Source organism: Haemaphysalis longicornis, unplaced genomic scaffold (genome assembly GCF_048455015.1).
Source record: "Haemaphysalis longicornis isolate Haplotype H1 unplaced genomic scaffold, Haemaphysalis longicornis Haplotype H1 scaffold_12, whole genome shotgun sequence".
NCBI classification, from domain to species: Eukaryota; Metazoa; Arthropoda; class Arachnida; order Ixodida; family Ixodidae; genus Haemaphysalis; species Haemaphysalis longicornis.
Genome location: NW_027526225.1, coordinates 24,180,321 through 24,324,499, shown reverse-complemented (window position 1 = coordinate 24,324,499; position 144,179 = coordinate 24,180,321). Strand labels below are relative to the sequence as shown.

The following is a 144,179-nucleotide window of genomic DNA, read 5'->3' as shown; positions in this document are numbered from 1 at the left end:
CGAGGGCAGACTCACCTCCGGTAGCACCACTTTGCGTATTTGATAGCACAGTTTTCAGTCTCACCGGAGTCGCGTTTATCGGCAGCGGCCTTGTTCTTGACGGTCGAGCGAACCGTCTGCTTAGACAGGCCTGTACTTCTGGCGACGTCGACCTGCTTTTGCCCATGTTCGGCGGCGTTAATTACGCTTACTTTATCTGACAGTGAAATCCGCTACCCTGCTGCTCATGTCGCTGGTCACATACAAAAAAAAAAAAAAGCCACTCGCACTGGCTTGGCTTGGCTGTGCCAAAGACCCGGCTGCTAGCAATGTTGCCAGACATAAGATTTCTTGCCAAACTGAACAAAGAAAAAGCATGTCGAGTGCCAGCCCCGCAGAAGTCCGCTATAAACATTCAGTGGAAACAATTTTCGCCTAAAATTTAGTCTACTGTAGCCGATAGTCTGCTCTAGCCGGGTCCGTTATGAGCGGAGTGGACTCCATTTGAAATGCATGGGGACCAGACAAACCAACAGAAATGGTCTGTTGTGACCGAAAGTCCGTTGTTGCCGGATCCGCTGTAACGAGTGTAGACTGTATTAACTTTCTTCCCAGCTTCTCGACGTAAAGCACTTCATTTTCCACGCTGCTCACAATACGCTTAAAGTGCTTTGAGATGTTCATTAGCCTCACTAGATAGTGAAGAATTTACTCTGGGCACCTAAAGAAGTGGCCCTTAGTAACAGCTGAGCTCAAGGACATGGGTTCGATACTCGGCTGCTATGGCTGCTTTTCTTCATCACCAGCCTATCTACGCCCACTGCAGGGCAGAGGCCTCTCCCATAGATCTCCAATTACCCCGGTCCTGCGCTAACTGCGACCAATTTATCCCCGCAAACTTCTTGATCTCATCTTCCCATCTAACTTTCTGCCGCCACCTGCCACGCTTGCCTTCTCTAGGGATCCACTCTGTTACCCTCAATGACCAACGGTATTCTTGCCTTGGCATTACATGCCCTGCCCACATTCATTTCTTCTTAATTTCTACTAGTATGTCCTTAACACGCGTTTGTTCCCTGACCCACTCTGCTCTCTTCTTGTCCCTTAACGTTTCACCTATCATCTTCCGTTCCACTGTGCGCTGAGTCGTCCTCAATTTAAGTTGAACCCTCTTAGTGAGCCTCCAAGTTCCTGCCCCGTAGGTGACCCGTAGTTTCTGCTCCGTTTAGACTTTTGTTATGGAGGCAAAAAGCGAAAACGCCGATGTATTTGAGATTTCAGCGCACATTAAAGATCCCCAGGTTGTCAAAATTAATCCGGAGCCCTCCACTACGGCGCGCCTCATCGCCTGTGTAGCGTCAGCGCGTTAAAACCCCAGAATCGATCAAATCAAATTAGCCCTGAGTATCAGAGTACCTCTTGTAACCATGCCTCTTGTATGCGATGTTGCTAACACGAGAAATGTGAGAAAACCAACCGAACCGTTTTCAAATGTCTCTTTAACCAAGTGTCTCTTGTAACAGTGTCTCTCGTAACGAGGTTCTGCTGCATGCAGGCAACTGTTTTTTATGCGGGGACACTGGTTTTTAAGGGGACACGCGGGTCGAAAAATCGCCATTTTTTCGAAATATGTTGTTTTTTTGTTTTCACTTGCATTATCATCTTTGACTATCCTTCTTTCATTAAAAAAAAGATGAAAGCGAAATACGAACGAGAACTTGGTGAAAATCGCGTCTGAATGACTCGCGGTGAGCCTAGAAATCACGCAATCAAGCCGAATTTCGGCCATCCTTGAGAGTTTTTGCTGCACGGAAACGTGGCTGGCGGCCATTTCAGTCACTTGAGAGAGGTAGTCAAAGCCGTCTTCTCTTAAACAAACCGGCCGCCAGCTTCATATCTCCGCGTAAAAAATAAAAAAAATATATTTCTTCGCGCTATCTTTTCTATTTCCTTATCGTGTGTTGCTAATCATGAATGGTCAGGAGAAGCATGACTTTAATCGCCGCAAGTCCCGGACTTCAGGCCCGTGAAAGTGCAAGCGGCGCAGCATTACGACGATTACGGCCAACGCTGGCACGGCGAGGCCTAACGGCGACGTGTGCCTTCAAGCATTGCGAGCGTGGCTCAACCAGGTGAGGCTGGTTTTATCAGCGACGCTATCAGCTCTGTACGCGCATCGGAGAAGTTGCAGCCTTCCAAGGTGGGGAGACAGCCGGCAACAGGAGCGGTTCAAGCGCAGTTATCTGCGAAGTCGACGGTCTGAGTGACCTTGTGAGCGGCGCCGTGTGCGCGATGTGCGAGAAGTGCGAACTCGTCGTAGTTGAGGTTGCAGACAAGCGGAAGGGCCTCGCATCGGTACTGGAACTCAATTGCAAAAACGTGGAGTGCCCTGCAGGAGTGGCCACTGGTTTATTCTGTCTACTCGTCGCATCGCGCTGCCGCCATCGGCCGCAGAGGCCGCAACCTTCAACTCTGCACTGGAAGTCCCCGTGATAGTTCCGCCTTCATTGTGAAAGCAGTACTGGCTGCACGCGCGGTTGGCATCGGACACGATCGTCTGTCCAGGTTTTGTGCCATTCTTGGTCTACCAAAACCACTGCACCAAAAGACGTTTCACAACATTACCAAGAAAGTTCATGTTGCGGCCACAAAAGTCGTCTCTGACAACCTTGCTGAAGCAAGGCAAGTAACTGCGTTGCAAACTGGTCAGACTGACGTCAGCGTGATGTTTGATGATACTTGGCAGAAGCAAAGACACAAGAGCAGTGGTTGGTACTGCCATTTCTCTAGACTCTGGTCTTTGCATAGATTTTGAGGTGCTGTCTAACTACTGTCAAGGAGGTTGCAGCCGCCACCAAAAGCTTGATGAGCAAGAGGAGGAAGTGTGGCAAGCCTTTCATGCCTCTGTGTGTAAAAAAAGTGTCGACTGCTCATCCCATGCCATGGAAACGGAAGCAGCACTGCGCATCTGGCACAGGACGGTATCGTACAACCTGCAGTTCACTGTAGTGGAACGGCCACCGCTCTCGCAGTGTTGTGGTTCAACAAGGGCCACACTATCTTTGAGCAAGTTCACCAAGAAGTGGGAATCTTTCCTTCAGAAGAACTGGTCAGACTAAGCAGTGCAAGTGACCAGCGGAGGATCAGGCAGATGTCTGCCAATCTGACTGCTGAGTCTAGGTCCCATCGCTGCAGCCTGGTGAAACGGTCCCGTACTGAGGACTACAGCCGCAAGAACCGTGAGGGTGCAACTTATGCAGCAGGAGCGTTCTAGTTTTAGTACCTCAATGTGGGCATTTCAGACTATATCCCCACCAAGTTTCATGTTGTTTGAGCAAGAATTTCTGAATCTGCCTAAGAAATAAACTTTCAATTGCGGTTTTCTCAGTTTGTTGTTCTTGTCCCTTTTCTGAGTTTGTGCACACTTATTTTCCCACTTAAAGTTGTCGTATCACGATGAAATTTTGCACATATGTTCATTATAACACGTAGAGGGCCGAAATCTTTTTAATTATGCCATTTGTCTCCTTCAGTATTTCTGCCAGCCATAAAACAAAAATATGCAGAACAAGAAAAGGCACACTACCAGTCATCTTTTTTTCGTGGTGAGGAAAATCAATATACGGCTTTTTCAGGTAGATTTCAGCACTCTGCAGTTCATAAGGAACCACCTAGGCTATTTTAAAACTGTCAGTAAAAATTTTTACTATAGACAGTAGTGTGCACAAAAAAGCCATTTTTCTGCACATCATGCTGCGTAAAATTTCAACCAGAGCAGATATTTGAAATCTGATTGCATATATGACAAGAGCAGCTCAATCTTTACAAGCTGCGAAAATGTCAGCCTCCTAACTTCATTAATAAAAAAAAAGTTGTTTCGAGGAGCATGTCCCCTTAAAGGGGTCCTGAAATACCTTTCGCCGATGCGTGGACGTACATGTAACCAAATAAAGCAATGTATTAGCAATCTCCTCCCGCAAGAATTTTGTTTAAGCGATGCGTATTAGCTGAGAAATCGCAAATCAAAAACCGCGCATTATCGTCGCGCCGCGTTTCCTCCTCTTTTCAACTTACTCTCCGCTGTTGACGGCGAGCGAGCCTTCCCTCCCATGATGCTGCGCTCCTCGGCGGTGACGTACTTCCGCTATTGCTCTGCTCACACAGCCGTCTGCTACGGGCAAGCTTTGTTGACACCATGAATCCCGCACACCGCTCAAGGCTGGAAAAGCGAACGAAAAATCTGGCCCCATGTGTGCGGCGGCGTGGCCTTGCCCCTTCGCGGTGTACGTTGCTGAAGTTCATATCGGCGGCGCGTGACTTTGTATCGGCGGCGAACTCGCAGCCGCACGGGGAGGATCCTGCGCTCGCTCCCTTGGATGCACACCGCACTGTTTATCCAAAAAGCGCCGTATCAGATGTGGCCCCGCTGGTACCGGGTCTTATTTTGTGGCGGTGGTAATTCCTGCCGGCGGCGATACAGAACCCGTGCACAAAACGCCAGTTCAGCTTGGGGCGGCGCGTGGTGGAGAGCGGCAACGTTGGCAAAACATGCTCCGCCACGGCTCTGAGCTTCCTCGCGCTGGAGCGAGCACCATTTCTTTAACAATATCAAACATCGGTTGTCCTGGCAACAAGGCACAAACCGCTCTAGAAGTCAGTTACGGTTGCGTGATCCCGGTTCAGCTTGGGGCCCCACCTCGCGGCATATGGGCACTGCAGGCATACTACTCACTCCCATTTGGAAGTGCGAGATGCGTTTGGCATTACAGGAGGCAATGGTGTGTGTGTTGTGGACGCCTTTGTTTCGCGATGAAATGCGACGTTGTGCTTCTGCGGGTGGATAGTGCTTCCCATGGTCTGGATTATCTTTCTCAAGCGGCGTACGACTCAACCTCGCATGGGGTATGTGCAGTGTGCGTGGCTAAAAGCCATCTCGGCTTGTGCGCCAGAGTTAAGTGACTTGCTGTTCGTCCCCGCAAACCGCGCGCGAGGTGAGTGCCGAATTTACGAGGGGCAGGAGGAGGCAACCCATCGTCTGTCAATCGCGGTTCGGACTTGCAACGCATGTTGTGACGTTGTGTTCGTTCGAAACGCATCTCTGGATTGTTTGGAAGGTGAATAAAATGTATGCGTCAAACCCGGGCATTCGGCTCAGGGAGTTCTCTGCGATTGCAAGAAAGAAGTGCCACGGAGCTTCAACGCTTTCTTTATGGAACGTACTCAAGTAAGAGAATATTCATGTCGTGTTATGGCCCTGTTGCATTCAATACAAACGGTTAAGCGTTTGTTTACACTTGTTTCGTTTGTCGTAAAATGTCCAAGCACTCCGGCACTCCGCTGGCAGATCAGCCGGTGAGCCGACGCTGAGCAGACGACTCATCTCTTTGCCGGAAGTGCGTGAAAAAGCCGCCCAATAGCAGGATGTCTAGCTCATGACGAACATCTGGGAATCGATGATGTAGACATGTGAAGATGGCGGCGTCCAAAAACACGAAGGAAAGGGTGAGAAAAAAGCGACAAACTTTGCAACAAAAGTGTGAGCTTTCCGCTGCGCGTAAAAGAGTAATACTTGGCACAGATGATGTTGACGACCCAATCTAACGATTGCGCTAGTCAGTTTAGTGTGCTCAAAACGCCTTTCAGGGCCCCTTTAAGGGGGCAGTTGGGTCTTTGGGGCCGAAAAACTGTCAAAAAAAGCGTTTTCTCAAAAATGGCATTTTTGGCCTTCACGGGCATTTTTCTATCAGTCTGTAAATTTTCTCATCAAAAGGCATCATATTTTGTTATTATAATATAATAGCATTTTAAAGTGCACTTTACAGCTCAGTTAGCGCAGAATTCGATGGTGAAACGGCACTTTTCTTGAAAGGCAAAGCTAGCATTTCATCCTCAGATATATTGGCACCCAGAGCAGGTACAACTTTAATTCTTTTTGCTTTTGATACCGAAATGTGTGGAGAATACAATGTTGGAAACAAATTTTTCAAATTGAGGCGCTGGAAAATTATTATTGTGTTCAATTGGCACCACCTGCGAGCCATTTCTGGCACAGTGCGGGAGAAGCGAAGTTCCCTGTGTTGTAAAACGACCAAAAATAAGTGAATCAAAAAAGTTCTTCCTATGTTGTATTCTTTAGTCATTTGTCTGCCTAGCCACGTGGTAATTGCCATTCTGTATGGAGTGGTTATTTTGTAACTGTGACCCAAAATAATGGCAATTAATCACTAATTAACTCAAAATATAATCAACTTACAAAAAATCTTATGGCAGATTTGAAATCAGCACAAAAAACTCTATAACTCCGTGCAGTTTCATTAAAATTGGTTGGTAACTAAAAAAAATAGCTCTAAGACCAGTCTGCCCCCTTAAACAACTTCTTTTAATTTCCTAGTAAACTTCCTGAAACTTGCTGCTTTTTTCGCGCTGATTTAGAATGTGCCATTATTTTTTCAGTTGTTCAATTAGTTCCCGAGGTAATTAGAGATAATTATCCACTTTTGGTGCAGCTATAGACAAAACAGTGTTGCACATGAAAATGTAATCTTTAGATTTACTGTGCACCCTGGTGAATGCAATGAACGAAGCGTTTTTTTTTTTTAATGCATCACTTGGAACTGATTTTACAACTCATTAAACTTCAGTGTTTGAAATGGGCACTCAAAATGGTTCCATGCCACTGGTGCCACCAAAGTTTAATGAGCTGCAAAATTAGTTCCCAGGCGACGCATCAAAAAACCGCTTCATTTGTTGCATTCACCAGGGTTCGCAGTATCGGAAAATATAAAGATTACAGTTTTATGAGCAACACTGTTTTGTCTATTGTTGCGCCAAAATTGGCTAATTATCTCTAATTATCTCAGGAACTAATTGACCGACTGAAAAAATAATGGCATATATGAAATCAGTGCGAAAAAAGCAGCAAGGCTGACAAGTTTCAGAGAGTTTACTTGCAAATTAACCCTTTGAGGGTCGAATTTTTTCGCCGAATGTGACCCCCCAGGGTCGATTTTCGTTATTGCTGATTTCAATTCTTCGGATGATTCTATTTCGAGAAAAAATTATGGTAATTTTTTCTAGGGTGACCATAAAGTGACAAAAACATCGTTTGTGTTGTTACATACATGTGGTGTATTCATGAGTAACACAAGAAAAATCCTAAATAAAAACGAGAGAGTAACAAGCCGGCACCTTTTGAGTGAATCAAGATGAGATAGACATCAGTTTCGTGGGCACAAAAAGCGGGAAGCACCCGGAGGACCATGCCGAAACCAGCCGCTGCGCGCGGGCACGCGGCCAGATGCGCGAGCGATAGACGGCGCATCACCCATAAATTACAAAAAAAGGAGAAAAAAGCGTCATCAGTTTCGCAGGTGCCCTCGGTCTGCGGCAGGCGCAAGGAGCGAGAGGCGCCTGGTGGGCGATACCCCGCGCGCCCCCTCATTACCGGATGCGCAAGCGATAACCGGCGCGCCGCTGAAGTAAATCATAAAAAAAAAATAAAAACAAGAGCCATCGGTGCAAGAAAATAATTTGGCGTATTTGCGCTGTGTGGCAGCACATGCCAAGCAAGAGAAGTTGGTGAAAAAGGCGCGCTTTTTTAAACATACGAATGATTACGTACATATACGTTATTGACCATTTGAAGGTGTTTGCAGAGGATGTATATGTACGTCCGTGACGCTGAAAGGGTTAAAAGAAGTTGTTTAAAGATAACCGGTCGTTGTGCGTGCAGGTCAACTTCTTCGGGGACCACACGAAACTGGTGCTGAGTGCGGAGCGACCGGAGCGCCCCCTGGTGCTGTACGTTGACGAGCGGCGGCACACGGCCGCCTACACCCTGGCGGCCATCGCCCGATTCGGCTGCGACGAGCCGCTCCAAGACAGGCTGCGCTTTGCTCTGGGCGCACTTCAGGAGTTCGCCGAGCTCGAACAGCGAGATTTGCGGAGAACCGCTTGATTTGTCTCCATAGCAGCTTTCCACCGACTTCTTCCTGTTGCGTGAAGTTCTCTGGACTCACATTTGGAAATGCAACTCGCTTGACTGCGACATCCTAGATTTGTGACTTTGCAGGTCACTGATGGCTTTATTCCCCCCCCGCTCCCCCCCCCCCCCCCCTTTTTTTTTTTAGAGGTACGCCTATATGAAAAAAAAGGCGATGTTTGTTGTTCGTACGCTTCCAACGCGAACTATTCGGAAGCCAGCTCAGAGGTACCTATGCATTGCCAGGTTTATTCGTAGTGAGTGCGGTTGGATGTTTGGCATAGGTGAGATGGTCTTCCAGCATAACACGCACAAGGTGATAGAGTGGACGGGGGTTTTAATTCGGGGGTGAAAGGCGTCGATCCAGAAGTCTGACTAAACTCCACTTTGGCGCCCGCGTTATACTGGTTGAAACAAGGTTTGTATGCAACTGAACGCAACACTGCATACCGGTGTATTTGTGCAACACACGTAGGCTGGCATTTTTGGCCCTGTGTGTTGGCGGCTCTGATTACGAGCCTAGGTTGCAGCCAGTGTAGTTTAAGCTATGTTCTGGTTTACAAGTGTGTCAAAGACTTGGGGAAAGATGTGGATCGGGCCAGCTTTCTTGTGGCTGCCGCAAAGAGTCCCGACTCCTCCACTTTTCCAGTCGGGAGGAAACCAGTTTTTTTCTCGTAGTAGCCATCACATAAATCATGGTGCTAGGTGAGCGTGCACGTTTTTTCGCACAGTGACTTTTGTATTCACCCTGTTGTGTAAACACGTAGCGAACGGATCTCTCTGTGTGTAGCTAGGGTCGCCAAATGCATGTGCCCAAGGCACGGTGGTTGCGCGCAGCCATAGTGTGCGTCTTTCTCTCTGTTAGCCAGCGGTGTGTGCTGGCCGTGCAATGTGCCTTGTCAGGGCAAACTGGTAGGTGAGCCCGTAGTACTAGTGCCCAAGCTGTTGGCAAGATGGCGGCTTTTGCTGCCCCGCTAAGCCTGATGCTAGAACGGTCCCACAAGAAGGAAAACGTAATGGAATATTGTCACGCACGCGGCTTTCAAAAAATGCACTGTCTGTCTCGTCCCTTGAGATTCCTGTGGTGCTATTTTTCGTGGTGTGGCCAATGGACAAGTTTTTCAGCCGCACTGGTGCCACTTTTCTCGCTGCAAGTTTGCCTTGAAATGTGCAGCCAAATTTTGATCTGACTGGAAGCGTGGAAATGGTCTGTAAGGTTCTGTTGGAGCGTTTTTAAGTCTCTGCTTTCAGATGGTGGAGAAAAGGTTACAAGAACAGAACTAAAATGCATGGCGGTTAAGAAATTTGCTACTTTTTTTTTTTTTTTTTTTTTTTTTTTTTTTTTTTTTGTAAATGGCCGAAAGAATGCAATGCAAAGTCTGTAGCTTGTCCCGGTTTGCAATCTGCTGATCTTCCACATTTTGGAGGTGTTGCTGCGGTAATCAGACAAACTGCATGTCTGCTGTAGCAGGCACAACAGTTACCTCGGTTGTGATCGGTGCGAAGAACGCATGAAACCGGTAAAAGTGTGACGATTTATCTCTGAAAGTTTGGCACCGATAATCTCCATTCTTGTAGTCTTGACAAGAGGCAATGGCGCCGCAACGCGAGAATGTCATCAGCAAAATGAGAACATTTGCAGAGATGTCCTACTTTGTTTTTTTTTTTTCAAACTAAATCGAGGGCAGCTTTGGTTTTTAATCTCTTTGCAAGCTGCCATCTTTATGGACCATGTCAGTGCACCGGTGTTTTGTTTTATAAAACGTGCGCTATTACGTTGCTCTAATTCTAGATCTCCTTTGGGAAGTCCTGGTCCAATTCTATCTAATTACCCACCGTAGTATCCAAAGGATCACATTTTCTCTGGGCAGCTTAAAAACTGTTGAATTAGCTTTTTCCAGTTCCACTTTCTTGCTAACTCAGCCTCAAAAGGTTCACATGCAGTTGGAACTCGCAGCTGTTGATTATCCTCAGACTCAATTGTGAGTGGTGTTCAGGTCAGGCAGTTTTTTAGGCATGTTAAGCCTGATTCAATTCTGGGTTGTGCTACTGCTGGGAAAAATTTAAAGCCTCGACAGCTGCAAAAAGACTTCTCAGTGACTGTAACTGAATACTCGTAGAATGTTTTTCTCCTTGTACACACTTTTGCTCAAGGTATTGCAATTTTAATTATTTGTTTATTGCAATGTCAGTAAGGACGATGTAAAAAAATTTTTGTTTTATACTTTACGTTTTTCTCAAATTGATCAGGGAGAGACTTAATCACATCACCAGCGAGATTTGTCTGAGCCTCAAAAAAGTTGCACTCACTTTTTGTAAGTTATTTTTGTTCATCATTTGCGAGAGAAAAAAAAAATGCCAATTTTGGTTGGACCACTTGGGAAAGGTTTCTACCTAATCGCAATGCTTGGGTGTGTCCTTGCATCGTTCTTTTCACTTCCTGCTGGTGATATGTGCCACATCTAAAGATTCATGCGGTTCTACTGAAGGTTATTGCCTATTTAAAAGCACAAGCAAATACCAGTGCCCTGTTCCCTTCCAAATTGTTCGCAAAAGGCGCAGTCACTTTGGCCTAGTCGTGTCGGGGTGTGCAGCAGCAGCAGCTGTTGATGATGATGTTTGCCAAAGATGCCAATCCAATCCCTCTGCCCAAGCGGTCTTTGTCTTGGCTGGCCAAACGACGCTCTGGGCATTGCGTTCCTATTTGTCCTTCTCGCCAAAGACAAAAAGGAAGAGCATGTGGTCCGAGGGGGAGACATTTTGCTGCGCATTTATAAGCCCCGCGATACAACCATCGTTTGTCTGTGCGTCTTCCACTTTTCTCGAGAGCACACGTGTAGGGTGACCAGATTTCAGAAATTTGGTATCGAGGGCGAGATGCTGGCATTCTAATGTACGGACTCGGAGTGACGTGCGGTTTACTTTACAAGATGTTCAGGGATCCTTTACAGAAATGTAGTACCTTTTTGTAGCGTGAGCTGCTCTGGCCGAGGTTGAGCAGTTTCGCATGGCTCCTGGAGAGCCATGCTGCGCGTGCGTGTGGAGCATTGGATTGGATTGGATTGGATTGGATAGCCATGGAGACGGAGAGCGAAATTGCTGCTCAGCGACGCAGAAGAGCAGAGGAGCTTAACTCATCGGATCCCGAAGTAGTTGCCTGGCAATTATTGGTTGACCGTAGGAAGAACGAACAGAAGAAGGCTAAACGTGCTGCAGAGACACGGAAGCAAAGGGACGAACGTCTAGCAAAGCGGCGTCGCCAGGAGGCTGAGCGACGTGCCCGACCATCTCAGCAGCAGCAGCAACAAGACGCCGTCGATGGCGTCACGGCTCGCCGATTGACTGACCATACGGTGAAACTTCGCTGAACCTTAGCTCGCGCTACGTATATCCTGGCATAGCCGAGCTAAGCCTTACGCTAATTTTTTTGAATAACCAAATTTTTTAAAAGGTATTTTGTTTGCAGCGACGCAATAGCCGGTGATGGACGTCTTGAAAGGCAGCACAAAAGACAAATACATGAGGAAAGTGGTAGACGCTGTCTGCGTACTTTTTGTCCTCTTCGAGATTCAAGACTAAACCAGTGCCAATGTGGCCTAGTGTTGGTTCTTCAGCTACTGATGTCTTGGCCACCAAGGACGTAAGTGTGAACCGCAGTTTGGTAGACGCTCCTTGGTATTGAGGCTAGTACTCTGGTAAGGTTGCATCATCAAACTGTGAAATTCTTTCAGTCTTGTCCCCCCTCCTCTTAATGCTAGTTTCAAAGACAAAGCATTCATCTTAATTTCTGGTCACCCTTTAAATGAGGAATGTTACAGGGCATTGCCAAATAAAGGCCAGAGCAAGAAGATGGCGGCGTTTTTGTGTGCTGTTGTCACGGCGAGAGGACTGGTCTTCCTATCAAAGCATTGCACATGTCTCTGTGTAGGCGTGCACAGCAGCGCCAAGCTAATACTGTTCTGTTCACTCTTACAACACCATTTTTTTTAGTGTCTTCTTTCCTGTTACGTTTTCCTTTTTTTGTGTGTATGCGGCATTTGTGCAGTGGCTGTGGTAAAGGAAGGGCATTATAACCCAGCACTGCATCTCAATCACGAGCAGATTTACACTTGTTGCGCACAGCTTAGTACGTCCACCTGCAAAACTAGTTGTTGCAATGTACTACTCAAAGATATTTGCATCTTACACCCCTGTTATGTCCTGTGTTTGCGTTCTTTTTATGCCAGGTAGCCAATGTATTGCAGGCACTGCCATTTTATGTACCGCGTTTTGTTTGCCTAGTGCTGCGGAGACGCGTTTGTTTGGCATTTTTTGCTGTAGTACTTTGTTTTTCTTCCTTATTTGGTATCAGCGTGGGCTGTCGTTTCGTGTGAATACTCCTTCTCAACCTTTACAGTATCCAGTGCTTTTTTGCTGGAGCTCCTTTTAGTTACACTGCTACATGCTGGTTTTTCCGACATTCTGTGAAAAGGAAAAAAAAAATTTTTTTTACCATCTCGCTGGAGATTTGCACTGCAGAGAAAACGTCTGTACTTGTAGTCTGTTGCTCTTGTGTTCTTCACAGGCGTTGGTTTTTGTTTTTTCTGTACAACCTGTCACTATGTGAAATAAAGCATGTCTATTTTCACATAAGCTTGACATTGTGAATGGGACTCAAAACCGGCCGAGAAAATCGGTCTAAAAACTATTTCTCATGACACTTACAATCGCAAAAAAAAAATGCATTTGCAACCCTACAAATACATCTTTGCGTGCATCCAAAACTTCTAAAATAAGACTTCTAGATTTCTCTTTTTTGGTAACCATCACTGGGACTATCGTGCTTAACACCTTAATGTCTTTGTGTATTGGCATGCACAACCCGTCGAAATATTCAGTTCTTGCGGCAAAGCTGTGTACCCCCAAAGGTTTCATCTCTGTGTGCAAGCACAAAACAGGCATCAAAACTGCATTATGGATAAGGTGCCCCGCACTATTTGTTCCCGCTAAAGATTGTTTGCAGAGTATGTCTGGAGGCTAGACAGGACTAGTGTCTCTACATAGAGAAGTTGTTGCCCAAAACACCGGGCACATAGAGAAGTTGTTGCCCAAAACACCGAGCGCATGAGTCTGGCTAGGCAGCACCCAGCATTTGCTGCCAGAAAAGCCGAGTGTAGTGTCTGTAGATAAGGTATAGAGTACCGCCACTGTGGCACGCAAGTCGGCAACGGCGGCCATTTTGGCGTTTATCAGTGTTTCGAGATTGCCGCCGTTAACTACGACCGGGTCGTCTGTTAACAGCACTACAGAAGATGCAGCAAAACGGCATCTTTGGACACACTTCTGCTGCTGAAATGCTGTTAAACGCGTTATCTTTGATTCGCATTCGGAATGACGTCAGTTGCGTGCAGTCGCAGAGCAGGGAGGACAAGCTAAGCCTACCAGAGCAGACCGACTAATATGCATGCATAAACAACAAAATGACGCTGCCGATGAACCATCACAGTGTAAACAAATGACATTATGCAAACTGACCAGTGATCATGGCGGCGGTACGGAACATTAGGATAAAAGAGTGCCGATACTCTGTACCCTTATCTAGTGACACTAGCTGAGTGCAAGAGACAAGCCTACCGAGACGACGAGAGAGATTTCATACCCTCCTCCATCACCATTTGTAGTGGTTTACAACAGCATTGCTGGACATTCACTTTTGCAGGGCGGGATGGCAACCAATTTTTTCAATGCCATTAAAGGGACCCTGCAACAACACTCTTTGAGCAGTGCAAGTAAACCTGCGCGACATTTAGATTACACTGCCAGGAATACCTGAGCCAGATATTACACGTGCACGTGAAGCGGTGAGCACGCAAATCGATGTGAAAGACGCGGAATTACCAACCGCGCTCTCCTCCTCCTCCTCCTCCCTTCAGTTTTCCTCATTATGCACCCCTGGCATGGCCTATATATACGACGTCATTCGGGCCATGGCTGTCCGATCGGCTGTCGCTGGTGGGCCTTGCGGCTTATTTATCGCATTTCCTGTGGCGATCCACTGTTGTCGGCACTGTGTACCAACCTCTTCTTTGCCTGAGCCTGTACGCACAGATCTGACGTTTCTTTTGTGTTTTGAGTGCGTGAGGAGTTTGAGTGACGAACTTAATACTCCCCTTTCAGCCAAATCACATGACAACAAAGGTTTATTGCTTCAAAAACGCCCTACCAGCCCGAGCGTGCGCTTGCGAGCAGGCAGCTGTGCCCGCTTTTTTGTGGCACCTAACCAGAAGTAGACCCCTCCACATTGCGAAGAAAAGGGAAAACTCCCCGGCCTGTGATATATCGAAGGCCGCCAGAGAAGACGCCGCGAGCATAGAGTTTCGTACTAATATATATTAGTATGAAACTCTATGGCTGCGAGCAGCCCCCCTCTCCGGGAGAGAGCGCGCAGCTTTCATCGCGTTGTCCGCGGTCGAGTTGAGAACATTATGCGCGATTTCTCATCGCGTGTAGTTTCGGTGATAGTGAACGGATTTTCATAATTCTTGTGGGAGGAGATTACTGGGACAGTAGACTTTACCTTAAAATACATTCCGAGTAGTCGATGGTAAGTGTTGCAGGGTCCCTTTAAACAATAACGACATCGTTTAGGTTTCGCATTCAGAACCTTCAAGGCCTCTGGACACATTTATAGCAATGTGTTGCGGCCGAAAACAGAGTGGTTTGCATGTTTTGGGTTGGAGACATTTGACCTGCGATGTCACACTGATACGGCCCTGCGGAACAGTCTGCCAAATCAGCCAGAGCCCGGACGATTGGTTTCGCGACTGCAGATGAACCCTGGAAAAATAACTTTGCAACGTTACTGTGATGATGACAATAAAAGGACACGTCCATTATTTGGACACATCTGTTATATATATGTGATGGTATTAGCAGCTAGTCCTTCGGACTCGCGTTGCACAAATGGGAGAGGCACTTGAGAAGTGTGTAGTAGATGGAGACAAACATTTGTCTGGACGTGACATGAGATGGATGTTAGTTACAAGCAAAACGTGGTACTGAACTATCCTAAAGACACAAAGCTCTGCGAGAGCGAAAAAATAAAATAACAATTCACAGTGCAGTCTAGTAAGCTGCCCGGGATAGATCTTGCCGCACATACCTGCAGAGGGCAATTGCCCACAACTTCCTCGTTGTCGAACCGTGTCTGGCAGACACACCACTGATGCCTTCTACATCACCGCAATGTATATCGCATTCACACCATAAGGAGCGCTTAGGTGTCCTGTTTTGTGTGCAAGAGGCTACTTCGGCGCAGGTTGAAGCCTCATTCGTGTGGCCTCTTGTATTTTCCAGTTTGTAGCTTGCTTTCGCAAAGTGCGATGTGCAGCTTTGGGAATAAGGAAGCAAATAAACTTTGTTTTCGAGGCACCCTTAGCGCGGGGTGCCTTGGGCAATACAGACATTCGATCGCCCAATGTTAGGCTTAACATCACACTTTGAGGTCTAACACTGTTAACCCGTACTCATAAGGCGTGTAGCCGGGATTTTTTTTTTGGGGGGGGGGGGGGCGTTTCCCAAAACAAAAAAAAAAGCACGGTAGTTTGCAAGCACCTGGGACACTGCTCTTAAAAAAACTTTTTTTTAATTTTTAAGTAAGCTCTGTGAAACTTGTCAGTCTTGCTGCTATTCCCCACTGATTTCGGATATGGCATTATATTTTTAGTTGGTCAATTAGTTTCAGAGATAATTAGAGGTAATTAGCCATTTCTGGAGAAACAACAGACAAAACTGTGTTGGTCATAAAACTGTAATCTTTATATTTTCCAATACCATGAACCCTGGTGAGTGCAATAAGAGAATTGGTTTTTTGAGGCATCGCTTGGAACTAATTTTACAGCTCATTAAACCTTGGTGGCAACAGTGGCAAGGAACCATTTTGAGTGCCTATTTCAAACACTGAAGTTTAATGAGCTGTAAAATCAGTTCCAAGTGAAGCATCAAAAAAACTGATTGTCTTATTGCACTCACCAGGGTTTATAGTGTTGGAAAATGTAAAGATTACAGTTTTATGACCAACACAGTTTTGTCTATTGTTCCCCCAAAAGTGGCTAATTATCTCTAATTACCTTGGGAACTAATTGACGAACTAAAAATATAATGCGATATTGGAAATCAGTGGGGGAAAAGCAGCAAGACGGACAAGTTTCACAGAGGTTACTTAAAAATTAAAAGAAATAGTTGTAAGAGCAGTGTCACCCCTTAAGGGCTATGAAGACAAAATGTTTGGTTCATTACAAAGACAGCATTGTACCAATAACAGTGATACCAGTTTCATAGCCAGCTTCAAAGGAATAGTCGAGATGGTCCCAACCTACAGTTAACACACTACTAACTGCGTTTAAGTGCTGGCCTAAACTGCATCACTTCTGGTCATACGCATTACGTCACTGCAGTCCGAAATATAAAATTTTTTTATATTTGTTGCATTGCTTCGGTTGAAAAATGTCTTCCGTGACTCGATGGGAGCTGAGTTACCAAAGGGTAGTTATTTCAAATTGAACAAGCTTGTATTTTGTCTTCGTATGGCCCCTTCAAGGTCTCTCTCGTGATTTCCGTGTTTATTATAACGGTACCGTATTTACCCGATTCTAACGCGCACTTTTTTTCCGAAAAAATAGGCCGAAAAATCGCATGCGCATTAGAATCGGATACAAAACCGAAGCTGCCGAAACAGCGGAAATTTCGTCCCACCCATCGCCATCACCATCTCAAAATGGCGCTAAAACTTTTAGCAACGATTTTTCGGACGCAGCAAGCCTAGGCGCCTAGGCTTTTCTATCGGCGTTCACATAAATCGTCAAATCGTTTCTTTTGCGCGCTTGATAGCAGCAATGGCAGCAGCAGCTCCCACGCGTTCAAAACGAGTTGTCGGCTGAAGCGTGCACCTCTGGAGAAGCTCTCGGGATGGGCGTGCGAGGCGTGGGCCACGATCCCATCGACCATGGTTGAACGTTCGTGCAGAAGTGTGGCATCGCGAACGCGCTTGAAGGCACCGAAGCCGAGATGTTGTGGTCAGCGGAGAGCGACGAGAAGCGAGTTGAGTGAGATTACCTCGGGAAATAAATCGCCCGTTTCTCTCGCATTCGTTTGTATCGGTCACAAAGTCCCGTGCGCGTTACAATCGGAGGTGCAAGTTTCTTCGGTTTTTTTTTTTTTGCCAGAAAAATCGGGTGCGCGTTAGAATCGGGGGCGCGTCAGAATCGGGTAAATACGGTATTTAGTGCAGGCTAAAGTTGTAAACTGGGCAGAAATCCGCAAACCGCATGGTGCAAGCCTGGGCCAGTGATACGGGATGTATACTGCTTGCACGGGCACCGTGTGCAGGCATTGCATTAAATGGCCATGGTTCCGCTTGATTACTCGCTTTATTTCAACGTGTGCAGTATGATTAGTGTGACATCCCCACTAAAATGACGCAGGCCGTAAGAATTGAATTTTTTATTTAGTTGTTCTTGTCCAAAATGCAGAAGAAAAAATTTTGCTTGTAAGCATTTTACCCATGTAATAAAAGTTTCCAGTGTAGGGCCAATGGATCTCATTCTGTGCTCTCTACATCGAATCTATGCACTACGATATGTGTAGTGCACATCTTATCCCCAAAAAACGACAGGCTATGAATACGCATACAAGAAGCATTACATCACTAGCAATAATTTCAGCAAACACCAACCCCTCAACACACAGACATCACGCAAACAACAGCGCTGTTAACGGCAAAAATTGCACACACATGGTAGGATTAGGCCTCGCGCAAAGCAGAATAATTCAGCCATCGGTATTTGTCTAGCCATGCCAGTAGAAATTGTCGCTTCTGTTTTCAGTCTCTAACGCAGTCCATCTCGTAGCTTCTATCAAAACGCAGGGTGGACATGAGAAGACGGTGCTTTGCAACATCGTAAATCTAGTTGAAATTTCTGTACAGCCTAAATGTAGAGCCTGCTGTAATAAGCTCCCCCTTGGCATTCTGAAATAGTTGCATTATTCTCTGTCAAGTTTTCACTGCTTCGTGCATGAATGCCCTATAGTTTGCCTGAAGGCGTGTACTATGCAGTAACTTTTCTGGGGCGGCCATCCCCTTTAGGTGTAGGTACCACTCCTGGATAATTGGTAGAGCAAGTCACTGCAAAGTTCACTATCCAGTGCTGCAGCGAACTCTACATTTAGCAAGAAAAAATAATAACAAAAAGACGGTGGTGCCTGGCCATACTCGTGCTGTAAGACATGTTCTGTGCAAGTTGAGAAAAATCTTTCTGTAATTTTGTCGGGAGGTCCAACCATTTTGGGTTCAGATGTGACGAACAGGCATACTTTTTAGCGGACGCGTACACTGCCATTGTTCAGCTGAGTACACACTGCCGGTTTTTAAGCTAAATGATAAAACAGCAAAGGTGGCTCTGGATTGTATAGGGCGCAAGGATTTTTGTATTTTTTGTTAGTGATGCTGGAAATGGAAATTATGTCGAAGCTCCTTGGTCCACCAGAAACCAGAGCACTGGTCAATTGCACAGAGCCAGCATGACCTTCGGGCGTGGTGTGATGCTCGAAACAAGTCTGCATTTTGTTTCGCAGAGTGCACCAAGAAAACATGCATAATGGCATGGCCCCGAATACATAAATGCTCGAGACTACCGTGTTTCAGAATGAAACGGACAGTAATGGCACAGTTACAGCATTCGGTTTGTTGACAGCGACTGTAATGTTCAAACTGAAGCATGGTTTCAGGCTACGACATGATAGATTGGCTAAAAATTGAGAAATTGCTTACGTTGATAATTCCTCAGTCATTTTGGTTACTTGAGTAATGCTGACAATTGCTCAAAATTCCTTTCATGCGACATTTTAGAATGTATAAGTAACAGTTCGGGATCTAGGCAGCATCACATCAGTGCACACCCGATAAGGGGGGGAGGTCTGCTGGTGCTCTTGAGAGGGCTTGTGGTCTCCAGCCTGATTTTTCTATCTGACGATAGTCTATCTTGGGCTACTTGAACAGGGAAATTTTGGTCTATCTGTCTGTGTGTCACTCGATTCAGCCAGCCGGCCAAAGTGAAACATTACCTGCGCAATATTTTTATGTACTCACCGCCAAACCTAAACGCTTAAGCCCGGTGTTAATGTTCATACTTATCGACATTGTTGAACAAGAACAAGACATTATGGCATTATGCAAATATAAGACCGAAAATCAATATGAGTAATATTTGCAGTGTTCTTTTATTAAAAAATTTACGGATGCTTGCTTTTTGCGATAGCAAATAAAATACTGCATCAACTGCAGAAAACCGTCGCCTGCTGTTGCCTGGGCTACCTGGCGGAATCCTAAAAAATCAAACGGCAACAGCAACGAAAGGTTCCACTAGATAGGTTCCGCGTTCCACTTGGAACGCTTGTGGAGAGCGCTGGCATCGAGGCACCCGACTGAGAGCAGTGGAATGCGGTAAATTTAAATTGACTGAGCAAACCTCTAGCGTGTTATCTTGGAAGGAACGAGACGGGAGAGGAACAGCATGAGAGGTGAGCGGGAAAGAGAAGGGATGCATTTACTTGCCAGGAGCGCCAGTCGACTATCGTCTTGCGCTGACATTTGCAATGAAAGGAGCAGATACGCGGCCAATTTCGTTTAATTACGACATTCGTTTATCATGTAAAACCGGCTGAGCATTGAAAGAATGGTACCCTTGCGCCCACAAAACTTCGAAGGCCAGAAAGAGCTAAAGGGAAATTCTACCAGAATGGCACGTTCGTTTCTTTGCCACCAGTACGAAGGTCCTTCATTTGCGCACGCTGCTAAATTGAGTGCAGCAGTGGATGAACGCATCGGTATGAAACGCGGTAACAAAAGTCCCGATAACGGCGCACCATGCGACAGCGGCTACCTCACATGGAGTTGCGTGTATGTAAATAAAGCACACTACTAGAACTGCAGCAAAACAAATATATCTTTAACTCTTCATGTACTTAATGCTGCTCCAATACACTTTGAGTGACCCTCTCCAACTTTGCGCATCATAAAATATTTAGGCGTTTATATGAGTTGAATTTACGTTTTCCCTCATTCAGAATTACCTATCTGCTTCATCATGGGCGCTTCTTTCAACAACCGCTTCAAACAGAAATACCACATTCCAAGTAAAATGAGATGCATACTGTGATATGGTGTAAATATTAAGAAGTGACTATCAGGGGCGCTTCTGTCTTTCCAGCATATTGCCATTGTTATAACCCAGGCCCCTTAATATACACTGCTCTGGGCAGTCACTGCCCAGCAAAAAAGTGGCCGTGGACGCAATGGAGGGGCTTTAGTTGTGACCGAGGTCAAAGATGGCCAGAGGATCTTTGTTACTGTCGCGACCACCATCTACCTGTGGCAGGGCTGGTGACAGTCATGCCTTCACGTTTAGGATAAAATCTGGAACTGGCTCTGAAAGCTGCAACACACCCTCCACTGAACAAATCTGCCTATTCACAAAGGAGAAAATGACTGTCTGCAACACCGCTTTCAGAATTAAGGGGACACGTGGTGTGCGCAAGCTGAGACCATACCACACCAAGAACACCCTCTCGGGATCGACAGAAACGTGGAAAAGGAAGAATGAAGGGGCGATGTGCGGAAGAGAGGCATACTTTGCTGTGTGCCTCACTCACAAAGGCCATTCATCCAGCTAACCACACATTTCGGCCAATTCGTGGACCCATCGCTTTCTTCAGTTACCTTACAGGAGTCTTGACTGTCTGCTACCACCGCTTGCCCGTGGTTCTGCTTACACAGACAGAGATCGTCTGTTCCCTTCCTGGCCTTCATCGTATCAGCCTTCACCCATCAATCATCAATGGCTGGCGGTCCCTTTTTTTTTTTTTTTTTTCTGCAACGAACTGTTGCAGCCCACCCCGCTGCAAACATATACCGAAATGCTCGCCCACTACAGGAACGAGCGTCGCAAATACCCATTCCGCCACCCGAATCTCTCTCATGATGAAGCTACTACATTCCAGCGACTACAGACTAACTCCTACCCACATAACACCCTGCTACATGCCATGTATCCCACCCTATACCCTGCCACATGCAAATCCTGCCCCCAACCAGGCACCCTGTACCACATTGTATGGGAATGCCAGCAATCCCCTTCCCTCACCCCTAGCCCCAACCCTACCTATGAGCAGTGGGTGGAGCTGCTGACCAGCTCCGACCTTCCACACCAGCGACGATTCGTGGAGAGGGCACGGATGGCCAGCATAGCCGAAGGCATCCCGGACTAAGGAAGCCTCCCACCGGGCGGGTGCCCAACATCAGCACCTGCGCTCCAATAAAGTTTATTCATCATCATCATCATTCCCCGGCACTAGTGCGGACCGCTCCTCACTCCATCAGCCATACCATGACCAGTCAATCTCCTCTTCTGAGAACAACTTGGCTAGCCAATTATTCTCCGCATGGCAACATGTGACACAGAAAGGGACACAACGCGTGCCTTGCGCTGAGCTTACCCGAAAGCACCATCATTTTTGGAGCTGCACCCTTCCACAGTTATGCTTACTGAGGTGTTTCGTTTTGTGTAGCCCCACTTTTTAAGCGAATTTCAGGTGAACTTTGCAGTTTTAAATATTTGGGATTTAAGTAGAGGAGGGGTGGTGCAAATTATGCCAGTGGCTACGAATGCTTACGCAAAATTTAAGCTACAGTCGCGTGATCAAAGTTCTACTGTAGTAGTTTCTGAATCATGTCGCTGATAAACCACACCACCCACCTTCGGTGACGCAATATCATAAGAATCGCCAAACAACAAAAATGCAGAAAATTTTCTTTTTTTCATCAATCTAGGCACGCCTGTTGTCAAATTAACAGGGTAAGTGGTTAACATTTTGGTTGAAGTAAGCACACAAGTTGGCAATAGCGTACCCTTAAAGGGGCATGCAGACAAAATATTAGTCTGTTTTATCTGAACGATTTCATGTTCTATAGTGCCCCCAGCGCTTGTCTGGAAGCAAACAATGCTTTATTCACTGCGAAATTAATCAACTTAAGTTAAAATTATGATTCTCCTGCCAAATTGTGTGTTTTAACAATGTCTGCAATGACATCATAAAAACATGTCTTCAAGCTAAATTTGGTGTGAAGCGGAGACTTGTTTACTGTTACTCAACCTAGATGGCGCCACTGCACCATGGCAAGCCGTTTTCTGCCTTTCCTTTGTTTTTGACCGTATTTGTACCTGGCCTGTTTTTTCTCAGGGAGAAAATAATCGCTTCGTGAAACATCGTGTTCACTCGACAAAAATGGTCACGCAAGACACCGTTGCTTGCGCCAATCGGCCAGTGTCGTCTGAGACAACCCCAAAGCAGCGCCGTGCTGTGCAGCTAAAACAAGCATAGTGCACACCAACAGCAGTAAGCATTGGTACTCTATGTTTTTGTGTGCTTTCATAACTTCCACTGTTTACCCCACCATTCTTACTGCTATAAAAAGAATGTGCCCTAAATTTAAGCACGAATCGCTCGTTCAGCAAGCTTATAAGTTCTGCCTAATTTGTGTTTGCTTTTGCCGGCCTCCGCCAATCGCTGAGCTGGATGGTATGACATCACAGGTTCCGTTGCGGGAAATGCGCTAGTGGGTCACATGGCCATTCCCCTTTTTAGATGCGACTGCATCTCATTCACTCGCCTTGTCCCTCCATACGGCATTGTTGTTGTCCGTCCACACCCCTCCCCCATTCTCCTCGCCACACGAGCTGCGCTCTCCAGCGCTCACCTCCTCTCCTCTCCGATAGCGAACACTCTCTTGTGAGGGTCATTGAATTGGATTGGATTAAAGTGGATTGTCCTGGATTGTGTTGCGTCATAGCCGCGGCAGGGGGTTCACGGCACGTTTCACGCGATGGGAGAATCAACCTAACGGAAACAACAACGGAACCCCCTATGCGTCGCATCTACACAGGGGTTCCCGCGAGCTTATGGGAGTGAAGCCTACGTTAAAAGTGGTGTCAGCATTATTCTAACGAGGCAATATTTCAAATGAACCAAACTTGTGTTTCGTCTGCATGGCCTCTTTAACGAGCATCTCTTCCCATCATACTAATGCCCTTTTGTGAAAAAACTAGGTACATTAAAAAAATCCCACAGGACACACAAGCTGCTCAAAATGCTTCAATCTTTAATTGGCACACACGTATCAAACACGTTATGGCCTCTCAATATAGCGAGAGCAGTGTAAAGTATGCAACACTTGTATAAGGCCTACAATGTGTGCACGCATCATTAAAAAAAAAAGGCGTAAAGGATCAACAAATGCAATTGAGTTATATAAAAATACTGCTCCACAATCACACTCTTCATGGCAGACAAGGGACATAAGGCACTGTTTAATGATTCTCAGGTACTAATCTCTTGGGGAAAGGAACACCACCACTCGGGGAGGAAAAAAAAGTAAAAAAAAAAGGAGGTTACCGTTTCCACAAGTTGCTAACAGCATGGTGGCCACCCACACGACAAATAAATGCGCTTTTCTGAGCTTGAGCTTAGCTACCGCCGCTATCCTAGACAAAGAACCGACCCACATGCGAAAAACGTGTATCACATGCAGAGAACATGCACTAGACGGCAAGGGTGACAGAACGGGGCACGTCATCAACAAATTTATCCAAATTGGAATTCGTGGCGACATTTCTTCCGAACAGAATTACTGCTTTAAAAAATTTCACTGCTTTAAAAGAATTACTGCTTTAAAAAAATTCAGGAAAGCCTAGTTTAAAGGTGCTGAACTGCTCTGATAATCTCTGACATTTTAAATTGACTGAAATGTTAAGATAAAGGTAATTTTTCACAGCTGTGTTGAACGGCAACAAGCCTATGATAAAAGCGCCTTAAAAAGACGGTTACAAGTTTAGTGTAATGGGGCGAAACATTTTTTTTGCGAATATAATAATATCTAACCATAGCAACATCACCATTGCGATAGCAGCAACAGTTTTCCTATTAATACACCAGACCTAGCAAATATAAAAGCCAACTGCGCACGACGTAACTACGTTGGCAAAAGTCTTAAATATTTCTATCATCACTTCAAATTAACATGATGTCGCCATTTAACCAGTGAACTGCGGTTACACTTTTGGATAATTTTGACCTTTCGCTCAAAATATCTTTATTAAACTCATGGAATGAATCTGTGCTCCCCTGTTCACACCCTCGCCGCAGTTGAAACAATTCCAACCCCGTCCAAAAAAATACAAAAGGCAACGCACTCCGCGCCGCCAGATGATGTGCGCGTGGTTCCATTGCGCCATTGCTGACGCGTTTAAAAAGGTTGCACAGGAACATCTCATCACAGGGTGATCAATCAACTCTGCCAGCACAGTACCACTGCGTGAAAAACCAGGTTGCGTGATGGATTCAGAAAAAGAAAAAAAAAAAAAAGTTGATGTGACGTGCCTAAATGATGTTAACTATAAAAAGAACCACGTGCCATGAACACAACTAGAAGATTTCGACAAATCTGAAATCTAACTACGAAACAAACAAAAAAAGAAAGAAACGGAGAAGGAAAACAGAACGAAAGTAACAAAAAGAAGGGGGAAAAAAAAATACCCGATCACACAAATAGTCAGTCGCTTTAAATAATTGACTGAACAAAAAGCACTGCATGCGTTTAGCAGAGCCAGAGACATTACAAAACACTTATAAGCCACACAAGTGCTGCATCAAACGGTTGTTTTGTTTTTTGAAACTTTTTTTTTTTTCCTGGTCCCAAATATGCTGGTCCCTCAGATTATTCGCCTGCGCCAACGTGCAAGGGCTCACCGGATTGAAATTTTGACCGCAACATAAGGCCAAACGAAAAAGGAAAGGTCAGGATGCCAAATTGTCATGTTTTTTACGGCGATTTTCGTGTTTGCATTATGGAATACGGTTCAGTGTCCCACACACACGTATCAATCTTTTGTGCCAACCCGAGTTAGTAAAAAAGCAAGAACGGAGAAAATATGCCAAATGCCTCATCGATACCAACCCCCTGCACGCAGCGAACGTTTTTTCTCCTCACTAACAATCAAAATAAATAAATACAACAGACATCACACTAGGGGTGTGCGAATATCAATTTTTTAATTTCGAAGCGAATTCGAATAATAAAAACAAAGTTCGAATCGAATCGAATATTTTTCGAATATTTTTCGAATACGAATACTTATTGTTTTTTGTAAAATTAATGTTTTCACCATCTAGAGACACAAAAACTGCAACTTTATTTCACAACAAATCACACAAAGTAAAATTAGGAATTACACAATACCATTGCACTCAACAGGTTAAGGTCTGCACTCACTTAAATGTTAACATGGAGAAAGGTTAACTGCTCTACATGTTCGGGGAGCAGTGACAACCTCCTGCTCGTCACGACTCCACCAGATACCGAAAACAGCCGCTCACTTGAGACACTAGTGGCTGGCATGCCCGAGCCCGTGCACATTGCCGCACGCTGATACAGTAAAACCTCGATGATGCTAATCTTGCGGGACCGCGAAAAATATTCGTATCATCCGAAATTCGTATTAGCCAACACAGACCAAAAAATTGGGCGCTGAAAAAAGTTTTCGTTTATTTCTTTTCTTACTTTCGCGTGAAGAAATTCGTGATTTTTTCTGCTTTTTTTAACCCCCATGTCGCAAAGCAGCCCTTTCTGGAGCACGTAAAGCTTCGCGCTCGTCTCCTCACTCGCTGTACCCAAGCTCGCTACACGCCGCAACAGTCAAGCGTGAACCGCATGGTGCGTTTTTGCGCGCGATTCGCTCGCCTCGGCTCTGCGAGCGCTGTATTTTCACGCCCACATCGACGATTTCGCGCACGCGGTAGCGCCTACCTCGGTCAGAAAATTACGCACGATGCGCGCGGCAGAATGGAGGAGCCTGATTACTTGCGATGAGATCGAGACAGCCAGCTTGGCTCCGCCGGAGATGGTTAGGCTTAGCACCCCGGCAAATATTTTATGGGCGCTTTTATTAGCGGCGCGGATGATGTTTTATAGTACCGTTTTCGCATGCATTATCAGCTCCTTTACCGCACAAGCAACTTCGTGTCTCCCTTGAGCCGCATTTTAAAGAGCGGTTAGAAGCGGTCGCCCGAGCGCCCGCGCCACTTCGCGGCTGGAGCCGACGCCATGTTGACGCCGCCGGCCGCGCCGCGCGCAGCGTGGGGGTGGTTTCGCGGCGGTGTCAGCGCGTTGGGCGTGCGCAGAGCGTTTTCGCGAGCAGAAAACAACAGTCCGGCCGTTTCTGGAGAAAGAGTGACAAACAGGGGAGTGAGAGCCGTCACTTGCTCGTTCGGCAGTCGGGTGCCTCGCCGGCTTGTTCGTATCTTCCGCCGGGCCGCGCAGGTCCGTTCGTAACAGCCGAAATTTTTCCCATTGCAAACGATGCAATTTCGCCGGGACTTTTCGGAAATTCGTATCATCCCGAAATTCGCACCCCCAGATTCGTACCATCGAAAGTCCACTGTACATAAACACCGATACAGACATGCTCTGAATTTTTTTTTTTTTTTTAGTTTTGGGTGGTTCGAATATTTCGAACAATAAAAGTGTCGTTCGAATCGAATCGAATACCAAAAAATTCGAATCGAATATTCGAAGTTTCGAATATTCGCACACCCCTACATCACACAAATTGGTTGGTCGCGCAAGACAAACTTTGCTGGCCTCCCGATGACATTAAAAAATGAGAAATTATGAAACGCGAGTTCAAATGACGTGAAATTAGATTTTTTTTAAAAATTCGATGGATGAACAAATAAAAAATGAGCATGACATTTTTTTTTTCCAAAGTTCGCGAACGACCAGCAACACAACAGCACCCTTGTGCAAATAATAACGGCTATGGCTTCCAAAACGAGCAAATAGCCAACCGGTGTTTTTTCTCAGTCATAAATAGACATAATGTGTGTGAACAAAAAAAAAAAACTTTTTGGTGAGTGGAAAACTTGACCAACATGATTTGATGAATTTTTCTTGAGAGAAATAGGAAGAAAAAAAAAAAGGAAGAAACTCTTTCGGTGGGAATCCCCTCTTGTGCCAACCACACAGTTCGGCACCAAAAACACAATTTCACTTCTCGACTCGACAAAAAACTTAAACGAGCTCCGCAAAAACAAAACAATTGAAAAAAAAAAAAGAGAAATACAAACACCCTGTCACTGTACAGGATGAAAAAGTGTACAAACTTGAAGATGAGCAAAAGACAGCAGACTGCGTGCAGCAGCAGCACTGGACCCAAGAAATATTGACAACCCGTCAGTGTGAATGAGTTATTGGTCTGCTCCACTGTGCTGCCATACACATCCACTGCTTGCACCACGAAAATTAAAGAAAGCAAACAACCACAAGATGTACGTATCTGACGGTTGTGAACGTGCACTGCACAGATCGCGTTTCCCAATGCAAACTGCACCCAAATTTCAAGCGATGCAAGTTACCTGCTGTGCGTGGCAATGTAGAAAAAAGAAACGTACAGAGAGAGAGGGCGGAAGATACAATTTGTTTTCCCGCATTCAAAAGACAGCTCGAAATGTACAACAATTCTGTGCAATCTCGTTCACTAACATGCAGCATGGCTTAGAAGTAAACAGAGTCATTTCTCAGGGGGGAACAAAATGGCTCATCACGAGGAAAAGACCAAGTGTCATTACCGATGTACTTGCACAATGCCTCGGATCGAGCTTGTTAGCATGAATTCAAATTAAAACTTCAAAACACGTTGCTACATCAACTCGTCGCAGTTTTCTACAGGTGGAGAGAAACCACAAGACATTAACGCGGCTTTATAACTTAGGCAAACCTCAAACTGTCTCCTCCAATTTCTTCCGCTTCCTGCCATGATGCTGCAGTGAAGTAGACTGCACACAACTGCGTGAAACAAATTATACAGGAAAAAAAAGTCACATGACCCCTCATCAGTACAGGGAAGTGACAGTAATAATAATAAGAAAGAATACGCTGTGTGGAAGAGCTCGAAACATTACAAAACGTTGCTTCCAGTGGATACACAACATCCCATTGGCCACCTTAGCACAGCACCGGGGACCAACAGCAGCGCCAACAAAAAACTGGACTCGCGCAGTGATACAGAACGAGAACGTACCACAGTACATGCGACGTTAAGTACACACTTCATTTTTTTTTTTACTTTTTCATTTTTTCTCTCTCTTGAATACATGCTTTTTTTTTTTGGCACACACTTCAAAATATTATATAACAGGCGTAAGGCAGAACTGAAAAAGAAACCTTGTTCTTTGACCAGACTATCATATTGCCGTTTTAGAGACTGCTTTAGAGAATATATGTCAGAATGAAAGTTGATGAATGACCTCCGGAAAAAAAGTCAGTACCCCTAATCAAAGGTAAACTTTTTCCGGTTCGGAGATGGGGATGAGATTGAGCGTGTGCGCCGCTTTTTCAAGCGAAGCTTTCGTGGCGCATTTGACGTGTTTAGGCATCGCTTCGGTGAAAACGATTTCCACCAAGAGGTGAAGTAATAACTTACGGACTTTTTTTGCGCCGTTTGCTGCAGTACTCCAAAGCAAGGGCCCGTACGGCCAGCCAATTTTCTGTGCCAATTCGAACCCATTCTCAGTCCTGCCTTGTCCTCATTTACAAGACAAGGAGAATAAATGCATAAAAAATAAGAGAGAGAGAGAGAGAGAGAGAGAGAGAGAGAGAGAGAGAGAGAGAGAGAGAGAGAGAGAGAGAGAGAGAGAGAGAGAGAGAGAGAGAGAGAGAGAGAGAGAGAGAGAGAGAGAGAATGTGCCGGAGAACAAGATACAAATGGCAAACAGCCACATCGTGTCCAGAAACTCCTCGCACCAAGAACAAAACATAGCAAAAGCTCAGTTTGGGTTGGCGCAGCCTCAAACATTCTCCACCAGGAATGCGGAAAGCGCCCGCCGGAGACGGTCATTGCGGTCGCAGCAACCCGACACAGAGACAGCGGCCAACCGCGGCCGACCCCTCGAGTGACCGCGCCTCGCATCCCAACACAAACGCATTCAGCGCTTCTCCTCCCAAACTATTGCAGAGTTATGCGGAGTTTAACGCAAGCTATGTCTCATATTATGCATAGCGGCGTAACAGATAGCGGGAGCAATGGCAGCAGCCACAACGCGCGCAGCACAAAACTACGAAATAGTGCTCCCCCCCCTCCCCCTTTTTTCTCACTACCTCGTTTTTGCGTGCACTGGACCCAAGCGCTACATCGAAGCGGGCTAAACGCGGGTTCAAAACAGCGACACTTCCCTCTGTATCCCTCGTTTACGCACAGACAGGCGGGAACGCAAAAAAAACACGCTCGCATTTCCCGCTTTCCCGTTGCCGAAACACGCTCACTCGAGGGGCGACCGAAACAGAATGCGCAGCCAAATCCTCAAAGCGTGGCGAGGCCCTCAAGGATCCTGGGGCTGAACACTGGCGTCTTCGAAGGCCGGGTGAGAGAGGAGCTCCGAGGCCGAGGGACGGTCCTCAGACCGGAGCTGGAGGCACTGCAGCGCTAGGTGCTGCGTCCTGAGGCTCAGCCTGTCGGGGACTGTCGGCGGTGACTGGGCACACGAGATCTGCGCACAAATGTTTGATCGCACGCGTCAACTCCGATGTGTGCTTAGCAGCAAGTGGTTGTGCACCCGCTTGAACCTACCGTATAATGCGGAATATAGGTCGAGGCGGAATATAGGTCGACCCCCTTACCTTGTAGCCGAAAAATGCAAAAAAAAATAATTAGGTACCAACCATTGTTTTATTGAGACTATAACTTGTTTTGTCTCAGATTACTCATTTAAAATTGTCTGAAGTATCGTCGGACGACTGCTTATGGCTCGCTGTCGCCCACACAGCAGGTCGTCTTCGGTGCAGTCCAGGGAATCGCTTATGCAGCACTTCTTAAAGGGGCCCTGAAAGGCATTTTGAGCACACTAAATGAACTAGCGCAATCGCTAGATTGGGTCGCCAACGTCACCTGTGCCAAGTATTACTCTTTTACGCGCAGCGGAAAGCTCACACTTTTGTTGCAAAGTTTGTCGCTTTTTTCTCACCCTTTCCTTCGTGTTTTTGGACGCCGCCATCTTCACATGTCTACATCATCGATTCCCAGATGTTCGTCATGAGCTAGACATCCTGCTATTGGGCGGCTTTTTCACGCACTTCCGGCAAAGAGATGAGTCGTCTGCTCAGCGTCGGCTCGCCGGCTGATCTGCCAGCGGAGTGCCGGAGTGCTTTGACATTTTACGACAAACGAAACAAGTGTAAACAAACGCTTAACCGTTTGTATTGAATGCAACACGGCCATAACACGACGTGGATTTTATCTTACGTGAGTACGTACCATAAAGAAAGTCCCGTGGCACTTCTTTGGTGCAATCGCAGAGAACGCCCTGAGCCGAATGCCCGGGTTTGACGCGTACATTTTATTCAACTTCAAAACAATCCTGAGATGCGTTTCGAACGAACGCAACGTCACAACATGCGTTGCAAGTCTGAACCGCGATTGACAGACGATGAGTTGCCTCCTCCTGCCCGTCGTAAATTCGGCACTCACCTCACACCCGGTTTGCGGGGACGAGCAGCAAGTCACAACTCTGGCGCGCAAGCGAGAAGGCTTTTAGCCAGGCACACTGCACATACCCCATGCGAGGTTAAGTGGTACGTCGTTCGAGAAAGATAATCCAGACCATGGGAAGCACTATCCACCCGCAGAAGTACAATGTCGCATTTTATCGCGAAACGAACGCGTCCACAACACACAGGAGGCGATGCACACACACACACACAGCTTCGGTCGCTGCATTGGCTTAGCTGCAAGCTTCGTTCGGACAATCAGAGATGCTACGACGATACAGAGCTGCGCGAGGACGACGTGCTAACCACTTCACGTATTTAAAAACACTGGGGCAAAGAACTAGGTTCATCGGAAGCAAAAAATCTTTCCTCCATTATAGTGCCTGAAATATACTGGCTAGTGTGCCGAGGGCGGGCTCCAGGCGGGCGCCGGGAGCGATGTACGCGGCCGTCTGCCGCTTGGGGCGCTGCCGTGCGGGAGTGTGCGCGTTCATCCGGCCCGAGCAGATCGCGCGGTTACCTCCGAGCTGCGTAGCAGATGGCAGCGGCAGAACTTTCCATTCCCGCTTGCGACGAAAGCGAGCGAAAGCGACGGGAATTCTGTCGCGCAACCAAAATTTGTCCCGACCATTCGACAAAAACGATCGTCGCGCGACAAAGCGACGGAATTCCTGCCGCTCTCACTCGCTTTCGTCGCAAGTGCGAAGGGGCCTTTATGCGCAATCTCCGCCCCACATAAAACAAGCTCTTGCTTGTCGCCTGAGCATACGGTTGATATCTAACTACGTTACACTGTGCTTGCCAGTGTATTTAACCGATGTCACTAGGTTTGAAACGTACGCGCTCGGCTTGCAGCTTTGTAAACGCAAGCGGTTTCACATACGCACGCTATTTTGCTGCTAATAGAGTTTTAGTACAGCGTTTGTGGCCTTTGCATACGCTAAACGCTAAATTTTTGCGTCCCGCTACGTTACACCGCGATGGGAGTTTTAGTAGAGCGTCTCATCAGTTTTGCGTAGCGACACACTAATGCATACGGCGCCATCTGTCAAATGTTTTCCGAAATGTCTCGCCGGCTGATCTGCTAGCGGAGTGCCGGAGTGTTTGGACATTTTACGACTATCCAAACAAGTGCAAACAAACGCTTTCCCGTGAGTGTTGAATGCAACACACGGGAGCAGCTTGTCAGAACACGGGTTCTCTCTGATCGAGTGCAGCGTTGGTTTGCTCTTCGCCTTCACGTTCATCGCCGCTGATAAAGCGATCCGATCCGGCGCGTTTTGTGCACGGGTTCTGTGTCGGTTGAAAATGTCTTTTTTCACATGCCGCCGGTAGTAGGAATTACAACCACCGCAAAATAACACCCGGCACCAGCGGGGCCACATCTGAGACCGCGCTTTTTGGATAAACAGTGCGCGGTGCACCAAAGGGAACGAGCGCACGATTCTCCCCACGCGGCTGCGAGTTCGCCGCCGATACCAACTGCACCTACGTACACCGCGAAAGGGCAAGGCCAGGCCGCACACATGCGGCCAGGTCATTCGTTCGCTTTTCCAGCCTGTGTCCATGGTGTCTACAGAGATGAAAAAGCCGAAAGAGCTGGCCCGTAGCAGACGGCAGTCTGTGGGAGCGCAATAGCGGAAGTACGTCACCGCTGAGGAGCGGAGCATCATGGGAGGGGAGGCCAACAGCGAAGAAACAGTTGAAAGGAGGAGGAAATACGGCGCGACGATAATTCGCGGTTTTTGATTTACGATTTCTCAGCTAATACTCATCGCTTTAACAAAATTCTTGCAGGAGGAGATTGCTAATACATTGCTTTATTTGGTTACATGTACATCCATGCATCGGCGGAAGGCATTTCAGGACCCCTTTAAACACTCGCAAGACCATGTCATCGTGAAGCGAGCGCAAAGCATGGGACACTCGTGTGCAGACCGTAGCGACAGCCAGTCTGTGCAGGCGGTCAGCAAGCATCTTGGGGTATCCATTCGTAGAGACATCGCACGACGCTAGAGGACAAAATTTGCCCCTTTGTACAGCAGCACAGGTGCACAGAGCAGCGCCCATGAAGCGAGGTCGTCCGAGCGTTGCATACCGAGAGCTGCCCCTTCAGCTAACGCCGCCAGCAACACTTCTTGGTGATACCGAACTGGTGCAAGGCAGACGCGTCACTGGCCTTGGAAAACCCCCACCCTTTTTTTAAATGTTGCTGTGAACTAGCACCAAGTGCCTAAACTCATTTTGAGCAAGAAGAAAATAGCACGCACACACCCGCCGACAGCGAGAGAAGCAACAAAACAAAGATGGCGTCGCGTCCGATTGATGGTGGTGGCGATGGTGCCTTTGGGGTTTGGATGGGCTCGATGGGCTGCCCGGTCGCCAGATGACAACTGCCAAATGACTGCAATATAGGTCGAGGGGTGACTTTTCGGCAATTTTTTCTGTAAAAAATCTCGACCTATATTCCGCATTATACGGTAGATGAAAACTGACCCTCCGCAAAAAAACCAGGCCGACCTCTATGCAGTAAGGTTGATGCGGTCTAACAGCAAGACCTTACCCGGTAAATGAGTGCCAGCTGATTGAGCTCGCTGAAGTCCCCCCAGGGCGGCGACTTGGTGGCCATCTCGATCAGAACGCAGCCGACGCTCCAGACGTCGCAGGACCGCCCGTAGTTCTCCCCTCGCAGCACCTGCACACAAAGAGATGAAATGACTCTGTTACACAACCTTACGAAAGGTGTTATCTCAAATGCATTAAGAAAACACTATCAAGTAAGGAACAGTCACTCAAAAGAACGGTAATAAAGCAAATGCCTTTTTAGTGGGACTGATGGCGTCCTGTCAAAAAACAAATGCATTTCCGCATAGACCGGTTGGCTGACCGAAAAGCCCTGATAAGATATCTGGACACACGGCGCATGCATGAAACCGGGATTCCATTGTGACAGGAAGGTTACTTGAACATTGCAAAAAGCAGTGGTTCTAGATAAGACAATGCTCGCATCGATCTTGAAGAAGCAATACAATAGTATAGCTTTATCTCATAAGCCACATATCAGTGTGCATAGAGATTGTTGGTGGAAGCGTTTACTTAGTGCTTGAAAAATCAACACATGGGTTCATTCTTTGGTTGCGACTTGGGTCTCTTTGACGGTTTGACGATCGATTGGACGCACTTCCAGCTTCCACGCTTCTCCCAACTTTTGTCAGGAAGGCATGGTAGAGCTCTGCTCACAATGAATGCAGTTTTTTTAAACGTTGCGAGGCGAAGAGCTTTTTCCGAGTGTCGACTGGCTTCCACTGCGCATTACTATTGGCCGCTTGATCAAACACGCTTCTGCTACCCGTTAAACTTCCACCACACTGCCAAATTCCGCACCTCGAGCAATGCCGAATTCTCCCGCACTCTTATGCAAATCACATTCCGCCCTGAGAAGAGGGCTCTGCATTTGGGACTCACTTCTGGAGCCATGAAGGCAATGGTGCCCAGTAGTTGACCCTGAAACTCCCCGGCCTGGGTCGACTGGCTTCGCAGGCGACTGGCCGAACCAAAGTCCGCTATCTTCAGATGGCGTCCCGTGCTGTCCACGAGAAGATTGGCACCTGGAAGGAGAGGTCGATTTGTATTTTTTTAAATCCTGACGTGCTCCTGACAGCACTGGAAAGGAGGACAGGAGTAAGCGCAGAACTGTTGAAACTTGGGACGGTTGGTAAAATGGTTGGAAGCAGCGAGACTGCTTCTTTCCTTCTTTCTCTGTCCTGTCTGTCACATTGTGGTGTTCATCCCAATAGAAGAAAGCATACACAGCGCACCTGTGTATCTGTGTATGCAAAAAAAATCCCTCGGGCCACTTAGGTCTGCTGATGTGCTTTGAAGGTACAAGCGTGGTGATACTTAATAACAACTTCTTCATTGCTATATCGTATTTGTGTTTCATTTCTTCATCTGACTGCATTCACAGTTTTCGAATTTCGTGCTCGCAAAGTGCTGGGATGGCACAGTCGGTAGAGCGTTGAGCTGCTGCTGCGGAGACCCGGGTTCAAATTCCACCACATCACACGTGTTCGTTCATTTACTCTTCACAACAGCAGCCATTTTCTTGACAGGAGCCCAACGGCGCTTTTTCACACAATAGATACTTCAGACTTTTGCCCTAATCTTCCGGCAAAGTTCCCACAATTGAGAGATGTCTGCCGTTTGCAACAGGGTCCTGTCTGCACCATCAGTCACAGAAAAAAAAAAAAAAAAAAACGAGAGAGAAAAGAAAAGCAGACAGAGAAGGATGCGTGCAGAAGATGCAGAATTCTTTGTTGCTGTCGTCGTTATTGTAAAGGCAATTCAGATCACCCATGCTTCTAGTGTTCTAGATCACCATATGACAGCTGTGGCCTGTAACAATACAGCTTGCGATGTGCAACAGCACGAGTGCATCCTGCAACCCCGACACTGCATCTTACGGCAAATTAAATTGGATCAGCCACGCCTCGAGCTTCCTGAAATACGATACGGCTACGACAAACGACCCCTTGACCCGCAGCAATGTAGCCCTGCCTTCTGTAGGCTCCCACGCTGCGGCCTCACCTTTGAGATCTCTGTGCAGAACGTGGTTCTCGTGCAGGTACGCCAGGCCACTGAGCGTCTGGTACGCGTAGCGCAGAATAATCGCCTCCGAGAACGCACCGTAGCGCTCCAGCAGAGAAGCCACCGAACCACCTGCAAGGTTACACCGAGAATTCAGGCACTGCTGCAGGTACCACAGAGGAATCTTGAACATACGAACCTCTCAAGGCAGTGAAAAGTATTAGTGTGATCCGAAATTGGCGTAGCCAAGCACAAACTCTTAAAAGATGCCACTTGGGTGGAGCAACTGCCGGCACGCCTCACAAGGCTAGGTCGGCCCATTTTTCTAACAACTCACTCACTCTCAATGAGCATACACCCCCCCACCCTCCAATGTGCATTTAGTACCGTCCCACGCATCTGTGTAATGCACTTCTGCTGGGAACTTTAATGAATTTTTATCAACTGCAATCGCATCAAATTTTGTGCAACATCAGTGCCCAAGACCTGTTGTTCATCGCAGGCATTTCGTCGTGCCAGTCAAAAAGCTCTCTTCACCACTGCAGAGAAACGCAGATGTTCTCCCACACCTCTGGCAGTGTGAGCAAGTAAGTGGGTTAATGTGTGGTCCTGTGAAATCCCCCGCTGGGTGCCATCCCCACAGTGTACTTTCAAGTGCAGAGCACTTTATGGGCTCGCCTTGTCATCGTAGCTCGCTAACGGTCGATGTCAAGCGACTGCCAGAATCAGGTGGCGCAGCAAGATAACGGACCCAAGTAGAGCCTGGTGTACAGTCATCAGGGAGTCACGCTGTGGCTTCAAAAACCACGCGGTTTAAATAGTCATAACCATTGGAACCTCGTGAAGCGCTGGTGCTTGTCAACATCTCCACGTTGTTTAGCGCAAAGAAAACTGCACGTACATTTGAGGCAAAATCTACGTATATAACCGGGAGCCCCCACGTTCATTTAGTTAGGAACGCTCGTTGGGTTGGTTTTGACGACACTAAGCGAAAAGAGCGGCCACCCAAGAAAAAAAAATGGTGCGTTCAAAATGCCGCAGAAAGTCTTCAGCATACGAAATTAAACCAAGCACAAAAAGAATGAAACTCCCGCTGGCGAAGTTTCAGGCAGGGGGTGCGCGAGCACAGCGAAGGCGGGAAGCTAGAATTGCAGATTCATCAAGAGAGGAGCGAGACAGGGCGGCGAAGAGCGTGATGGGTGGTAGGAGTGAGCGGATAACGGCGCCACAGCCCATTATGGCGGATCACTGCTCTGCACTTCCGACAGCTTTCACATTGAGTGGGATGACTTCAATTTTTATAAAAGCTGTCATTAAAGCTGTCAGCCCCACAGCAGTGTGCTTCCATAACAACCAGACAGCTCAGTAACCAGTTTCTCCCTTGTGTTACAATTATCCATGTCTTCAGCCATTGCAAACAAGCACCACGCAAACTGATACGAAAAAATTCACAACTGTAGTACGGGAAAGCCAAGGCAAGCTGCACAAAGTATAAGACAAGACAACCCACAGCTGCAGCCAGGACAAATCAGCCAACGCAAGCCACAGCCAATATGAGGCACTGCACGACTAACGGGACAACACAATCCACAGCCGGGGCAAGCCACAATGCAAGCTGCAGCCGATACGAGACAAGCCGTGCAAACACTGAGACCAAGGCAATCCACATCCGCAGTTGGTGCAAGACAACGCAAGCCACAGCCAATGCGAGCCACCTACCGGCCATCCACTCGAGGAAGACGTTGTAGCAGTTCTGGTGCCTGGTGGCCCCCAGCAGGGGAAGCACGTGGGGGTGGTCCAGTCGGGCCATCACCTGGATCTCGTCCCAGATGCGACCCCCCACCACCTCCCCATCTGCCACGCCCTCCCCCCGGTCACGGGAGGAGAAGGAGGAGGAGGAGGAGGAGGAAGAGGAGCAGGAGCGGCAGAAGGAGAGCTGCTTCACGGCCAGCAGGGTGCCCGTGGCACGGTCCACCGCCTGGAAGCACGAACTGAAGGCCCCCGCACCCAGCAGGTGGCCCCGGTGCCAGTGGACACCTTCCACGTAGCTGACCGACCCGTTCACTTCCTTCTCGGCCCCCAACATGGGCAGGCCAGCCTGCAGTTCGTGGAAGGAAACGGAATGATACCCCTGTCACACGGGCACTTTCAATCGTGACTGAGTCGATTCGGATCGAGCTCAATCCGGATCGGGCGCTGCTACACGGCAGTTTCAATCGCGATCGACCCCGATGCCGCTTGAACGCAATCCCGGTTTCTCAAGCGCGATCGAGCGAAAGCGGTGATACTCTTGGCCCCGTTGAGTAATGGCACAGAAGGTGACAACTTCAACTAATGCCACAAATTGTGTCAAATAACTTGACCCAAATAAGCTTGCGGTAACATTTACACAGTTACATATACCTACGACTGCGCGAAGTTACCAGACTCTGGCCGTGAAGTACGTTTTCAGCGCCATTTCGCGTACACGAGAGCAACCGGTGCAATTTCTCGATCGGGATTGAAACGTGCCGTGTAGCAGAGCGGCGGTGTGCCTAGCAAGCTCGAAAAGTCAATTGCGTGTGACAGGGGTATAACGCAACCGCTTAGCTTCACTTCTTCTAGCTAAGAACACAGACTGTGTCAGTTCTTCTTCACTAAGAACACAATGCCAAGGCGATGGCATCGTGTTCTTTGTGCAGTAATTCATGCCGCATGTAATAATACAATGAAATTCATTCTTTGAAACCTCAACAAAACTTTGGAATAAGCTGCCTGATTATGTGGTGCAAATGACTAGCCTGGAGCTATTCAACTCAACACTGGAGGCCATGGCCTAATTTTAAGCTCGTATCAAATTGCACAGTCAATCTTTTTTTGGTGCTATGTTATCTATGAATTTCATACCTCCTACGATACTACGACTCTCGCGTCTTATATTTCTTTTTCTTTTTATTCGCTGTAGCACTGTTTCGTTGACATGGGCCTCGCCCACCCCTCATGCAATGCGCCTTTCCCATGGGGCCCCTGAGGTAACGAAAATCAATCAATCAATAAACGAATTATCACCTGCGAGTCCACAGCAGAATACGCGAGAAACTCACCACGGAGTTGAAGATGATGAACTTGCTGTCCTCGGCGTCCTCGGAACCAGAGTTCTCCTCTGAGGTTGCAATTTTGTTCCGAAAGCCTCTCGTTGATATCGCAAGCGATCCTGCATAAGGCAAGACAGAAAGCCCTCGAAATTTTCTTGTGCAATGCGGTAACAACGCACAAGGGCGTGGCTGTTTCTGCATTGCGTCACGAACGAGAAACGTTCCATAATTAACGCAGCCAACGATGCCGCAACTGCTAACGTTGGGTCTCTCTAATTTCAGCCATTCAGTATAGTATTGTACAGATAACATTCACTACTCCCATCTGACGGCACAGGCACAAAACAGAAGTGGTGGAAGACAGGGAGGAGAGGAACAAGAACTTAATAGATGGTTTTTTTTTACGTTGTTGTTATAGTCATTCTTCCTTCCCCTAGAGCGTAACGACATCCCGTAAAGTGACGCACTCTCGTGCACAGGGATTCCACATTGCGGATGCAGTTGACACCCACAGAATTGCTTTTGCGAATGTTTTGCATTCCAAGCTTATGCGTTACCCGAGGATTCACACTAGACCACAAGACAACTTCTACTGCCACTGAGTTGGTTGCCATACGGGAGGCGATTCGTTTAGTCTCCCGTGAATCACCTCAAGCTTGGACCCTGTTTTGTGATTCCAAGCCAGCACTCCAGGTCCTCAACAGAGTTATGAGGCAAGGACCTTATTATGCCCTTTCTGCGGAAGTACTCGAATTACGCTCATTGGCACTGCAACAAGGACATGTCCTCACCATTCAGTGGGTACCAGGCCATTGCGGGCTAGCTGGTAACGACTGGGCTGACCAGAAGGCAAAGAAGGTTTCTGCAAATGCAGATGTTGTACGTCTGCCCTTCGCAAGGACGGACACGACCGCCCTTCTGTTTACCATTCTCCGCCACGCCTCGGCGAGTCACTGGTCCCACCCTGACAATCGTCATAGAAGACTACACCGCCTGGACCCCGACTGCAAGTTTCGGTTACCTCCTGGTATTCAGCGAAACTACGCCACGCTGTTTCACCGACTACGGCTTGGCGTAGCCTTTACCCGTCGCTACAAGCACCTCATTAGCTTTACGAGTGACCCCGACTGTGAGACATGCCATGTACCAGAGACTATTTCGCATGTTCTCTGCCACTGTCCACGCTATGCGCAACCTCGAGAACAATTAGTGAGAACATTGGCCCGTTTGGACTGTAGTGTGGTGTCGGAGGAAGTGCTGCTGGGACCTTGGCCAGACGCGAAGCGTTCCTACAAGGCATTTAAAGCTGTGCTGACATTTCTGCGCAGCAGCGGCCTCTCAGAGATATTGTAGTTGAGGCCCGTCCGGCTTAACTCTATACATAGCCCTTCATTTATTTCTCCGCCATCTTCATCTCTCTCGTCCTCTATCCACGCTCTTTCCTTCCCTTTCCCTTCCCACACACAGAATAGCTGGCCAGATATACTACCATCAGGCAGACCTTTCTGAGTTTATTTCATTTCAATAAAATTCCTCTCTCTCTCTTGCACCTGATTTGATGCTACGCAGTCCACAGAGTGCACGAGTGGTCGAAATTCAAGCAGCAGAATCAGCCCTTCTACGCCCACTGTAAGATAAAAATCTCTCCCAAAGATTTTCTGCCACTTCTATTAAAACTTGCAGATCACTGCCTCGTTGAGTCGGTCTTGCCGGGGCTTGCGCACAACGCTTCATAAAGGTGGGTCAGTGGTTTGAAAACAACTTCTTTTAATTTTCACGTAAACTTCGTGAAACTTGTCTGTCTTGCTACTTTTTCCCCACTGATGCCAAATATGCCATTATTTTTTCAGCTGGTCGATCAGTTCCCAAGGTAATTAGAGATAATGAGCCGTTATTGGTCAAACAATAGACAAAACAGTGTTGCTCATAAAACTGTAATCTTTATGAATGAATGAAAAGTCTTTATTGTGGAATGGCTCTTTGGCCTAATAGGGGGGGAAGAAGGGTGTCGGAGAAAAGACAGAAACAAAGAAAGAAGAGAAAGAAGTGCGTACACACATGCGTGTACATGGTATACATTTGCAATCACATGCGGCGATCGATGCCTGCCTCGTGAGCGAACGCCCAGAGGGAGAGCAGGGTGTCGCGGCTGTTGTTGTTGGGGGTGGTCCATTGATGCAGAGTGCTGATGTGCGGTGGCAGGTACTGGGCACGGAGGTCCCGGTAGCCAGGGCACTCCCACAGCATGTGGGTCACTGTTGGGCACACTTCCATGGTGCATGTGGAGCAGCTCACTATGGGGCCCTGTTCGTGGTCGCCGTCGTCGCTGTCGTCTTTATATTTGTCAATACTGGGAACCCTGGTGAATGCAATAATCGAAGCGGTTTTATGATGCACCACTTCAAACTAATTTCACAGCTCATTAAGCTCTGGTGGCACCAGCGGTAAGGAACTATTTCAAATGCCCATTTCAAACACCAAAGTTTAATAATGAGCTGTAAAATTAGTTCCAAGTGACGCATCAACAAACTGCTTCGATTATTGCACTCACCAGGGTTCATAGTAAAGTAGAATCCCGCTACAACGAAATTGACGGGACGTGCAAAAAATTTCGTTGAAGCGAAAATTCGTTGAGGCGAAATCTGCCCCAACACAGCACAGAAGGGCAAGAAAAATAGCACATTATATTTCCGCATCATTGGCAGCATAATACAATGTTTAGAGAAAGAGTGACGCGCAGTAATGTCGTGTTTAGTCAGATAACAAACATACCAATGGTTATCTGTTTTTTTACCAGCACGCAAAGAGCGCGATACTGAGGAGAAGGGGAGAGGCGAAGAAATGAAGAAATGCAGGCGCAAAGCGTATTGCTGTACAACAAGGCGTTTCCACCGAGCTGATTACTTGCAGATAGCTGCTAGGCGGTTGGAAGCCCCTCTCTCGCTTGTGGTAGGAACGGCGCCGTCATCTTAATTATCCTCTGACTAGGCACGGCCGCAACTGACCTTGGCAGGCAAGCCGCGCGCGCTTGCATTTATCGCGACCGCCCGCTCGCGACTAAGATCGGATGACGCGGGTTCAAGAGTGAACACGAAAACATTATTTTTGCTCTTGACTTTGAAGAATTGTAGCAGGAAAACTGCAAGGGCAGCTGCTTACAACACATACATGATGGAGCTGCGCCAGCAGCCATGCCAGCAGAAGAGCACATTCAAGCGATTTCAACTGGATACGGATTGGCCTCCGGCTTGGCGAACCTCGCTTGCGCCTCGTGTAAAGACGGCCCGCCGCATCGTTATCACCATCACACAATGGCATCCACCTTTGAGTTTTTTTTTTGTTTTGGGTGGCAGTGTGGGCGCACCACGCATGTTTTCGGTGAAACTAAGCGTCCTGAATGCATAAAAAGTTACAGATAGCTGGCGCTATGCCTATTTTATTGTAAAATAATTGTTCAAACCCAGCCCAAATCATCAAAAATTTCGTTGAAGCGAAAGCAAGCCTGACAAATGGTTCGTTGTGGCGAGGACTTTGTTGCATTGACTTCTATGGCTAGCTAACAGGGAATTGCAAATATTTCGTTAAAGCGGAAATTTCGTTGAAGCGGACTTCGTTGTGTGGGATTAGACTGTATTGGCAAATACGAAGATTGAAGTTTTATGACCAACACTGTTCTGTCATTGCTTGGCCAAAAATGGCTAATTACCTTCAATTATCTTAATAACTAACTGACCGACTGAAAAAATAATGGCATATTTGAAATCAGTGGGAAAAAAAAGCAGCAAGACTGACAAGTTTCACAAAGCTTACTTGAAAATTAAAAGAAGTTGGTTTAAGAACAGCGTCCCCACTTAAAGAAGAACCCCAACAAAAGGAACAATGCTTCGGGAGGAATTTCCGTTCAGAATCAAGGCGCTCACCCTGGTTGATGACCGCTCCCGTCCTCAATGAGGTCTTGGCCGACGACAGCGCCGCAATCTCGCGGCTGAAGGACACGGGCGACGTGACTGCACTCCCCGGGGTCGTCTGCGCCGACGACAGTTGCCCCCCCTGGCCCAGAGACGTCAGCGAACAGGCAAGTCGGCGGAGCGGAAGGAAGTTGGGCCGGCTCCGCAAAGCCCGCTGGAGCGGTGGCACGGCGGCCGGAAGCGCCGTCGGGGGCGTCTCTATGATTGCGACGCTTTTGTTCTCAGAGGAAGACGTTGCGGAGGAGGAGGACCAGGATGACCGGCTGGACGAGTACCAGCTGTCGGGATACTGCTTCTTGGCGGTGTGCTTCTTCGGTGAGGGTTGCTCGCCGTTCCGAACCTGCGCGAAATTTAATCGAGGGCTTGAAAAAAGAAGTCCAGCAAGTCAATAAATACAATCCTTGCTAGACTGTTCATACAACTAAAAGTTCGCCGGCTACGATGCAACAACGCCAGGGAGGCACACGGCAGTACGCAGCCACAAAATGTTTTGTACCAGTGCAGGGCTCTCTATTATAGGAAGTGCACAATGTTGAACAGATGCGATTTTTCTGCATTTCACTTCTCACTTTCCAAGAAATGCTTTCTGCACAGCTCAGATTCCAACCTGCGAACTTGTCGCAAGGAAAGCCCCTCGGCCACTGAGCCACTGGGGTCAACAATGTAAAAATGATGGGAAAAATAAACTTCGCCGGAGTATACACGCCTACAAGAAACGGATGCAAGCATCATTGCGATGCAGTCTTGTGCGTCTAATCAAATGCACACAGAGATAAGCACAGACTACTGATGCGTTTTGAAGGGGCCCCGAAACACGTTTTTGAAGCAGCACTACTTTAAGTTCTGTAGCCACAAACATCCGAGTCAAATATTATGTGCCAACGCATGATGCAGAACTCGTAAATTTTGAGTGGAAGGTTAGCCTTTCTTCGTAAAAGGCACATTTGGTGCGTGGGTCTAGCTTCGGCTTTTGAGTCAGGCACAATTCCCATCTTGAAATTTACACAACTGCAGTAAGAGACAGAAGTAACCAAAACGTGCCACTGGTGTACTTGCATAAGCACCCGTACCACGCATAAAAATTGGCTTCAATCCACGCTGTGGAGGTGGTTGGAAAGCAAAGCTTTAAACAACACCCACAACAATTGCCCATGCGACGTCACTTGAATTCACACACGGAGTCCCACTTGCGGCAAGCAGTGCTCAAAAGGTAGCGTTTCTCTAGCAGCCAGATGTCTGTATGTGGTTTGTACATTTTGTTTTCCTGCCCTGCAAACCAATCCTTAACGTGTGTTTGCCGTACGACCACTTAATTCCATTGATGCGGGTTACCCTGGAGGTGCTGTCGAACAAGTTAATCAAGCCATGCGAAGGCAGCGCGCAATGGATGCGGAGCTGCGCCAAAACAGGCCCAAAACAACCGTCGCCAAAGTAGACGACAAAGCCGTACTGCCGCCGCTGGCAGGCAGGCACTTCTGCGTGGAAAACGCTGGGTAAATCCCCCCCCCCCCCCTTCCCCAATCCTTTCCTCCACCACTGCCTCCGCCACGTTGGGAGTCCCGCATGCCACGAAAGAACCATTGGCTGGTAGAGCTAGAAAGCTTTGCTTTAAAAAAGCAGGACCATTGGAACGCTCGACTAACCTCACTACTCGACTCCTTGGAGCTTTGCACCAGCTGACCGAGAAGGGCTGGGTCGATGGTCGGAGGCGGAAGCTGGAAGGCGGCCATGCGTGACGGGCTATTCACTGGCTGGGACGGCCTCCGTCGGTCATTGCAATCTTCGTCTTTTCCAACGCGCCGCTTATCGTGAAGCAGTTGCTCCCGCACCAAGTACTCTTCCTGCAAATGCACCGCCACCAAGGGGGAGTGGTTAGAATGGGGAGCCTTCTACACCCCTGATAATTCATAGCTTGTGATCACATCAAACGCTAACAGTCGGGGCCCCCCAGAAACATGAAGCAAAAAGGTGCCAGCACAACACAGCTGCTGATGGTAGACCACATGGGCGCATCCCACAGAACCAGCAAGATCTTATTTTGAGCACCGCTTCATCCGCCACCTACCTCACTGTTGCTGAGACAAGTGAAGCGAGAAGTAGCGCCACAATCCACTTTGTCCTGCTATCCCACTTCAACCTCTCTAGTACACTTTTCTATTCCATGCTACTACTCTATGCTATTCTATGTCATTCTACTTTGCGGCAGTCATCTGTAGCTCATCAGCCTGAACGAGGCCTTTACTCGGGACACAAGTTCCCTTCCTCATCCTCTCACAATAGCTGTGTAGTTATTATACTCTACCCCTACTACTATGCTTCATAATAGTATTCTACTTACTACTCTACCCTATTCTACACTCATGAAGATTCCCGTCCCACAACCCTGCCTTTCATTCTGCCCCCTACTAGAGTGAAGAGTAGGTCATCAGGATGGCGATAATGGTGACGAAGAAGAGACCGACGAAGATGGTGGAGAAGATAGAGAGGAAGTAAAGAAGACGGAGGTGAAGGAGGAAGGAGAAGAAAAGATGGAAAAGATGGGAGGAGAAGAAAATGAGGAGGAGGATGTGGAGGAGGATGAGGGGGAGAAGAAAATACGTAGGAAGAGGAGGAGAAAGAAGGACAAGAAGGCAGAGGAGGAAGAAGACAAAGATGGGAAGGAACAAAAAGATGAAGGGGGTGGAGAAGAGGGGGAGGATGGGGAGAGGAAGATGCAGAGGATGTGGCAGGGGTAAAAGAGGAGGAGGAGGAAGAAGTAGGAATAGGAGGAGAGGGAGGAAAAGAAGACGAGGAAGAAGGAAGAGGAAAAGAACAGGAGGAGGAAGAAGAAGCAGATGAAGACTGCAAGGAGCAAGAGGTAGAAGACAGTGGGGGAGGAGGGATGGGGAGGAGACAACGACAGAACAGAAGGAGGAAGAAGGCCACGAGGAGCAAGAGGAAGGGGGGAAGCAAGGGAGGCAGCGCACCTGCTGCCTCTCGGCGGACGGGGAGCGGGAGGAGGTGGTGGCGAGTAGCAGGCGGCACTTGCGGGCCTCCTGCAGGGCCAGCGAGATGCGGCGCACCAGCTGGGCGCGCAGGGGCCCCTGCAAGGCGGCCACCCCGTCCCAGATGCGGGCCACCGCCGTCGGGCAGCGGCTGCACAGGCTCGCCAGGCCCGACAGCAGGCTGCGGCCAAGGCGCACCACCGTCACGTGGCTGTGCCCCACCTGCGCGGCGAGACGGCACAGCCGTTTACTGACGCGAAGATGCCTCTTTGCGGGACACCAGGCCAGAGCGGCTTCTCTCTTTCCTTTAATACGTGACAAAAAAGGAGAGTTGATAGCAGGCACATGCACCGGCTACGCTTCCTCATGCAAGCTTTAAAGTTCTTATGAAGAAGTCATCACAAAGTTCATAAAGTGATAAAGAGTGAGAAGAACAAGCTACACCAATTGCACACAAGACACTAAACAGAGGAATTTGTCCCTTCGATGAAGCAAGTGGATGTAAGTGTGAACAGTGAGTGTAAGAAACGGCACAGAGTGGGTTCATACAGAAACAGCGACAGGTCACGAATAGTTGCAAAATACTCAAGGGACAAGACACAATATAACAATACCCATTGACAAGGTAAAGAAACTACACAATCAGAACACCATAAGCATAATAAAAACTCAGAATGTTTCTGGACCCTAAGAAGAGCATAAAGGCAAACAAGTGAGCTCCTTTTAAAGCTAATAAGAGCCCACAACTGCCTGGACTCTAAGCACAGCTTAAAAGCAAGAAATATACATTTTTGCTGGCTGAGTGTTGGCAATCGACCAAGTACTTTGCAAAGGTTGAATTGCCTATTGTCTAAAGGCATAAGGACGCTTTTAAAACCCCTTCGCGCAGCGTCACAACAAGAGAACTTTCATTGTGGGCTGTTTTCCTCATAGACTCTCTACTGCGAGAGCTGTTCTGGACTGCCCTCAAACTGCTCGGAACTGCCCCAGAGGGGCAAATAAAGGGGACCCGTACCGCTCGGACGGCCAGGTCTATGGCAACGAGCGCCTCGCTGTTGATGGTGCCCGTGGTGGCGATGGGCGAGGTCAGCAGGGGCGGGAACTCTTCCGCCAGCCGTTCCAAGACCAGCAGCTGGCTCAGCAGGCCCTGCCACGAGGGGCTCCGCTTGCCCTCAGACAGCACCACGTCCAGCAGGAAGTCGGCACCCAGGCCATCCGGAGCTGACGAGAACAAGAGCGGATCGACTTTGAGAACAAAAATCACGAGTTATTCCACTCTGTGACGGTGGATGACCAGAAAAACTTTTTAGCACATGACAAAGAGGCTATCTCCCTCTCCTCACCCCTCCCCCTGGTACAAATGGGCAATTGGATGATTTCATTGCACAACCGTACGAGAAGCTCGCTTGACCTTGGCCGAGCTTGAAGGTCAGAGGGACGTTACCAGGCGCTTCCTAGGTTCGCGCCTGGCGTAATAAGCTTCGCTTATAATTTAAGTATTAATTTTTCGTGGTTGAACACGGTAAACCAAGGCTGTTGAGCTCCCGTGATTCAACGCGGTAAACCAAGTTTGTGAAATGATAGCTCAGTTTTCGCACTGACAGCGCGCAGTGAACGTGCGCACAATTGTGCCAAAACACAGACGCTGCTTGGCGCAGTCAGTGCTCCAGGCATGATCGTGCAGTGACCCTGGATGCTGCCTTCACCTTCTTGAGTCATTTTCTCATGGCAAGCGCCCTTACTCTTTCCCCATATCTCCCTCTCAGCACCCGTCCCCTTGGAATGAACAGGCAATTAGAGGCTTTCACTGCACAACCGTACGAGGCACTGGCTTGAACACGACTGACCCTAAAGGCCCGTTCACACTTGCGACGAAGCGACGCGACAAATTGACGAAGGCGAAAGCGATCGCCACCTTTGCTGTTCACACTTGCACGCGACATCGAGCGACGGGCGACGACTATTTTTTGCTTTTCTTGTTATTGTCTCGCGCTCGGAGTGAGACTTCACGGGAGCTTCGCCGCTTGTGGAGACAGCATCCAGGTGCTTTGGCAGGATGTGACGTCAGGAAGTCTCGCCTCCTGCTAACGCTTCAAAAGCGACGGCGCGACGGAGGCGACAAAATTTGGTCAAGACCGATCGCTTTCGTCGCGCGACGAAAGCAATGAAAGGCAACGAAAGCGACAGAAATTTCCGTCGCTTTCATCGCTTTCGCTCGCTTTCGTCGCTAGTGTGAACGGGCCTTAAAGGTCAGAGGGACACTACCAGGCGCTTCCTGGGTTTGTGCCTGGAGTAATGAGCATCGCTTAAAATTCCAGACAAAGTCCGGGCCCTGTTAGGCATGCCTGAAAGTGACAACTTTGTGTGAACAATTACACGTCAATGACCCTGCTTTCAGAAAACTAAAGTAAATTAAAGGCCCAGTTGTTGATATTCAAGAATGCGTGAGCATCTTGTCCCTCCTTCTGAACTCGAGGCTCGGCCAGATGCGCCTGCCTCCAGCTTTGCACTCTAAGGGGCCATGCAGGCAAAACACAAGTTTGGTCAATTTCAAAGATTGCCTCGTTATAATCATACTGACACCACTTTTAACGTAAACTTCGCTCTAATAAGCTATATAATTAGGGAAAAATGGAATGGCCATGTGACCCACTAGCTCATTTCCCGCCGAAGAACCTATGATGTCGTACGTGCCAGCTCTGCGATTGGCGGAGGCCGGCAAAAGCAAACGCGAATTAGGCAGGGCTTATAAGCTTGCCGAACGAGCTATTTGCGCTTACATTTAGGGCGCAATTCTTTTTATATCAGTAAGAATGGTAGGGTGAACAGTGGAAGTTATGAAAGTACACAAAAACATTGAGTACCAATGCGTACTGCTGTTGGTGCGCACACTATGCTTGTTTTAGCTGCGCAGCACGGCGCCGCTTTGGGGTTGTCTCAGACGACACTGGCCGATTGGCGTAAGCGACGGTGTCTTGCGTGACCATTTTTGTCGAGCGAACACCATGTTTCACGAAACGATTATTTTCTACCTTAACAAAAAGAAGCCAGGTACAAATATGGTCAAAAACAAAGCAAAGGCAGATGACGGTCTGCCGCGGTGTGGTGGCACCACTTAGGTTGGCTAACGGTAAACAAGGCTTCGCAATTGGCTGCAGAGCGGTTCATGTGATGTCCTTGCAGACGTTGTTAAAGCACATGATTTGGCAGGAGAATCAAAATTTCAACTTAAATTGATTAATTTCTCGGATAATGAAGCACATTTTGCTTCCGGACAAGCCCTGAGGGCACTATAAAACACAAAATCTTTTTAATAAAACAAACTTGTATTTTGTCTGCGTGGCTCCTTTAAACAAGCCCCATTGGTCTCGCTTGCTTTCAGCAGTGGCATTCACCATGAACACAATGAACGCATTTACAATGAACAAAAGTTGCTCACGCAATAAAAAGAAAGAGGGAAATAAAGAGACATTATTTAATTTGAGGGCCCCAAAACAGGTTTCAAATTATGAATGCGACTCTGCTATGTTTGCATTAGGCATTCGTAGAGGTACAAGGCACATAGCGGATCAACTTGCACAATGAATGCACTTTTTACTAGGGGTGTGCGAATATCAATTTTTTAATTTCGAAGCGAATTCGAATAACAAAAACAAAGTTCGAATCGAATCGAATATTTTTCGAATATTTTTCGAATACGAATACTTATTGTTTTTTGTAAAATTAAAGTTTTCACCATCTAGAGACACAAAAACTGCAACTTTATTGCACAACAAATCACACAAAGTATAATTAGGAATTACACAATACCATTGCACTCACAGGTTAAGGTCTGCACTCACTTAAATGTTAACATGGAGAAAGGTAAACTGCTCCACATGTTCGGGGAGCAGTGACAACCTCCTGCTCGTCACGACTCCACCAGATACCGAAAACAGCCGCTCACTTGAGACACTAGTGGCTGGCATGCCCGAGCCCGTGCACATTGCCGCGCGCTGATACAGTAAAATCTCGATGATACTAATCTCGTGGGACCGCGAAAAATATTCGTATCATCCGAAATTCGTATGAACCAACACAGACCAAAAAATTGGGCGCTGAAAAAAGTTTTCGTTTATTTCTTTTCTTACTTTCGCGTAAAAAAATTCGTAATTTTTTCTGCTTTTTTTAACCCCCATGTCGCAAAGCAGCCCTTTTTGGAGCACGTAAAGCTTCGCGCTCGTCTCCTCACTCGCTGTGCCCAAGCTCGCTACACGCCGCAACAGTCAAGCGTGAACCGCATGGTGCGTTTTTGCACGCAATTCTCTCGCCTCGGCTCTGCGAGCGCTGTATTTTCACGCCCGCATCGACGATTTCGCTCCCGCGGTAGCGCCTACGTCGGTAAGAAAGTGACGCACGACGCGCGCGGCAGAATGGAGGAGCCTGACTACTTGCGATGAGACCGAGACAGCCGGCTTGGCTCCGCCGGAGATGGTTAGGCTTAGCACCCCGACAAATATTTTATGGGCGCTTTCATTAGCGGCGCGGATGATGTTTTATAGTACCATTTTCGCATGTATTATCAGCTCCTTTACCGCAAAATCAACTTCGTGTCTCCCTTGAGCCGCATTTTAAAGAGCGGTTAGAAGCGGTCGCTCGAGCGCCCGCGCCACTTCGCGACTGGAGCCGACGCCATGTTGACGCCGCCGGCCGCGCCGCGCGCAGCGTGGGTGTGGTTTCGCGGCGGTGTCAGCGCGCGTTTGGCGTGCGCAGAGCGTTTTCGCGAGCAGAAAACAACAGCCCGGCCGTTTCTGGAGAAAGAGTGACAAACAGGGGAGCGAGAGCCGTCACTTGCTCGTTCGTATCTTCCGCCGGGCCGCGCAGGTCCGTTCGTAACAGCCGAAATTTTTCCAATTGCAAACAATGCAATTTCGCCGGGACTTTTCGGAAATTCGTATCATCCCGAAATTCGCACCCCCAGGATCGTATCATCGAGAGTCCACTGTAACTACGAATAAACACCGATACAGTCTGCGAAAGCACGTACCGTTAGCCGGGTATATGCTTCGCGACTTTGCTGCTAAAACACGCTCTGATTTTTTTTTTTTTTTTTTTAGTTTTGGGTGGTTCGAATATTTCGAACAATAAAAGTGTCGTTCGAATCGAATCGAATACCGAAAAATTCGAATCGAATATTCGAAGTTTCGAATATTCGCACACCCCTACTTTTTACCTTACGAAATTTATGCGTATTCAGGGTGCATTCGGTACGCGAGGCAAGCATTTCCACTTTTTTTTTTTAGTTTCAATTTCAGTCTTTTACCCCCTTGCAGGCGTTGAGAGCAACTTTTCCAACTTTTTCTGTGAATTCTGCCGCACTGTGAAATAAATACCTTCGGGGCCAGAATAGCAGTTGAGTGAGTTTCCGAATTCTAGTTTCTTCCAATTGAACAAGATTGTATTTTGTTTGCACGGTCCCTTTGGGGGTGTGTTAGGGAAAAATGCTTGCAGTCGAATTCGTGAGTTTGCAATCAGAACAGAACTAGGCGAAAGAGGATGAGGTACTACCGTTGATAGGCAGGTACTAAAACTTGTTTCACTGAGACGACACTTTACTGCTCTGTCGTCAGAAATACGTCAGAGGGCACACTCAATAGACGGATATTTCGGTTCTCACCAGGGTGGCGCGTGAGACTGCCCACGGACAAGGCTCCGAGCTGGCCACGGGCCAATTCGGCGAGGGTTGCCAGACTCAGCTGACGGCTTCTCCTGGAAACACACAACGCCACTTCAAAAAAGAAAACAGTACAGAGAGAGGAAAGCGCTGTGTTACCAACTCGCAAATCACTTCACAAGCTCATGGCATTACATCCTACTCAGAAGGCAAAAAAAAAAACGAAAAAAAAAACAACGAAAACCTAATACAACAAGATTAAGTCAAGATAAATCGTTTACACGGGACTTTTACTTGAGCCAGTGTCGGAGTTGTTTGGTTTTGTTTTTACGCAACATAAAATTCTCTCGTTAGACGGAACAAAATTGCAATACAACATGACGTAAGAAAATGGCAATCATTTTTAAATGTAACTTCCATTCAAATGGAACAACTGCCTTGGAGTTGTGCAGTCTTGTTTTTGCATGATGTAAATATATGCTCGTTACACACAAATGAAAACGTAATACCATAGGATTTCGGCGAACAGAAGCCACTCACACAGAAAAACAGAACAGCTGCCTCAGAGTTCTTAAATTTATTTCTACGCAATGTAAAAAATACTCCCATTAAAGGGAACAAAGAAATCCCCACTCCTGGGCCAGGTGCCAGGATTGAGTGTATCAACTCGTCATTTCAAACACTCGTAACTGTTTTAAAAAAGATGGGTTCACAACTTTCCCATCGTATAAAAAGTGGCGTCAAAAGCTGCGACCCTCCAATAATTCAACCAAAGGTAAAGCCAGAGTTTCCAGCAGCCCAGTGAGTTCTTCAGGCAGCCAGGTAATGTGATAATGCGTGAAGCACCTTACGAAGATGCACTCCAATAAGAAGCCAAACCAGAAAAGCAAGTTGTGGCTAATCTGGCTATGCAATTACCAGCTCCAGTTTCCTCTCACATCAGGTGATAAAATATTTTCCACGGGAAACTTTGTGAAAACAGCAATTGTGTGTCGAGCAAGGTATGAGCAACACTCGTCGAGGTTATGTTTACTCCGAATATAACCGCAAGCTCCTACAAAGTTTGCTTGCAACTTGAACCCATTTTCCACCTACAGTGTCCTGCGAGCCGATGTTACGATTCAAAATGACCATGCTGCGTTTGAAATGAAATGAGAAGGAGAGATGTTCTGTTTATCTCGGGTAGATAAGATATATACAGATGAGACTTTTTTCGATGACCAATGCATACATACAATTACACAAACAGGTAAGGTGGACAGGTATTCAACTGTATAGGTAGTGGTACACAGGTAAACTAGGTACAAGACACAACATAACAGGGTTAGATAGAGAATACACTAAGACAGATATGGGTAAGACAGATAGTAGAGAGATGGCGCGTACTTGTTTCCGCCGTCTGCACACTTGATGAGCACCGCCCGCACAATGTTCCGCACGCGGTCCTGAAGGTTTCGGAGGTCTTCCAGCATGGCGCACGGACTCAGCACCAGCATGGACTTGAAGCAACGCTGTCGGAAAGAAACATACCCGACTGCAGAAAGCAGGCAAGTCCTTCCCTTCATCACTTGTTATTCAGTCGTAACAATGACGAACGGTGTGAGAAAAAGGAACAAGAACAAGAATTGGCGACTTTTTCATGCCATTGCAGAGACAGTTACCGCAATTTTCAGTGCATGGATTTGCCAAGTGCACGCCAGACAGGCATCCTGGTTGCAGTAGGGTTGCTTACCAGAGCAGTGACGTAAACGCGATACACAGGGTCAGCGATGGCCTGCGCGATCACTCGGCAGCAGGCAGCCTGCACCGCTTCAATGCCCCCCCAGGGCTCCAGACACATGGGCTTGGACACGGCCTGCCGAAGGGCGTGGGTCACCTAGAAATGCAGGAAAGAGTAAACTTTCGGGGGAAAAAAGTTTATTCTTTGTGACTCGCAAAGCTGGTTGTGGAAATAATCCTCTCAGTGAACTTGCTAGGCTCCTCCAGCTTGTTGCATTGAAGAGTTGGGCATTTGCAAGCAAGACATCGTAACAGTTTTTACAGGTGTGCGTTCAGAACTAATCCAGTTACACTGACCTCCGAAAAAGAGAGCGAGGAAACTGAAGAACTAAAATGTAGTGAAGATATCGGATCTGTGCACCCCATTTCACCCCCCCAAAGAAAAGCAACATCCTTCCCGGAGGAAACAGGGGCGTTGTTGATGATGTGACAAAAAAATGCACAATTTGAGACGCCAACAGCAACAACATTGATGATTTAATTATGGCTGAAGTTTTTCATAAGATTAACATTATCTTAAGAACAAAAAAAAAAAAAGGAAGAGTGTGCAAGTTTGGAGTAGTGCACAGTCAGTTACATCCAGGGGAATAAACGAAAGGCTGGAGAGGCACCACAAAAACCAGCACTGACTTTGTAACTGTGGGGAGAGAAAGGAAAAGAGCGTTTTTAAACTATGTAACTTCATTTTTGTTATTTTGAACAATACAAATTATTTTGAAAAATACAAGTTTGAATTTTGACTCTCCCACCAAATCAGGTGTTTTCGTGACATCTGCCATTAGGTCACAAGGGCAGGTATTTAAACTTCCATGGCATCATTAGGCTCTGCAGCCTTGCTTACCGTCAGTCCCCCTAGATGGTGCTACCATACTGAGCCGCGGATCGTTGTTCGCCGTTGCATTGTTTTTGACCGTATTTGCACCTGGCTTGTTTTTGTTACGGTAGAAAGTAATCGTTTCGTGAAACATGTGGTATGCTCCACAAACAGGGTCACGTAAGGCATCACCGCTTATGCCAATCGGCCAGTTTCGTGTAAAACAACTCCAAAGCGGCGGTGCTGCTAGAAGAAGCATACTGCACCCAGTACCAACAGCAGTGCGCATCGGTACTTTTATGTTTACGTGTACCTTCGTAACTTCCATTGTTTACTCCGAAATTCTTACTGCTGTAAAATGAATATGCATTACATTTAAGTGCAAACAGCTCATTTGGCAAGCTTATAAGCCCGGCCATATCTGCGTTTCAGCCAATCGCAGCCTGCGTTTCTGCCAATGGCTTAATCTGCGTTTCAGCCAATGGCTTCAGCCAATCGCAGAGCCAGGCATATGACATCATAGGTTCCGTTGCGGGAAATGAGCCAGTGGGACGCATGGCCATTTCCTTTTGTTCCCAATTATATAGTTTATTTGAATGAAGTGTGTGTTAAACATGGTGTCAGTACGATTATATCGAGGCAATCTTGCAAATGAATTAAACTTGTGTTTTGCCTGCATGGCCTCTTCAATCCATTTACAAGCCTGTTTCCACCAACCTAAGGAGAGTTTTTTTGTTTCACAAGCTGTTTCCCTTTCAAGTAGTGCATTTTAAATAACCTCACCTGTGCCTCCACCTCGACCACTGCCGCTTCCCTCTCGGACCAGACAGTCGACACGAGGCACTGGGCCACCTCGGTGCCGAAGAACTGCATCACCAGGGTCGGTGGAGGTGACGTGGCCGACGGCGGATGCATTCCAACGGGGCGCGGCAATGGACTCGCATCCGACGCGCGTCGGAGCAGGCAATGCAGCGGGCAGGGGGGTCCCGGGATCTTCTCGTCCTCTTCCAACTGCAGGGCCTCCCTGCGAGTCGCACAACGACAGACTGAGTGAGCTGTCGGTTTCGACCAAGAGCACAGAAGTTGTAACCGCACACTTAAAGGGACAGACAACCGATTTTTGTGAAACGTATGCTCTCTATCCCAGATGAAAGGGCATCTGTTAAAACATCTTGAACCGAAACGGTTTTCCTGATCTCGCCCTAGAACATTTGAAAGCGGAATTTTTAAATCGACCAGCCTTAGGTATGCAGCCAAAAGGAATGCTAGCAAACGTGACAGTGAGCCACACGGCAACAAACTTTTAACTGGATGCGAGATGGAAAGAGGTATTTACAAATTTGCCTCCAGCTAAAACAATAATAGGGTGTGGTCTTTCCTATTCCCTTATGCGGTTTTTGAATCACACATTGAAATCGAAGAAGCTGTTTGCATACAAACACCAGTGTCCAGTTAGGGACTACATGGCCGCTTTTTGCCTGGTGGCCCCCAACACGCACGTTGGAAATAATTCTGATTCTGATTTTTGAAAATTCTGATTCTGATTTCTGAAACCTTTCTGATTTCTGAAGGTTTAGTGCCAAATTAAAATTATTTCTGCCAATTAATTCAGAATGTCTATGCGGTTACCCCACTACATAAAACGCTGGCTGTTGTATGAGCTAGAGGACGTGATTACAAAAAATCGGTTGTCTGCCTTTTTAAAGTTGTGATATTATAAATCCAGGAGGTAGAACCCAAAACTACACTTAGTTATGCGCGTAAACTGGCTTAGATCGAGCTTGCACCTTCTGTATTAAAACTTACGTCAAACGACATAAAAATGGGGTTTCGATCACGTCAAACTATTTGCGATCCCCTTCTAGTTCAAGTAATATTCAAATTGAAATCTCATTATTAGGAACTCCAGGGGTGCCTCGATATTATTCGTAATTTTGAAACATCGCTGCAGCGACAGTCCAAACATTATGGGTAATAGCCAAATTTACCAAAATAAACTACCCATCATCCCTTCAAAAAAATTTTGTTTCAGACCCTTTTAGACAACATACCAGTCGAGGACTTTCTTCATTACTGGTGGAAGTGGTCAGCGACTATATTTTTTACATTCTTTAATGAAAAACTGTCATCATGCAGCATCCAAACGTACAGACACGAACACCCATACCCATTTCAGCGTGTCAGTAGAATCGATCCTTCGTGATTAACCTTTGTGGTAATATAATTTACTTTACAAAGTGCACGGAAATATACCACGCAATACATTCTACATTCGATGTTTATAGTGATTAAATTTTGTGGTAATATAATCTACCTCACAAAGAAGCACGCGACAATATACTTTGCAATATAATCTACTTTACACAGTGGGCTACTAAGTGAACTGGTTAACAGTCTACTTTCCGTAAAAACCAGCAATATATTCGATCATATATCTGCTTCACGTAACGGGCAGTCGCATATTTCGGGAAGGAGCCTTACTTGGTAGGAAGTCCATCCTGCCAGCAACAGCGGCACAGGGGGCAGTGCACGGGATCTCCATTGCGGCTGCATTCCAGTGCCCCTAAAGAAGTGACAATCAAAGAGCATCTTCAACGTGTACACTCGGTCGGTAGCCATGGTTGATACAGCTGTGCCTAAAGTCAACAAATACTACACCGCCTCAAACCAGAGCCCCGTGAGAAGCAACGGTAAAGAGGGATAATTCAATAATATTCAGATGTAGCATAGAAAACGTAAAAAACAACAAAATGCTTCATTAAACGTTTCCCCAAGCAAGCATCCTGGGTAAAAATTTCCCCTAAGTACCTAGAAAACATAACAAACAACAAAAGGTCTAACAACATTTTACCAACAAAACAGTTTTCACAAACACTTCCAACACTGCTGGTTGTGGTAGCATTAAATACAAGACATTCTCAAAATGAGCAAAAGGCCACTGCAGAGCTTTCTGCAGGTGTAAATAAAAATTTAAATTCACGATGTTTAACTAAGCGGCCCCGCATAACTAAACAATGCTAATGATCGTTAGCAATCATAGATAAGGCCAGAAGGCAAAACAATCTTTTGTTGAACATCTGTGAACAACTGTGAATTTCAGTTGTTAACCAACTGTGAGTTTCACCAAGCTGAGGTCCTCGTTTGAACAATCCAAGGCTGAGAAATGTAAATATTTGCCCCACCATGAATTTTTTTAAAATTGCAGTTGGTTCAACTGCAATTTCACTTTATTTCGGTTTCAAACTGTGCTAGAAACGACTGTATTTTCTGTCTTCTCGTTTGATTTTAAAATGAGACATACAGCCCGCACCCAGTTTTTTCAGACCTGGCAGGGACTGCGAAAACATCGCAAAAATTTGGCATTCAAAAAAAAAAAAATCAGACAACCGTATTTGGTTGCCTCTTACCCTCCCAGTGGCCACCACAGACGCATTAAAAGGCCTCAGCATGCAAAAACAACAGAACACACTCACAGATGGCGCTGCAGTGATGGTGCAATCTGTTGCGGCATCCCTTCTCGCAGGTGACCACAGACTCGCCTTCGAACATCTCCAGCAGGCAGATGGGGCAGGTGCTGGCCTCATCTCTGCAAGGCATCACAAAATTGTCACTTTCTCTTATAAAAAAAAAAAAAAAAAAAAAAACCTCATCACCATTATCATCCTCATCATCACCAGTCTATCTACGCCCACTGCAGGGCAAAGGCCTCGCCCATCAATCTCTCATTAGCCCGGTCCTTTGCTAACTGCGACCAAATTATCATCATAAACTTCTTGATCTCATCTGCCCATCTAACTTTCTGCCGCCATCGGCCACGCTTGCCTTCTCTAGGCAAGCGTGGCCCTTAACTCTTTCGGGACCGCTCCATAGGCCATCGATCACATATGATCGATGGTTTCGCGAGCCTGCAGAATACAAATTTTCGCTCGATGGAACACCTAGCGACATCTAGGAGATAGTTTGAAAACTGAAGTTTTCTCTTTTGTGAAGTTTCTTTTTTTATCGCGGCAACGCATCAGGCGGCAACGCATCAGATATTTTATTCTGACGGGCAGTGGTTTCGAATGTAAACAAACATGGCGTCATACTCGCGCGAGCGCAATAAGAAATCCACCTCGTCTCGTCTCGCATATCTTCGCCTTCTACTGTGGATTTTAACGATGAGAGTGGCAGTGAAGAGTCGGAATGTGGCTTTAGAGATCGGATTTCAGCTCGAGTGAGGATTCGGGTGTCAATCAGCCAGGAACATCAAATCGCGCTCAAAGGTGGGTGTTGGTTTCGGTTTCAATTGGCTCTGGAGTGGGTATGTGCGCTCGAAATATGCTCTAGCTGGTTTATATTTATTCGCTAGGGTGTCAACTACCTATGGTGGTGATCTGCTGCCACCAGCGCAGAAACGGATCAAGTTTTCATTGAGACGAGAGCCCAGCGTGTACCTGGGCGACGACGTAGCCATGGCCCTAGTGCCAAAGAGATCACACACAAAACAAAAAACCAGTTACACCTAGCCGCATCAAACTTTGGAGATGAAGAAACAAAGCATTGTGTTAGATTTTGTATATCCTGAAATAATTTTATTCTTTTTTAATATTTTTATATTTACGCTTTTTTCTATCTTTTTCTGCGGTTTTTTTACGAAGTTCTCACTTTCAGATTTTTTCATGGTTCTATCGTCAGTGTTTAAGTAAAACTTGGTATTGTATGTCAAAGAACATATAATTAGCTGCATTTTGGTATATGCTAAGGCAGGATGGTGCCTTTGCTTTGTGTAATAAAAAATTTGTACCGAGACCTCCCTTTTTCATCACTTTTTCTGGCGGTCCCGAAAGAGTTAATTAATGACCAACAGTTATCTTGCCTTTGCATTACATGCCCTGCCCACGTCCATTTCTTCTTAATTTCTACTAATATGTCCTTAACACGCGTTTGTTCGCATTATTCACACTCTCTTCTTGTCCCTTAATGTTACACCTATCGTCTTCCGTTCCATTGCCAGCTGAGTCGTCCTCAATTTAAGTTGAACCCTCTTAGTGATCCTCCCAGTTTCTGCCCCGTAGGTGAGTACCCGTAAGATGCAGCTGTCATACACTTTCTTCTTCAGGGACAATGGTAGGCTGCCATTCATTGTCCCAGAATGACTGCCAAATGCACTCCACCCCATTCTTATCCCTCTAATTATCTCTGCCTCATGGTTGGGATCCAGGGTCACAGCTTGGCTTAAGTAGATACATTCGCTTACCAGTTCCATGGCCTCGCCACCTATCTCAAACCACTGTGCTGTCCCGAGGTTGTTGATCATTACTTCAGTTTTCCTCATATTAATTTTCAGGCCCCTGGTTCTACTCTGTTTGTCCAGTGCCGTAAGCATGCTTAGCAAATAAAAATATCGCGAGACAAATTAACATGTTCATTCATACTTCTTTTGGGTGGACTAAGTAATTATTGTACGTGGCCAGCGTAGGAATCAACTTCGAAATATTAGTCGTGTAGCCGAATTCGTTAACTTACCCGTCGCTGGCCTTGGCCGAGCTATCATCGGCAGCCTCCAAAGTCTTGAGTTGGTCTTCTGGTGACTTGGGATCCGTCAGGGAGCAGTCAGATTGCTGGGAAGATCTCCGCCGGGACACAGAAAAGCCCTGAAGGAGTTCGTCCACCTAGAACAACACAAGCAAAAAATGAAGTTGTGTTCACTTGTACAGAATGCCACACCGCACTTGTATAAAACTCATGCAACAATATTACCAATCACAAAATACACTACATGACAAGGTAAGGGCCCTTCATTTCTGGGTAACACCTGGAAACAACTGGTACTGCCTGGTAATAACATTTAAAATTTCGCCATCCAAGATCACATTTATGATAACAAAAAGGGGCTGCTGTCAGGAACAAAACTCTTCAAGGAAAAATAGAAATGCACTGAAAAAATATAACTGAGCATTTTTTTTTTCCACGGAACTGTAGTGATACGTTTAACTATGAAAAATTATATTTCGTTCTATAGTTTGCAGCAAAAAACTTCCTTCAAAAAGAGAGATCGGACTCTGCATGTTAGCAGCGAATTGGCAGAAGAGAAGTTTCCAGAGGTAGTTACTAGAAATCCCCACGGCAGCCCAAAGCAAACACTCCACTGCGTTATTCTTCATTACCAATGGAAGCAGCTCTTAAATGAAACCAGAATGATGGTAACTACGTACCTGTTCAGAGCAAGTATTGGCATTTCTCTAGTTCTGATAAATTTTTTTCGTTACGATACCGTCCTTTGTTGTACATTAATTCCGTCAGTACTGTATTCATTGTAAAAAAGATTAACGGCGCCGAAAAATATTTCTTGCCTCTAAAAATAAAAGTCGAATTTTTAGGAGACGCAAGCAAGAACCCCATTGCTCGCCGGTGTGTAACTTTCAAAATAGCACCCAATCTTTATCCCAAATTTCCCGACCTTACTTAATTAAAGGCAAGTAAGATCTAAAGATCACCGTAAAAGTGGTCATTCTAGGACATATTTAATTAACAAAAAATGCTAGAATGACCAGGAAACAGTAAGCTCACTAAACATGCGCAACGGCTTTCGTTAACAAATTGTAATACCGGTTCAGCGTCCCTGTCACAGGTCAACGCATCAAATGCCACAAAATGCCCAGATGTGCCAGTAATACCCCAGCTACACTAGAGCCCGAATGTCATTTGAACCAAATGTCATTTGACTCAAATGGGGTGCTTCGAACGCCATTCAGAGTCCGCCGTGCTACACTACAGTTTCGAGGGCATTTGAAAGCGTTCACAATTGCTCGCCGCGCTGTAGTGGCGCTGCTGTCACCTCGTTCCGTTTTCGTACAATAATACAACAATCAAATTTAGGAGCAGTCTAAGGCAGTAAAATGATATAAAATTAGAAGAGACACCAGTTTTGACTCTAATGTGGCGGCTGTCTTGCGTAGTTTTTTTTTTTTTTTGCAACTGGCCCACTGGTTTTGAGAGTATGAAAATTAAATATGTTGATTTCATGTTTTAAGTGAATGAACAGTGAACAAAGTTCCACAAACAAAAATATTTTGCTTGCTTTACGTACGAAAGTATTATATTTTTTTTTTATTGCCGATCGGAGACGCTGCGTGCGAGAGTGCTACAGATGGCATTTGAAACCCCGAACGTCTCTCTCGGTGCTCATTTGGCTCGAATGTCATTTGAGCCGAACGGCATTTTAAAACCTAGTGTAGCAGCACAACTTGGCGTTTGAGTCAAATGACGTTTGGTTCAGATGACATTCGGACGCTAGTGTAGCAGGGCTATAAGTCGACATTCCTTCCATCTCCTTACCAGCCCAAAAGTTTCAAGACACGCCGCCGCCCTCACCTCAAAGTCCTTGAGGGTTTTCCTAAACAGTCGAGCATCCGTGTCAGTCACGCGCAGAACTCTCAGCATCACAAACAGCAGGTGGACGCAGTGGGGGCCCCTGGCGCAACTGCAGCTCTGAAACGACGACAGGAGAAGCACGCAGCTCGGTCAGCAACTCCACTTCCTGGTTTCTTGCTTATCGCCAACTCAAGTGATAGACTCCACTGACCCAAAGGTTACGCCACTAGACAACGCCATGATCGTACAATAACTCCGTTCCAAACCCGCAATAATTGCTTCAAATATTCTTTTTTCCCTGGAACTGTGCAGGATTGGAATAGTCTAAATAACCATCGAGTCACAAAACAATCTTCAGCATCCTTTGCCGCTGGTCTAGAATAGAAGAGAAAATAATTTTACTTGTGTGCTAGCTTTGTTTTCTTTTCGTAAAATGAGAGTGATGTTTCATCTGTATGACTGATTTTGTCACGTTTGTTTACGTTTGTAAAACGCAAGTGATGGTTCGTTGTTTGCCTTGTGTGATATGGCTGCCTACTATGTGAAATGTGAGTGACTGTTCCATCTGTTTGCCTGGCGTTCGTCTTTTGTACTCACCTGCTAAAATCCCGCCAGGGGACTGCAGCACCCACAAATAAAATAAATAAGCAAAATAAAATAAACAAATACACTTCTCAGTAGTCCTTCTCATGCCTATCATGCCCCTTGCAAGTTCAGCACTTGCTCGAACCAAACTGTCTTCTAGTCGTTCAAGGCACCACGGAGACAAAACACAACTTTCTTTGCCCAATTTGAAAGAAGTACAGCCTTTGTCTCCTCACCTGTGGTCCAAGCACCACGTTGAACCGGTGGTCGGGTTGGTCGGCAGCGATGAGGAACGAGCGCGGCCCACGCTGGCACAGCAGGTACAGCCGCACGCCGCGGCGCACCTGAAGCACCCGCCTACGGATCGACTCGGCTAGTTCGGGTGAGCAATCCAGTTGCTGGCCGGGAGAAGGGCTGCGCCGTCGGGTCGGAGAAGTGCCGCGCTAGAAAAGGGCGACAAGACAAAAATCAGCTTCCCCCTAAACAAAAACCACTGAATTGACTGATCGACCGCTTAATGACTAATACCTGTGCTACACGAGCGTTTGAAAGGACATTTGAGTTGAATGCCCTTCTAAATTTCAAATGCCATTCGAACTGGAAGGAGAAGTTTCGCCAATCTACATGACAATCCTCAAAGGCAGTTGAAAGTTTCCGCATTTGCCCGCCATATGTTTTGGTGTCGCCACTACTGCCCTGTTTCGTCATTGACAAAAATTTAATTTTGAAGTTAAAATGAGCAAAAAAACAGTTATTAGCGATCAAATTGATAACAATCTACAAGCGCGCACAAAACATGCGCTGACAGCCAGTTTTTTTTTTTTTTTTTTTTTTTTTCGCAGCGCCGGTGTTGAGAGTACCAAGTTACCTTGTGATTGTAGAGCGACTCATAGAAAACAAAAACAAGCGAGAAATTACGAAGATTGTGCGCTTTAAACCCCAATTTTTACTCGCAAATAATTGATTTTGTAATTACGGCATGCGGAAACTGCTCCCGAGAGTAGGGCTGTTTGTGTTTCAGAGGCCTTTGAGAGCCTCAAAGGTTATTATTGGTGGTGCTCCTTTGACTCAAATGGCATTTCAACTAAAGGCCTTTGAAAAACGTCGTGCAGCAGCTCAAAGGTGTCATGTGAGTAAAATGACATTCGACTCAAAGGCCTTCGAAACGCTCGTGTAGCACGGGTATAAAAATCCTCCGTACGGGCGCGCACACTCAGAATTTCAGCCAGATAGTTAGTACCGCAATCCAGACGAAGGCTTGGCTGACTTAACAATACCGGGACCTCATCACCCCATCCTTGCCAAAAATAGCCCTGCCTACGGAAAATCACGCTGCCACTTTCCCCTTCTTCCCCCTTTGAAACTAACGTGAGCATCAAAATTCCAGCTTTTCAGGCTCTTTTGGAGCAGTCTGGCGCAATTTTCACAACTGTCACGCTTTTGGAGCAGCCTGGTGCAGGAAAACAGAGTTGTATCAAAACTGCAAAATATACGCAGCTGCCTCACCCCTGTGTTAATGAGGCACATGATGAGAAAAACAAAATTGCAGATTATAAATGAGAAAATACAGTACATGTCCATACACTGCTGCATATTCTTTTGAACATGCATAGTATAAAACCTTTCAACGCAGAGCCCCAACAACGCAAGCTGCGCAAGAGAATTACAGTTCATGATATATTTATGGCAATTCAAGCAATAGGTTCAACTGGCAGCCTTTTTTTAAGGACACCCGAAAACAGTATCATTAATGACTAAACAAAACACAACTGCAACAAAAAATAAATAGCGTTTCAGCTTCCAGAAGGAAGAGAAGAAAAAAAAAGCCGTCAGTTACAGGGTCAAACAGCTGCTCGGCAAACGTGCCAAGCCAAGTATCCGTACAAATCAGAAATGTCTCGAAATTTTCAACTCCAGCAATTAGATTGCACTGATGCTCAACTAGGCCAACAGTAATCCGTAAAGGAGCTTCAACAAATGGCACATTCACGCAAGCAGAACAATAATAACGACCGCCACTCCATCATTCCCCCCTCCCCAACTCGACCGTTTTTTTGCATAGCTGAATTCCTTAGCGACCGACACACTTACCATGCAGCGACGCAAGAACAATTGTTCGGGCAGTCCAAGAAATATGGGAAAAGAGAGAAGCCCTTCGCGTGGAGTGCTGCACTGCTAGTGAGAACGGCGAAGCAATGGCCCACACAATGGATGATCGCGTGTCAATGAACACCCCCAGGGGGACAGCTGCAGGCGAGAAAAGGTCATCGACCTGTCTTGCGTTGTTTTGAAAACAGGTGCGCCAAGCAAGCGCTGCCGACCGCCCAAAAGAGAAGGTCCTTGCACTGGGAGTCATCGGGACATGTAAATGGCAATGGCCTCGAGAGTAGTTTTCCGCCGCTAGTACTCTCCCCGTACGAGCTAAGCAAGAACAACAAAAAAAGAGTAATGAGGCGTCTTCTGGGACAGGGCTGATGAACAAGAGGCCACTGGCTTGCTACGAACGTAGAAAAGAACACGCGCGAGGCGCTGCTTCCTGCATTGTTGAGCGGACTTTTCCGAGCTATTTGAATTTCAAGCGTTCAGATCACGCAGCGAAAGAAAGCCTCTACTCCGAAATATTTCCCTCGCATGAGCTTGCCAAAGCACCATCAAACAAAACTACGCCATTTTAGAAGACACTAGCACTCATATTTGCAAGTATGAGGTACACCAAGCAAAGGTAGCGACCCCGATTACTTAAATGGCTGTGGTGAGTGAGCATTTACTTAGTCACTACTAACAAAAAACAATTTAAAAGTGACCAACTCGAAGGGCTGGCTAAGTGACAAGTTGCTTCTGCGAAGTAGGAGGCAAGCGCTACGCGTAGGCTTTATCTGTGCAGCCCTAGCAAATGAGGTGGAAGAATGGCTGTGGCTAAACATCTGGCTCGCGGTACGGCTTCTTTCGTTTTGGTTTTGCTGCCTGTCTCATTGCCTGCTACGTAAACACTCGTATTAGCACAACACTTGTCTGCCCGTGGTTTTGTGCACGTGAGGTTGCCTAGACAAAATGCCTGCTTTGCGGTTAATGTAACATGCCGCTGTTCTTTTCTCGCCAATTATTGCACTCTCTGAATTGCTTTCTCTTTCAGCATTCTTCTTTCAGGCATGCAGCAGTCATTTTTTATTTCATTCCGTACACCAACTCACAATTTCGACATCAGTTTGCCACCCACTCGATGCTTTCAATTTTATTGAAAATTTGCCATTAATCTTGCTTATAAATAACTGTCGTTATACATCGTTATCTCTGCGGCATGGAAGTGATTCTTGAACAGACAGGTAGGTTGGAAAATGCCTCGAGATACAACTTTATATCACTGAAGCAGCAAATAATTGCGTAGTAGTTACCAGAAATGTTTAACGGCCAACCAAATATGAGCGCACAGCAACAAGTCGGGGCTCACCAAATGCCGATAAATCACACTAAGCACAGTATGAGTTTGTTTTCAGTGCATGGTGAGACGTTAGCACCTCAAATCGGTTTCAGGAGGTTACATTTGAAATTGCCCCCAAACTACCCCGAGAAAAGCTTCACAACTAGACAACTACAGTTGAATCTCGTTATCATGAACACTGATATAGCGAATTATCGGCTATAGCGAAATAAATACGAACTTTGGTTGGTCACGCTTCATTTCAATGGCCCTTATTCTTTCATAACGAAAGTGAAACTGTGAGGGCCGCGCGCCCTATCGGACATAACAAAGAAATATTTGACCAGGAGGCTGAGAAGCTACTTGGAAAAACTCCCGGCGTCCGAAACTGCTGAAGTAGAAAAGGCCCCTTGTTCGTGGACACTGTGGAAGACTTCATCCTGCTCAGTGCTGGGAATTGCCGCCAGGCAAAGGTCACATCCTTCCTCGAAAAAATAGGAACACAGGCCTGTTTTGTCAAGTTACCTCGGTTCTGTTTGAATTTCCCGTTTCATGTTCTTCTTCATTGAGCTTGAAATGCCACAAGGAGGAAGATAATGGTGACCTTGTTTATAGTAGAGGTTCGAAGATTCAAATAATGCGTTTTTGTATCAAGGGTTTTTTTGCGGGAGGCAGGTCACCGATTAGTTTGAACCGATTTTGAGCTCCACTGTTACAACGAACATCGGATATAACGAACTAAATTACTGTCCCGATACTACTTCGTTAAAACGAGGTTCGACTGTCTGATAGCACAGCAACGGGTCAGAACTTATTCGTCAGTGATTAAACGCTGATCGAATGCATTAAACTTAAACGACTATCGGCTTGCACTCACCGAGCGGCGGGATGTCGGTGTCGTTGATCGGTGTCGCGGGGTCGTCGTGGTTCGTGTCGTCTCGGAGCCCTCGACCGCACAGGGAGGGTCCGGAGCTTCGGGGGGTCGGACGGGGGGCGGTGGAGGAGATGGCTTGCGGCTGGGCCTCTTGGTGGCGAAAGAAGCCCCCGTGCCTTCTCGCTGGGGGGTGATGCTACTGGTGGTGGTGGTGGTTCCATCGGTCGGCCTTTGGTCAGCCTGTTGTTGGTGTGGGAGGTGAACACAGAAGAGGGGTGGAGGTCTCTGCTTTAGATAAAGGTGTAACCTTCACTACGTGCGCTCTTTGAAGTACAGTAGATCCTCATTAATAACAAAGCCCTTTGTTATAACTGATGTCGTTAAAAGCAGGGATGATATTGCTCTCCCTGCACTGCGGTTGGACTCTGAAAAACTTTAAGCCTTTCAGACGCCGCTCGCTATTTCCCCCTACAAATCTTTTTGTTTTTTCTATGCTCTGTATCTCACCAAATCAGATGAATTGGCAGGTTACTGACCCTTACACAATCAGCGTTTTTTTTTTCACAGTCATGTACAGAATTGTGTACATAGCGTCACAAAGGTCAGGAGCGTCAAGTAACACTGAAAATTTACATATGCGTCTACGTTTGTGTGATATGCATTCTTTCTATATTTTTTTAGTACCGCACTCTTTTGTGAAAACAAGGAGGAAAAGTTGAAAAAGCTCACCCGCTGAAGCTGTCGCGTGTCGCCATTTTGTTTGTTTATGCTCTTAGTAATCTTAACAGCCGACAGATGGCCCTAAAATCTTCATTGTTAGACGAAGGATACAAAACTATGCTAAACTAGTGAAAACATTCAGCTTCGGTGTTTCCTTTTGTAAAAAAACAGCAGGACTGAAACGTACACAGTTGTGTACATAGCGTCTAAAAGGGTCAAGTGTCAATTCGAATGAAGCGATTTCTTTGTAATAAGGATTTACTGCATACTGGGCATATTACCTGTGTAGGCATTACGGAACTCTATACGTTATGTCCAGTAAGAGAAAATGGAGCATTTGCTCTCACTCATAAGGAGTGCTTGTAAAATTACTGCACAGGCAAGCAGATCTGGACGGCACACTTGTTGCTGAGAAAGACGTCTGGCAGTTAAGGGACAAACTCGTGAGACGTTGGCTGAACCACATCAATGTAGCTTGCTTCTGATGACCTACTTTCTTTTCCCCAGCTTTGTATTATTTGAATATGCGCAGAAAGCTTCACAACTGTGGCAAGAAAAACGTACGGGTGGCAACCATTTGGCTACAAAAGAAGGTGCAAGTTTCTTAAAATTTCCCAGTTACAAAAAAATTAACTGCTTTAAAACTTTGTTTGCATTGGTGCCCACAATGTAAAGCAGTAAACTGGAAAAGAGAAAAGTGTAGCACTCTGCCTAGGTGGGTAAATGGCGGTAAAAGTGACGAACCCAAGGGTTTTTGCAAGCGAAGCCACGCCAGCCCCATGCATGCTTTATAACACTTTTCTATTAAGGTGTACAGAAGGCAGGCACAAACACCCATCATTGGTGCTGTCATAGATAAACGATTACCTTTGTGGGTGCACATAAGTGCACTACAATACCTTTCTGGCTGTCTGCACAAGCATGGCTCGATTCCGGGTAACCATTGAATTCTCACACCCTTATCACAAAACAAAATCAGGTTCCACCTGAGAGGTCACGCACGACTAAACAGATGCTGCAAAGCAAAGCCACGGCAACTCGCCTAACACGTTACACCGCTGCGAGACCCATATCTCGTGACAAGGTGAAGCGAAGGCTAAAATCCCCAGAGGCAGAGCGAGCCCCCTTTCACAACCACGTCACCGTGACATCCCAATGTCACCGTTGTGACACCCCGCATCACTATTGTGATACCCGCGCATCACCATTGTGACACCTAGGCGTCACCATTGTGACAACACTGCGATGTTATCGCCGCCGTTACGTCAGAAAGAACGTGTCCCACACTTGACAGCAGTGTTGGTCGCTTCACTTCAGCGGCATGCGTGAGACTGGCAACCATTCCCTCGCATGTTTCGTCAGCGAGTTTCGTCAGCTGCCACTTCCCTTATGCCCTCCCTGTCTGTTAAAACGACTCGTCCAACACGTGGGAAACCCATTTCATTCATGTTTTCTTTTTACGTCGTGCATTAAGGTACATTGGCAAGGTGCTGCTTTCAAGGGCACGAAGGAAATATGCTCAACAGCTAAAAAGGCCACAAAAGCAAAATACAAGTCTGGTTCATTATTAAAAACACTGATCTGTCCTAACGACATTAATGCCGATTCTATCAAAATTTCAAAGTTCCTCAACATTCCGTGTGTTTTTTCAGTGAAAGGAAACATCTTTCGTGGCTGAAATGGAGCTGAGTGAGTTACTAAAGTCTCGTTCTTCGAAACTGAACAAAGTTGTATTTAATTTTGCATTCGTGGCCCCTTTAATGAATCTGAAAACGAAAAGAGGGAGAAAGAGTCGCACACTCACGGCGGCGTTGTCGTGCTTCACACACAGGGGCGCCCTTCTGGGGTGCGAAGACCACGACGCACCCGCGCTGGTGTTCTTGCTGTGAGCTTGCAGCTTCTCTTTGATGTCGCGCACCGACACCGGGTGCACTTGCTGCAGCCGATCCAGCTGGGTAGCCATGTCTCCCGGATGGCTCCTGCACGAGCCAAAGCCGAAGCCACAACACCGTCAGCCCAGCTGTCCCTAGACGCACAGCTATCACCACTAGACACGGGCTGTCCCTAGACACACACTGTCCCTAGACAAGTGCTATCGCTAGACGCATTGCCACTCCATTGCGAGTCAAAACAGGAATGGCCTCGTGGAGCCCTTGAAAACTTTCTGAGGGAGGCTGTTTGTTGATTGTTCGGCTGCTACACGCATATGCTCCTTTGAAAGAGCAGAAAGCGGTTCAAAGACCTCGTGTTTACGAAACAGAACATTCCAAAAGGTGAGGAAGTGCAACACGAAGGAAAACATTTCACTGAAGACCTTGAGGGATGATGGATGGCTAAAAGGAATCGTTTTCTCCCTCTATTGATACAAATATGTGATTAATCAACGATACAACTGAACTTGAGAATTATAACACAAATGCACAAAGATGTTTTTTAACACATTTCCTTTCTCACTGATGTATTTAAAAAAAGTGAAGCTTCAAGTGAAGCTTCATGGAAGGCAAAGTAATAACGCCAGAGTTACGATACGCCTCCTCACATTTCCCTTGCAAGCCAAGTGTTCCGTCTACAGTATAACACCGCCCTATAATTCATCCACGAGGGAGATACATTCACACCGTCACCTTTCGACTCTTCCGCCAATTTTTTTGTTCACCCCCGACAATAACAAGACACGTCAGCAGCCCGCGCAGCCCTCAGTGGCGCAAACAAGACGTACACGTGCCAGTCGTTTTGTCGGGCACGCAGGCGAAGATGGAGGTGCTACCGACCTCTCGAAGCCCTCCGGAAAAGGTGACGCCTCGTTTCTCACTCGCCCCCTAGAGCATTGTCCACGAATGCTAGACGCCCAGCCAAAACAAGTCGTGCCAGGCTCACCAGACGACAAAGAGAAGGCATCGCAGAGAAGAATCAACGTGCCTGCCACTCCCGTGTCAATTCTGTTCCCCCCTTCCGCCCTCCCCTTGATACCCTAACTAGACAAGTCGCGTCAAACTTGCTAGACAACAAAGGAAGAGGTCTGCCGCATGGCAAAACCGATGTGTTTGCGATTTTGTACCCCCCCCTCCTCTGATCATTCTATAGGTGTCTTTCAACCTAAGGAAGTCATTGACTTACATCGATACACCCTTTAACTGGAAATCGACAAGCGGAAAAAGACGACAGAAAGTGATTCCTCGACGCTATAGTTTGGTTCATTAAAGCTTCACTCCGGACGGCAAAATTTTCTCACCCAAACAATTTCTGTGATCATGTACGAAACGGACGCGAATTTTTTTGAGGCTGCGAATTGAGCTTGCTTACTGTGATGTGGCTGTGCATGGCCACGAACTCATTTCTTGCCTCTTGAAAGTCTTTCTTGGGCTACTTAAACCCAGAAATTTCGGACTGGCTGTATGTCTGTCTGTCTGTCTGTGGTTCGATTCAGCCAGCCCGCCAAAGCGAAACGAAATCCGTGCAATAGTCTTATATACTCACAGGCAAATCTAAATGTCCAAGTCCGGTTTTAATGTTCATACTCGTCAACATTGTCGAACAAGAACAAGACATTACGCAAATATAAGACAGAAAAACAATACGTGAGCGATATTTGCAGCGTTTCTTCATAAAAAATTCATACACGCTTGATTTTTGCGAAATGAAATACTACATCCACTCCAGAAAAAAAATTCACTCCGCCGTCGCCTGCTGTCGCCCGCGCCACTACAGCTTCTGACGGCATTTTAAGAAATCAAGTGGCAGCAGTTATGAAAGGTTCCACTAGATAAATTCCCCGTTCTGCTTGGAACGCACGTGGAGTAGGGCAACGTAGTTCTATAAACGTTGAAGTAGGGCGCCTCGATTCATGCGCGTCTCCGCCGTACGGCAGCGCTGGCATCGAGGCACCCGGCCTGGAGCAGTGGAACGAGGTAAATTTAAATATACTTGAGCAAACCTTTAGTGTGTTTACCTTGGAAGGAGTGTGACGGCAGAGGAACAGCATTTGACGTGAGCGGGAAAGCGAAGGGAGGCATTTACTTGGCAAATGTCGACAAAGACTATCGTCTTTTGCTGACATTTGCAATTGGAAGGAGCAGATACACGGCCAATTTTTCCACTTTTATCTTTTTTATAATTGTTTCAAATTAAGTTTTGCGGCTAAATTATTTGCTGGCCATGTTGCTCTCGCTCAATTCATGTTATTGTTGAAGTTACTTTTCAAGTCTCAATTGCCCCTTCCCTACCACCCTCCATCTCACAGCTCACTTTTGGCAAAGTTTTTGGCACTCAGGTTCGAGACTTTTCGTGTTCAGGCTGTTAGCAATGCTAAATGAAATCCTTTCGCATCTTACAAAGTTTCGCATCTTACAAGTCTTTTCAATTTATAGCCCAACGTTGGGACAAAGGAGTCCCAGTGCCAGACCGTCCAGCAAAATGCTGGTACAGCGGTCACTCGAGCAAACAGCGCAGCAATGTTATGCTTGGCGGCAGAATTCTGGGTTGTTACCGCAGAAACGCCGACCTGCCTTGTTCCTACGCTAGGACCGAAACACGCAACACTGTCCATAAAAAGAAGGTTTGTATCCTCGCAACGCCTGTTGGTCACTTTCAATGCCGGAAACAACCTTTCGCGACACTGAAAAGCCGTCGCCTATAACTCCACGCACCGTGTGCTCTCGGACGACGGTTACAAAAATGCCGTGCACGTGAAAGGTCTCCCTGTGAAAGCAGCACTTCATCCTGTCCTTGCCAGAAAACTGAAAAGCCATGCTTAAAGAAAGAAGAAAACGGGCGCAAACTAGATGCAGACGAACAAGAGAAGATGCAACAGATACAGGCACCAAGTATCTGTCATATCTTCTCTCATTCATCCACGTCTAGTTTGCGCCACGTTTTCTTTTTTCTTTAAGTACGTACTAACTAGCTCAGCAACAAGTTCAGTGAAAAGCCATATTCCCCCCTGAAAAGGCAGGTGGCCAGCGAAACCGTTTAGATACACCCCAGTTTACAACTTCAAAATTATCACTTCTCTCATTTCTTTTGTAGCTAGGTAGGAATGTGCAACTGAACTTACTTTGTTGAGTCCCGCCTGATCATGCGGCCCAGAAAAATACATTAACTATAGGTAGTGTAGCTAAGGCAGAATAGGGGATGCAAGATGGAGCCTTAGCAACGGCGTCACCATAGCTGAGGAACTAGAAAAACTTAGTGGCGCCTCGAGAGAGAAGGGTGTGTGTAATGCCGGCCTGACATTAGGCCTAACGTCACGCTTTGAGGCCTCACGCCAACCGGCCCCCGCAGCTTAACGTACAACAAGAAGACGGCTCTGTGATCGCAAAAAACAACTGGAACGCCCTTCTCAGAGGCGCCTCGTGTTATTGTGTGTATGCAAATGAAGCAGACGCGCTGGCGCTGCGTTGGCCTTGCACGGTGTCCCATACATCATTCGATGGCACTTTCTGTACGGAAATGAATACGATAATCTCCATTGTATGCATATTGCCCAAGAATGCCCTCTCAAGAGGAGCGGGCCCACATGGAGGGAGAAAAGAAACAGCAGCAACGTCAACAGTGTTGTCGTGCATCTGTGATCAAAAAAGATCACGCACTGAGCGCATGAGGCAGGACAGGCATGTGAAGGGCGTAGTTTTTGAGCGGCGCGTGATACGAAAAATATCAAACCGTCTGAGGCGCAAACAACTTTTCTTGCAAAGGGTGAAACGCTTGCTTTCGCGAAAGGAAAGAAATAGCCACAAACACACTGCACTGCTGCCCCTTCTTAAGAACCCAAACACGGATAACATTTTTTTCCGCCGCGCAAGTGGGAAGGGAAATTAGACGTGTGCCAGTCGTTAAAAATACAAAATAGGTGAATGCCTTTTTTAGCCAAGAAGAAAATACAATTACCTTTCAAATCAGTCTCTCACTTTCAACAGCTCCGCTGCACACAAGCCTTTCGTGTCTCTCGACGAGGGCGCAACTTCTGCACGTGCCTCGATTATTAAAAACTGATTCTTTCAAATCACACGCCGATCACAACACTCCTCCCCTTTGTGTGGCCCCCATGCCTTTAAGGTAGAAGAGTACGCCACACCACATGTAGAATGCAATCCGCTAGGCTACACGTGCGGGCAGGTCTGCACGATACTTTCGTCAATAACGCCCGGCGGACGCAGGTAATCCAACTGTCGCAGGCGTGTTCCGAGCCACAAATTCCGTGCATACTACGTCTTCCCTCGCGGTTTTTGAAAGAGAGAGGCGCCACACGCGGAAGTCAAGCCGCTGTCTACAACAAGTGAGCGCGGACGCACTACCCATGGCGTGTGTGTGTGCACACCCCGCGCGTGCTTTGTTCCTGCCTTCCCTGCAAACAGCACGCAGGTGCTGGGCCGATCGTGTTGGTCGCCGCACAGCAGACAGCCTGCCGCCAGGTGCAACGCGTCACAAGAACAGAGGGTGTCATCCATCATGTATATACGCTACGCGCTGCGCACGTACCCGGCAGCAGCAGAGGCAGCAGCAGCAGCAGCTTGGCGTTTTCAAAATGGTGGCTGCCTTAGACGCGCGCAATACCTTCCCTTTTCCTTCTCTCTCTTTTTTTTCCTCTTGAAAAAAGACGACAAACTTATGATCATGCACTACCCCTAACCTTTCTCGCGCTGCTCCTCAGGTTGCAATTCAAAGCACAAGAGAGAAAGGCTTAGCTGCAACAGCATTTTGGCGGGCATGCTATTTCCAGCCTCTTTTTATTTTTTTTTTTCGACATGCACTAAACCATGCAGAGAAGCATCATTCGGGGCAGTGATGATCTTGCTCTCCCCCTACACACCCAGATGTTGCATCTACAGATTGAAATTTTAGCAAAAATGAGGAAGGCTAATAGGTCTTAGTCTGACTGTAAATAATGTCCTCTATCTCTTTCTCTCTCTCCCTATATATATAGGACCCAAGGAAGTAGTTCACTTAACTGAGAGTTCACTAAACTGAAAATTCGCTACCAAAAAATATGAAACAACATAGGGCACAGAAGACATCGCCAAAAGTGGAGAATGCAATTTATTAAGTACATCAGTAACGGTGCATTGCAGCACACCTCATTTTGAAAAAAAAAAATCTGTGATTTTCATTTGTACTGGTGCTCTTAAAGCGCAAGACGCAACAAAGCTGTCCAGAGAGTCTATGCTTTTGTGTACTTCCTCTGGCACAGCTTGTTGCTGAGACACGAAGTCTCGCAACTTTACAATGTACCCAACAGCCTCGGTTAGAGTTACAGGATTTTAATCTGCCTCTGCTGCAACTGTGGTTTCTGCAGTTGGATCTTCCTCGGCACACTATTCTTCTTCGGGGCGAATACTGGAAACAATTTCACGATCAGACAGTTCAGCACAGGTGACAAGCTCACTGTCACACAGCACATAGTCTTCAAACGAAGTGCTGCTGTCAACGTCCAGCTGGTGACAGAGCTCCGCCCACATTCCGGATTCGACCGCCTCCTCGTACTGTTCATCTTGCACGCTTTCACTGCACAGGGGGGAAAGGCCGGACTTATGCCAGCAGTTCCGAATTGTAGCCTGTGTTACTGACCACCAGGAGCCTGTCAGCATCTCGGCCGCCTGCCTGACGTTGATGGTGTCATTCTTGCCAATCCTTACGTTGATTAAAATCCTCTGAACAAGCCGCCGTCGGTACTCTACCTTCGAGTTTTGAATGATGCCCAAGTCGAGCGGTTGAAGCACAGCAGTGCAGTTTGGCGGGAGGTACTCGATGCGCACATTGCTTAAGTGGACATCGACAAGGTGTGCAGAGCAGTTGTCCACAATCAAAAGAATCTTTCTTTGTGCTTTCCGCATTTCTTCATTTATGCTGAGGAGCCATTCGCTGAAAATATTCCTGGTCATCCATGCTTTTTTGTTGCTTTTATAGATGCATGGCAGGGAAGGGACACCCTTAAAACATCGTGGTTTCGCGTATTTCCCTATCACTAGCGGCTTGAGCTTGTGGCTGCCAGTAGCGTTGCAGCACAGCAGCGCAGTGATTCTTACTTTCGACTGCTTTCCGCCTTTGCAACTGTCATTTTTGAATGCCATTGTCTTGTTTGGAAGAGTCTGATAAAACACACCCGTTTCATCGGCGTTGTATATGTCATCGGGTGAATATCCATTAATGATATCCCGCAGTTTGTCATCCCTCCAGGTTCTTGCTGCTTCGTGGTCGGCATCCTTGCTTTCACCGCAAATCGTTTTCCATGCGATCCCATGCCTATCCCGAAATCGGGTGAGTCATCTGCTACTTGCTTCGAAGCCGCGAACGTCCAAAAGAAAAGCAAATTCCTTCACTTTGCCTTGTATCATCGGGCCGGACACGGGGATATTTTGGGATCGCAGATCGCGGAGCCATACCGCAACGGCATCGTCCACTTCCTTAAAATATCCCGTGCAAAGTCGTTTTCTAGTGCCACTCATCGAAGTCTCTCCTTGGAGCTTCGATTTTTGTTTAACTATGGTTAACAGCGTCGACGGTGCAATGCCGTATTCCTTCGCAACGTCCACTTGCCTTTCACCGCTGTCCAGACACTGAAGGATTTGCAGCTTGTCTGACAGAGACAACCGCTTCCGCTTCGTAGAACTCATTGCGAAAGTGGGCGCTCGTCGCACGAACTGCAGTCCAAAAGCAGGCACACCCCAACGCTTACATGACCACAGCCAGCACACACAAACAAAGACGCGCCATTTTTTACCACTCCGGCACAGCCGCTGTGCCGCCGTAGTTATTAGCAGCCCTGTCAACGCCAGCGATGTTGTGCCGCCACCGCTGGAACGGCGATTTTCGGGTGGCGGGCGTCGGCTGCGACAGCGATGTAGAGGGCAAAACTTCGTTGAACTGATTTCAAAAATGAGCCCGTGTCCACTGATCAAGTTCGTTTAACTGAAATATTCGCTATTCCGATATTCGTTTAACTGAAAGATTTTTGCATTGAGTTCCAAAAAAAACCGGCGGGGATTTTTTAATAGTTCGTTATTCTGAAATATTCGGTAAACCGACGTTCGTAGAAATAAGAGTTCACTGTATACACACATGCACACACACACATACCGTAAAGTGTTCTGAAAGAATTCCCACCTAAATTTCAGAGATATCAAGTGAAAAATATGGGGTGGGCGAGCTTTCGGGTCAGGTGCAAAAAAATACAAAAAAAAAGTGCCGGCACCGCCATCCAAAACTGCAGAGATATCTGGAAAAAAATGCAAGATAGACGAACATTCCAGTAAAGTGGGAAAGACAAACTAGTGACCACATCAACACATGAACAGATGATTCGCGTTTATTTCGTTCACGCATCGGCACTAAGCCATCAATGTTAAGGGTGTGGGCGATTTTTGGGTTCTTTAGAAAGTTAGAATTAGAAGAAAGTTAGTGGTAATAAAAAGCGGTTTGAAAATGCAAGCTAGCAGCGTGTATAACGACTGAAAAATATCGCGGAGTGCCTTTATTACAGCTACTGCCTAGTGCATTTTATCACAGCTCACGGTGTAAATTTGGAGTGCTTTTTCGTCACCTTTTTGTTAGCCGCCACTATCGCTGTGCTGCTGCATAGTGCGACCATTGCTTTTGTGAAGGCAGCAGCACTGCCAACGAAATGCTTGGTCTGACAAATAGTAAGGTATTGCAATGCTACCACTAAGCTCATTCCTCAAGCTCGAACTCCTCCAGCATGGTGATTAACGAAAGAACCATTTCAGGCTTTTATTTTTCCTCTGTTTCCATACAAGTAACCCACAGGCTGGAAAATATTATCGGTGTTTTTGTAACGGAAAGGCCCTCGTAATACTGTTCCACAAAACCCAGAAGTTGTGCTCCTGAGCACGAGGATGCGGGTTCGATTCCCAGCTTCAGTGGCCGCTTTTCTGATGGAGGCGAAAGTAAAAACGCCCGTATGTACAAGATTTCGGCACACGATAAAGATCTCCAGGTGGTCAAAATTAATCCGGAGCCCTCCACTACGGCGCACCTCATCGCCTGCGTTGCGTCGGCGCATTAAACCCTACAATCAATCAATCAATCAATCAATCAATCAATCAATCAATCAATCAATCAAAATCCAGAACTACTATTTGGTTACCATTTGGTGAAAGATAATACTAAAAAGCCATTTTTTATGCTCCCTTTTATTTAAAGTTTTTCGTTTTGTGCTCGAAATTTGTGGTTCAAATTAGTGCACTGCTACTTGAGCCGCACAGTCAGCGCCCCCTCACAGCCACAGCGGCAAATTTCGGTTGTTCAGGTCCACGGAGTGCACCCTTTGCCACATGCTGATGTATCGCAGAATGGCGCCTTTCAGGATTTAAAAAAAAAAGGGTAACTCTGTGCACTGTAGTGCTCGCGGTTTTTCGCGGATGCCCTGGCAGTTACAAAAACCCGGCGGGAATATAGCCGCCTTCAAGTTGCAGCTGGAGCAAAACCACGCTGGCAAGCTTTTTCAGCTGGTTTTAGGGACATGGCAGCCAAGAATACCTGGCTAGCTCCAATACAAGAAAGTCGCACAACCTTTATGCAACGAAAAAGTGCTCATGTGTGGTGTAATCTTTTCTGCCAAGTGTTTAGCACGAGCCCGAATTTCCCAGCCAATCCAAGCACGGCACCTGGCCGTGACTCCTCCGGATATATTTATAGAACACGTCCGATACAAATTTGCTCGTCCTTTCAACCTCGGTCAGGGATTTTGTATGGTCAGAAGCGAGAAAGCAGGAAAGCAATTAAAAAAAGTTCGTTGAACATTTTGAAGCGCCAAATCTGCAAATTCACAAAGAACGTGCCAAAACGAAAGACAATCAGTAAAGAAAGCTTCCGTCAAAGGCGGCGAGATGGCGGAAAATTCATGGCGTTGATAATAGCGCACCCCTGCTTTGTTTGTTCTTGCCTATAGATAATAACATTGATCACTTTACTCTCGTTGATTGCAAAAAAGGGCAACTGCACCAGGAGATGCGTCGAAACACGACGACGTCAGACGACCTGTACTCAACTCCCTGTACTGATCTTCGAAAGATTTGCACGATTTAGCTTCCACCTCACCACATGGGTGTGTGATTGATCAGAAAATAACCAACGGTCGATTTGCCTCGAGCGCTGCTTGTAGGGGCGTCGCTGAAATCCCCCTAGTGGCCCGATTTGAAAGCAGCTACGGGTCGCTCCGGCCCGCTCGCAACTGAGATTTACCATTTGTATGCGTTAGAAATACATATGTGGAGCAGTCACTCTGTTCGCAAACATGTGAGTGTAAATGCTTCGCAAACATGTGAGTGTAAAAACAATGCTTCGCAAACATGTGAGTGTAAAAACATGAGAGTGTAAATGCTTCTGCCATGACCCTAGTGCGGTGCATTCGGTCTGTATAAGCACCAGGTGTGCGTCACGGACCAGCATCGCGAAGCCAGAATATGCGTGGAGCCGATTGTAATTCCACTGCTCTAAAATTTACTAACAACGTCTCCATAAGCAGCGCTTCCTCAGGTGGTCATGCTTCAACTATACACGATGATATTGTTACCTGGCGGCAGGTTTGAGCCGAAGGCCGGGTCGTTGATTCCACCATGGCAGAGAGGACTCTGCCATAGTGAATTGTAAATAGTGTAAATAGATCATTATCGTTCATTGTTCGTGTCCCGCCACCACGTAGCACTATAAACTGGTTTTGTGCACTCACATAATCTAGTGGAGCACTCATACCTGACAGCACGGCAGTTACACTTGCCGATATCATACCGCAGATACTGCTCACTTCCATGGGCAAGCCAATGTATAAAATTTTCCGAACATTCTACGAAAGAAGTATGGTGGATAACACAAAATTATATTCAGGGATCAGCACATGAAAACATTAATGCAGGGTCATCTTGCGCTGAGGTGAGCAGCCGCAAACATTCCCCATCTGCTGTGTCTATCCTCCTCATGCCGCACGGTAACGGGCTTATAGAGTCATCCGCGTCCACGACTAAACGCTTCTTCGACATATCACTACACGACACACGGAACCCGCAGAAACTAGCGCAAACCGAAATCAGAGGGCCTTTTCAGATACTGCATTCTTCCGACGACACCTTTTAGCATTCATGAACTGCCTACTGCACTTCAAAAAATGTGTCCGCCGAGTGATCAGAAGTCGAAAAAACAAAATGCAAGTGAACGCTCGTGTGATTACTAAAACGTTTATTCCTTGATTTCGTTCCGCATTCAAACACAACAATAGTTCAGCCCACACCCCCGTGTAGCGAAATAGTGCACTTCGCAGCCTAGTTCCGTCTGGTGAGTTCTAATTAACTGACGTCTAGATGAACATCCTTTGCATCTGCGAAGCTGCACTGGTTTTTTTTTTATTCCTGTACGGGCAGTTCTGTTTCTTCTCGACTTGAAAAGCATTTATATTTCGTGGTTTCATTAACTTTCCTTGGTTCTTGCTATAAGGCATGAGTGTGCATATATTTAACGGGGCAGAGCCTTGCACTGCACTTTACTTTTTTGCCTGGCTTATAGTCCCATTATATGCGCGTGATTTTCAGGTATTGAGTAATTACATCCCCGAAACATATTTTTCTATGACGACTATATTCAAAACGAAGCCACATTTGTTGTACGCGCTGCAAGACAAAACTAACCTCTTACACTGTGCCAGTATCAGGTCTAAACAAGGCGACAATAGAATTCCCTTGCGCCTGACGTGTTTGGAGGTGACAGTGGTGATATGCTGTTTTCTGAAGGGGCCCTAAACGTATTAGATGCGACGCTGAGAGCATCTCTTGTAGGCGGCCCTGTCCTTCCTGCGTGCGTCCGTTGTTGTCCGCGTGCGTCCGTTGTTGTCCGCAGCCACTCTCCCCCTCTCCTCTTCGATAACGAACACACTCTCGCGAGGGGCATTGGATTGGATTCGATTGGATTGGCTTGGATTGGATTAAAGTGGATTGTGTTGCGTCATAGCCGCGGCACTCTCTCTCTCCGCGGTCTCCTCTCCTTCGGGCGCACTGCGCATATAACCAGTGTGCTGCTCTCCAGCGGCCTTTCGGTCGACGGTTGATCTCCGCTTGCGCGTGAACCCCCCTCAGCGTCGCATCACACCAGGGTTCCCGCGAGGGGAGGTGGGCGTAATTTTATTTGCTTACAGACGGGACCATAACATGTTGTATAGGGAGCGGAAATGATACCCAAAACACTGCATGAGACAATATAGAGTTCCTGCGCTGCCCAGGGGGCGCTGCGCAACCGACTTCCAGGTAGTACAAAGCTGCGGAGGTGCCATAAGATCCCATGCTGACAAGCAAAAGGAGCTTGATACTCCCTATTGTTTTGCGACATGGGCTCCAGCCCATCCCCGACGCGCCTGATCTCTTCCTGCGATCAACTTGGCATTAGAGAAAAAGCTTCGCAGCGCTGAATACGTTTGCAGCGTCGACGAAGGTGCCGGGGCGGTGACGGCGCTCTGCCACTCGCAGGTTCACCAATGGATGGTCGTATGAAGTAAAATTTGACGTCAAAGCTTCTTGCTTAAAGCTTCTTGGTGAGAAGGACGTTTAAACAACAGCCGATCAAAATAAAAAGAGTAAGGCAATCAGCGATGACCGTGTGTAAAAGTCAGTAAGTCCGGTGGACGGCAGGCTTGTTTGCTGCGCTGCACCACGCTTTTGCATACCTGCGCATAATGCATGCACTTTCGTTAAAAACTGCTGGTTTGCGTCACCATTACAAATAAATGGTGCAGCGTTAGCTTGCCGTTATACTGCATGGCTCAGTGATAAATTGCAGCAAGCTTCGGAAGCGTGAAATCTGTTTTGCGATTCCGAAAGTAGTGGTCGTAAAACAAAGTGCTCGGGCGAACTTAGGGGCCGTTCTGTTTTCTTGTTCACCGTAACTTTATTTAAATACGCTCTTGCATCCTATATTCCCAGTTCGCACTTAATAGACTAAAATAAGGGTCACCAACGTTTTGAGGTGTAGTGCCGAGTTGCATGAAGTCGACACACCGGAGGCATTGACAGCAAATAGGGTGGGAGGGGAAGGGAGGTTTTGATCGAAAAGAGAAAAAATTCAGCAAATTGCCAATAATCTGGCGAACCATGAAGATAGGGGACAACGCAACTGGTAGTGATCAATTGACTGTCCTTGTCTCGCCGCCTAACCCCATTTGAGGTCAAAATTGGCGTGTTGGCGTTCAGATTGTTAGTGACAGGGGGAGGGGTGGGGGTTCTCACGACATGCTGGAGGCCGCATAATACAGGTCCGGGGGCCACATTCGGCCCGCGGGCTGTAGGTTGCCAACCCCTGCAGTAGAAGGTAACCAACACAGTCAGTGACGATCTTATGTAAATATTTGGGCCACGCACCGTGTATACGGCTGTGTTATGTAAATATAGAAGTAAACATCGCTGCAGGCAGTGGGCGTGCAATTTTGTGCTTGTTTTGAGTCCTTTTATTGTGCTTAATTTGTTTATTTGACGTTATTGCCTCACCTACTCGCTAGTATACATGTACCCTGGTGTTTGCAAATCGTGCGCCGTCAAATGTTAACAAAGAATCATTTATTTTGGAAAATACAAAACAAAATTTACACTTGTTTTCAAGGCGGTGCCAGGCCAGCAGTGTCAGCTGAGTCGGCGCGCTTCTCACGTCGTCTTGCATACGCTACCGCTGAAGCAACCATTTGCAGTTTCCTCAGGCTATAGGATGAGCAGAGTTTATGCTGCTTGCAAACTGTTGCTTTGTCAACCGTACGCAAGAAGAAAGAACGACAATCATCGTCGGGAAGTTAGTCCCACGTCGCAACAGCTTACTCGTAAGAAAGCCGATAAATCGGCTTGTTGTACCCTGTATTTTGTTTAGCCTCAGCAAATACTTTAACAGATATTTTATTCAGCATGCAGCCATTTAAACACACCACAATGCGATTACGTTAACTACAACCAACTTTCGCTCTCGCTTGTAATTGAAAACACATGGAACGCGGCGAGAGGCGCCTGCTTTTGTACTACCCAGAGGCGTCGGACACGAGGGGGCGCTGCATGTCACCAAAACTCCAGCGCAGGAGCCCTATCAGCCATACAGCCATGGAGGAAAGAAAAGGTTAGGAGAGGCCGTGACGTCACATTTGTGAAGCCGAGTCCCGCCATGACTTGAGCCCACGGAGCCCAGCACTCTATCCCATCATCCTTTGCTGTCTCCGGTTTGATTTGACTAACATGGCGTCGCCCTGCCCTCCCGCTTCGAAGCGAAAACAGCTTCGTCGCTAATTCCTCGGTGCGATGTGATGTTCTAAGCTGTTGATTTCGCCTTCAATTTGCCCATTCTAACCCTCACCCAAAGTTTCAATCGAAAAACGGCCTTCGTTTTTGAGATAGAAGGACGATTTTTCAGCTCTTAAGCCTGGCAAAGTAGCGTTTGTCGTCGTCATAGCAACAGGCTCGCGGGATGGCGCAAAGACGGCAGAGTTTTCAAACTGGCCTAATCTAAAAACGTTTGTCGTAGTGACTGCGCTGGTTTGCAAGCGTAGCCAGGCAGCGAAATGCCAAGCGCCTTAAAAATTTGTCCGTTCTATTTGCCCAAATTTGGCCGCCGCAGTTATAAACAAGTAAGCAACATTGTCCATGGGCTCAAGAAAAATGACGTAACTTCCTCCACACTTTTCGCAATGCATTGGGATGCCAGGGGCCTCTCCTGAGTATTCTTTCCTCCATGCATACAGCGCTCATCCCGTAGACGCCGCGGGAAAGCGGCGGCAGGCGGCGCAGCCATCGCGAAGCTCCAGGCGTATGGCACATAATGAAAAAAAAAAAAAAAATCCATCGCCATAAAGGGCAGCGCGATAAAGTGCCATACGAGTTTTGCGGAGCGAATGGCGCAGGCATGGAGGTAAGGGAAAAACCAACCGAGGCAGCCGAATAGCAAAGAGCTCGCAGCGCGTCGTTCGCTTTTTTCGGAAGCGGCGCAGAATACATTAGCCACGCGCGCGTTTTTTTTTTTTTTTTTTTTTTTTTTTTCAGTAGCGTCGACTGAGAGCCCCTCACCCTCAAAGGCACCCTGCACAAAATGCTAGCACACTCGAAGACGTCTAAAACAACGACAACCCCCTCCAATAACTGTCTACGCTTTGAAATAGGAACAAAGCAATGCTATGTGGTACCAAAAAGTAACCCCGAATATGCTAGAGCACTGACACACAAGTAGGGTGCCCCGACCGCCTCCGATAGCAACCGATCGGACATACAAAGATGTACTAAAGAGGAAACTGGCGCTTCAATTGCGTGCAATCATGGGAGTTATGGAGGAGCACTAGAATGAAAGTTTATGGGGAGGAGCACCGATCTGCTCTTCGTAATTGGCGTGGCTTGTAACGTCCGTCCTAAGGCCCGTTCACACTTGCGACGAAAGCGAGCGAAAGCGACGGGAATTCTGTCGCTTTGTCTCGCGGCAACAAAAAGATCGTCGCGCGACAAAGCGACGGAATTCCCGTCGCAAGCAAATTTCGTCGCAAGTGTGAACGGGCCCTTAGTGAGTCTAAAAACCCGTTCAGTACGAGAAGCCGATAAAGGGACTTTAAGTACAGCAAAAATGCCGAGAAAAAGTGTTTACTTGCGTAGGTAGGAAATAAGAACACGCTGTAGTTATGAAAAAGCGAAATAACGCACATTTCTTTCCCCCCTTTTTCTGACATTCTTACAGGCCGAACCAGCCGTTATCAACATCTAACTTCCACAATACCCTACACGTGGACAAATTTTAATCTCTCCACTATTATTCTAAAGGAATAAATTACGAAAACGACCCGTTGAAACTTGTTTACGCACGACAAAACATCTGCACTGCTGTAACGAAGTTTGTGATGGCAGACGAATGCGTCGGGTGGGTTGACCGCGCTGCAGGTGTTTTCTCGTACAACGTTTAACGGGCTCTTCTCCTAATTTATTCCCCTAAAACAATAGCGGGAGGACGATTCAAATTTGTTTACGTGTAGGGTATTGTTAAAGTTAAAAGATGTCTGTATCGGCTGCGTTGGCCCGTCAGAACCGCAGACGATAAATGTTCCCGTAGACCCTCCCCTATAAAACAACAGATACCCGCCGCGGTGGCTCAGTGGCTAAGGCGTTGCGCTGCTGAGCACGAGGTCGCGGGTTCGATTCCCGGCCGCGGCGGCCGCTTTTCTGATGACGGCGAAAAGCAAAAACGCCCGTGTGCACGAGATTTCGGCGCACGTTAAAGATCCCCAGGTGGTCAAAATCAATCCGGAGCCCTCCACTACGGCGCGCCTCATCGCCTGCGTTGCGTCGGCGCGTTAAACCCCCACAATCAATCAAATCAATATAAAACAACAGATAAAGGAAAGAAATGCACCTAACTTCTCTTTATTTTTGCCACAGCGGGGTTTTTTTTTTATTATTTCCTACCTACGAAACTAAACACCCTTTCTCATCATTTGACGCGTTCTCTCGCTCACTGAAAAGCTACAAGTCAAGCCAATCACGAAGCTAGCGCAAATATGAACCCTTCCCATGCTTCCCGCGGTTAGGGTGGCTGCGTACGGCCTTGAGCGACTCGTGTTGATGCCAGCGCCAGATCAGTACAGCACACTTTTAGTTCAGCTGTGTCACACGAAACATGATCACGCACTTTGGCTTGAAAAACTAACTATTAGTGCGAGAGCGGATGAAGAAATTCCCTATATTTCCCTAGATTTTTGCTGAATTTTTTTCTTAGATAATGTGTTTAGCGGTAACCACATGAAGCGATTTTTGCGAGCGACGCGAGGAACGATGTGACGGGGATCCGCAATCGCTCGCTGAGGTAGCCACATGTGAGCAGTCGCGGGAGCGACGGCGAAACGAGATCCCAATATTGCCGCACAGGGCCCAACACAAATATCGAAGTAAACACAGCCGCAATGTTTTTTTATGTGTTCATTTGTCGCAAAAACGGGAAATCTTGCACTACGCATCATTTGACACAAAAATCATGCACTACGAAAGAGTGCACTTGTAATGCCACGCAAGTATATAAAAAAGAATGATAGGAACGAGCACGGACGATGCGCACTGCATGAGATATTCAGCAAGCAAGTTCATAAAATTCATCAGTCATGTTCTTTTCAAATTTACACCAACACTGTCAAACGTCGGAGCGAGAGCTTTCCGGGATGCACATATATGTGAAATAGGTATCTGCGCTTCAATGAGAAACTGAAATGCATAGGTATATAAAAATAATGAATGCTAAAATTAACAAAACGCACCATGAGGCACCATTACACGACTGAAGACATAAGACTATGTAGACGTAATAAAAGTTCCTAGATGCTGACAAATTTCCTCTTTTCCCTAAGGACGACCCAAATCCCCCAGATCTAGGGAAATTTCCCTAGAGTTGGCAGCACCGCCGGCGTGGGATGCAGCTGCGGGCCGTCACGTTTTCGCTGAGCCCTCCTCCGGAGCTGCTGTTTCCCTTTCTCGGCGCGTGCTCCGTCGCCCTTTTTCAAATTTCCCGCCGGCGCCTCTATTTTCCTTTCCCGGAACGCGCTCCGATTTTCTGCGCTTTGTGTACTCCACGCGTTCCGTGGAACAAGCCGCCGTGACGGAAGCGCGGCGCAAAAATTTCGGCTCCTAAATTTCCACTGGCTGCAACGCGTCCGGAATAACGCCTGGGTATGCGCAGAGCCACGTGAAAAGCGTTGAGGATGGCGGTGGCGTCCAATTGGACAATAGGATGTCGCATTCACAATTCATAAAAAAAGTGCTTGGGTTCCCTCGGAGTTTTTTTTTTTTTTTTTTGCTAATTCGCCCCAAAACCCGGAAGCGCCATTAGGACCACGTACAAACATAAACCAGGCGTCAGTTGCGAAATTTCCCTAACCACCACGTACCCTACCGCTTTGGGAACAAAAAAAGAAAAAAGAGAACGTAATTTACAGGACAAACTACCTTTTTAACTTCGTCCTGGGAGCTGCCATATTATCAGTGGGCTGTGCTAGCAGCTCCATGATTGGCGCGGTTGGTAGGAAAAATTTAACTCCGCATGCGCAACACAGCCCAGAACATGTCCTTATTTTATTACAGATTAACGGATGAAAAGGTTTATACAACTTGTGTCTGAGTCACATGTTCACCACACAATATTACTGCCAAAAAGATATCGGACAGCAAAAGGCGGTGGTAACCAGTTCCTCGCAATTTTATGTCCCCACGCTAACGAATAAAAAAAAATATTCTTCGTCGGTATGTTATCTCCGGGTGCACGCCCTACGCTCCGCTGAGCAAAATCTTCCCACGCTCAGCGCCACTAGCAAAAAAAAAAAAAGGGAAAAAATGTTCGAAACTTAAAACAGCTAGGGTCTCATTTGCATGCACGTCAACGGTGCTTCGGCATTCCTCCTCGATTAGAGATAAAGACGCAATATAACAGGCAATCAGGCTCGCGATCTCTTGGCAGCCGATCACCTAGTTCGTTTTACATACCACGAAGTCGGCGATTCTGCGCCCGAGGCGAAACAGCCACCCAATCGCATAACTTCAGCGAATGGCCCCGAAGAAGACCATCCCGAGAGCAACGAAGAACTAAAATGTCGGTGCTCAGTTTAGAGAGGTTTACGACATGACTTCCCGCCCCGGGAAAAATTCCTGCCGGGGCAGACGTCGTTCCTTCTTCATGGCACCGCCGGCGCCTCTATTTTCCTTTCCCACCCGCCACGGTGGCTCAGTGGCTAAGGCGTTGTGCTGCTGAGCACGAGGTCGCCGGTTCGATTCCCGGCCGCGGCGGCCGCTTTTCTGATGGAGGCGAAAAGCAAAAACGCCCGTGTGTGCGAGATTTCGGCGCACGTTAAAGATCCCCAGGTGGTCAAAATTAATCCGGAGCCCTCCACTACGGCGCGCCTCATCGCCTGCGTTGCGTCGGCGCGTTAAACCCTACAATCAATCAATCTATTTTCCTTTCCCGGAACGCACCCCGATTTTCTGCGCTGTGTGTACTTCACGCGTGCCGTGAAACAAACCGCTGTGACGGAAGCGCGGCGCAAAAATTTCGGCTCTTAAATTTCCACTGGCTGCAACGAGTCCCGAACAACGCCTGGGTATGCGCAGAGCCACAACCACCTTGTTCGTAGTTGCTGAACAAAACATCGCCAAACCTTTCCCGCTAAAACCTTGACGCCCACGCAGTGCGGACAACCTCAACACACCAAGGGGAAAGCTAACGCGACGCTTCGCGCGGCTGTGAAAAAAGAGCGCGAAAGAAGCCGCTACTGGCCGCGTCCCCAGACATGGCGGATGACCACCAAGGGGGGAGGAGCGTGCGTTTCAGAAAAGAACGCCTGACCTGGATCCCATCTCCGGCTCCGAACTCCACCTCCTGGCTTCGGTTCCGACCAGCCGCTGGCAGCAGTCCAGCGACATTTCAGCGGCGTAAGAATCCATGCGGCGGCACTCCAGCGAGACGAACGGAACGGCGTGGCTCGGTCGCGAAGCATCCAACTCTTGGCCTGGGTCGCCGAGACGCGACGGTGCGACGACGACAACAGCGGCGGCGAACGACACTCGAGCACGGCGCTTCCTTTGTCCGAAAGCTCACTCCGCGAGAAGCAGCGAGCGGATAGCGTCTCTTCTCTCCCCTCTCCCTCGCAAAAGACTGTCTTCAAACGCAGGCAGCGTCAAACACTGCAGCGACACAGCCTCTTTCCTCTTCTCTTCCCTCTCCCCTACGGCGTCGCACATGCAGTGCACACCTTTCAGTGCTCACCGAAGAAGCGCACTGCTCGACGCCAGCGAGTGCGCTGCTTCCTACGACCCGACATCCCGCAGCGGGCCACATCCAACCGACGAGGGGGAACACACCGTCGAAGACCGCAAACAAAGAGAAGGGGGGGGGGGGGTGTTTGAGGTTAGCGATCTCGGGCCCTCACAACTGTAAACCCTCTCTCCCGTCGTTTGGATCTTTGAACGAAGCAAGCAGCAACGGACCCAGATGCACGGTTCGTGGGAAAAAAAAAGAGGAACTCGACAGGGGTGGGGAATAGGTTAAGGAGGAAGGTGTCAGCAGACGGAGGGGCCGTCGGGGATAATGGCAGGGAAAGGGAAAAGGTCCGTTGCCAAGACCAACCGCGCTGGCCGAGCCGGGATTTCGGGAAGACGACGAGATGAAAGGAACCTGTTTTTTCTCGGAAACCTTGAGGCGGCGGCTGGGACGTGCGGACACGGCCGAGGGTGACTCATCCCAGCCACTCCTCCGACGAGCCCCCACCCCCCGTCGGAGGAAGAGGAGGCGGTGGCGGCGACAAGCGCTAGCAGGTGACCCGCTGCACTAACGCCAGGCGATGGGACAAAGAAAGGAACACTGTTGACCGGCCACCAAAATGAAGGCGGTTTGACGCCATGCCAGCTAGGTCCTGCGGCGGTATTCTCGTGTTTGTCGGTTTTGAAAACGTTCGTTTCGCGTCCGTTTTATTGTGACGTTACTTCCAGTTGTAGGCGGGCTTCGGGTCGGCTTTTGCGAAACTGTTCTTGTAAACACATTTTAAACGACTAGACCTATTTTAAACTATCCTTTATGCGCTTATTGTTCCGCCAGCGAAAAGTGTTTATTGTTCCGCCAGCGAAAAAACAACGGGACGAAAAATCGTCTGCTCAGAGAAGCTGCGGCTCATAGCTCCGCCGTGCTTGCACGGCGTCACATCCGGTTGTTCGCTTCTAGCCAATCAGGGCTTGCTCAAAACGGACACTTTTGAAAGGGACACAAAACGGACAAAAACTATAATACCGCCACTGGACCATTACGAAGGTCCAGGACGCAGCCTCGAGACGTGTGCACGATTTGGCCAACATTTGAAGAAATACGGGCATTTAAGCGCAGAAACAGGTTCATAGTTTGCAGTTTCAAGGTAAGGTCGTGGAGCTTGTACGGCAGCGCGCTGCATTGACTGCAATGGTGACCGCAGTCGGAACTTGGTGACTCCAGACCAACTCGTCCAAATAACGCCGCTCCGGGCATAAGCGAGACACCACCACCTCCGAAACTCTAAAGGGTGCATCGATACCCGAACCAGTTCCTGTTCCTTAACACGCAGGAAAATAGGGACATGTGTAAAAATAAATTCGGGGGCATTTCTTTTAGCGCCCCCTTAAAGGAGCCATGAAGACAAAATACAAGTTGGGTTTATTAGAAAGACTGCTTAGTCCCGATAACAATGATACCAATATCATCGCGATCTTAGAACAAATAACGGAGATATTAACGAAAACGTGTGAAGCAGTCGCGACCCCCTAGCCCATTTCCCGCAACTTTTCTATGACGTCACGCAACCTTGTTTGTGCGATTGGCGGCCGCCTAACTGACCTGTCGCGACGACACATGACTGGACGTCTGTAATGGGGCCTCTAGTTCCATTTGACCGCATCACTTCAATGCTAACGTGCAGTTAACGCACTGAAAATTATAGTTTATTGTTTGCCCGTATGACGTCATTCTTGCTCATAACACGTCACTGTGGCGCAAAATTTGAAAGTTTTTAAATACTTCGTGCTTTTTTATCGTTATAAAAACATCTTTTGTGGCTCTAATAGAACTGAGTGAGATACTGAATCCTAGTTCTTTCAAATTAAACGAAGTTGTATTTTCTCTTCATGGCTCCTTTAAAACTGCGAAAGTCAAGCCAAGACCATTCGTGAAAGATTTCGAAGAGAGCCCGGCGGGTGCACCTATCACCAAAAATGGTCGTATAGTCCAGTGGTTCTCAACCGCGGACCCCAGGGGGTCCGCGAGGGCATCTGAGAGGTTTTCGAATCCTCCCTCAGAAGTCTCCCTCCCTGCCAATTATTTTCTCGATTTTCGCCAGCACTTGCTTGCAACGCGAAAAAAAAAGGTGGCTCCGCCGCAGTACATCTCCGCGTAGCACATATTTTAACATCTGCTTTTTGAACAACGCCAGCTATGAGAATAAAAAAAAAAAGGACACAGAAGAAGCAGCATAAAGGTGTTCCCAGATTAAAAAGCAAATTGTTCAGCATTATGATGCGCATCGTCATTAACGTCCAGCAGAAAAGGCAGGCATTGGATAAGTGTGTGGGCGACGAAAGCTGCACGTGCGAATTGTTTGACATCATGACACCGATCAACATGTGCTCCATCGTGGTGTTCCAACATGTGCTCCATGTGCTCCACTTTCGCAAGCCCAAAAGGGTTCCCCGGAGCAGTCATGGCTGAGTACCACTGGTCTAGTCAAATACAATGCGTCGTTCCAACTCAAGTGGTAACCTGAAGCCCCATCCCTGTGCTTCTCAGTGGCAATGTTACAGTCGAGCTCCTGCATGAAGAAGGAGAGTTGTCTTTCTTTTCCTGCGACCCTACAATACGAGCTTTGATGTAACGGGAAGCTTTTGGAGTAGCTTCGACGACCGTGCATTGTTGAAAATGTGAGCAAATCAAGGACCACACAGCTCTGCCGTGAATTTCGGCGTCAGCTGAAGTTATCATTGATTGAAATTGGCCGAATGGAATCGTTGATGTTATTTAATTAGCGCACGTAAATAGATTTTTTCAACTCTTCCTATGAATATATTGTTATGTTAGTACCACAGAAGTGGAAGGTATGGGGGATTTCACGGACTCTGCCCCCCCGCGCGAAATATGGACACTTAATTTTCGGGTAGGGGTTGATTAAAACCTGAACCCAGGCCCTTTACTGTTCCTTTTATCATTTTATTTAACATTTTTATCATGAGCAGACAGCGCGCCGGGGGCGTCATGTGCAAGCCGTGCACGGAAAGCGTCAGGCAGCGCAGGTGTAACCGCTCATTGATTGCTTGATTGATTGAAAATATCTTAATTTAGAAAGAAAGAGAGGTGGAACAAAGTAGCTTTCCCAATTCCTGAATTCCATTGGCGTCTAACACCGCTGTGGCTCTTTCTGACAAGCGAGTCACACGAGACTCCCGGGAGTTCAAACCGAAACTACGCAGCGTGTTAAGAGTCAAGACACAGAGAAGCGAAAATAACAGCCCAGCTAAAACAAAACTAGAGCGCGAGTACACTATACGACTAAAAAAATTAGCAGTGGCTTAGCTCGGCTATGCCAGGATATAATTAGCGTAAGCTAAGGTTCGGCTGGTTATTCCTACCTTTTATGGTTGTCTGGGATTAGCTTGATTATCATGTTTACTGCTGCTTCAATGACACACACACGGTGTACGCATTACGTAACACATGCATATTTACCAAGCGGCTCCGGCGCAGCGTCACCAGTCGCCCCACAGCTAAGCTGGTTCCACAGGCGCACGCCGGTGTTGCCGCGACGCACGAGCCATCGGTTCCACACCCGGCCTCCCCTCGCATGATCATCACGTGGACCGGGCCGCCACGTGCGGAACGGAAGTCGGCGAAGACGCTGGGCGCGTGCGAGAAACGCCGGGCAGCGAGCAACGTTCTGTGCGCCGTGTGACGTCACTGCTTCTCGCTCATGGGCAGCACGGCTCTCCAGGAGCCACGCGAAACTGCTCTACCTCGGCCATTGTAGCTGACGCTACAAAAACTAAAGCCGGTTGTATCGCTTTTCCCTGCGACAACTGGAATTTCGGTTTCGTACACCTTTGATGTAAGGGAGCACCCACGGATTTGTTTCTTTTAAACTCCCGAAGTGTTTAAAGGAGCCATGAAGAGTTAATACAACTTCGTTTAATTTGAAAGAACTAGGATTCAGTATTTCACTCAGCTCCATTACAGCCACAAAAGATGTTTTTTAACGACAAAAAAGCAATTATTTAAAAACTTTCAAATTTTGCGCTACAGTGACGTGTATGAGCAAGAATGACGTCATACGGGCCAACAATAAAACATAATTTTCAGTGCCTTAACTGCACGTTAGCATTCAAGTGATGCGGTCAAATGGAACTAAAGGCCCCATTACAGACGTCCAGTCATGTGTCGTTCCGACAGGTCAGTTAGGCGGCCACCAATTGCCAAACAAGTTTCCGTGACGTCATTAAAAAGTTGCGGGAAATTGGCTAGGGGGTCGCGACTGCTTCACACGTTTTCTTCAATATCTCCGTTATTCGTTCGAAAATTGCGATAATATTGGTGTCATTGTTATCGGGACTAAGCAGTCTTTCTAACAAACCCAACTTGTATTTTGTCTTCATGGCTCCTTTAATTACCGGCGGTCTGATATAAAACTACAAGCGAACCCACCAGAGGCCGGTGAGGTTCAACGCTGATCCAGCGAATCCGAATTAACCAGCGTAACAGAGCCACGGTTAAGGCCCAATTAGAAAGCGCTCCATCGGAGCGCAGCGCAGCTCCGGCTCGTCAACCAGTGGCATTCACCGTTAACACCCCTGTTACTATAGGCAGCAATCACCCACGGCCGGCAGGACCATAGTTACAGCAAGCCGAATGCACATGACCGTAGTTACGGCAAACCGCATAACTATTTGACAGCGTCAAGGCTGGATTTCCTCTGCTTCTACCTGGAAACGCCGTACCGATATTCTCCCCCGTAGAGCTGCCAGCCGCGACGCGTTTTTAATCCGCCGCACGTCAGCTATCGAAAGAAAACAAAAACAGCAAAGAAAGAAACAGCGATTGTCTCTTCGCTGGAAAAACCCGGAACTCCCGCTCGCGGTTACAACGGCACAAAAAAAGCGCATACTTGAATGGCAGGTGCTGACGACAAAAGCGACACGCGTGCTTTCCCGCACAACAGAATTGTTTCCGACCACAGCAGCGATCACAAAAATAGCTTCGGCAGAGCGGCGAACGCGATCTGGCGGGAAGAAATGCGGGGAGAGGGAGAGAGGGAGGAAGGAAAGCGAGGGAGGAACAGAAGGGAAGAGAACGAAAAAGGGAGAGAAAGAGGGTGAGATACGGAAAGAAAAGAGAAGGGTAGAGAAAGAGAAAAGGAGAGAAAGAGAACGAGACGGGAAGAGAGCGAGAAATGGAGACACAAATACAGAGAAATAAACGAAGAAAACGAGAAAGGGAGATAGAGAGAGACAGAGAAATGGAGATAAAAATACACAGAAATAAACGAAGAAAAAGAGAAAAAAGGAGATGGAGAGGGAGAAATAGAAGAGGAGAGAGCAGATATACAGAGAGAGAGAGAGAGAGAGAGAGAGAGAGAGAGAGAGAGAGAGAGAGAGAGAGAGAGAGAGATCCGTGAGCGACAGCAAGCGAAGAAGAGGCGAAATACAACGCGGCCTAATGAAGGGCCGCCGCCGCCTGCCGCCCGAATGCACGTAATAACAGCGGTGACTGATCGTGGCAGTTCGCAATGTCCACCCGAGAGAAGCTGCTAAAAGCAAAAAAAGAGCGCGTAATGAAGCAGTTTCCAGGAAGCGCTATCTACATTCCTCAGCGAAGAAGATCGATGGATATCACGAATGCCCAAAAGCAGCACGCCGGACGTGGAGAGATTAGGATTCCTCTGAACGCTTTCCGAAACAAAGCTGTATTTATTTATTTTTTTTAAGTGGTGAAACTTCCGTTTAAAATAACCCCGTCCTATTCAGAATACAGATTCAATTACAGCGTGCCAGGCAGGAGCAGGAACGCCACGAATGCATTCAACTTTCACGTCAAGCGCGCCCGTTAAATAGCGTGCAATACTGCTCGCCAGACGCGGACTGCTTTCGCCAACAGTTTTCTAAGATTTCCCGCGGTCTACAAGAGCTCGGAAAAAAAAAAAAAATTCACGCATCTGCACGAAGTGAATCGTGACGAGTGGGCGAAGAACTGGGGATCGTTCGTACCGTAAATCACCCGTGAGAGTGCTTACTGCTGCTAAAACGATTTCCAATACAATCCAATGCTCCTCGCGCATGCGCAGCACGGCTCTCCAGGAGCACTCCCTCTCTCTCTTTCTCTCTCTCTCTCTCTCTAACCTTTTGTGAACCTTTGTTCCCAGATGTTTGGATTTACAGAGATTGGATTGGATGCTGTGCCGTGATAACGAACGCCGGACAATCCTTGTCACTACAAAAAAAAAAAAAAAAAAAACCACGGCGAGACGAAAGGGGGAAAGGAAACTGGGTTCAAAGGAATCCCAACAGGAGACGGAACGTAGCGGTCACCTCAATAGGGCCCCCGCCCACACAAAGCAACGCAATGAATACGAAGCGCCACTGCTTTCCCTAAAGCAAAACCTTGTTATAACCAAATCGCTTTATTCGAAATCTCGGTTTAGACGAAGTTCATAGCTGTCCCCACTGCGGCGCAAGCAAAGCAAATCCTCTCGGCTTTTAACAAAGTGCCGCTTATAACGGCGTCCCTCCCTCTCCCGAGGGCTTCATTATATGGCGTATTCACAGTACCACGAAGGGCACAATGGGCTGCCAATTAAGGGCCGCGGCGCAGCTGTCGCCCTGCACTCAGCTGCAAAGGCCGTGCAGCGTTTTTTTTTTTTTTTTTGTAAAGTCTATGTCTTTCTTGGGCTACCCAAACCCACAAATTTTGGTCTGCCTGTCTGTCTGTATGCTTTCTGCCTGCCTGCCTGTCTGTCTGTTTCTGTCTGTCTGTCTGTTTCGCCTGTCTGTCTGTTTCTGTCCGTCTGTCTGTCTGTCTGTCTGTGTCACTGTGATTCGATTCAGCCACCCGGCCAAAGTGATACAAGGTCTGCGCAATAGCCTTGCATACTCGCAGCCAAATCTAAACGTCTAAGTCCGGTGTCAGTGTTCATATTTGTCAACATTGCTGAACAAGAACAAGACATATTACGCAAATATAAGGCAACAAATTAATACGCAAGGCATATTTGCAGTGTTCCTTTATAAAAAAATTCATAGATGCTTGATTTTTGCTAAATGAAATACATCCACTGCAGAAAACAAAAAGAAAAAAAAGACTCCGCCGTCGCCTGCTGTCGCCCGCACTTCTATAGCTTCTGGCGGCATTTTAAGAAATTAAGCGGCAACAGATACAAAAGGTTACACTAGATAGGTTCCACGTTCTGCTTGGAACGCACGTGGAGTAGAGCAACGTAGTTCTATAAACGTTGAAGTAGGGCGCCTCGGGTCACGCGCGTCTCCGCCGTACGGCAGCGCTGGCGTCGAGGCACCCGGCCTGGAGGAGTGGAACGCGGTAAATTTAAATCGACTTGCGTGTTTACCTTGGGAGGAGCGCGACAAAAGAGGAAAATCACGAGAGCTGAGCGGGAAAGAGAAGAGAGGCATTTACTTGGCCAATGTCGACAAAGACTATCCTCTTTTGTCGACATTTGCAACGAAAGGAGCAGATGATGATTGATGATGATGATTGCTATTGGTTTCCCCTTTGTGGCGGGGTGATGACTGTCATCTTACCAAAAAGGACTAATACACCCATGTTTTACACTCTGGTTTAATACTGGCGCTGCTTAGGGCAGGCACAAAAAGCTTATTAGGCACAAAATACTTTTTTTTCCTGTTACAGGTGGTAACTGACCTAGGCTATATTCCCCTACCTGCTTTACGTCCACCGGTCAGATACGCGGACAATCTCCCCCCCCCCCCCCCCCCCCGCCCCTTTCTTTTTTTTTTCTTACGCACAGAACGTCGCCGATGTCTCCACGAAATGCTGCGGCGTTTCACGCCACGAATAACGACGCTGCAGAGGCAAAAGCCTCCGTCCGTACACCCCGCGTGCTCCCGACTTCGCGTCCGCATGCTCGAGAATGGGCTCTCGCGTTCCCAAGTCCAGCTTTACCAAAACCCGTTGGTTGCTGTCGCGTGTACAGGCGGCCCGGAAGAGGTAGAACAGACCCAATCCTGTATGTCCTATCCGATCCCTATCATCCCATCCTACACCCATATATTACCTCCTCCACTCCCCTCGGGCCCAATCCGATCCGATCCAATATATATATATATATATATATATATATATATATATATATATATATATATATATATATAGTCTGGAAAGATAAAAACTCACACAGAGCGCGACGAAAAAATAAGGTTAGTAGAGACAGAGACACACCAGAAAGACGTAGAAATAGAAATAAGTTTACTGACGTTTCAGGAAGAGAACTTCCTTTCTTCAGAGTACAGAATAAGTACGTTTCAGAGTTATTTATATATACAGAAAATGTAGCAAGGGCGAGGGCAAGGTAAGGGAAGGGAGAGTTTATACAATTGGATCATGGTTGTGGCGGGTAGCAAAAGAATGAAGAGAGAGCGGAAAAAATTATAATATATATATATATATATTACTGAGCTTCGAGTATGACTTTGAGACCACGGATTTTGGGGGGAAAAACCTCGCCTTATATTCGAATAAATACGTGTACTGCACAGCAGAAACGCCACGCAGTGGGAAAGCGCGGGAGAATTCTAATTTTCGAACGGTTCCACCAAGCTATTACGATTAAAAACTGGTGATGGTGATCATGAAAATGGGTGCGGCACAGCGTACGATAGAATATCTGACGTTGTGGCAAATCATCTTCAAGAGAAAAAAAAAAACGCTGTCAATGACATGGGTACAGCGTGAAACCCGGAGGCGACCTGTAGACTGAAAAAAAAAAAAAAAAAAGGAAAGAGAACTTCACTTTACGCGGCAGCTGCAGGCGGCAGAAGGCGTACGCGCGTCACCGGCATGTGTCCCATCAGCGTGACGAAATGTCGCAAGCTGTCAGGGACAAAATTTCCGGGATGACCCCCCCATTGCGTGCTTTCTCTGGAAAACCCATCACGACTGCCAGGCAAATTCCTGATACGTCGAGCGCGGTTATTTATTATTATTATTAGAAAGGACGCTGTTTCCGGGGCTGAGGCAATAGAGAGCCACGCTTCCCACAGTGGACGAATGCATCTCTCTACAGGGCCGGAAATGCGATCTGAAAACATCGAATTTCAAAGTGGAACGCGCGTGTTGCATTCAGTATTTCGAAATATTAACTCTTGTGTCTCGTAATTTTTGGATTGGCAAATATAAGAAACACAGGGGGTCGAGTTCGGCGAGAACGTATTCAGGCCGGGGGAGGGGGGGAGGGCATTCAAACGCACACAAAACACATGCGCACACACTGGTGTTCGGCACGCTCGTCACGTCCCGACAAACCTTCTTGTGGAGCGGGATTGCGCTCCCCCTCCACCGGAAGTGCGGAGTGGATAGTGATGATAACATGTCGTCACGTACATACGACCATCGTTGTAAGCTTATGTGTGCCCACTGTATTGTACCCATATCTAAGCGCACACTAAACCCTCGTTTTTACAAATTTAGGTATACTACGAAGCCTCGCTTTAGTCCAGGTTTTTGACAGCCCCAACTGCAGTGCTGAGAAGGAGGCAGTTCATCACCACTTTTAACGAATTACTGCTTATAATGGAGTCAGTTTCTCATCCCAAAGTCTTTGTTGTGAGAAGAGTTTACTGTACGAGCTGCTGCGGCCGAGATTGCAACGCGCGACGTCGTGCTTAAAGGTGTTGTGCCACCAAATTTGTTGCTTGTGCATTCTTTGTTGCAAACGTTTTATATTTCATTAGAAAGCATGATACATGCTCTCACATGCACATATTCTGAGTAAATAATTTATTATCGCACGATTCATGTGAACAGGATTCGGTTTCGGTTTCTGGGCGCCGATTCAAGCAGTGACGTCACAGCGTTGCGCCATAGCCTCCTTTAGTAGGTTATATAGGAGGCTATGGTTGCGCGGACGCTCTGCCACGCGTGTCTACCATGCGGCGCTGCGGTACGTTGCGACTTTACTGCGGCGTCTGCTCCCCCACATACGTGCTTCACCACGGAAGTAAACACGCCGACTCGTCACGTCAAGCCGCGACAGCTCCGACGCGGATTCTTTGTCTGCATCCTCGGATGCAGACAAATGAAAACTATGGATTTGCAAACCATAAAAATGCTAAAAAAACGCTCAAAAAAAAAAAAAAGCTGCCCCCGCCGCGAATCGAACCCCCCGCGACAGCTTATCGCCATCAACTCTGCTCTTCTGCGAAAGCGCTCGCAAAAATAAGCGTGCCCGGCTGCGACTGCGATTTTGCACTGAAGGGATAGTGCTTGCCGTACTTTGGTTTTTCGTTTTACGTTAAAAACCTTTGCCGATACTGATCTCTTATTACCCAAATTACCCTACGTAACTGTTCTTCTGCACGAAACTGACCTTATATTTTCTACAGGCGAGCCGATCGCACACGCATTCCGGGGTAGCGGCGTCGCCGAAGAGCACGGCCGAAGCGTCGAACGCCAAAATACGGATCGCATTAGCGCTAGTGTTGAGTTGTATGGGCTTCATGGAACTTACTGAGTTTATTACCCTCCAGAAACTAACAAAATAGAGCCGCCGGCACGAATGTTGTCGGGGCGCAGTTTTCGCTTCTGGGTCGATTGACGACGCGTCGTGCGACCAGTCAGGCGACCGGTTTTGTTCGCGTCTTCGGTTGGCGAGTCAGTCACACTACGGCGACTTTCCATCGGCCGACGTGTTTGTGTCGCCGTCGGCGTGGTGTGACAACGCGGTCTGGCAATTCGGCAGTTGGCCGATGTTTTAACGACTCGTCGGCGTCGCGTCGTCGTCGCCGTCGTATCGGTATAGTGTGTCCATACGACCAAGCGACCAAACAAACTGTGGTAACTGGAGTTCACGTTCACGTCGCTCGAGTAGCTAGCGTTGTATGACGTCACAAACTTTGCTGCGCTGGCAATTCACTGACGTCATGGTTAGTGGCGCTAGCGATGGGTCCCGATTTCCAGAAGAGCATTTAGGTAATTTTTAGAAGCGAATTAAAATATATATTAAGCGCTTGCTGTACCCAGCACTTCGTGTTGAGGGTCGTTGCATGCAGAGGAAGCCTACAGCAGGCTTTTTACAGACTTAAAATTTGGTGGCACAACACCTTTAACCACCGAATAGTCCACGGGGACAGTTGAGCGCAACGTTGGAACTGTACGCGTATACAAGTCCCTCGCCTTTCTGGGTATACTATCTTCAACTGGCGCGAAAACTGCGAAAGCGCGGGAAATTACAATACTTTTCGCGCGGATTGCATCGCGAACAAACTTAGCGTGAGCGGTGACGCAAAGCGCCCAGTGTTGTTGTGTTAGGATCACCCCCATTGTCCTGTCTTCCCGAGCTTCATGCTTCTTCAATAAGTCGGCGCTCAAGTAATGCCAGAGGTTGCTGTAAAATGAACGTGGCGGTGACGTCAGCCCGAAATGTGCACGCGTCTTGCGGAGAATGCATGCAAGAGTTGTCGAGTGAAAGCATTTTTGTTTTACCTCCGGTTTTCAAGGTCGCAAAAAAGAAAGCGTGGCAAATTTCACTTGGGTCTTCCCCATAAATTGAAGTCTCCGAAGTATGTACATGCGGCGCCTTTGTCGAGCCCTCGTCATAAAAGGCGTTCGTTTGTCCTGGCCATAAAACAAAGCTTCGTGTTACCGCCTTCAAGACAAGCCTCTGAAAACACCTCTCCTACTCAGCGCTTCAACAACTTGACACCATTTCGCGATCTGTGCGCCTGCCGCTGCGGTGGCCCAGTGGCTAAGGCGTTGTGATGCTGAGCACGAGGTCACGGGTTCGATTACCGGCCGCGGCGGCCGCTTTTCTGATGGAGGCGAAAAGCAAAAACGCTTGTGTGTACGAGATTTCGGCGCACATTAAAGATCACCAGGTGGTCAAAAGAAATCTGGAGCCCTCCACTACGGCGCGCATCATCGCCTGCGTTGCGTCGGCGCGTTAAACCCTACAATCAATTAATCACTCAAATTAATCGCTGCCATTACTGTGCGCACATGAGCTTGTAATGTGTAAACAGCCTAATATAAGCAGTATATGGAGAATACTGTACAATTTGCAAAAAAAGTGCAATGTATAAGCAGTGATCATTGACTTTTAAAGAGTATGGTTGGTTGGTTGCAGCCATTAAGTAGTAAGTTATGATGCGAAGCTGGATCGATATATATATATATATATATATATATATATATATATATATATATATATATATATATATATATATAGAGAGAGAGAGAGAGAGAGAGAGAGAGGGGGGGGCAAAATGAAGCCGTTGACGCCCTGTCCCTGTTTATTCGGTCAGAAGTTCGAACGAGGTCAGACACAAGCGATGATGATGATGATGATGATGAGCAGCAGAGGAAGCAGACGACGTGTTCCACGGTACAAGACTTTCACGACGGTGATGATTCGAAGTGGAAATAAACGAAGCTTCGCGTTTCGCTGCTTTATGCTACATCACAATACACGATGTGCGTGCACGTGTGGGTGGTGATGGCGATTACGATTCCGTGACGTGCGTACACACGTACCCAGAGATGTTTACTTGATGCCAGGAATGCATTTCATTGGACAGAAAGACATAACGGGCAGTCGGAGATTTTAAAAAAAAGATAAAGATGGCCGGAGGTCACAACTGATTTTTTCCCCTACCCGCTAAGCGGAATTTCCGCTCCCCGCCACTCTATCGCTCCAATCTCCCCCCGAAACTACTTCCTGGGCCTCAGGTGTCAATGTAGCCGTACTAACCCCCTCTCTTTTTAATTATCCTGTTTTCGTTTCGTGCTATCGTTCGTTGGCATACGCCGCTACGGGCACCACGGGCGCGCGAAACTCGACCGCCGCCGCCTCGAAATTCACGCCCGAACACGAAGCTAGCCCAACACCAGCGTTCGGGAATGGCACCAACCGGCACGGCTTCCAAGAAAGTTCGCCCAAGGTCTGCCTTCATCCCAAGCGTCCGCTAACGAAACGAAGGCCGGGAGAAAGCGCTCGCAAGGGCCAACCTGTCCCGCGCAGTAACGTTGCCCAAAGCGTTCCATTTCGCCGTTGCACCCGTCCCGACCAGCGCCCTACCCACACACAAGCCTAATGCGAACGATACGCCGGCGGCGAAAAGCGATACAGCAAAACGGAGTTAAGGCCGAGCCAGCGGGAGGATTAACATTAAAGCGTTCCCAGTCCCCGGGCGACTGTAAGAAAACAAATCGAGGGGGGGGAGGAGGAGGGGAGGGATACGGATAAGTGAGATAAGGCCACGACAGCAGATCCCTTTCATCTTCCTCCTCTTTTTTTTTTTTTTTTTTTTCCGGTACCTGTTGTCCCTGCAATCGACCCTGACATGTGCGGCCGACACAGCGAGAAGAGCTCGCACGCGCGCGTCGCGCCGGCGGTAGGAACGAACGGTGGAAGGTTGGGAGGGAGGGAGGTTCGGCGTAAGCGGGCGGAGGCCGCCGCAAAGCAAACGACACGCGCGGAGCCAACGCCGCTGCCGGCGGAGCGAGACGAACCGCTCGGAAGGTGAAAGGTGTGCGCGAGGAGGAAGCGGCTGGCTGCAGCTGCTGCTGCCCGCCGGCGAAGAAAGAAAACGAGGGGAGAAGCGAAACCCCCCTCTTCCTTCCACCGTTCCTTCCCTGCACGGCTACCTCCGGTGTTTTTCGGCAGCGATGTGACGGATTAACAGTGAGACTCGCTTTCAAACCAAGAAAAACAGGAAAGGGAGAGAGAAAGTGAGAGGCGGCAAATCAAACGACTGTAAGGTTAGAGGAACGCGCCATTTTTACATGACGGCATCAAAAGGGGCGATCGCTATCGCCCCCGTCAACCACTCTTCCCAAGAACCGACAGCCGGAACTGCATGTAGTACGCTGTACCACATGTGCACGAAGAATACAACGACCCTCCCAAAAGGTTGGGCTGGGGCGCCGACCGCCGTGGTCCTGATCCGTCACGGAGTATTTGTTGACTCGGCTTGGCTACCAAGGCCGCAATGACACCAAGCTGCGGCTCCAACGTTCCCGCCAAAAGCGCAGCTCAGTTGTCATCGTTTGCCTGAAGCAACCGACTGCTGCTTCACTAGACGCGTGTTTGAAACGACAGACCAGCATCTCGGGGGGAGAGACTGTCGGAAATTGTTCGCGTCAAGGCCAGATGAGATGGCAGGAACTCTACACGAAACAGGACGGTTGAAGAGTAAAACCACTCGCTGCGATTGAGGAGGTTCAGCGAAGACAAACGTCAAGCCCGTGTAAACGCGACGATCCGCGTCACGTCGACAGCTTCTGTCCAGACCTGGCGGTGTGAGACGCTTATAGAGCGTGCATGTCCGAAAGGAGGACCACAGATAACCAGGAACTAAGAAAAGCAATTAAGGAAACGGTTCCGCTGAAGGGTACAAAAGAAGGATAAATCTGGAAAGCAGGGGTGTCTGTAATTCAGAACCAGAATTTGAACAGTACCGGACGCTATGTCAGGGTGTCCAGGTGCAGACACAGCTGTTCACGTTGCCCACAGTGTACTTTCTGAGAATGACGAAAAGCCCCCGTATACAGTACAACGGAACATCCTCACGCCACGCTCGGCGGGATACATCAGACCACGTTTTCGAGAGTACTTTCATCCCCGAGGTCCTTTTTCGACATTTTTCGTCCATATCAAACTTTTGTTGTCCACATCACACACTGTAATTACGCCCCTCCTGCTTGGGCCCTTCAATGGGCCTGCAGTGTGTAAATAATAACAATAAAAGGGCCCATCTCCCCGCGAGGGGGACTCGAGTAAATGCGTCGCATAGGGGGTGGGTGTATTGCGTTAACGTTTAGTGTTTGGGGAGTTGGTGGTAGTGAATGCGTTGTATCACCAGCTTCTTGACGTAGTTTGAATGAGTCAAGGATATAAGGCGCGTTCGTAGCCTTTCATTCTGTGTCGGTTTTGTGGCGCAGTGGGAAGAGCACCATGTACCTCGCGTTCCGCCCACAGGTAGTGAATGCGTTGTATCAGCAGCTTCTTCACGTAGTTTGAATGAGTCAAGGATATTTCTTAATGATGTAATGGGCGAACTTTCACGGGAGAGTTACGGTTACCGATGATCTCCCCCTCTCGAGCTTCGCCCCACTTATCATCATTCATTCCGTGGATATGGCGTGATTTTTTTATATAGTGTAGGGGGAGGGGTGCGGACCTGTTGTTGAGAGCGAGGAGGGTAGCGTGATGCGGGAGAGGAGGAGTGGGGGAGAGGGCGCACCTGGAACGGCTGTTGCGGACGCCGAGGCACGCCGACAACGCCGGGTGACATCGTGAGTTAAAGAAATGCTCTGCATTTAAAACTCCGCTAACGTTGCATCGTGCACACCGAAGTTCACCAGCTATAAATGTGATCCTACAAAAACCACTCGTTTAATCAGCGTTTGTGCGACTTGTCCTAAATTGCGGCTTTGTACCTTAATTTGCGATTTAAATTCAAGGGAATGGAAAACTAACTCGCTTCATCATGAAAGCTTACAGTTAAACGAAGCTGAGTGACGTAGCATTGCGCCGGCATAACTCTCTCTCTCTCTCTCTCTCTCTCTCTCTCTCCAAATAATTAAGCGCCCCCTGGGTCGTTTCCGTATCCGGACGGCAGGAGGCAGGGAGGAACCCGGCGCAGGCTCGCGGAATTTTCACGAATCCCGTCGTGAGGAGAGAAGGAAGCGACGAACTATATCCGCCTGCCTGCGACCCCCGCTGCGTGGTGCTTATCCCACGCCGAAAAACGCGCGTGCCACGACGCTGGCCGCCGTTACGTGCAGCGCTACGAAGGCCGGCAGACAGCCCGCGCAAGAGACGTCGCGCCAACCATGCCTCCGGAGCTCCGCTCGACAAGGACGGCCGGACTGTGTTGCGTTGGATGGAAAGCTGGGCAAGCCGGTGTACGCAGCAGACGGCGCTCGAAAAAAAAGAAGGCCGATCGGCGTACCGCAAGGGCACAAAAACACTGCGCCGGGCCAGCAACTAAAAGCAAATCGAAAAAAAAAATGGACGCCACCCCGCCCTGCGAAGGTGGATATCCAGGGGAGCTGTTGTAAACCACTACACATGCTGATGGTATAAAATGTTCCTCGTTGTCCCGGCGGCCTTTGTCGCTTGCACTCGGCTTCTGTGGCGGCAAATGCTGGGTCCTGGCGCACGCGCTCGGCGTCTTGGGAGACAAATGCTGGGTCCTGCCTAGCCTGACGCATGCGCTAGCCCTCGAATGACGCCAACCCCCCTCCCCTTTCGAGAGCAGCTGCAAACCTAATCTTTACCAGAACACCACATCACCCATCATGCTTGTTTTGTGTTTTTTTACATGAATACTGAGCTCTATGCTGCACGCCTGATTAGCCTCACGCATGCGCTCGGCGTCTTGGGCGAGAACTGCTCCTACATGCTTTTTTTTTTTACGACACGAAATTTTCCGACAAACGAGAGGCTAACAGCTTCGCTGTAAAACATGGCGACGTTGCTAGCACGACGCAGTTATTACAAACACGCGTCATCGGTGCCGCGGGCAGACCTAAATGACAAACAGTCTACCGGAAAAGGTTATCCTACCGTCGTAAAATCAAATTAAAAAAAAAACATGTATTTCTTGCGCAATCCTACAGATGGCAGGTTCGGCTCACATTATTTTCGAAGGGAGACCGCCGTTACGTGCTCGAATTTACTTCCAGTCGACACTCTTCGTGCGGCAGAAGCGCTAACATGCACGCGAGGTGGCGGGGGAGCAGTACACCACGATCCGCCCCGTTTTGGACGTGCCACCTTTCGAGTACCAAAGACGGTTCAGCCCATATGTTTTTTTTTTTTTTTTTGTAAGTCATGCTTGTCTTCGTACTCGCACGCATGATCACATAAGGAACAACATCCCAATCCCGCCTGACGGAATTATGATGTTTCAGGAAGCAGAGCAAACACTTACAGCAACTTTAGAGTAGGTAAGACGCAGAAGAAGTGCAGAAAAGGTGCTAAGTCGCTCTCGCCCGATGGATACAGTAAAAGTTTTGTTTCCTTACAGAGACAGCTTCACGGCGCAGGCCCCCACGTTTTCGCGCCGTCCAACGAGAGATACCAAATCACTCTGTAAAGAACACTTCCCCGCAATGGCGTGCAGAACGAGGGAAAGTCAACCTCACGAAAGCGGGTCATGACGGGCCGACCATAGACCAAACAACGCTCTAAGCGATAGCTCGCCAGTGTTATTGCTCGTGAACAGAACGCTCGCACTACACCCTCACCCCCCCCCCCCCCTCCCTTTAAGGGATTGGATAGGAAGCTGTGCTCAAACAAAAACCAGGCTCAATAAACGCAATGCCACACAAGCGCAGCTCTCGGAAGTCAACCCAGCGTGTGTGTCGGGGTGCTTCGCAGTATGAACTGTATCATGCGTTCAGCAGCGGTTGCTTAATTCCGATATCCGATATCGGATAATCCGATGTCGTCCGTCCGATAGTTTACTTCATCGTGGTCAGCCTAGTCAAGTCCGCTGAAGGCTTCAGGCAAAGACTTCCAACGGTATCGAACCACTTGCATCTCGCGCTGTCCTAACCTACCCTTCGCCCTCGGCTTCCTTTATCCGATTCCTGCCTCCATCGAGTAACCGGTCTTCTATTTTAGTTGCGTTTATAGGCACTCGCTCTGTTACCCCGACGGCCCACCTGTTATCAGTGCTCTCCGCACTACATGTCCACCAAAGTACACCCACTTCTTTATCTTAAGTTGAGCTAAGATACCACCCGTCCGAATTCGCTAACCTAATCCAAGACGCTCGTCTCCTAAACCTAAAAAGTTACTCCAATCATTTTCTTTTTCATCACTCGCCGGACCGACTTAAGTTTTGTTTCGAGTAGCTATACTCGCGTACAACTTAAGAACGGCAACGGTAGTTGCCGCTGTTCCTCCTCACCGCCGCAGCCGGATGTTACTCCGCGTGGTGCAAGTAGTGCGTTACTGGGAATATTTTGAACATGGCGCGAGCGGTCTTCGTAATTTTTTGGACTTAGTATGCTTATAAACTACTCCAGCGACGACAAACAAACTACGCGAGAAAAGGCAGGCGATATCACGCATTCATAGCAATCTCCTTTCAAAACGCGCGCGCCCGCTGACATTCGGGTCCGTCGCTTAGGCGGAGTGATACCGTACATCAGCTATTGCCGTTCTTAACTTGTTCGTTCACGAGTAGTGTCCAAGCTCCTGGCCATAAGCCATCACCAGTCACACTCACTGGTTGCATATACTTTTTTTTTTTGCGAGGGTGCTTATCGTGAGCGCTCAAGTATAGCGCTGACAAATACTCGGAAGTGTTGTCTCTTCCCCGCCGTAGCGGCTGCCTTATTTTTCCAGGCAGAGGCGATAAACAATCACACCGCCTGCCCCCCCCCCCCCCCCCCCCCCCCACCCGATTGCAAAAAATTTGGATCACGCTAAGGCCCCAGACGGTCTAGTAGCCCTGCCCTACGCTGCAGTAGGAAGACGAATAGGGCGCTAAATATACAAGGCGAAGGAAGACACACAACAGACATAATAGAGGCGCCAATAAGGCGTAGACTATACGGCACGCCTTATAGCCCAAATGTCATCATCATCACCATCCTATCTACGCCCACCGCAGGGCAAAGGCCTCTACCATTACAGGACCGGGGTAATTGGAGATTAATGGGAGAGCCCAAATGTGGCTCACCCCTGATTCGAACTAGTTTCCAACTCATCATCAACATTGGTGGTACCGATCTCGAACGACGGAATGGCTTACGTACACGGCGAATGAAGGACGTGTTCCCCGCTTCCACGCTATTTGTAAACACCGCACATCCGATCCGAAGCCGCCGACCAACGCCGTTGCCGCACCTTCTCGGGGCAGATGGCGGGCACTGCACCCAATTGCGCGCGCTGCGGCGAGGGCGACGCCTCGGCAGACAAACACGGCACGGCGTGGCCCCCGCGCAAGAGCGCGCGCGCGACACCCACACGTTCGCCGCTCCGTTCCTCGCCCCGGCTGGCTGGCTGGCTGCCTGCCGCGACAGGCAGCCAGCAGCACTACGGGGCCCTCGCCGCCGCGAGGTCACGACCCCTCTTCCCCCGTGCGAGATTAAAAGGTTCAAAGCACCTCCCCCTCACCCCTCCACCTTCCGGGGGCCCCTCGGTGGCCCGCAGACAGAGCGAAAGAAGCAGTACGGGCCGGAAAGATGGGGGGAGCGAACGGAAATTAAAAACAAGGCGCGCATGGCCTTCTTGGCGTCGATCGACGGCCAGGGCGCGACGACGACGACGACTCGTTCCCCCTCTAGGATAGGGCGGGCTCTCGGGGAGCAGGAGGAGGGCATAACTTTGTACGGTTCAAAGGGGAGGCCTGTTTAGACTTGTGGTGGGACGTTATCGAAATTCCGCCTCGGCGTACAGCATTGCCAAGTACAGTAGATTCTCGTGTAAGGAGGTCACTTTATCAGAAAACTCGCTTTGTTCAAAGTCTTACGCGGCCTCCAGTGTAATGCACTAAGAGCAAACCATCTCCGCTTTCAACGAATAATCGCTTATAGCGAAGCTAGTTTCCTACGCCGCGGGAAGCCCCTCGATTTCATTAAAAATAAAATAAAACGAGAGCGCAACGAGCAGCCCGCTTATTTCGCACCACGATGTAAGCAATAGAATCTCGTTATGCCAGACTTCGCGGGTAGGCAAAAATATGCTCACAGAACGGTAGCACGGTTTAACTAGAGCCACTAAACAAGCTAAACCCGATCTAGTGGCTGTAGGTCTAACCTATCACAACAAAGTTAGGCAATTCTGGCCTCGGGTGTCCGACGTGACTACTTCTCAGCCACAAACTACGGCTTATGCGGGTCCGCCGCACCAACGTGTTTTTCCTGCAATCGCCACGCATTTCGGTCTTCGACGCGAATAAATTCAGCTAGACGTTGGAGCTCCACTCCGTCCCGCGTTTTTTACTCGTTGCGCGTAAGCTTTCGTCGAACGAGCCAACCCAAACGTCGTGGCAAAGGAAGTTTTCTTTCCGATACGAGGGCGACGATCGACTCTCCCCCTCTCCCCAGCAAACGCGAAACGTTTTCCGCCATTCAACGACCCCAACAGAGAAAGAAAGAGAGAGAGAGAGAGAGAGAGAGAGAGAGAGAGAGAGAGAGAGAGAGAGAGAGAGAGAGAGAGAGAGAGAGAGAGAGAGAGAGAGAGAGAGAGAGAGAGAGAGAATAAAAAGAACATTGCCAATACCACTTATGCATTGATGTTCAGCCTCAGATATGCACAATGTCTAGTTGCTGAACAATGTTCACAGGTATGAACGTTTCCACCATATTCAGGAGTTTGGAAATGCCTCGCCTAAGTAATACCCCTTCTACACTAGCGTCCGAATGTCATTTGAACCAAACGTCATTTGACTCAAATGCGAAGTTATGCTCAGTCATGGGCACGTTACTGGTAAAAAGTAACAGGGTTACAGCTACAGTTACCTGAGCCAGAAAAGTAGCTCTGTTACAGTTACAAAGTTTACAAACGTAACTTGTTACAGTAACTGTGAAAAAGTAACGCCGTTACTTTTCCGTTACTGCGTATAACACTAAGTATAGATCACTAACCAAATGATACCGTTAGTTTAAGACAAACCTATGAATGCATGTGGATAGTTAAAAGTTCACGAGGTAGGATGCTCGACGAAGCGAACCTATAGAAGGGGGAGCATTCAAGCACAATTCACCAACAATCGTTGCGTACGCCACATTTTGTTGCACCAACTGTTGTGTTGACGCGCGCGTTGGTGAATTTATTTGCAAAACCCATTGCAACTTAAGTTGGGTTGTTCCTCGAAGTTAGCATCCGCGAGTTTCCCCGCCTTCGGGGGTCGAATTTTCAGTTTTTCTTTTTCTTGTTTCCGCTGCACTCAAGACGAAGGGGAAGTTTCAAGAAATCACCTTTAGGACCGACCTCCGACCTCGGCTTTCTGCAGAGAAGATAATCAATCATCTCGGCGACTATCTTACCTAGACTGCTAGGGTAGCCGTGTTGTGGAAAAATGAAAAGTGCTGAGGATAGTGGAAAGAAGAAAGACTGAATAAGTGGAAAGCGTGAACTGCGCGTCGGCCTTCAACGAGTGGTGCTGTTGGAAAACTTTTATATAAAAAAAAACAGAAGTAACTGTAGCGGTATTTTCTGTTACAGTTACTGCGTAAAAAAGTAAAACACTTATACCCGTGCCACACTTAGACGAAAAATGGCATTAGATGTTTAAGGCCTTAAGATACCGAATGACATTTGGGCGGGCCGTGCTATAGCGCAGTAGCGGAAGTACGTCACCGCTGCGGAGCGCAGCATCATGGGAGGCAAAGCTCGCGCATATATACGCGAAAACCCAAAGTCATTACATGTGTTAGGCATGATGGTCATGATTACCAAAGAGAGAAATGCAGCCATATTTTAGAAGTTTTTAATGTAGAGAAAAACGTCGTACAAGGGTTAAAAATGTTTTTGTGAAAGAAAATGTTATGCGAAATATTGTTTTCTAAAAAATGGTGTCAGCCGTATCTAAAAGTGGCTTCTGCAGCTGCCGTCACCTGCCAACGGTAGCCAAATCCGAAAAATTCAAAACGACGAGAAACACGATGTTTTTCCCTTTGCCGCTGTTTTAGTGGACGTCGTCTTCTTCAGAAGTTAGCCGCCAAGAGTGCAAAAAAAAAAAATCGTCGTATTTCGAAGTTCAGCTACATTTCCGCGTCAACACTCTGGTGCTGAGAGTTTCGTTGGTTTTATTTGGTGCTCATCGCGTTCGAGAGTAGGCAGATTTAAGGCGTTCGTGAAGGTGAATGAGTTGTGCGGAACTCCTTAATTAAACAAAAATGACATTAGAGCGAACGGCATTAGGTTGTGCGTGTAGCAGCGAATTAATGGCATTAAAATTTAAGGCTTTAAGCACTTATTGTCATTTTTCGTGTTCGTGTGGCACGGGTATAAAATTTCCGCGCTCAAGTAGACCAAGAAAGACTACGGTCGGACCAGGGCAGCGTTGAGAGAGAGAGAGAGAGAGAGAGAGAGAGAGAGAGAGAGAGAGAGAGAGAGAGAGAGAGAGAGAGAGAGAGAGAGATCTAACGAAGCGAGCGAGCGGCCGGCTTGAACGGAGAAAATAAGCCGAGCGGGAGGTTTCTGCTGCGGTCACGGACGGCGTGAGAGGGAGCAGGGGCAGCAGGTGGCTTCAGGTGGCTCCGGCGAGCAGACTAAACACGGAGAGGAGGGAGAGGAGGAGGAGGAGGGCCGGTTGTTGCTACGCGGCCCGAACGAGGTGCACGGCCGCCGAGAGCGTTCACCAGCAGCAGCCGATCACCCTCGCGCAACCTCCATACACGCGCAGACGCCGCCTGCGTAACCGTGACTTGCCCTTCGCGCCGGCCGTCCGACGGCACGCGCAAACGATGGGGAGCGGCTTCTTGTTTCATCCATCGATGCCCGAGCAATAAATATGGCTATGACTTTAAATGAGCGAGCGTTTCTACGAGGACCCGCCGAGGAAATCAGCATGCAACGCCTGGTGCGGATCTTACCCACGGCCGTACGCGAAAATGATATTAAATGCCCTACGACCTTAGTTTTGATACCCGACTCCTTTTATTGCACATCGAAAAAAAAAAAATCCCGGGCACCTCTCCACTAACGTAAAACCTGGGGACGGGCGAAGCATGCAGTGGATAAGTTCATTCTTGGCGCCTCGGCGTTTTTGCCAACGGAGATGAAACCATTGGAGGGTACAGGTACACAGCTTGGCTGTAAAAGCCACTTTCTTGTCTTTGAAGCACGAAGTTCTCTAGCGCGAGGTGTAAACGAGTGTCCCGGTGTTTTTTTAGTACGCGTTACGAAGTGCTCCAGCACGAGGCGTAAACGAGTGTACCGGTGCTTTTCTACGCGGTACGGTCTAGCGCAAGGCGTAAACGAGTTTCCCGCTGTTTTAGTACCGTGAACACATGAGACGACTATGACGACGACGACGACGACATGAGACGCCAACAGCCCCAGCCTCTAAGGGGCTTCACCCCTAAAAATGCCTTCGCAGCAATGCGCTGGCGTATATCAGTGAAACTGACTTTAAAGGGGCTCTGTGAACGGGTTTACATAGAGATACATGGGTCTTTCAGAGGTACTAGGCCCTTGGACCTACTTTAAAGTATCGGACTTGATTATGTGGCGGCTTGAGAAATGCCTTCTCAGCAATGCGTGTCCGTGTAGTCGTGAAGCCGACTTCAAGGGGCTCAGTACATAGCCGAGTAGCTTAATTAAGAACGTATTCGGCTAGCGAGCCACGGGCGCTACAAGCACTTCGGACAGTCACGAAAAATAAAAACACCTCCTCCCAGCCGAGTCCGCTCTCGCTTTTCATAAAGATAGCGTGGCGCTATGACGGTAGTGTCGCGAAGCCGAGGTCTGTTTGTGTTGTCTGGGTGTTTTGAGTTCTGTTCCCGCCGCCGGGGCTCTTCCTCCCAAGTGTTTTGTGTGGTATCGCGAAGCCCCCGGTTCGTTCCTCGGAAAAAAGGGGGCCAGGGCCTAGCCGCATCCGAAGCGTTTTCACACAAAACACTTGGGCTCCAGCAGTTCGGATATGCCAATTGCTAACCCCGACCTCCGACCACGTTCTACGTGGCGGCCGCTGGGAAAGAAGACGTTCTACGTCTCCCGCGGTAGTCGAGGGGCGGCGCTAGTTGACCGGCCTCAGAGCTCTTGTAAATATAAACCCCCGCTTTAAAGTCGAGAGAGAAGCCGCTGTGGGGATAGCGTAATTGGTTAACGCACCGCACCGGTTATGCGGAGATGTGGGTTCGAGTCCCGCTCCCGGAAAACGGCGGATTTTTTCTCGACTTCTATTTTCGCTTATTTATCAATGAATCAAAGAAACGTGACAAGCACACGTCATTCGGCCCTATTATATATTTCGAAAAAAAGCCGAATAGCACTGGCAATGACGACTGCAACCTTGATATGTATCTTTACCGAGTCCCTCGTCCCGTATCTCTCTGTTCTGCTACATGCATTACGAGGCACTGGCTCCAGCAGTTCGGATATGCCAATTGCTAACCCCGACCTCCGACCACGTTCTACGTGGCGGCCGCTGGGAAAGAAGACGTTCTACGTCTCCCGCGGTAGTCGAGGGGCGGCGCTAGTTGACCGGCCTCAGAGCTCTTGTAAATATAAACCCCCGCTTTAAAGTCGAGAGAGAAGCCGCTGTGGGGATAGCGTAATTGGTTAACGCACCGCACCGGTTATGCGGAGATGTGGGTTCGAGTCCCGCTCCCGGAAAACGGCGGATTTTTTCTCGACTTCTATTTTCGCTTATTTATCAATGAATCAAAGAAACGTGACAAGCACACGTCATTCGGCCCTATTATATATTTCGAAAAAAAGCCGAATAGCACTGGCAATGACGACTGCAACCTTGATATGTATCTTTACCGAGTCCCTCGTCCCGTATCTCTCTGTTCTGCTACATGCATTACGAGGCACTGGCTCCAGCAGTTCGGATATGCCAATTGCTAACCCCGACCTCCGACCACGTTCTACGTGGCGGCCGCTGGGAAAGAAGACGTTCTACGTCTCCCGCGGTAGTCGAGGGGCGGCGCTAGTTGACCGGCCTCAGAGCTCTTGTAAATATAAACCCCCGCTTTAAAGTCGAGAGAGAAGCCGCTGTGGGGATAGCGTAATTGGTTAACGCACCGCACCGGTTATGCGGAGATGTGGGTTCGAGTCCCGCTCCCGGAAAACGGCGGATTTTTTCTCGACTTCTATTTTCGCTTATTTATCAATGAATCAAAGAAACGTGACAAGCACACGTCATTCGGCCCTATTATATATTTCGAAAAAAAGCCGAATAGCACTGGCAATGACGACTGCAACCTTGATATGTATCTTTACCGAGTCCCTCGTCCCGTATCTCTCTGTTCTGCTACATGCATTACGAGGCACTGGCTCCAGCAGTTCGGATATGCCAATTGCTAACCCCGACCTCCGACCACGTTCTACGTGGCGGCCGCTGGGAAAGAAGACGTTCTACGTCTCCCGCGGTAGTCGAGGGGCGGCGCTAGTTGACCGGCCTCAGAGCTCTTGTAAATATAAACCCCCGCTTTAAAGTCGAGAGAGAAGCCGCTGTGGGGATAGCGTAATTGGTTAACGCACCGCACCGGTTATGCGGAGATGTGGGTTCGAGTCCCGCTCCCGGAAAACGGCGGATTTTTTCTCGACTTCTATTTTCGCTTATTTATCAATGAATCAAAGAAACGTGACAAGCACACGTCATTCGGCCCTATTATATATTTCGAAAAAAAGCCGAATAGCACTGGCAATGACGACTGCAACCTTGATATGTATCTTTACCGAGTCCCTCGTCCCGTATCTCTCTGTTCTGCTACATGCATTACGAGGCACTGGCTCCAGCAGTTCGGATATGCCAATTGCTAACCCCGACCTCCGACCACGTTCTACGTGGCGGCCGCTGGGAAAGAAGACGTTCTACGTCTCCCGCGGTAGTCGAGGGGCGGCGCTAGTTGACCGGCCTCAGAGCTCTTGTAAATATAAACCCCCGCTTTAAAGTCGAGAGAGAAGCCGCTGTGGGGATAGCGTAATTGGTTAACGCACCGCACCGGTTATGCGGAGATGTGGGTTCGAGTCCCGCTCCCGGAAAACGGCGGATTTTTTCTCGACTTCTATTTTCGCTTATTTATCAATGAATCAAAGAAACGTGACAAGCACACGTCATTCGGCCCTATTATATATTTCGAAAAAAAGCCGAATAGCACTGGCAATGACGACTGCAACCTTGATATGTATCTTTACCGAGTCCCTCGTCCCGTATCTCTCTGTTCTGCTACATGCATTACGAGGCACTGGCTCCAGCAGTTCGGATATGCCAATTGCTAACCCCGACCTCCGACCACGTTCTACGTGGCGGCCGCTGGGAAAGAAGACGTTCTACGTCTCCCGCGGTAGTCGAGGGGCGGCGCTAGTTGACCGGCCTCAGAGCTCTTGTAAATATAAACCCCCGCTTTAAAGTCGAGAGAGAAGCCGCTGTGGGGATAGCGTAATTGGTTAACGCACCGCACCGGTTATGCGGAGATGTGGGTTCGAGTCCCGCTCCCGGAAAACGGCGGATTTTTTCTCGACTTCTATTTTCGCTTATTTATCAATGAATCAAAGAAACGTGACAAGCACACGTCATTCGGCCCTATTATATATTTCGAAAAAAAGCCGAATAGCACTGGCAATGACGACTGCAACCTTGATATGTATCTTTACCGAGTCCCTCGTCCCGTATCTCTCTGTTCTGCTATATATATATATATATATATATATATATATATATATAAGAGAAGAAAAACTTCGAACAAGGTAAAAGCACGGTTGTGTGGTATCGCGAAGTATCGTGATACCACATATCGTGTACTTGAACCCTTATTCTATATATATATATATATATATATATATATATATATATATATATATATATATATATATATATATATATATATATATATATATATATATATTATATATATAGAATAATGGTTGGCAGTCAAGAAAACCTCGGAAAGCAAAGGGGGGAATGCGATAGGTCATAAAAACAGATGAAGAATTTTTTTAGTCCGAAAGAAAGTGGTGAAAAATTTCCCGCCGGGTGGGATCCCGGTATTTTTTGGCATTTCTTCACCACTTTCTTTCTGACTCAAAAAATTCTTCATCTGTTTCTATGACCTATCGCATTTCCCCCCTTTGCGTTCCAAAGTTTTCTTGACTTGACTGCCAACCCTTATTCTGTATTAATTCACCCAGCCCCTCCTTTCCCATTTCTAACTCGCTACATGCATAGCGAGGGCCTCTGTTCTGGCAGTCTTAGTGCCAAAGGTAGCTTAAGAGGGTTCAACGCTGGTCGACCACTCTCGACATGTCGTAGACACTCGAGTCACGGAGCGGGGGTTGAAAAGAAGATCCCCTTCACCACGAGTAGTCCGAGTGGCGCTGGCTACCACCCCCAAGTGCAGGAAACAAAAAATACCTTGACATAAATACCCAAGAAAGTGGTGGGGAAACAGCCCCGCCGGTAGCGTAGTGGTTATCGCACCAGACCGGTATTCTGGAGGTCATGGGGTCGGATCCCACCGGGCGGGCATTTTTTCACCACTTTCTGACTTAAAAAATTCTTCGTCTGTGTCTATGACATACCGTATTCCCCCCTTTGCTTTCCAAGATTTTCTTGACTGCCAACCCTTATTATATATATATATATATATATATATATATATATATATATATATATATATATATATATATATATATATATATATATATATATATATATATAGTTTGACCAGCTTTCCGAATTGCACGGACGTTCGCAGCCAGGTCAAGATCTCAGGTTCGACGGCCGGCTGGCATCCCAACAACGCCGGCTGCAGCGGGGAATCCCGGCCCAACCTGTTTACGCGAAAAACGGAACAGGGAACTAGCTCTCTACGTCAGAGGAAGAGCCTACGGGGTGGCCCATCTCTGCACGGGACGAGCGAGAGACGCGGCGTTCACTGCGGGTACCTATCAATCTCGCTACTTTCTCGGCGAAGGGGGCCTGGGCCCCCACCCACCCATAAACTTCTCCGAGCGTTCACCAGGTCACGCCTCTGGCCTACTACTACGCCCCGGAAGAGGCGAACGCGTGGATGGGGCGGGGCGGACAAGTAGCGATAACGTTGCGTCTTGAAGCGCGGGACGAGGAACTGTGCGCAAGAAGATATCGAAAAAGAATGAGAGGGTCGAGCCGAGCAGAGATAAGAGATTGGAGCGGCTAGAGAAGCCGGCGCAACGACCTGCCACACGCTTATGGCGCAGAGAGAATCCCGAACTGTCATGTCGGTTGCATGCCCTCAGATCGCCGGACGGCGCCATTTTGTTTCTTTCCACGCCCAACGAAAGTTCCGCCAAACTCCCAACACGGATCTCGCTCGAAATTTCGCTTCTACGAGACTCTGAAACAGTACACCGCGTCTCGACAAAGATTTAAACAATCTACGACCAACGAAAGTTACGCAAAGCTCCCAATACGGATCTCGCTCCAAATTTCGCTTCTTCCTGACACCGAAACAATACACCGCGTCACAACAAAGAATTAAACAGTCTATTGGTCGAGAACGACCGCACATTTCAACAGGTCGCAGTTCCCCGCGAGGACAACGCGTCCCGACTTACGTACGCGCGCAATTTTCCTTGCCCTCCGCGGCGGCTCAGTGGCTAAGGCGTTGCGCTGCTGAGCACGAGGACGCGGGTTCAATTTCCAGCCGCAGCGGCCGCTTTTTTGACGGAGCTATAGGCGAAAAGCAAGAACACCCGTGTGTGCGAGATTTCGGCGCACGTTAAAGATCCCCAGGTGGTCAAAAGTAATCCGTAGCGCTCCAATACGGCGCGCCTCATCGCCTGCGTTGCGTCGGCGCATTAAACCCTACAGTCAATCGATAGATCCATCGATCAATCAATCAATAAATCAATCAATCAATCGATCAATCAATCAATTTTCCTTGGAGCAAGACACTCATCACCATCATCATCCGCCTGCTTGTGCACAGTGCAGGACGAAGGCCTCTCCCGAAAATTTGCAGTCACTTCGGACAAGTTTCCTTGTCGCAACATCGACTCTAGCGACATTTCCCCCTCCGACGATTTCTCATAATTGCTTGTTTGAATAACACGAATAAGCGCTTGCTGAAAGTGCTTACGATTCACCAAACAAGATCAACCAAGCAATAAACGCAAACTCAGTGCTCAGTTAATGGTACGCTTATCAAAGAGGAAAATTCAAGAAAGTCAACGATTTCCAACGGCTTAGTACTGTTTCAGCATTTTCAAGGCCTTGAAAGCAAACTTTGTAAAGGGGCCATAAAAGACAGAGTACGTTTGGTTCATAAAAAGAAAGCATTTGTCCGAATAAAAATGACCCCAATCTTATCGAAAACTCCAAACAAATAGCCCAGATATAAAAGAAAATGCATGCGGCAATGGCAACTCCCCAGCCACTTTCCGGTGACGTATCTATGACGTCACCGAATGTTGTTTGTGACGTCACAGAATCTTGTTTGTGCGATTGGCAACCGCCTATCTAACCTACCGCCAAAAAACGCGATTGGGCGGTTGTAGTGGGGCGGGCCTCTAGTTCCGTCTGATAGAATCGTTTCGATGGGAACGTGCAGTTGGGAACGTGCAGTTAACAAACTAATAATTATGTTTTTTTTAATTCTCGGGTCATATTACGTCACCCCTACGTCACTGTAGCGCTAAATTTGAAAGTTTTTTTAATATTTCTTGCGTTCTTTTTTTTTTCGGTACAGAAAACATATTCCGTGGAATGGAGCTGAGTGAGTCAAGAAAGGCTAGTTCTTCCAAAAAGCACAGTTTGGGTTGTGTCTTCACGGCCTCTTTAAGGTCTCGAATCTTTAAGGTTTCGAAGACCCGCGCGAACCCTGCAAGTTCAAGGTTTTCCTTTGTTTTATTTTCAGCGCGTCCACGGCAGCTTCTTCCGTCGTTACGCAAATCAGTCCGGAAAAAAAGCTGCGAGCAAATCCGCGGGCAAGGGCAACCACGGGACCGGAAAGTGGAACGGATGCGGCGTCGAGACAAGGAACCAGGGTGCACGGCCGACATTTTTCTTCCACATCTTTCCGTCAACTTTTGTTTTTTCGTCTAGATTACTCCACGCATCCTTTATACTTTCCCGCTTCCTTGCACATGGTGGCAGTAAAAGGAAACGCGAAAGCAACTTGAAAGTTGCCACCGTTTTTTCCAAGCGTCCTGGGAGTGCGGAAAAAAGCGCAGCAATGAACGTGCCATATTATTTCGTTTACGTATACAGTTGAACAGCGTTTTAATGAACGCTGATATAGCGAATTATCGGCTATAACGAACTAAATACGAACTTCGGTAGGTCGCACTTACCTTCAATGAAACTTTTATAACGAAAGAGAAACTGTGAGAGCCGCGTGCAATATCGGATATAACGAAGACACACTTGACCAGTAGGCTTATAAGCTACTCGAAAAAACTCCCGGCATGGAAATAAGGCCCTTTTGTTCGTGGACACTGCGGAAAACTTCATCCTGCTCAGTGCTGTGGAGTCACCACACGAAGATCACATCCTTTCTCAAAAAATTAAGAACACAGGCCTGTTTCGTAAAGAGAACGTTCGTTTTCTTGTACTTCCCGTTTCATGTTCTGGTTCATTGAGCTTGAAATGCCGCAAGGAAAAAAAGGTAAGGGTTACCTTGGTTACAGTAGCTTCGAAGCTTAAAACAATGCGCTTTTGTATCAAAGATTTTTGCGGGAGCCAAATTACCATTTGGTTTGAGCCAATTTTTAACGCTACTGTTACAACGAATATCGGATATAACGAAATAAATTGCTGCCCCGATACTTCTTCGTTATAACGAGGTTCGACTGCACACTAAGCCCGCCGTCATAAAAGAAACTAGAGGAAACTGGCTCCATTATAAGCAGGTATGATAGGCTCTGTATACACTGCGGGCATCATCATCGTCATCATCAAAATCCTACTTAGGTCCACTCCAGGATGAAGGCGCCTCTTCCATAGACCTCCAACCACCCCTGCCCTGCAGCATCCGAGTCCATTCTCTGCCTCCGAATTACCGTATTTCTTCCCTCCATGGAATTAATGCCCTTCCCCTACTTGTGTACTCGGGAACAAGTTAAGAACAGCAATAGCTCATGTGCGGTATCACTCCGCCTCAGCGGCGGACCCGGATGTCAACGGGCGCGCGCGTTTTGAAAAGGGATTGCTTCGAATGCGTGATATCGTCTGCCTGTTCTCACTCAGTTTGTTTGTCGTCGCTGGAGTCGTTTGTAAGTGTACTAAGTCCAAAAAATAACGGAAACGGCTCACGCCATGTTCAAAATATTCCCAGTAACGCCCTACTTGCGCCGCGCGGAGTAACATCCGGCTACGGTGATGAGCCACAGCGGCAACTTCCGTTGCCGTTCTCAAGTTGTCACCGAGCATAGTTCCGTGTTTCGGTGCCACTCTGTTGATCTAGGGACTAGCACAGGTCGTTTCGTTTCCAGCCCAAGACCACTTCTTTCTCTTAACTGGGCACATGAGATCTAGCACCCGAGTTGGCCATCTGATTCAGGGCGTTCGCTTCCTGTCCCTAAGCTTTACCATAGTCCTTCAATGCTATCATCACGCATTCCATTTGTTATAGCAAGGTTTTACTGTAGTTACCACAGGGTTGGCCCCTCGAAGCTCCTTTGCGGAGCAGTTACAAATTCCACCGCAACATAAGCGTAATAAGTTACGACAAGTGGAAAATCGAAGATATTTAAACGTACCGGATGCTCCCTGAACGACTCATGAAGGCGCGTTGAATGGGTATGCTTTTAACAACAACTGAGTTACATTCGGCAACCGAGGCGACAAAAAAAAAAGTTGTCGGAAAGTATTCCGAAAGTATTGATGTGGTGCGAAGAGCACTGAGTACTTGCCTGCCGGGGATGCTTGGCATTTCTGCCACGATCCGCGCCGCAGCTCCCGAGAGTGGCAGACCGAACTACGAATAAACTTGCAGCGAAACCACTTACAAAAATGTTTTGCTACCGATTCGTGAAAATCGTATACACCCCTTGACTTCGCAGCCCTTTGGCGGTCGTCTCTGGGCTGAGCCGCGCCGTCGTCGTAATCGAGTGAACGCTGGCAAGACCGAATAGCGAAAGAAAGCAAAGGAAGAGAGTGTCGCGACATTGTGAGGGGAGCGCGGTTCGCCGTGGCGGCGCGAGCGCTCTCCGAAAGTGTGCGGTAGGGGACGGGGGGGGGGGGGGGGGTATGCTGTGCCCGCACGAGACGCTCGTTGCGCGACGCAGGCGAAAACGTGAGGGGGGAGTTTGCGTGACGATGGTGCGCGTTCCCTGCATGCCTAAGACGCGGGTGGCGGTCCCTTCCTGAGACGCACTTCGCGCCGCCGACGCCGAGGCTTATCATCACTCTTAATAAAAAAGGTCGTAAAAAGGTAGTGACGGCCATATTTACTAACTCCTTACGAACACTACTACCCCGCGGTTTCGTACCTAGGCTCTGGCACTAACAACTGCATGGTTAGTAAATTAACTGAGTGTAGGAAGTAGTAGCACTAGATTAAGGTCGTGCTTATGACTACGTTGTGCATGACCAGTTAGTAAACTCGCGTAGCTCAGAAGAGTGCTATCGCTGGGACTTTACTAGTGGGGTATTGGTGCTTACTGCCTGCTTTGGTTAGTAATCCTGACGAGTGCTACATTTACTACCTCCAGTTACTAAGTACCTAGTGTATACTGGGACAAGTAACTTGTTAGTATTCCATTAGTGAATGCCCGTACCTTTTTTTTTAAGAGTGATCGCTACCGTCGAGAGAACCCACGAGTGAGTGCTGCCTCAGCGCACTGCTGCTGTGCCCAAATATTGCATTAAGGAGTATCGTAATCGCCAGCCAACTTCTTTTTAAATTTTTACCGCATTCCGCATACGCGATGTTTATATTCGCCCCGCAAGCGCAGCGTTCTGATTATGCAACTGCGGCGTCAATCACCGCGGACTCTCCAGCACCCCGCCTTCTCGCCGTTCCAATTTAACCCCGCTCGGGGCTATTTTTGGACGCTAAGTCGAGTACTACTCCGCGCGGGAAATACGCTTTGGAACGCAGCCAGGAGCGTTATCAACGCGCGGTCAGCACGGCATCGCCAGGCTCTCTACGCGCGCGGAACGCCGTTTCATCTCGCCGACGCGCGAACATGTGTCTATATGAAGAGCACCCTCTGGGGAAAGCCAGCGTGCGAATTGTTCCGGCAAGCTCGACGTGCGCGTAATTACACCCGCAATTAACAGGAACCGAAACCAGCTCGCTGTACAGAAGCGCTCACATACGCTGTCTCGCTCATGACATTATACGCACGGCAGTGTAGATAATGCTGTCGCGAAGCGCTTGCTCCGATTCAAACGCTGTTTTCCTTATTTCATGAGTACTGATTCGGCCATGAAGACCCTTTTTTTAAAGCGAAATCTTTTATAATAGGACCGATGGCGTCCCGTAAAAAAGCTAATGCATTTCCCCATAGACCGGTTGGTCGACCGAAAAGCTCTGATAAGGTCTCTGGACAAACGGCGCGAGCGTGATACAGGGCTTCCGTTGTGCCAAAACGGTTCCTTGGAAATCGCGAAAAAGGAGCGGTTCCAGATAAGACAATACACGCATCAATCACGAAGAAGGAGTACAATAGTATGCCACGAATCGGTACACATTTGGATCGTTCGTAGATGCGTCTACTTAGTGCGCAAAAAATCGCATGCGTTCGTTCTTCGTTTGCGATTTGGATCTCCGAAGGTTTGCCGATCTTTCGCGTTTCTCTCAGCTTCTTTTACGGCTGAGCTCTGCCTCGTCTTGGGTTTCAGCGTTGTCGATCCCCTCCCCCATTCTTACGACGCTCGGCCTCGCACACAGACGCAATGCCCGTCGTATACGGACGCTTCAGTTATAGCTTCAACGGCTGTTTTACGTCTTCTCACACTTTACGGCGGAATTTTGTGTCAACTGCTTTGCCCACGGCAACAATTCTTTTAGTGAAAAACCCGCGCTTTTGGGTGCACCGTCTGTCTCCCCCGCGCGAAACCGGGGGCAGACGATGCACCCACCGACTACATCTGCGGGTTTACTTCCTTGCGTTCTTGCTGAATGCCACCAATAGCGTCACGCGACCTCTCGCGCCGCTGTGCGCTCCGCCCACGGCACGTGTAGCGGCCATGTGCACGCCTTGCGCATGCTCTAGGAGTTATAAAAATTCTGATTGCAGGGTTTAACGCGCCGACGCAACGCAGGCGATGAGGCGCGCCGTAGTGGAGGGCTCCGCATTAATTTTGGCCACCTGGGGATTTAACGTGCGCCGATATCTCGTACACACGGGCGTTTTCGCTTTTCGCCTCCATCAGAAAAGCGGCCGCCGCGGCCGGGAATCGAACCCGCGTTCTCGTGATCAGCAGCACAACGTCTTAGCCACTGAGCCACCGCGGCGGGTAGCTATAAAAATTAAAGGAAACTCACACCAACACATGGCATCTCACTTGTCCGTCTGTGCCGCCGATCTATTCGCCTTCGTCGGCGGCGGAAAAGACGGAGGTGAAGTGAGATCGTCTAACACCGGGTTTGAGCTTCTTTTAATTTTATAAAAAAGTTTCCGCTCATGTGCTTCAAGACTACAACTTAACCGACCACTGCTCACGAATTCCGCATTGATTTAACCTCAGCAACGATCTTTGAAGTAAAGTGGGGTGTGGTTAACTGCATTTCACTTGTCTGTGGTTTCACTCTAGAGCCACGCGTGTGAATACAAATGAGGTAGAATGGGTAATCGTGGGTGTAGCGTACAACTTCGCTTTCCAACCCCCTTCACAGGGTGGATTGGCGGGCATTTTTTTTTTTTTTCAAGGTTACGGTGACTGCGTTTGACAATGGCCTCGGTCGAACAATGGTTGGCACTCGTATTGAGCGCCACATCGCATCGCCTACAAGCGCAGTCACGTGGCCCCAAGTCGTACGACTCGACGCACAATGGCGTCACCTAGTGGACAGGCAGGACGGAAAACAAATCGAATATCAGCCTCGTGAGGCGCCGGCTATAACACCCCTCACATTCCCTCCTCTTCCTCGTCGAGGTTGTCACGCGATCCGTGAACGCGCGAAAGCTTTCCTGCGCATGCGCTGTACACGATCCGTGTGAGAGCCTCCATGTGTGAGAGACCGCCGTCGTTCGACGCGGTCGTCACCTGACCCGCTGCGGTGCCGAGGCGCTGTTGCGGCGTGGTTTGCCGAACAAACATACGGGCGGGAAATTCTTGCTGCTCGCCATTCACTGCGCTTCACTGGCTCCCATGGAGCTGACTCCTACCTATTGCGTCAGACAGCTGAAGAAGCTACGGGAGATGGGGCAGGCGTGTTCGGTCTAGAAATGTGAGCGGCTGAAAAAAAAAAAACCAAAAAGACTTGGGAATATTTTTTCTAGTTTTTTTTTTTCAACCGGGATATTTTTTTTTTAAATTCACGCGTCTCCACAAAGTGAATCATGACGAGTGGGCGAAGCACTGAGGATTGTTCTTACCGTAAATAACCCGTGAGAGTGCTTACGGCTGTTAAAACGATTTCCAATACGATTCAATTTAATCCAATCCAATCAATTTCAATCCAACCCAAATCCGATTCTATCCAATTTAATGCCCCTCACGCATGCGTAGCACGGCTCCCCAGGAGCGCTCTCTCTCTCTCTCTCTCTCTCTCTCTCTCTCTCTCTCTCTCTCTCTCTCTCTCTCTCTCTCTCTCTCTCTCTCTCTCTCTCTCTCTCTCTCTCTAACCTTTTGTGAACCTTTTATTTTGTTCTTGTTAACCTTTTGTGAACCTTTTGTTGACAGGTGTTTCGATTTACACGGTGCTGTGCCGTGAGCAGGGACGCCGGACGCCGGACAAGCCTCCGCTTTAAGGTGCTTCGCCCCTAATAAAAGAAATTTGCTGTGATACGACCGATCTGCAGTGAGGAAAACGCTTTCTGAAATCAATGCCTTGACGTGAAATCATGCGCAGATTATGGGAGCGGAAGCTCTGCTGGATCTTGTGTTATTCGCATGTAACAGTTATATTCTTTTCAGTGCTAACGGAAAAACTTATCGGGCGCTTAAGTCGCTTAAGGGATTCGAAGGCGAAAGCCAGCGATTATTGAAGACATCTACACTGATGCATCGTGTTTGCGGTGACGTCATGCTGCACGCATACGGATGATCCTTGTTCCATCCTGAAGCGGTACAGGGTTAGGCTGCAGTTAACACATTGGGCTGTGGCTCTTGGAGACCCAGGTTCACATTCCATTCGAACCGAAATAAGTTTCCATGTATATTTTTTACTCATTTTCTTTTTTAAAGCAGCCGTAATTTGGGCTCATTCATGTGGTCGCCAGCAACAACAGTCACTTTTCGCGCTTAATGAGACATGTAAAGGTTTCGCCTTAATAGTGTCCAATTTTTAAAGATCTGCGCGGAATCGTTTTTGTTCAATTTTTCATATTTTTCTGAAGAAAAAAAACACGAAAAAAACTTTTTCCACGCCCCTCAAAATTTCATAAAAACTCACACCTGTAGTCTGGCCGACATCATTAATTTTCACGAAAATTTTCTATACAGCCCCTTCGTGCACAGGGGAAAACTTATCTAAAGTTAGCTTTCTAAACAGAGAAAATTCGTATCTAGAAAAAATTCCCTAAGCCGGCTCAGGTGCCAGGTGCTTTGGACAAGTCGCGAGAAATTCGAAAATCCTACAGCTGTAAAACACAAACAATTGCAGCTATTGCCGCGGTTTTTTTTTTTTTTTTTGTGCAGGGACTTTGCATATATACTATCAAATCAGTTCACAAACTCATTTTCAATTTCTCACAAAAATTCGTTTCAATAAAAAAATTACAAATTTGATACGTTTTCAAAAAGTGCCGAAACGTTGGGCTCTGATTCTCTCTGCATCTAAGACAAGATAAAGAGTTCAGCTTTTTTAATTGTTATTCTTCCATCCTTTTCCATTCTTTGTTCCTATTTTATTTCACGTAGAAAAAAAATTGTTCATTGTGAAAAAATGTGCTGCTTGCAGGTCAGTCCCGCATTTCGGTCGAATTTGAAATCCAAAAAAAAAAAAGGCCATCTCGATTTTTTTTTCGTACATTCAGAAATTGAAGCAAAGGTTGTTTCTATCACAGGCTTGAAAAACATGTTGCACTATTTTTGTATTTTTGCAGCCATAGAGTACTAAATATGACCTTGTAGCTGTATTGCGGGGGAATGTTTTGAAGTTGGTTTGTCGCCAACTCCAGACTGCAACGTAGGCCGAGAAATGGCTGGTACAGCTGGTAAAGCCATGAAAGTGAACTGGAGGTGACCATGCTTTCTTGAAATTAACCGCAAATACAGTACAGAGCCCCTGAATATGATATAAAAGCTGTGGCACTCAAATGGATGACTGGCAGCTCACTGGTCGTGCATAACCACACAATTCCAAAGCTGGCCTATTGAAGACCACTGAGCTTAAAGGGGCAATGAAGACAAAATTTAAGCTTGTTTTATTCAAAAGATTTCGTGTTCTATGGTGCCCCCAGCGCTCGTCCGGAAGCAAACGGTGCTTTATTCACTGCGACATTAATCATTTTAAGCTAATCTCGTATACACGAGCGTTTTTGCTTTTCGCCTCCAGCAGAAAAGTGGCTGCCGCGGCCGGGAATCGAACCCGCGTCCTCGTGCTAAGCTCCACAACGCCTTAGCCACTGAGCCACCGCGGCGGGTGCCCGGAAAAAGAACAGAAAGCTTTAAACCGATCCCCCCCTGCACCAGACCCTTCTGATGATGCGGGTTCGAGTGCCGGCAGCAGCGGGCGCTTTTCTGATGGAAGCGAAAGCGAAAACGCCCGTGTATAGGAGATTTCGGCTCACGTTAAAGATCCCCAGGTGGTCAAAATTAATCCGGAGCCCTCCACTACGGCGCGCCTCGTCGCCTGCGTTGCGTCGGCGCGTTAAACCTATAGACAATCAAAATCTGAATCAGTCCCTTCTCGACCTAATTTGGCCTCTCTTCCGCAAACAGTTTTTGAAAGTACGGAGACCCCTGCGTTAGGGTCCGCTTGTGCACCCCCCCCACCCCCCCCCCCAAAAAAAATAGAAAACAGGCTTTTACCCCAATTCTTCACGCAGGAACAAAACTTCGTTCGGAGCTTTTCTTTTCTGTATTTAATGACAACACTAAGATTACTCGTAACAACTACTTCAATGAACCCAACTACCTAACCAGTCGAAATGCCTACCGACGCAATGTGAAAGAGTACCGTTCAAGAACGAGTATGTTTTGCAATTCCTTTCTGTGCTGACTATTAGAGATTGGAAGCGGCTGCAAGAGACGCAAGTGCGCTGCATGAATGAAGAATTGTTTTATTCCACTCTGTAGCCCCCTGCTGAAACGCCTTTTCGACAAAGCGGGACACTCACTGAATGCAGAATAGAAAGAATGAATTCTCCCCGAGTCGGCGGCTACTCGAAACGTTCATAAGAAGTCGCTTTTCCGTATAACCAGTTATTGAAAACACTTGCCCGTTCTTGCAGCTCGGAAAAAGAAAACGAGCTTTAACCCGATGCTTCCCTGCGCTGGTTGCTTCTCGAATTGTTCCGTAATAAAATGGCTCCGGCTTAGCTCCGCTAACCTTGGATATGCAAAGCGAAAGCTTGGCTTAGTCAGGTTGAGTCTTGGTTTCGCTTGGTTAAACCTTTGATTTAGCTGTGTTGCCGAACCCGTCTCAAAGCCGTTCGGTTCCGTGCAACGCTCACAGGAGGGGGTTGGGGAGAACGCGGCGTTCATTCATGGCGAACGCACCGTTCCTCTTCGCCGGGCGCGAGACGAGTCACGTTGCCCGAAACGACCGAGCGCCGCATGCATCGGAGGCTGCGGGGGTGGTTGGCGGCCTCGCCCGCACTTCGGTACGCTTCGAGGGGTGTGTCGCCGGGGGTGTCTCCGGTCAAAAGGTCATTTGCACATACTCCACGACATTGCTGGACGAACGAAAGTAGGAAAGCTTGACTTAAAAAAAAATATTTCTCAACCGGAATCGACCTCTTCTCGGCATAGGCAGTTTCTGAAAGTATACGAAACTCCTTCCGTCAAGGTCCTTTTTTGCCAGCACGGAGTGAAATATAAACGGGTTCAACTCAGGGCGATTAAGTCCACGTTGTCAAAAAAAAAAAAAAAAAGAAAATGAAACAGTCAGCGCGTGCGCATGGACAATGCACACAACAAAAAAAAGGGCGGACAGCGCACAGATGCGACGCGATCGCGCCCGCCTCATCTCCTCTCAAAGTTCGCGCTCGTATCACGGCCGCGACATATATCACGTATAGGGCTCGCACTGACATTCGCGTTAAACCGCAAATTGTCGGCAGCTTCAACGAACGTCTCGCGACGAAAGTTCTTCTTCACTGTTCTTCGCAGTTCGTTATTGTTCTCGCGCACGAAATCCCTTCTTTACTCGCGTTCCCCAAACGCAGCCGCGGATCACGCCGTCAGTCGAGCCTGTACTTCGCCAACCGGCGCTAAAATTGTTCGCTCCAAATTGAGCGTGTCACGTATCGTGCGCGCGGCAGCGAGCGATATATGACGCGCAAGTGGCGTTCGGAAACAAAGGAAAATTGAAACGGAGCAAACAATACCCCAGAGCATGTTCCGGCTGGCACCCGTGACGCCAGCGCGCGGAGAATATATACCGCGCTATGCATACCGTCAACGGGCTGTATGAAGCGATGTGGCCGCATTCCTGACGACGCCAGAACAGTGCACGCCGGACGCCGATGTGGAAACGTCGGGAAGAAATAACCACGGGGTCCTCAAGACGGTCGTGTCGGTAACAGCACAGACGAGGAAGACGTACAGTCTCTATCAAAATTTTCTGGGCCACGCCGCGAGTGCACGGGCCGCAATAAATTCAACGTACCAGCTTGCGTTTCGAGCGGGGCTGAAACGTTTATGCGGAAAAGCTAGAGAGAAAACGTTTTTTTTTTTTTTTTATTATTGCAATAAAATAATGATGTCACAGCTAGAGGTTCCCCTTATTTTGTTAGTTCTCTGTGGTCCAGAAGGCTTAGGTTTGGCGTAGAAAATCTTGACAACGACTTTGCCTTCAGAAGCACAACAAAGCAGTAAGCCGTCGTTATGACGAAGTCTTTGGGAAGAAAAATAACCTTCGTTGTAAGCGGAATTTCGCTATAGTCGGGAGTGATTCGCCTTCCCCGCACTAAAGTGGGGGTCACAGAAAGTGGTAATTCGAATAAGCGACTTCGTTACAACCAGGGCTTACGATACGGTAAGTCAATCTATTAACCCCCACTTTTAACGAATTGTCGCTTACAACGAAGTTGCTTTCCCATCGCGAAGACTTCGATACAACGACGCTTCACTGTACTTTAGATCCTAGCACCACCCGTCAATAGGTTCGTCTAGCGTCACTAAATGAAGGCTTTTATAGAGTACCGGCACTCTTTTCTCTCATTGTTATGTGTCGCCAGGATTTTCATGGGTCGGTCGGCACCACGTGATATTTGTTCACATATGGGCGCAGCCATTTTGTTTCTGGGCGCCTCTCGTCTCTCTCTCTCTCTCTCTCTCTCTCTCTCTCTCTCTCTTTCTCTCTCTCTCTCTCTCTCTCTCTCTGCTGCACCGACGCTAGAGCGGCCGGTCGCACTCTGCCCGTCACAACCGGCGGCGGTTTCGTTGGGAGAGATGGCAACACTGCAAGCCAGAAACAAAATGGCTCCCGAACGCTTTCGGGTGCACGAAGTGGCGGTACTCTTAAGCGTATCTTACTCAGTGACGCTAGGTTCGCCCGCCCAACAACATCAACGGACGGCGACCCCCTTTCCCTAAAGCGCGGGAAACAAAATGGCCGAGCACGTCTCGCTCCCAAGGAAGGTGTGCCCGAAAAACGAACTCTCCGTCGTCGTCGTCAAGCACACGCGCGTTCAATGGACACAAACCCCGACGGGCACGTCGCAGCTTGGAAAACGACAGCTGCCACCAGCATTATAGCAGGCGTCACTGGCTGCCGCTCTTTTTCTTGAGCAACCACCGGCGGCCGAAGGATCGTAATTTCGCCACGCGAGTGGCGCCAGCAACAGCGCGGAGGTCAAGGGTTCGACCCCCCGTTTCTCTTACTTCATCATTTGTCCGTCGGGTCGCGGACAGGCTCGAATTCAGCGCGCACGCGCGACGGACGCATACGACGGCGGGCAGCCTTCGGCGACACAGCGGGTGACTCCGTGTAAAGAAAGCGAACGGGGATGGCCTTTTTGTAATCGCGTTTTCCCCCCTCTCTATGTCTTTTCGCCTCGCAAAAAAAGGCATGGATGCGAAGGCCGACGTTATGCAACGCCCGGCACGAAGAACCGAAGTGGGTCCTCCTCCTCGCGGGCTCTCTCTCTCTCTCGTCGGAGAGGTTGCGTTGAATGTCCGCTGCAGCGTCCTCTGAAAATGCGCTAACGCCATACACACCTCAGAAGAATTTCAAGTTTTCACACTTTGGGGATTTATACGCGCTGGAAGCTACACACCCGGGCTATGAGACGCACCGTAGTGGAGGGCTCGGAATAAATGGACCACCCGGGGATCTTTAACATGCGCCGAGAGAGGGAGCAACAAAGCAGCAACAAAAATCAAAGACCTTTTCCTCGGAGAAAAATGGTTAAGACGAGAAGCTTTCTCCCGCGCATCTTCGGTGTTAAAGTCCAAAATCTCAAAATACTTCGCCCATCAGAATGGCGCAGTCGAATAGAAGACGGCTCCAAGGACCCAGGTTCGATTCTCACCAAGAGCAGCGTTGTTTTTTTTTTTTCTTTTGAGGCGCTTGATGTGCCTTTGTGGAAACATATCATCATGATGTGCTCTAATGATGATGAGTGCTATTGGTTTCCCCTTTGTAGCGGGGTGATGAAGTGTCATCTTACCAAAAAGGACTAATATACCTGTTTTATACTCTTTGTTTAAAGGATCCATGAAGAGATAATACAACTTTGTTTAACTTTAAAAAGTTAGGCTTCAGTACCTCACTCAGCTCTTCTCCGACCACGAAAGACGTTTTTTAACCGATAAAAACGCAAGAAATACTTCAGTACTTTCAAATTTCGCGCCACAGTGACGTGTAATCGGCGCGAGTGACGTCATATGGGCCAGCACTAAAAATATAATTTTCAGTGGGTTAGGTGCACGTTAGCATTCGAGTGATTCGATCAAACGGAACTAGCGGCCCCACTACGATCGTCCAGTCATGTGTCCGGGCGATCGATTAGTTCGGCCGCCGTCAATCACCCAAACAAGATTCTGTGACGTCATAAAAAAAGTTGCTGGAAACTGGGTAGCGGGTCGCCACAGCTTTACACGTTTTCTTAAATATCTCCGTTATTTTTGGGGAGTTTGCGATGAAATTGGTATCATTTTTATCAGAACAAAGCAGCTTTTCTAATAAACCAAACTTGTATTTTGTCTTCATGGCTCCTTTAATACTAGAGCTGCTTAGGGCAGGCACAAAAAACTTATTAGGCACAAAATACTTTTTTTACCCCTGTTACGGGTGGTAACTGTCCTACGCAATGTTCCCCTCTCTTCTTTTCGTCCACCAGCATTCTAATCTTCTTTTCGTCGCCTCGACAGCCTTGAAGTCAACTCCCTCTGTGCTACCCTTAAGTCCTACGGCTTCTGGAAGCCGAATGTTTCCCTCGCGTAGATTTGGATGGATACCCTCGCATTCTAACACATGTACCGCGTAGTTTCTGTTTCTTCTCCGCAGACCACGCATACCCCATCATTTTGTGTATACTTCCCCACAAAGCTCCTAGTTCGCGAGCAACCTGCTCTAGCCTCAAAAAGCAAAGCACTGCCCTGGGAATAATCGTAGAAATTTTCCACTGTGTAAAGCTGGCTTTCCTGCAGTGCCCTTTCACGTACGGTCGCCATCGGTGAGGCGAACAAAGCTTCACTTTGAAAAAATTCACGCATCTCCGCGAAGTGAATCACAAACGAGTGGGCGAAGCACTGGGGATCGTTCTTACCGTACATCACCCGTGGCATTGCCCACTCGCGCATGTAAATGAGTGACAATGCGTGTGCACAGTATATACAATTCTAATCCAATCTAATCCAATTCAATTTAATCCAATCCAATCACTTTCACTCCACTCCAAATCCAATCCAATCCAATGCTCCTCGCGCATGCGCAACGCTGTGTACACGGACGCCAAGCCCCGGACAAAGCGAGGTCCTAAGCTGCTCGCCGCTGCGTCTGAGCTACGCATGCGTCTCTGTGAATGTATGACGTAGAGCGAGACGTAGTCAGTGTGCGTCTAATAAGGCGACCGAGCGCGCGGCGTTGGAAAACGAAGTGCCGGTGTGTGTGCTATTATTAGCACGCTGTCAGGGCTAAAGTCGCAAGCGCTTCAAAACCAGATTTGGACCTCAAGCTTATACGTCTCACCAGTTGGATTTGCATTCGTTATAATTACTATGCGCCATTTGCGAGACCGCTAGAGTAAAAACTTAGTAGTGACTTAGCTCGGCTACGCCAGGATATACGTAGCGTGAGCTAAGGCTCAGCAATCCAATTAAGTCCAGTCCGGTCCCGTCCACTCCTGTCACTGCTCCTCGCGCATGCGCAGCACGGCTCTCCAGGAGCCACGCGAAACGGCTATCAAGCGGCCCCGGCGCACCGTCAGACTTGGCTACTACGCAACGGACGCGCACAGCTAGGCACGCGCCGGCGCCAGTGCGTCTGCCACGGCTATGACGTCACTCCTCTGGAATGCGCAGACCGGCGAATGTGCAGACCCAAATCTCTCCACCCCCGTACCCCAATTGGATTGGACAATCCAATCCAACACAATCCAATTTAATCCAATCCAATGCTCCTCGCGCTTCCGCAGCACGGCTAAGCACGGCCCTTCAGGGTCCACGCGAAACTGCTCGACCTCGGCCAGTGTAGCTTACGCTACAAAAAAAGAAGTATGTGGGTGTCTTAGGAATGACCGCCGTCAACGCTCAAAGAAAAAAAATTCTCGCACCTTCGACTTCAATTCCGTGTCACGTAGTACCTCGAAATCGAGTGCTAAAAATTTTCGCTCATCATGCACCTTCACAGAGTGGAATGGCTGATGAATTTTTCTCTAATGCATGCGCTCTCCCCTGAACACCACGTCTCCCGAGCTGTTTCGTGTTGTTGCAACGTATACAGCCGACTCCTCGCTATTTTACTGACATTTAAAAACAAGGGCACTTCAGTTCCCCCCATGAATTTCGCCAGAAAACAAATCAGTCGGTCTCTCTCTCTCTCTCTCTCTCTCTCTCTCTCTCTCTCTCTCTCTCTCTCTCTCTCTCTCTCTCTCTCTCTCTCTCTCTCTCTCTTTTTGTAGTTCTCCCCGTTCGTTTGCTTGAGCCTAGAATGCCACACGGCGCCCCCGTCAGGTTCTGCGGTCTTTCGCAACATTTAGGTCTCACCTCGGCAACAAACAATAAAACACTGAAGAAAGGACAGGCGCATTCCTCGACTGTTCCCCGACGAGTTCGGCTTGTGATTACAAGACCCTGCAGATTCAGATCCAGCTCACCCGTTCTAACAACCATCCTGCGCACTTTCCCGGAAGCGTATATGCGTTTCCTCGTCAGTACAGCCAGCCGTCACCTGAGCTTGCTTGTGGGGGTTACATCACAGCATAAACGTACGTAAAGCCTACAAAACCGCCCGAAAAGAAATAAATAACAGCCAGAAGGGACCTGTAATGGCTGAAAACAACGGTGTAGAAAAATATTCAACAGAAATAGCCGAAACCGACCTAAAAGGGGGAAACCCGCAAAAACGTACGAGAAGCAGTAATTGAAACTGACCACAAGGCAACGAAAATACCCGAAATCCCATTTATAATGCATAAAGATGTCATAAATAGATTATACGCGTGATAAAAAACGTTGATATTCAAATATGACAAACCCTTGAAAACGAAAAAAAAAAAGCGGTAACGGGATTTGAACACGGGTTAGGATGTTCGCTTCGCAGGAGCGGAACTACTACTACACTACGAGACCAAGCGGTTCTGAGCGATTAAATTGAGGGCCACATGCACGTGGACGTAGCTTCAAACATGCCCCTAGATGGCGCCCTGCATCGCTTGGCTGTGCTGAATAAGAAACACCTAACTAATTATGCGCCTTTTTGTCTCTCGTGATTAGGATGATGACGACGACGATGATGAGATAGGAGTAAGAGTAACGGGGTGGATATCGAAAGGCGGGACAAGAGGTAGGAGATGGAGGGACGGAGATGGAGGAGATGGAGGTAGGAGATGGAGAGATCGCGTCAACGCGATGGAGGGACGCGATAAGGAAATTCGGGGCAAGGAATGGAGCCGAGAAGCGCAGGACAGGAGCGGTTGGAAGTCAATGAACGAGGCCTTCGTGCTGCAGTGGGCCTTAGTAGGCTGTTGATGAAGATGATGATGACGATGATTGACTTAAACAGGCTAATGATGGTGGTTCGGACTAGCGCTAACGATTTTCCCAAGGTAGTTGTAATCATCTACGTGTTCTAATATTTCATCACCTACCTTGAAACTGTATACGCGATGAACACCGTACTTGCGCACGTACTTAAATAGCTTGCGGACCTACGCACAGACAAATGTCTTCGCTAAAGCCGGGTCCACAGCGCATTCTACGATAAAATATACTGAGTTACAAGACTTCCATCACGACGCACTACCTGACTGACGGACTGAACAACTTGAATGACAGGTACAAGCCGCCGACAGGTCGGCTGTCGGCAGGTAAAATTCCTGACAGGCTTATCGGTCAGATCGAATGGTCTACGGAACGCATGCGCCATCCGACGCTTGAACGTTTACACGGACACAATGGCGGTCAAGGTTGGGACGTACTTGCGCCGATAAGGGCAGGTGCGTTCCAGGATATCGCATCATTATAGTCATCACCAGCAGCAGCCCAATTGCGCACACTGTAAGACAAAGGCACTTCCCATGTATGCCTCGCTCTTCCTGCCTCGCGATGCCCTGCAGATCCATTATTTGCCTCTGAATTTCCTAATTTCATCTCTCCATCTAATTTAACTCACTTCTGTACTTCCAGTTCCGCCTCTCAGCAGCTACTCTGTTTAGCTTTACGGTCGCACCTGTGGTGGAGTTCACGCCACCTCGCGCTCACACACGCGAGCAAACGCGAGACACGAGGAGAGAGAATTCAAACCAGCTTCAAATTTGGCGCCGAAAGTAGTCGCCATAACTGAACTGCTCAGGAGTAAACAAGCCACCATGTCCACTGCAATGTTGAACGTGCACACATTTCGGTACCCGTTGCACCAAATCTCTAATTACACGAATTACGCGAGCTTCAATTGCGTAGTTTCGAGAAACAAAACAAGAAAAAAAAAGCGAGGAGAAAAAACGAGAAGCAAAGGGAAAAAAAAATCAATCCAACCGCCCTCAACAGTGAGGTAGACCTGAATAAATATGAACAGTTAAAAAAAAGGATGCCAGAAGTAAACTTGAAATTTCCAAAATAAACAAGGAAAATTGCAATTGTTAATGATGTGTCCCGTTTAAGTCGGTATTCAAAAATTATGCAGCTAAAATTGCTTACTCCGCGTTATTAACTTTTCGCTGATATAACCCATAAACCATAGCGGTCGCATAGAATCAATGAATTCCATGCATGACGTCTGATACGGAAAAATTCCCAGCGTTGCTCTTGTTTGCCAAAATATTCGTCGATGAAAAGGTCAAACCTTAAGAACTCTGGCTATATTTAGATAATTCCCGTAGTAAATCTCGGAATATTGATATTATTACTCTACAATGCGCATCCGAATTCGAGGTGACTTACTACAAACTGTTTGCCCTCTAAGAAAGGTGCCGTATAATTTTTCATATGAACACACAAAAATATTGTAGTACGGGGAGACTAGGGATAAGTCAAACTCGGATAATACGAACTTCCGGTTAATTCAAATAAATTTCAAAGTTTTGGTGGGCCAGCTATGCTTTCAATTTATTTAGAAGCCGCTTAATTCAAACTGCTCTAATGCGTAAATTCGGGTAGTTCTTACTTTTAGCTTGTTCTAGCCGGATAATATCTGCTGAATTTGCCGCTTCTGGCTGCACATTTTCATCCTTATATCACTAACAGCAACAAACAAAGCCGATTACCTGCATATACGCGTTAAATCGGTACCGCGCGCGCGCCAACAACCGCGTGTGGATCAGAGAGAGAGAGAGAGAGAGAGAGAGAGAGAGAGAGAGAGAGAGAGAGAGAGAGAGAGAGAGAGAGAGAGAGAGAGAGAGAGAGAGAGAGAGAGAGAGAGAGCAAAACAAGATGCTGGCATCGAAACCTTTGTTTTGAACTCTCATGCGAAACCAAAGCAGTCGTCTATTCGTGATTTCTTAAAGTGTAAATAGCACTTCAATATTGTGTGCGAATGTTGTATTATTAAATATACGTGAATGTTTCATTACAACACAAGTTGGAAAGTTGCCCCGAGTCATATTTTCTGATAATTGAAACTTTGGATAGGTAAAAAAAAAAAAAATCCCGGTGTTCCTCGAGTTCGAATTATCGCGAGTCTATGTATTTAACCTATTACATTACCGTTTTGCGAGCCGAAGTGACACGAAACTACATTCTAGCAGTGTAAATACCGAAGCGCGCGCGACTAAAGAAATTTATGCGACCCTCACAACGCCTGAGGCTTATTCAAGCGCTGAAAGGTTAGTACGCGTGGGCTAATGTTCCGAAGCCAGTTAGTTGCGTCGCTCTACTAGTGTTCGTCACGGTCAACTAACAAAAACATTAAAGAAAAAAAAACGGGTGACGCTGATCACTGCAGGGCAGAGGAAAAATATAAGTGGTTCTTGCACGCTTATGACAGTCGACGAAAACTGAGAAAAAAAAAACAGTTTCAGTTTGACATTTGTGCCCGGCGCTACGGCGGGTCGCGTTGTCAAAGAGGACACCCAAAGATTTTTTTTCTGTTTCTGTTTTTGCCCTTTCCACGTGCTCAACCCGGAAGGCATTTTCCCTGACGAATATCGGGTCACTAGCTAAACCCGAGACGTACCGAATAAATACACGGTGATATTCTCGAAGGTTTTACAAGAAAGCCTCGATGCTTCCGCAAAATGCTCGTTTTTTAGCTATAGGTTATGGGGCCATGCGGACATAACTTATGATAACGACAAAACGTCAGGATGATTAATTACAAACAAAAAATCGGGAAGTAACTTCTTAATCACCTCTTTTAGAATATACTCTAAAAAAATGAAGCCTAACAAATGCCAGAAAATACGCCACAGGAAAAAACATTCCTAATCTGACTTGTGGAGAGTGCTACGCATCTGCTAAGTTTGCCCTCAATACACTGGTGTTTCAAATCGTGCTTTTGCAGCTGCCGGCTAGATGCACCGTATGAGGTGGGACAGCAACATTTCCTGCGTTCTGTTATAACAACGAAGCCGTTTAGCAAATTTTAATTTGTCTTACCCGCAGTTAAAAATACCAAGCAATTGCCGAGCGCGCGTGTGAGCTTCGCGGCGACCGCCCAGCATTTAAAGGGACCCTGAAACACTTTCGATAGGCGCTTTCACTCTTTCCTTCACGTCTGAAACTACTGCGAAAGCTACAGTTATCGCCACCACGGAGCGGCACTGCGTGATTTGCTCGTCGCACCAGATACGCCTTTCGTTGTTGCTTTTTTTTTTTGTGTGGCTTTAAAGTTGCTATCGAAAAGCGTTCATTGCTGCAACTGAAGGAAAACCGGCCAACAGCCGCTACATGGCCTTAGTGACGTAATTCGGGCCGTCGAAGAACGTCAAGACCGGGAAAGAAAGAAAAATCTTGTGAGCGAGTTTCCACGTTATCTGACGGGCATAGAGCAGTAATTTTTGGCTTGGGTACTTTGCGACTCCCTAATCTAAGTATGGGTGACAACGTTCTGCAAGCATTCAATATTTCAAAAAAAGTTGAAAAAGGTGTTGCAGGGTTCCTGTCACACAACCAAGAAAATGCCCAGCGCTCGTCTGTGCGTGCCTCGTGGCGACCGCCCAGCGTCCCTGGCGCACGTTTATCAAAACAAGGGTACCCGCTTAGCGAGATTGGCAATGACTAGAGAAACAAACAGAAAAAAAAAAAAACTCTAGTATTCGCCGTACTCGGGGGAACACTTGCTCGAAACGAGAAAGACTCCAGCGTTCGCCGTAATTGCGGCAACACTCGCTCGGAACGAGAAAGACACGTCATAGTGTACGCCCCTCAAAGGTGATGTCCAATGATTATCCCCCCCTCCCAAAAAAAAAAAATGAAAGCAGCTCACACTTACACCAACAATGATGGAGTAAAGGCTGCGTACAGTTTCGCAACGTTCAAGTCTTACGCGTTAGTGTGAGCTTACTCCAGTTTTTGTTGCGGTTCAGCTAAACCTCTTTCGTGGCTGTAACAAAGCTGACTGAGTTGCCAAAGGCTAGCACTTTCAAGCAGACAAGGTTGTGCTCTGTTTTGCGCTATGAGCTTCATGACTGTAAAGCCAGCGAACAATTAAATGCGAAAGGAATTACGGGCCACAACTAAAGTCTATGAAATAATAAAGAACTACTAATAAAGAACGTCTAATAAAGAACTACTCTTATCTCAGTTGTGATAAATTGGGAAATACATAAAGACCGGATGGCCAGCCTTTAGCGATCTCGTTTGCGATAGCCACATTGATGTCACCTTCTGTTTGCCTAAAACGTAAACATGAGCTCGTGGCGCATCTTTTTTACATAGCGCACTAATCCAGTTCGGGATAAAAGAAAAAAAAAAAAAAAACTTCGCATAAGTGTGTACTTCCACGCCAGTTTGTTTATTCTTCGCAGAATTACACTCTGAGTAAAGAGGCAACCATCCGGCACCACGCAGTAAGAGCAATTCTTTCTTTGAAACTCTCGATGTCTAATCCAATATGAAACCGTCAGACCGTTATATGAACCTCACAATTGGCGCCCCGAGGGCTAGCAGGCGAAAACTTCGTGTCCGAACGATCAAGATGTAATTATGAACTGCATGATGTCACTCCACGAACATCGTTGTCGTGTACAACAGAAGCTGAGGACTACGCGATCGCGAACATTCAAGACGACTTAAATTCGCAGGGAATTTTCCCGGACAGCCCAAGTTCCAGGCGAAATGTTCAGTTGTGTCTGTTTCAAAAATGCCCTTCGCGTCCAATGATTTTGCCGAGTCCCGTCCGGGCCGTCTCTCCTCCGCCAATCAGGGCTCGCTCGAAATAAATGAACAAAACTCCGCCTTTTTCGTATGCCTACGGATCACCGTGCCGTGGCAAGCTTTCAAAGTATCTACACAAATGATGTCGAGCGCAGGGATGTTTACAAAAGTCCACGTTAGAAGATACTCCGACCTTGAAAAGACCTGGCAAGGATCATCACGACACCACAAAGAGCAAAGGCCAATAAGCTCACAACAGCGCACCCGTCGCAGACGACACAGCGAGAACCAACGTTCATCTGCGTTCGGCTGCCGTCACACGCTCCACAAAAACACCGCCTGATGTAAATCGATTGCTTCGGCAGCAAAAACAAGCTTGATCTTTTTGTCTGTATGTGGTTTAATGGCGGAAGCGAAACAGCTAGTTTGCTACCAATGTGGTAAAAAAATTTGCTCTTCAGAAAGACACTTAAAGGGCTACGATGCCCGCCTTAATGCGAAGACTCGCGCACACGGTGCTTCTGCGTAAACGATTGTTTTTTTTTTTTTTCTTTTTCTTTCGGCAATGAGCACATACAGTGCAATGCCTTCATCCGCGCAAAATGGCTGCATGTGTTTGTCAATGGTGTATGGGTACGATTGTGCATGATATTTGGGTTCATTGCGTATGAAATTTGGTTTTAACGGGATTTCAGGTTTTACAAGACGCATGATACGTAAGCAGCATGCAAATCTTTCGTGTTTGCCGCATTAAGGTGCGGATATTCTACACGTGACAGCAAACGATTAATACCATTAATAACCAAAAAGCAGCTTTGGTTACGCTCACAAGCCAAATAGGACCGTTGCACAACCTCGTAAACGATTGATTGATTGTGGGGTTTAACGCGCCGACGCAACGCAGGCGATGAGGCGCGCCGTAGTGGAGGGCTCCGGATTAATTTTGACCACCTGGGGATCTTTATCGTGCGCCGAAATCTCGTACACACGGGCGTTTTTGCTTTTCGCCTCCATCAGAAAAGCGGCCGCCGCGGCCGGGAATCGAACCCGCGACCTCGTGCTCAGCAGCGCAACGCCTTAGCCACTGAGCCACCGCGGCGGGTAACCTCGTAAACCCTTCACTGTTATTCTACACTGTTATATATATATATATATATATATATATATATATATATATATATATATATATATATATATATATATATATATATATATATATATATATATATATAACGAAGACGTCGGAACGAAAGGCCTATTTGGTTCTGGGTGACGGCCGGACAAAATCCCAGTCTAGTTAATTTTCCGCAGCACAGTACATGCCCACAAACCACTAATAAACAAGCGCCACGGCGTCAAAACCCCCCTAGGACGCTCCTTAAAATAGACGCAACTCAGAATGCTCTGTTCTACCGTTCGGCCATCGGCAAAAATGAAACTGTCACGATATGTCAACGTGACAGCCGGCCGGCACCGGTGTTTACCAACAAAATGACCAAACTGCGAATACAATGGGCCACTAACTGCGCAGCTCGCACGCTTTCCTTCCTTGATGGAATTCTCTACTCTGATCTCGCCACCGCTGATCGCTTTGGGATGTTTTTCCTCCCTCTTCCTTTTATTTAGTTCGCATACCCCGGGGCGCTAAGGCAACGCGATGCGGGGGTTGCTGGCGTGGCGACGGGAGCCAAGAGACTGGTAACGAACGCCAGAAAAACACAAGGAGAAAAAATCCCGCTTCAAAACGCGAGGGGCGAAGCCAACAACCATCGTCTAGCTCCGCCACCGCTCGAATTTCGTGCTCGGATGGCTCCGACAGCCCCGCTTCCCCGCCGGGATCTCGGGATCTCCCCCGCTTTTTGTGTTTTGGGCGGCGTCCGGAGATCCGCAGATACGACGGCGACAACCCGTGTGTGCAACGTCGCACGCGGTAGGCCGTCTCTTTGCACCACGCCGCGTTGTCACCGTCGGTTTCCTGCATGCTGCAGTGCGCGCGGATCGGGCGGCAAGTTGCAACTGGCTCCGCGTACACAGCGCTAAGCCTAACAGCCGTACCAACTCGACCGCCGCGCAAACGGATAAAGCGGCGGAGCGCACGACCTCGCCGACGAGCGTCTGGAATCTCGATCGGACTCGTCGGACAATGCACGGCGCATTGTGTCGCCGCGCACGAACGCAGACAGAGAAGTGCGAGGGTAAATAAAAAGAAAAAAAAGGAAATTAAGCGCAAAAAATCTCCATAACTCACCCATAAACGCGCAAGGATCACATCATTCAAGCCAAGCTGGTAGTCGTCGCTTTAACCGGCGGCAGTCGGAGAGCAGCCGTGGGAGCAAAGCCAACGCACGGCGCCGGTGCTGCTGTCTATGGTGGCGAAGGTAGTAAACAAACACACACGTCGAACTGCTGCCGCCGCCACAGGGAGATGCGTTCGCGTCCCTCGGAAACCGGTCAATTATCACCAGACCACGCTAAACAAGGCTGAACTCGCGACGGAAACTCGGCACAAACGTACGCGCTCGTTCTCTCCTGCCAACGTCCCGAGCCTCAACATTTTTCGCCCGCGCGTAGTACAAAAAACGGCCGCTTGGCGCCGCGCAATGTTTTGGCACAGTGTTTGCAGACTTTAAATCGAAAGCGAAACTGGAGGCGCAGCGGCAGTTTTAAATGCAGTGCATGTATGAGCGCATGAGCCAAACACGAACAAGTCATGGAAGTTTGAACAGCCTGCCCGAAAACGAACTAAAATAGATGTATTGCGCCGTCTATTAGAACTGCAATGCAAGAATAAACAATAGCGGCACTACACAAAAGGCAAAGTTGATGAACGCAGTGTCCAAGAAACCAGACGATCTTAAAAAGACCTGGAATAAGGGCTTTTCCTTAAGCACCGAATGCTCAATAAAAATGTTTATTACAGCAAAGCTGCTTAAGGCTAGGATTCTAGGGAATGTTTGTGTCCTTCAACAAATCTGGGGCGACAAACTGCTTTTGCGAAATAGCCAACTTTATGGCGAATGCTCAGCAGAAAATAGATTAACTCTCATTTCATCAAAACTATCCTAAAAGAAATTATATGACGATTGGCCGCTAAGACGGCTCTACCATTATGCTGAGTTTCATTTACTCGTTACAATTAGTTAGTTCACAGTGAAGATGTAAACGACACAAAGTTCCCGTCTGCTTTCAATGCGTGGGCATCTATGGACGGAGTATGGATACAGAAAATGGTTGTAACTCTTGCTTTATCGAAAATGATATGACCATTGACCGCTAAGCGACTATCATAACTTCTAGTTTCCGTTACATGACATGAATGGTTAGCTCGCAGTGAAGTTGTAGACATTACAGAATTCGCGTCTGCTGTCAATACCTGGGCTTGCATAGGAGAAGGGAGAGAGAAATAGTGAATTATTGGAGAGTAGCTTCAACCCCAACAGCAGTTGGCTACTCCAAGCATTGCAGTATACCAAAGGTACAATACTTATCTTAATGAACCACAAGGTTAGAATAAGTACATTGAAACAGCAGCGGCTGAAAGATCGCATGCGCACTCAGTAATTACTTGCTATGTATAGTACACACACACACACACACACACACACACACACACACACACACACACACATATATATATATATATATATATATATATATATATATATATATATATATATATATATATATATATACAGAAACATAGGTCGGCAGTCTACAACGCCAAAGGAGGCATAGGGGTGTGGTTAGGCTCTATTTTTTACTATGGTTAATGAAGTTCAGATTTTTTTTTAATATATAAGGAAGAAAGAAAGAAAGAAAAACACGCGCCCAGAGTGGGGACCGAACCCACGCCTTTCGATTAGATCTCGAATGCCTTACCAATTCGGCTATCTGGGCGACTGTATTCTCCTTCACTTTCTGGGCTATTTATATTTACTAGAAGTATATCTGACGCTTGAGGATGGTAGCCAGCGCCGCCCTGACTACACGGGGAGAAGGGGACCTTCTTTTTAACCCCCGGGGCGTGACTCAAATGTCTACAGCCTGTCATGAGCGGGTAACTGGCGGGAAACCCTCTTATGCTACCTAGGCATCAAGGCTGCCAGAACCGAGACCCTCGCTAGGCTTTCGCAGATTAATATAGTAAGTAAATGAGGGGCTCGTTGAGGAAATACAGAAACATAGGTCGGCAGTCTACAACGCCAAAGGAGGCATAGGGGTGTGGTTAGGCTCTATTTTTTACTATGGTTAATGAAGTTCAGATTTTTTTTTTGAATATAAGGAAGAAAGAAAGAAAGAAAAACACGCGCCCAGAGTGGGGACCGAACCCACGCCTTTCGATTAGATCTCGAATGCCTTACCAATTCGGCTGTATGTATATATATATATATATATATATATATATATATATATATATATAGTAACGAAAATGAGGGGCTCGTTGAGGAAATACAGAAAGATAGATCGGCAGTCTACAACGCCAAAGGAGGCATAGGGGTGTGGTTAGGCTCTTTTTTTTGTTTACTACGGTTAATGATGTTAACATTTTTTTTTAAATATAAAGAAAGAAAGAAAGAAAAACACGCGCCCAGAGTGGGGACCGAAAGGCGTGGGTTCGGTCCCCACTCTGGGCGCGTGTTTTTCTTTCTTTCTTTATATTTAAAAAATGTTAACATCATTAACCGTAGTAAACAAAAAAAAAGAGCCTAACCACACCCCTATGCCTCCTTTGGCGTTGTAGACTGCCGATCTATCTTTCTGTATATATATATATATATATATATATATATATATATATATATATATATATATATATATATATATATATATATATATATATATATATATATATATATATATATATATATATATATATATATATATATATATATATATATATATATATATTTATATATATATATATACAATATATATATACAAACAATACAAAATGACAACGATGCGACACAGATACATTCGCCAATATACCTAACACCCTTGTGTGTTCGCACGCCCATTCAGAGGAATGTGCACGCATTTAGTAGTGTTCGCACATCTTCGTCACTAGAAAAAACTCCCTTAAGGCAAGGAAGGCTTTCGTTTGGCTGCGTACATTGTCCCACGGACCTAACAGTTTCTGTAAAGGCAGGGGTGTCCGAGATAGCAGGCTAAGCTTGTCACTTGATTTTTTCCGCTGGGTCGCAATACAGGGCACTCAAGCAGGACATGATGCACATCTTGTGTTTGGTGTCCACAAGCACAGCAGGTGTCATCAGCAAATCGAATAAGGTAGAGGAATTTCTTGGTGTAGACCACGTTGAGGAAATACAGAAAGATAGATCGGCAGTCTACAACGCCAAAGGAGGCATAGGGGTGTGGTTAGGCTCTTTTTTTTGGTTTACTACGGTTAATGATGTTAACATTAATAACGTGTCAACCGAACGACCGAGATAAGACGCACACAGGTATGCAAGGGACGGGTGCACTTGGTATAACAGCGATGAACGATTTCCAGCCCCATGTTTGTAAGGACAAAACTCTAGTCCTCAAGTTTCCCTAAATAATCACAAATTTACAGTGCTATATCGCTGCCTTGCGAATACTACTGAGAGCACCAGCCACGAACGACATGGCAAGATGGAAGCCGGTCTTTATTCCACGCAGCTCAAATCCCGATGATGATGATCCCTTAATTGTTGGTGATGATGATGATGACATATCATCTCTTCCCCCCTTAATAGGTAAAGCGTTCAGGAGAAAAGCCGTAGCGGTCAGGGGGCCGTCGGAGCCTTGTCGATTTTCGCAAAGTTGGCGGGTGGCCAGCTCCCGCCTCGGCTGCTTCCGGGCTGTCCTGCACTGAGGTCGTAGTACCGGGAGCTGAAGTCGAGTCCACCTGCGATGAGGACGGGGTACTCTCGGCGGCGGGTTCCTGCTCGTTAACGTCTTCCGAGCGACAGTCTTGGTCTTCAGCCCGACTCCTCAGCTGGTCCAGATGCCGTCGCTGGATTCCCTGTCCCGATTCAACCGTAAGCATCCGGGAGCCCTGGTGACTGCGCACAACTCCGGGAATCCACCGTTGACCTGACCCAAAACTTCGCATCCAGACGGGGTCACCGGCATTAAATTTAGTATTTATCGCTCTCGGTTGGATGTCTGCCCTATCCTTGTCCGGTGTGATGCAGTCCATTTTGGTTCTGATCTGATATCCCAGTAATAGCTCCGCCGGGGACTTGCCATCCTTGATAGGCGTTCGGCGATATCGGAACAGAAACCGAGATATGCGTGTTTCCAGGTCTATTCCAGTGTTTTTCTTTAGCCCTTCTTTGAGGGTGCGCACCGCTCTTTCAGCTAATCCGTTGGACTGTGGATGATACGGGGCAGTTGTGAGATGTTGCACGCTGTTTCGGGCCATAAACTCGCGAAAGACAGCGCTCACAAATTGCGGTCCGTTATCTGAAACGATAGCTTTTAGAAGGCCAAAACGTGCAAACATTGACCTTAGGGCATCAACCGTTGATTGCGCTGTGGCAACTTTCATAGGAACTTGATTGATTGATTGATTGGGGGGTTTAACGCGCCGACGCAACGTAGGCGATGAGGCGCGCCGTAGTGGAGGGCTCCGGATTAATTTTGACCACCTGGGGATCTTTATCGTGCGCCGAAATCTCGTACACACGGGCGTTTTTGCTTTTCGCCTCCATCAGAAAAGCGGCCGCCGCGGCCGGGAATCGAACCCGCGACCTCGTGCTTTCATAGGAACTGCTTCCATCCATTTTGTTTTGGCGTCCACCACAAGCAATACCATCTGGCTGTCTATCGGACCGGCAAAGTCTGCATGTAATCGGCTCCATCTTTCGCCGGTGTCTGGCCACGCCAAAGGTATCTGGGCGGGTGGCATCGCCGAGGCCTGCGTACATGTACCGCATGATTTGACGAGCCGTTCTATGTCACTATCCAGACCCGGGTACCAAAAAAACAGGGTTTTCGGGCCATGCTTTTCATGGATGTCATTCCTTGGTGTGTCTCATGCAGCAGACGCAACATGCGTTTTGCCACAGCCATGGGAAGAACAATGCGATGTCCCCAATACACCAAATTGTGGCTAGTGGTTAGCTCCGTTCTCCGGTTAAAGTACGGACGGAGGTGTTCGTGACCCTGTGGGAGGGAAGACGGCCA

General features: G+C 47.7%; 2 protein-coding genes across 4 annotated transcripts in view; one reads left to right on the top strand and one right to left on the bottom strand.

Moving 5' to 3' along the window:
- LOC144162499 (serine/threonine-protein kinase PLK3-like) overlaps positions 1 to 12,121 on the top strand; it is a 55,521-nt gene extending 43,400 nt beyond the window's left edge. Inside the window, exon 10 of the mRNA XM_077693062.1 lies at positions 7,712 to 12,121. Coding sequence (XP_077549188.1) covers positions 7,712 to 7,936 — 225 coding nt within the window. The 3' untranslated portion in view covers positions 7,937 to 12,121. The remainder of the gene's footprint in view (positions 1 to 7,711) is intronic.
- An 11,012-nt stretch (positions 12,122 to 23,133) lies between these two features.
- Positions 23,134 to 139,569, bottom strand: LOC144162495 (mitogen-activated protein kinase kinase kinase 1-like). Of its 3 annotated transcripts, none has more exons than XM_077693057.1 (22): positions 139,252 to 139,569; positions 68,207 to 68,381; positions 65,686 to 65,922; positions 61,627 to 61,833; positions 60,806 to 60,922; positions 58,958 to 59,103; positions 56,923 to 57,035; positions 55,931 to 56,012; positions 54,233 to 54,473; positions 52,589 to 52,732; positions 52,243 to 52,367; positions 50,860 to 50,951; positions 46,219 to 46,424; positions 45,186 to 45,425; positions 43,863 to 44,060; positions 42,172 to 42,559; positions 38,261 to 38,370; positions 36,897 to 37,275; positions 35,178 to 35,309; positions 34,056 to 34,198; positions 33,154 to 33,285; positions 23,134 to 29,593 (listed from the first exon to the last, which is right to left on the bottom strand). In XM_077693057.1, the coding sequence occupies exons 2-22, from the start codon at positions 68,363 to 68,365 to the stop codon at positions 29,426 to 29,428; spliced, it is 3,759 nt and encodes a 1,252-aa protein (XP_077549183.1). In that variant the 5' UTR covers positions 68,366 to 68,381; positions 139,252 to 139,569; the 3' UTR covers positions 23,134 to 29,425. The 3 variants fall into 3 exon arrangements, with proteins under 3 accessions (XP_077549183.1, XP_077549182.1, XP_077549184.1); XM_077693056.1 differs by lacking the exon at positions 139,252 to 139,569 and adding an exon at positions 86,725 to 86,994; XM_077693058.1 differs by lacking the exon at positions 139,252 to 139,569 and adding an exon at positions 72,289 to 72,747.
- Positions 139,570 to 144,179: the final 4,610 nt, after the last annotated feature.

What these genes read in the sequence shown, in the direction of transcription:
- LOC144162495 (XM_077693056.1), bottom strand. Translation starts at nt 86,822, where the DNA reads ATGGATTCTTACGCCGCTGAAATGTCGCTGGACTGCTGCCAGCGGCTG. An exon ending in CGTCCGCCGAGAGGCAGCAG is followed by an intron (nt 44,061 to 45,185) that starts GTGCGCTGCCTC and finishes GTGCATTTGCAG; the next exon opens with GAAGAGTACTTGGTGCGGGA. An exon ending in TTGCCTTCATGGCTCCAGAA is followed by an intron (nt 33,286 to 34,055) that starts GTGAGTCCCAAA and finishes CTTTGTGTGCAG; the next exon opens with GTGCTGCGAGGGGAGAACTA.